Source organism: Capricornis sumatraensis, chromosome 13 (genome assembly GCF_032405125.1).
Source record: "Capricornis sumatraensis isolate serow.1 chromosome 13, serow.2, whole genome shotgun sequence".
Classification (NCBI taxonomy): Eukaryota; Metazoa; Chordata; class Mammalia; order Artiodactyla; family Bovidae; genus Capricornis; species Capricornis sumatraensis.
Window position 1 is genome coordinate 32,861,014 of NC_091081.1, and position 144,179 is coordinate 33,005,192.

Consider the following 144,179-nt stretch of genomic DNA (forward strand, 5'->3'; position numbering starts at 1 on the left):
TGGGCTTGCTGCTGTCCATGGGGTCGGAAACGACTGAGCGACTGAACTGAAGTAAACAAAGGAAAACATATTCTGCGTTTGCATTGTTTGACTTTATGATTGTTTAAATCTGACATATGAAAATGTTATATTTCAAAAGTTCATGTATCTGGAAAACGTACCAATACTGGCATGATTGAGGATGGATTTTTTTTTTTTTTTTTAAGAACAGTTGTGCAGATCCCCAATCGGCTATATAATCCGATGGAGTTGAAGGGAGTTGCTCGCGTAAAACTTTGTGGAGCAGGAAAAGAGGGCGTGGGAACACCCTGGTATTTTCCCCAGGAACTTGCGGGTACGCCCAGTTTGCCCACTGGTTCCCGCACACACCGCTCCACTGGCGTCTGCGTGGTGGAGGCGTGTAGCCACGGGCGCACCGAGTGTGGCTCCGCCCCGGGCGCGCGGTCCCAAACTACTGCTCCCAGAAGGCTGTGCGAGTCCGAGAGGGAAGTGGCGGCGGCGGCCGCAGGAAGGGCGCGAGCGCCGTCTTCGTCGGCGGGTGTCTCCTCAGTCGTCGTACCGACAGCCCCCGGACGGAGTACGCGGCCGGAGCTTTCCCCGCAGCCCCGGGAGTTAGTCCGGGCGAGCCGGCACCACCGCCCGCGGGACGGGCGCGGGGCGGGATGTAGGGCTTCGAGTGCGGAGGGCGCGGGCGGCTGGGGGAGCGCGGAGGGCGCGCCGAGGATGGAGAGAGCGATGGAGCAGCTCAATCGCCTGACGCGCTCGCTGCGCCGCGCGCGCACCGTGGAGCTGCCCGATGGTGAGCGGGCCGCGGGGCTGGGGCCGCCGGGGGCTGGGCTCAGGGAGCTGCGGGGGTTGGGGAAGACTAACTGAAAGCTGAACAAACGCCCACATTTACTTTCCTTGGCAGGGAGGGGCAGGTCTAGGACCCCTGGCCACCTCGGTCACCACTCCCGCCCCGGGCAGGTGGGGTTTGTGGGAGGGGCCCGGGCCGTGGGTGTCTTGCAGCTGGAAGAAGCAGGACTTGAAGGAAGTCTCTCCGGACTATCGGTTAGGTATTTCGGAGAAGGAGCAGAAGTATCACCCGGATGGCGGAGACCCGGATTCAGAAGACAGCATAGTTGTTGGCCTTTTTCCATTTGCTGCCTGGAAATGCTGGTGGGGTAGGGTAGAGAGATCCCCCCCGTCCCAACCCAAGTAGTATTGTTTACTTTAAGCTGCTGAGGGTAATTAAGCGGTCTTTTCCTTTTCAACATGTAGAGCGCCATTTTATTTTTATAATAAGCAGATAAATAAAAGGAGGTCAAATGTCAAACGTGTACTTGAAGTGCTTGTTTGTTTACATGTATACACTTTAATATGCATATCCACTTCAGACAGGTTGGGGCTACTGTGCTTCTACAAAGGAGTAAGGCATGATCCTTGTAGTTTAGTAATTTTTAGTTAAGTTCCTTCAGGATAGGTAACACACAAGTAATAAAAGAGGTGAAAAAGCCGTTTTGTTTGCAGCCTCATGAACGGTTTAGTGGTAGTGGGTGAGAGCCTTGCTGCCTCTTACAGGCTTTTGATTGTGTTCGCGCAACTGAGAGAAAGGGTAGCAGTTATGGCTGGTGATTTGTTTTTCTTTTTAATGCATTGTATTAGTTTATATCCGCCAACGCCCCCGCCCGGAAACTTTCTTTGAATTGCTGCTGGAACAATGATATTTAAGTTAGGGAAGGAGACCTTGGCACAGAGTCATCAGAGAAATGTGGACTGGGAACCTAGGGATGATTTTCCTGAAAAGATTTTCCCTTGTTTGTACCTGTGATTCAGAACAGCATAATATGAGTTGACTGTTTCTGAAAAGTACGTTTCTACTTGGTACTTTGCTCGTATAAAGTAACAGACTGAAATAATCCTGATGTTAGGAACAAGACTTTTGCCTTCAGCTTACTCTTTCTCTGTTTTGTTTCCACTTTGAGTCCATTTTTTAAGTGCTTACTCATTTCTCACAGTCAGGTTTTTCGGTGTCTGCTGCTGCGCTTGTAGTTTCATTGACACAGCAATTTGTATTGCTCAGCTTAAATCTCCATTTTTTTTTTTTTACATAAATGTGACTTAGAATACTTGGATAATATTTCCTGGTTTTAAAGATAGTATGTTTTCATTGTAGAAAATCTTGAAAGAAAAAAAAAAATCTATTATTTCTCACCCAGTAATAAACAATGCCTAGTATTCTCTTGAGTTCTTTCTATTATTATTTCTTTCTCTACCAAATTAAAATCATACTGCATATAGTCTTTTGTTCTGCTTTTAGAAAGCACAACGCTTTTTATATCTTTAAACATGCTTATGATTTTTCAGGCTTTCATATGATAATATGTAACAAACATTGAATCTAATTTTTTATAATAAATTTTATGAGGAACATCTTTGATTTTTAAATCTTAGTCTGCCTTTATAATTATTTCCTTAGGATTATTACATAAAAGAATATAGATCTAATTATATCAACATTTTAAAGACTAAGTATCAGCCTCGCAAGTTATTCTCTGGAACAGAAAGTTCCACTGACAGTCTGACAGTCCCTGGACACTAGACTAATGAAAAATAAAACTTTTCTGCAAGTTGCTTACATTTGTTTTTCTTTGATTATAATGAGTTTGCTCATCTTGTTTTAATTCATCCCCAAATTCTGATGAATCTTTTTTAATTCTTTGAAATTGGCTCTTTCAAGTACGCTCGTGCATGCGTGCATGCATATATGTGTATGTGTTACATTCCAGTTACAAAATTCCAGATTGTTGTGCTTACATTTTAAGGGCTGAACAGAATTTCTGAGATCTAACTAAACTTAGGAAATAATCAAATATTTATCTTGCCTTGTTAGAATTCAGTTATTAATCATTTGATTGGAATAAATTATTAAGGTTGGCGTTTTTATTCAGACTTCACTCTAACTTTGTTACTTAGGATTAAACTGCGGATATTTACTGAATTGGATACTGAGAGGACATATTTATGTTCCCTTGAGATGATGAAAACCTGAGTATTCCCACTATAATGGAGTGCTGATTATTAGGGCTAATTATGGAGTGCCATTATTAGGAATCTTGTGAGATAGGAAGTAAGGAAAAACAATGATTTTAGGGATATACATTCTCAGTGCACTTTAAAAAGTTGGCTTATATCGTTTGTTTATGTGGAAAAAAAATCTTAAACTACTGCGTTTACAATGAATGTAATTTGTTTAATAAAATAATAGAACTTGAGCCCATTGGAGTATATGCTTGAATGATGATTAGGATAATTCAGTTCAGTTCAGTCGCTCAGTCGTGTCAGACTGTTTGCGACCTAATGAATTGCAGCACACCAGGCCTCCCTGTCCATCACCAACTCCCGGAGTCATGCAAACTCACGCCCATCGAGTCAGTGATGCCATCCAGCCGTCTCATCCTCTGTCGTCCCCTTCTCCTCCTGCTCCCAATCCCTCCCAGCATCAGAGTCTTTTCCAATGAGTCAGCTCTTCGCATGAGGTGGCCAAAGTACTGGAGTTTCAGCTTTAGCATCATTCCTTCCAAAGAACACCCAGGACTGATCTCCTTTAGAATGGACTGGTTGGATCTCCTTGCAGTCCAAGGGACTCTCAAGAGTCTTCCCCAACACCACAGTTCAAAAGCACCAATTCTTCGGTGCTCAGCTTTCTTCACAGTCCAACTCTCACATCCATACATGACTACTGGAAAAACCATAGCCTTGACTAGACGGACCTTTGTTGGCAAAGTAATGTCTCTGCTTTTGAATATGCTATCTAGGTTAGTCATAACTTTCCTTCCAAGGAGTAAGCGTCTTTTAATTTCATGGCTGCAATCACCATCTGCAGTGATTTTGGAGCCCAGAAAAATAAAGTCTGACACTGTTTCCACTGTTTCCCCATCTATTTCCCATGAAGTGACGGGACCAGATGCCATGATCTTCATTTTCTGAATGTTGAGCTTTAAGCCAACTTTTTCACTCTCCTCTTTCACTTTCATCAAGAGGCTTTTGAGTTCCTCTTCACTTTCTGCTATAAGGGTGGTGTCATCTGCTTCTCTGAGGTTATTGATATTTCTCCCGGCAATCTTGATTCCAGCTTGTGTTTCTTCCAGCCCAGCATTTCTCATGATGTACTCTGCATATAAGTTAAATAAGCAGGGTGACAATATACAGCCTTGACGTACTCCTTTTCCTATTTGGAACCAGTCTGTCATTCCATGTCCAGTTCTAACTGTTGCTTCCTGACCTGCATATAGGTTTCTCAAGAGGAAAGTCAGGTGGTCTGGTATTCCCATCTCTCTCAGAATTTTCCACAGTTTCTTGTGATCCACACAGTCAAAGGCTTTGGCATAGTCAATAAAGCAGAAATAGATGTTTTTCTGGAACTCTTGCTTCTTCCATGATCCAGTGGATGTTGGCAGTTTGATCTCTTGTTCTTCTGCCTTTCCTAAAACCAGCTTGAACATCTGGAAGTTAACGGTTCACGTATTGCTGAAGCCTGGCTTGGAGAATTTTGAGCATTACTTTACTAGCATGTGAGATGAGTGCAATTACCAATTAAAAAACATCTTCCTCCATTTTATGGTTTGAGGAGAAATTGAATATAGCATAGTGAATCTGAGCTTTCTGGTCTTTGAGGTTTTCCTTTAAACAGTTTTCTGAAACTATTAATAAAAATGGCCAATGTATCTAATAAAGTGAGAGAAAGTTTAGTCTTACCACTGTTAAGTGAGAGAAAGTTTAATCTTATCACTCTGAACTTTCATTATATACCTAATTTTCAAGATTTCTTCATGAGTATGGAGAAGGAATCACCTGACAGCAAATTTTATGCAGTATTTTCTTAGTATTTGCTGGAGAGTCTCCTTCTAGCATCAGAGTTGTGGTTATATTTGTGTCTTCATACCTTTTAGTGTATGTAAGCTATATTTTTTAAATAAGGTTAGGTGTGACTTAAGATCTATCTATAAATTTTATGTAAATACTGTAAATAAACCCATGTGAACTTATGACGTTCACTTAAAATTGTGTACTATCTTGTTATATAAGTTTAAATTCACAAATAATGGTATTTCCTGTTTATTCCTTTATTATGGAATGGCTTAATTGAAATTGTCTAGATTTTGGGGGGCACGTGTTTTATAAGAGAGAAAGAGCGTTGCCGTGCTGAGGGAGGCTTAGTCCAGTGTTTTTTCAACTCCTGTTGGTGATTCCCTTATACGTAATGAGAATGATTTAGTCATTGCAGTTAACATTTTGAAAAAATCGAAATAGAAGAGAGTAAAACAGACTGTGTTGTACATGTCAAGAATAAGTACTGCATTGTAGACCTTTTGGTTATTTATATGTAGTGTATACTGTGTGCACTGTATAATTTTTATAATGGGGGCTTTGGAATCAGCCAGCTTTGAATTCCAGTTTAGCCACTTAACGCCACCATCACATACTTATTGCTTAACTAGTGCTTCAATTTTCTCATTTGCAAAATGGGGATAATACTAGTACCTACTTCATGAAGTGCCCGTGAGGATAAAAGAGATGATGTATTTGTATATGAAGGGTTTAGAATAGTACCTTGAAGATAATGGTTTAAAACATGTTGGCTGTTAGTTATTAATAGGATTCCTTGGTTATTAACTTTATTTTTATAGTGAAAGAACTGTTGCATCTGCACACTGGACTTGTGAAGTTTCCTGGGATTAAATTGTTCTTCATGTCCATACTCAAAAATAGTTAAAATAATGAATAAAAATGTGCATAAATGGTTACTTTTGTTCTATAAATACTTCAAGATATATTTCTAAATAGTTTTTCAAGCATAATCACAATATCATTAATAGAGCCAACACAACAGTAATTTTTAATTCTCATCAGATATCCAGTTCATCATATTCAGTTTTCTCCTCTCAAAAATATCATCTTACAGTTGGTTTGTTTGAATCAGCATCCAGTCATAGTCCACACCTTAATTACATTTGGTTGACTCGTCTCTTAGGAATCTTTTAATAACTTTTCCTTCTCCTTTTTTATAACTTTCCATTTTTAAGTAATTTTAGACTTAAAGAAAAGTTGCGTAAATACTACTCAGTTCTTGTATACCCTTCAGCCAGTTTCGCCTCATGTTCACATCTTATACAACCAAAGTACAAGTATCAAAACTAAGGAGTTAATATTGGTGTATTGCTATTAGCATTTAAGACATTTATTAGAGACATTACAGATGTTTATTAGAATATCAGGAGTTTTCCTGCTAATGCCTTTTTTTCTATTTTGGGATCCAATCCAGAATACAACATTGCATTTAGTTGTCATGTTTCCTTAGCCTCCCTTGAACTATGATAATTCTAATTTTTCCTCGTCTTTCACGGTCTTGAGACTTTTTTAAGAGGACTGATGAGGTATTTTGTGGAATTCTCCTTAATTTGGATTTGTCTAATTTTTCCCATGAGTAAATTAAAGATTTTTGGCAAGAATTCTGTGAAAGTGGTATGCTCTTCTCAGTGGAAACTCAAGCACTGTGAAATATCGATATATATTATTTCTGGTGATGTTACCCTTTTTGAGTTGATTAAGGTGATATCTGCTGCGTTCTCCACTGTAAATTCACTATTTTTCCTTTGTAGTTAGTATTTGGGGGAGATGTTTTGATATGCAAATACTCTTTTTCCTCAAACTTCAACTCATTGATTTTAACACCGCTATTAATTTTTTAAGGACTAAATGGGATGTATCAGGGTTATTCATTGTAAATAACTTATTGAAAAACATGAAGCTCTAAAATGCATTGAATTGAGGAATGACCACTAGTAATATAAAAGTAAATGCAAACACTGGCTGAAATTTACATAAGTATCACATGAGATCGTAGGTATTACTGACTTTTAACTTCTTTTGAATCATTTCTGTGAATTCTATAAAAAATGAAAATGTAAATTAAGTGATAAGTAAAAGTTAGACTTTAATGCTGTTTTTTAAAAACTTCTTAAAATTTATTTTGTTACAGTATTGATACGAAGCAACTATTATGTATGTTTAATGTTTTAAATTTATTTTAGCATGTATATCTTTGATATCCATATATACTTAAAATTCCTCCAAAATACTAGTAGGTATGATGAAACATTCTACATTTTTGCAAATAGTATGTGTAATACTTCTGGTGTTTTGCTCTGTTCATAATTATCTTCCAACTCTTCTCCTAGTGTTTTATTTAGAGTCAAAAAAACTTTAAAATCATCATATCACCTTTTGGAAAAAACAGGAGATAAATTAATTCCTTTTTCTGTTTTTTTTTTTAATACTTAGATAATGAAACTGCTGTTTATACATTAATGCCAATGGTAATGGCTGATCAACACAGGTGAGTGCATATTTCAGAAATTTATATTTTTTAAGTATATGAATTTACCTAAATGTTGTCTATATAAACATGGACACAGAGTTTGGACATAATGACCTGGGGCAAGTTATTTAACTCTGTTATAATTTTCTGTCTGTGAAATAAGAAACAGGATTTTCCAAGTTCTTTATTAACTATAATAATCTATGGTTAGAGATTTTCTTTAATTTTTTAAAAAATTTACATATTTTCTTGACGTATAGTTGATTTACAGTGTTGTGAAGAGATTTTCTAGAGATTTTCTAAACGAATAGTCAGAAATTAAAATAACTATTTGCTTGGTTACTGACAGTGAAAAAAATATGGTTTCTGTTAGAGGTTACTACTGACCTTTGTAGCAGAAATTTAGGCCTGATGGACAACTTATTCCTTAATATTCTGCTATTTTGAAGTTCTTTTCTTTAAATATTCTTTTTATTAATGTAGTATTGACACTTTTATAGGGCTTGTGTGAGATACAGTTGTCTGGCTGTGTGATGAGGTGTATCTTGTAACAGACAACTCTGCTATGGTTAGCCATTAGGTAGTTTGGTATTATGAGGAGAAAGAGACACTGTATTTTGAAACAAGTTTAAAATATAAATGATTTTTTTTTTTTTGCTTTGAAATTCCTGTCTGATATAATTAAAATATGTTTGTCTGATTTTTCTTATTTGGCCAAAATTAATACAGATAGGCTCAACTTTGTGCAAAGGGAGCAGCCAGCCCTACTGTCTTTGTTTCTCAAGAATCTAGTGGGAGCTGAAGCCAACTTAGGTGTCCTCAGAGCAGGTGACATAGTCAGAGCGGCAGATGAGGAGCCCTTCAGCACCAGCTTATAGGTGAGGGCAGTTGGATTTTGGATGATGCTGCGCTGGCTGCCGTGCTCTGCGTAGAGAGTAGTGCCTTGTTTTTTGGCAGATGTGAGACAAAACCTTTTGAGTAATTGGTAAGGGTAATACTAAAGAGCTATTAACTTGAGTTATTATGTTTTTAAAAACTTTTTTTTTTAAACCTTCTTTTTGCATAGGTCTGTTTCTGAACTACTATCAAATTCAAAGTTTGATGTCAATTATGCATTTGGACGTGTGAAAAGAAGCTTGCTTCACATTGCAGCAAAGTAAGACTAAATATTTTGGATTAAGCTCTGGTCTAAAGTAAGGATCAGTAAACTTTGAAGCAGTGTGATTCCATAGTAGTTATGGAGAGAGATGAGAACAGGTAGCTGAGTGGTTCTTTGTCTTATTGAGGCCATAGTGTGCCATGCTTGCATCATTTCTCTAGATAGTTTTTTAATTTTGGGATTGGACTCAAGTCATATCTGATGTTTTTGCTTGTCCTAGATCAGATTAGAGGAGGTTAGGCATGGGGTTTATCTTTCCTGGATATACTTAAGAGGGTGCATTCATCAACATTTTACTTTTATACCACCAATGTAAGATTTTATATGCTAATTGAATGTGAAGCTATTGGCTTTATACTTTTTTCTTAGGTGTGAGAATGATTTTTAGTCATAATGTTCCAGTGTGTAACTAATCAGTTTGTTGACATCACCTTTTAAGATTTAGGTAGTGCTAACTTTCCCTAAATAAAAATGATTTTTCAATATAAATTTGGCTTCTGGAAGGCCAAAAGTTGAGAGTATTATATATTTTCTTTTATGTGCTACTACTACTTTATTTTGTTTCATATGAATTTCTCAAATACTTCATAGATTTTGTAGTAGAATGTGCCATCTTGAAAGTAGAGGTTATTTACTCTTTGGAATAGGAGTTAAACTGTTGGTCAGTGTGGACCCCCTAAATAATGTGTTTAATAGAGCTTTTCGCTTTTTAATTAAGCTTTGTCAACTATGGCTGTTTGTTAAATCCACCTGAACTGTCTTTAATATTGTTTTAGTTGTGGATCAGTGGAATGCTTGGTTCTGCTTTTAAAGAAAGGAGCAAATCCTAACTATCAAGATATTTCGGGCTGTACACCTCTTCATTTGGCAGCTAGAAATGGGTAAATATTTTTTCTTGAGTTGCTTAAGTTGGATTATCAGCTGTGACATAGGAAAGCACTCTGCCTTCATTTGGTAATTGTTTTCCCCCCAATATTTCCCTTGGGAAGAGGGTCTTGGATTATTATGTTATCCTTTTAAATAACTATAATAATATCAATAATTTATTAAGTAGCCCACTAATATTTTTCTTCTTAAATATATGTTTGTCAGAGTTTATTTTTACTTATAATTACATTTTTTGAAAAGCGTAATTTTCACCTCTTTGTTTCAGTGTCCTTTTTCCTGCTAGTCTTTTGCCACATCTAACTCCATGACTTATTTTCCAAATTGTTTGGTTAATTTTATTAATGCAATTAAACACAGAGTAAATATATTTTACCTAGTTTATAATAATTTGTGAATGAGTGTACTAACTCGTTGTGTGCTATTTTAAACCCTACTGTACTTTTTATGGATTTCTCCTTTTTTGTTGAGAATTTTACAGTCACATATGTATCTGCCTCTACAATATTTTTCACTTCTTAAAATTCTCTTGGACTGAGGACCAGACCAAAATGGTTGGAATTCTGTTTACAATGAAAATAAGTAGTTTTTGATTCACGGCTTGAGAAACTTTCAGAAAACTTCTCTTTGAAAAATATTTCTATGTGTTTATTCTTTTGATTACTCTGGAAAGCATTTTTCTTGCCTGTTTTGAACTAAAATTCTGCATAGTTAAGGTGGCTGCCTAAGTGAGATAGATATGGGGCTAAAATTGTCAACTTCACCAACGTGAGACCAAATTTTTTCAGATAAGGGTTATAGTGGAACCAGTAAAATAAGAACGATAGTGATATCTAGGTTGGACATGGGAGAGGCATAGTCTTTGACTCTGTCTGATCTGTCCCATTTCCTGATTTAGCACGTGAACCAGTTTAGTTGTCCATGTTGTAAAAGACAATGTGATGGTTAAACAATTGCTTTTTATAATAATCGGCCGCATTAGGTATGTTGTAGGGTGTCAAAGCCTAGGTTAGAGTAAACAGAATAAATACAGAGTATTGGAGTTGAAAAGAATCGGACACGACTGAGTGACTGAACAACAACAAGAGTAAATCACTGGCTCCTTTGCTGCCCTGATCTCAGGTCTAGATCCATTATCCCATGTGTTGGTAGGTTAGTGACAAAGCTCTTTTTAGAAGTTGCATATAAAAAAATTGTCTCAACAACTGTAAATGGAAGGACAGGTTGGTGCACAGCAGGGATAAAACGTCTACTCCTGCTGTAGTAGGGGACTTTGTCATTTAGGAGACCATTGCATAGTGTACATCGTGATTTTATGTATACATTGTGAAGGGATTTCTCTCATCCATCACCTCAAATATTTATCTTTTTTTTTTTTTTTTTTGCTGAGACATTCAATTTGGAGACCATTACATTTTAAAGATGAAAACATATGACATATTATTTCATAATTCATATGGCAGATCAGTCAAGAGAAAAGGAATAAGAGTCCAGAACCCTTACATAGCATCTAACTTGGATGCATTTCATTCCTATAAAGATTACTTTTGATATTCAGTACGTAACTATTTTGTTTTTTATTTACTCAATGGGTGCCTTGTACAGCTTAGGGACACCTTGTTCAACTTAAAAGCTACTTGTTCCTGTAGCTTTTGGTGGTTTCAGAAAACGTTTTTTGGTGTGATTTCTCTACAAGTTCAAATTTGTCTAGACTGAAGCAGAAGTCATAGGTGAATTCTGCTCCTTTGGCTGGTCCATCTGATTTGTGGGATTTTTTGTTTTGTTCCCTCATCTGTCATTGTCAGAAAGATAGAATTTTTCTCTTGGCCAGCTTTAGAGTTTCTCTCTTCAGCCATCAGTGCTGTGTACGTTAGTACTGAATTGCCTTCCTTTCTAATGGAAGACCCCTTAGGTTGCCTCAGAGCACTTGGATGACTGGTCCCGCTGTCCTTTGGGTTACCATAAACTTATAATTGTTGCAGTATCCAGGCAGGAAAGTTGTTGCTTCCTGTATAAAAGGATCCAGCATTGCTCATGATTATATGAGAATTTTAAAAGAGAAGACTTAAAAATTACTGTATATCTTTAGGTTGCATATTGGTCAGATTTGAAACATTTTTTCACTATTTTTTTTAAGCTAGATTGTGAGCTCATAAAGGGTAGAGCTCATGTATTAGTTAATATTTTAGCTCCATTCTAAGCAAAAGAGGTGAGCACTTAGTGGGTCTTTTTGATTTACTCAAGGTTATGGAAAATAGCAGTGATGATTGTTAAGTAAGAAAAAGGATGTATTTCTCTCATACTGCCCTGTACCTTTTGCAGTTCGTTTTTGGGAGGGGGACCATTATGGTTTGCTGCTTCTCTTCAGCAAACCTCTGCCCTGAACACTTCTTTGGAGCCCTTTCCCTGCACAGTCCTACCTAAGTGTTTATTTTGACAGTAGGCCAATGGTCCACATCAGGCTTCTGAATAGATTTTAGAAGTCCCACATTATGGGTGCCATCACACACACACAGAGGCATAATTTAAACAATGTAATATTAATTTTAATAGGATTTTGTGGTCTGTTTCCTCACAGTAATGAAGGTTTATTTCCTATGGTTTTCATAACTGTATTTGATGAAGAAACTTTGTAAACGTTTGAACTTTTAAGTTTACTCAGAGCTTTATTTTCTTCCATTTCTTTGATTAAAATCTGATTTTAGTTGAATTTAACTTCCTTTTAGAAAGAATGAGTCATAGCAAGAAAAGTAATTTGTTTTCTTTTAAAAGGTTTATTCAGTTAATGACAATTATAGCTATTATATATACAGAGGATGAGACGGTTGAATGGCATCGCCGGCTTGATGGACATGAGTTTGATCAAGCTCCAGGAGTTGGTGATGGACAGGGAAGCCTGATGTGCTGCAGTCCATGGGGTTACAGATCAGACACAACTGAGAGACTGAACTGATACCTATTATAAGATTGAATAATTAGTAATTAGTTAGCTTTGCTTAGTACTGAGTTGATAAAAGAAATGTGATAGGGTATGAAGAAATTTATTATCAGAGTAAATAGTTATTATATTACATGTATTATGTATATTCTCTGTATACCATATGGTGTTATATATGTATAGCTTATTTGTAAAGGGTTCCTGGACCCAATTCCAGTGTGTGTATGTGTGTGTGTACATTGGCGGGGCAGTTGTAGGCTTCATCAAGCCAACAAGTAAGTCTCAAATGACAGCAGTTTCCTAAAAGTCAGATCAGTTCTGACACTATGATGTACCTTCAAGTAGAAGCAGATTCTGTTGGTCAAGGGCTCAGTCCTGTAGACCACCCTTCACTTCAGACGCCAGTTGCCAGGTCAGTTTCAAGTAGTTTTCTGACTGACTGGCTACAGATTGGAGGTTCTGCCATCCCCTTCCAACTCAGGATTCTGGTCAAGAGTCAAGAGTCCAGGTTGTAACTAGTACTTTTGACCAACTGGCTAGAAATCAGAGTTTGCCGTGATCCCTTTCTTGGACTTGATTAATTTGCTAGAAGGGCTCACTGAACTCAGGAAGATGTGTTTGTTTACTGACTAGAGTACCGTTTTTGTTTTTTTTTTATGAGAGTATTAAAGGATATGAGTCAGTAACCAAATGAAGAGATAGATATACTGGGTGAGGTCCTGAACAAAGAGATTCGGGCATGGTCGCAGGTAGTAGCGTTTTGGTTCCCCTCCATGGAAGCTCTTCCTGAAAGGGACAAAAAATTGTCCTTTTGAGTCTATGTAGACATCATTTTATAGTCATTATTAACTTAAATCATTGGCTGTTAGCAGCAGATTCAACCTCTGGTTGCTATCCCCTCCCTGGAAATAGGAGTGGGACTGAAAGTGCCCTCTAATTTGTGGTTTGATTCTCCTGGCAACCAGCCCCCACCATTGGGTGGCACCCAAAAGTCACCTTCACCTCTCTTCAGGAAAAGAGGCCCATTGCTTTTAATTGTTTAGGGTTTAGAACTGTGAGCCAAGAAGTGTGGATTAAGACCAAATATATAAATATGTATTCTTGCTGTAAATCACAATATCTGAGTATTCACATTAATACTATATATACTATGTTGTATAACATTATACATAATATGCTATTATGTATACCCCATTTTTTATTTTTTATGTATGTATATAATCATTTACTTACCTAGATCATTACTTTTTCATGCCACAGATTAAATCATATTTTCTTAATTCATTACTGAGCATAGTTAAGCATATACATAAATTGTATATTTTTTATATGTATATATAAACACACCCATATATACATTATGTGTGTATACATATAGTGTGTGTGTATATCACTTTGTTTCCAAAGCATGAGTTTTCATTTAATTATTAATGAAGGAGAAATTGAGATAAACACTGAAGAGTGAGGAAGAATGGATCAGACTAGGAGCAAACATTGTGAGCAAAATGACATATGTAGGCAGTTCAAAAGGCAGCAACATACTTTTGTAGATATGTTTCCAAGTAAGATATACAGGTGTCCAGATCAAGAAAAGATGCTTAATATCCCTAATCAGGGAAATGCCAGTTAAAACTACCATGAGACACCAACTCAGATTCATTAGTATGGCTATCAGAAAAAAAACATGACAAGTGTTGATGAGGGTGTGGAGAAATTGGACCCCTTGTGCTCTGTTGGTGGGAAAGGGAAATAGTACAGATGCTCTGGAAACTAGTTCATTGCTTCCTCAAAAATAAAAATAGAATTATACTGTGATCCAGCAGTTCCACTTCTGGGTATATACCCCCCACAATTTCATGCAGGGTCTCGCAGAAATATTTGTATACTTGAATTCATAGCAGTATTATTCACAATAGCTAAAATAAAGGAACCTAACCATCCATTTGCACATGAATGGATAAACTAAATGTGGTGTATACATACAATGGAATATTATTCAGCCTACGTGAGTGCTAAGTCGCTTCAGCTGAGTTAGACTCTGAGCGACCCTGTGGATTGTAGCCTACCAGGCCCCTCTATCCATCAGATTCTCCAGGCAAGAATACTGGAGTGGGTTGCCATGCCCTTCTCCAGGGGATCTTCCCAACCCAAGGATTGAGCCCGTGTTTCTTACATCTCCTGCATTGGCAGGCAGGTTCTTTACTACTGGCACCACCTGGGAAGCCCCTTAAAAGGTAGGAAATTCTATATCCATGTTGTATGCGGCAACATGGATGAGCCTTGAGGAGATTATACTAAGTGAAATAAGCCAGTCACAAAAAGATAAACTGTATGATTCTACTTCTGTGAGACATTTAGATAAGGGCAAATTGTAGAGATAAAATGTAGAATAGTGGTTGCCAGGAACTAGCAAGAGAGGGAATGGGGAGTTACTGTTTAATGGATGCAGAGTTTCAGAAAGCTGAAAAGTGTTCTTGAGATGGATGGTGATGGTGGTTGCACAACATATGAATATACTTAATATTGCTGATCAAGTGATCAGATGTTAGTCGCTCAGTCGTATCTGACCCTTTGCGACCCCATGGACTGTAGCCTGCCAAGCTTCTCTGTCCATGGAATTCTCCAGGCAAGAATACTGGAGTGGGTAGTCATTCCTTTCTCCAGGGAATCTTCCTGACCCAGGGATTGAACCCAGGCCTCCTGCATTGCAGGCAGATTCTTTACTGTCTGAGCCACCAGCGAACCCTAATATCACTGAACTGTACACTTAAAAATGGTTAAGGTAAGTGTATGAATGGTACCTTAATGGTAAGGGTAAGGGTATGAGTAGATAGCTATTTTATTAATTTGTTATTTTTTACAACTCATCTTAGTATTTTAAATATTATACAATCAAGAATATAGGATATAGCATTCATTGAGACATCATTTTACTCTGTCCATTCCCCTTCCATTAGGCTTATGAATGTCTTACATTTTTAATGAAGAGTACTATTTCAAATATTCTGTCAACACTAGAAATTTCATAGCATTTTCAGTGATGAATTTGTCCCAGTGGCATTAAAACCTCATTTTGCCCTTTTAAAATCCTATTATCTTTGAGTCATAGAAACAATTTTGTTTCATATGCTACATTTATTTATTGAAGTATTTATTTAAATATTGCAGATACAGGTTATTTGCTATCAGTTAATATTGAGTGTAGTTAATATTTCAGTAAAATAATTTTCATTTGTTTATTTTTCTAGTAACAGTTGTCTTTACTGTCTCTTTTTCTTTTCAGGCAAAAGAAATGCATGAGTAAATTATTAGAATACAGTGCTGATGTCAACATTTGTAATAATGAAGGTCTTACTGCAGTAAGTGCTAAGAGTTTTTGTCTGAGATTTTAGAAATACTTTGAGAAAATAATATCAAAAGTAATAGTAATGCAAAGTGTACAAATATTTCTGCAGTTATTTCTTTGTAGTAATTGAGAAGATACAGAATGATTTCAGGTATACTTCTCAGCTAATTTATACATATTGATGTTAAGGGTGAAATATTTAGACTTGGTTTGTTCTGAACTCAGCAAAATGATAAAAGTGAGGCAATAAGAATGATGTGATGTTTGTTTGGTTATGTTGCCTATACCGTCTCCCAACTACTGTCAGAATTCATTGCCTCTAAGAGTCCTATGGGAAAAAAGCAGAAGAATATTAGTAAGAATAACTGAAGGCAGTGGATGAGTTTCTTCACCCAGGTGGCAGAGTCAGAGTGAGACATGTATCTTCTGTATCCATCTCAGGAAATGGGCATGCTAATGGGTACAGGGCTTCTTTGGGGGAAATGAAAATGTTCTAAAATTGACTGTAGTGATGATTGCAAAACTCTGAATATACGAAAACCCAGTAAGCTGTATGCTTTAAATAGATGAATTGTAAGGCCTGTGAATTTTATGGCATTTTATGTCAAATAAATATACATCTACTTTATGACACTCTTAGCCTGAAAAAAAATAAACATTCTCTTTTTTTTCTTTTGAACTTTTTATTTTGTATTGGGGTGTAGCCAATTAACAGAGCTTCCCAGGTGGCACAGGGGTAAAGAATCCACCTGCCAGTGCAAGTGATGCAGGAGACGCGGGTTTAATCCCTGGGCCAGGAAGATCCCCTAGAGTAGGAAATGGTAACCCACGCCAGTATGCCTGAAAGATTCTATGGACAGAGGAGCCTGGTAGACTACAGTCCATGGGGCTGCAAAAAGTTGAAAATGACTGAGCAACTGAGCATACATACACACATGGACGATTAACAATGCTGTGACAGTTTGAGGTGAACAGCAAAGGGACTCGGCTATATATACATGCACCCTTTCTTCCCTAAACCTCTCTCCCACCCATGCTGCCACATAACACTGAGCAGAGTTCCAAGTGCTATATGGTAAGCCCTTGTTGGTTATCCATTTTAAATATAGCATGTATACATGACCATCTCAAACTCCCTAAGTATCCCTTCCCCTGGCAACCATAAGTTCCTTTTATAAGTCTGAGTCTCTTTCTGTTTTGTAAATAAGTTCATTTGTATCATTTCTTTCTTAGGTTTCATATATAAGGGATGTCATATGACATTTCTTTATCTGACTTACTTCACTCAGTATGACAGTCTCTAGGCCCATCCGTGTGCTATAAATGGCATTATTTCATTCATTTTAATGGCTGAGTAATATTCCATTGTATATATTTACTACATCTTTATCCATTCCTCTGTCAGTGGACATTTAGGTTGCTTCCTCTCTTAGCTGTTGTAAACAGTGCTGCAGTGAACATTGGGATGCATGTATCCTTTCAGATCATGTTTTTCTCTGGATATATGCCCAGGAGTGGGATTGCAGGGTCATATGGTAGCTCTGTTTTTAGTTTTTAAAGGAACCTCCATACTCTTCTCCATAGTGGCTGTACCAATTTATATTCCTGCTAACAATGTAGGTGGGTTCCTTTCTCTCCATACCCTCTCCAGGATTTATTGTTTGTGATTTTTTTGATGATAGTTATAGTTTTGATTTGCAATTCTCTAATAATTAGCAGTGTTGAACATCTTTTCATGTTATTATTGGCCATCTGTATGTCTTCTTTGGAGAAATGTCTATTTAGGTCTCCTGTGTATTTTTTGAGTGGGTTGTTTGTTTTGATGCTGTTAAATGTCATAAGCTGTGTGTAAATTTTGGAGACTAATCCCTTATCAGTCACAAATATTGGCAAATATTTTCTCCCAATTTGTTGGCTGTCTTTTCATTTGTATTTTTTGTTTCCTTTGCTGTGCAAAAGCTTTTGAGTTTAAGTAGGCACCATTTATTTATTTTTTATTTCCATTATTCTGGGAGGTAGATCAAAAAGATGTTGCTGTGATTTATGTCAGAGAGTGTTCTGCCTTTGTTTTCCTCTAGGAGTTTTATAGTGTCTGGTTTCACATCTAGGTCTTTCATAACATTCTTTTTACCTTCCTCCTCAGCTTCCAAATTTCTCACTCCACAGTCAACTTTTCTCAGTTATTTTAATAGATTTAAAAATTTTGTTTCCCTAATTCTAAATAACATGCTAGTATTACTGCTTTTTGACTTTTCAGTTTTAGGCATCATCCTTTCTGGAATATGAAGTTAAGTGTTTCTTTTTTAGCCTCACCTCCTCTTATCCCATCATGTACAAGCACATTTCCCTCACACCCATCCAGTAGAACTGTAATTTTTGTTAGATCATTTTTCACTATTCTAATTTTTTGGCTAAATAAAAACTGTTCATAGTTAGGCCAGAAAGTTTACTACAGTTGCTCTTTGGGGGTGGGGAGAACGCTGTGTTTTGTGGCATGTGGGTTCTTAGTCCCATGACCAGGCATCATACCCATGTCCCCTGCCCTGGGAGTGCAGAGGCTTAACCATTGGACTGCCAGGGAAGTCCCTATAGTTGCTTTTCTTTCTCTCACAGCATTTTGTTTCTCATGTGATTAATAATTGTATTTTCAAAAAATGAGATACTTGTAGATTCATATGCAGTTGTAAGAAATAATACAAAGAAATCCTCTGTATATTTTGCACAGTTTTCCTCAATGGTAGCATTTTATAAAACCATAGTATAATGTTATGACCAGGATATTGACAGTGATATAATTTATGTTATTCAGATTTCTCCAGTTTAACTTGTATCCACTTTTACCTGTTTATGTATGTTAAGTTTTAGACAGATTTACTACCTTTATAGGTCTATGTGTCCACTACCGCAGTCAATATTCTTAGTATTTCCAACTCCAAAAAGATGTTTTTTATTTTCTTTTATAACCACACCTTTCCTTTCCTTCATCCCATGCCTAACCCTGGCAATCAGTAATCTGTTCTTCATTTCTAAAATATTGTCATTTCAAGAGTGTAATATAAATGGAATCATACTAGGAATGGGCTTTTGTGTGCTCATCATATTCCATGGGGATGGATCTTGGTTGTGTGTATTAATAATTCATTTCTCTACATTGCTGACTAATTGGTGTAGATGTACCACTGATTGTTTAACCATTCACCTGTTGAAAGACATCTGGGTTGTTTCCCATTTGGGCCTATTGGGAATAAAACTGCCATGAACATAGTGTACAGGTTTTTGTGTGAACATAAAGGTTTCATGTTTTAGGGAGTAAAATGCCCAGGAATACAGTTGCTAGGTTGTATGGTAGTTTCATATTTAGTTTTAAAATGCACTGGAAAGCTTTTCCAGGCTCACTGTATCATTTTGTACTCCCACCTGTACCATATGAATGATTAGTTTTCTATCATTCTCGCCAGCATTTGGTGTTGTAACTGTATTTTATTTTAGTCATCTTGATAGGTATGTATGTAGTGATATCTCATTATGGTTTTAATTTGCATTTACCTAATTGCCAATGTTGAACAGCTTTTCGTGTTTTATTTGCCATCTATATATCCTATTTTGTGAAATGAGTTCAAGTCATTTGCCCATTTTCTGTTTTATTTATTTATTTATTTTTTTATTGAGTTGTTAAGAATTCTTTGTATTTTGGAGATACCAAACCTTTGTCAGGTATGTGACTTGCAAATATTTTCTCCCCATCTTTACTTTGCCTTTTAAAACTCTTAACTGGGTCTTTTGTAGTGTGAAACATTTAAATTTTGATGAAGTTCAGTGTGTCAGTTTTTACATTTATGGATTGTGTTTTTGGTGTCTAGTTTAGGAACTCTTTACCTTGCTGTGGAGCCTGAAGATTTTCTCTTACCTTTTTCAAAAAGCTTTATAATTTTACATTCTATATCTAAGCCTGTGATCTGTTTTGAGCTAATATTTGTCTGTGATGCTTAAGTCAAGGCTCATTTTTTTACCTATGGATTCCAGTTACTCTCGCACTATTTGTTGTGAAGACTACATACTTCCTGTGTGAAATTAGCTTTGTATCTCTCTTAACAATGTTTTAGGCGTCCCTGTACAGGGTTATTTCGGGGCCCTCAGTTCTGTTCCACTCTCTGTGCGTTTGCCATTATCACACTGTCTTGATTACTCTAGCTATACAGCCTTAAGATCAGGTAGAGTAATTCCTCCCACTTCATTTTTGTCAAGATTGTGTTAGCTACTTTGGTTCTTTCACCCATCCGTATAAATTTTAGAATAAACTTGTCCATGATGAAAAACCCTGCTGAGATTTTTTTAATTGGAATTGCATTAAGCCTATAGATCAATTTGGGGAGAATTGACATCTTTACTATGTTGAGTCTTCCAATCTGTAAACACAGTATGTCTCTCCATTTATTTAAGTCTTTGATTTCTTTCATTAGAATTTTATGTTGCTCAGCTTACAGATCTTGCGCAAGGTTTAAGTGTATAGCTAGATATTTTATTTTCTTTGTAGCAATTGTAAGTAACATTATTTTTAATTTTGATTTCTGCATGTTCCTTGATGGTACATAGAGATACAATTGCTTTTTATGTGTTGATCACATATCTTGTGACCTTGCTGAACTCACTTGATTAATTTAGGAGTTTCTGGTAGACTCCTTAGGATTTTCCACACAGATAATCATCATCTGCAAATTAAGATAATTATAGCTTTTCCTTTTCAATCCATATGTCTTTTCTGTTTCTCTCTTCATTGCAGTTCAGAATTTTGTTTTCTAAATGTGTATTGTCAGTTCTTTACTAGAGTTTCCCTGAACTTTGTAAATATCCTCATAACATATGTTCACTACCTTTCATCTTGAATAGTTTTGAGGGAGTCTGTTACGGAGACTGCTGATTGATTTCTTGGCTTGGTGTACAGTGTTATTTGGAATATCTCTTCACCATCATCCTGGAGATGCCTTTGCCTTTCTCTTGTTTTGGGTTTTTATTTGTATACCTACCTCGGAGATGCTGCAGGTTCTGTTCCTGAGCATGTTAATAAAATGAATACTGCAGTAAAGCGAGTCACACAGATCTTTTGGTTTCGTAGTTCATATAAAAGTTATATGTAACCAAGAGACACTGCAGGGCGCTTGCTACCTATTCTTGAGCTTTTGGGGAGTTCTGTGATCTCAATTTTCCTTCTTAGTGTTCTCTTTTACTGGCTTAGGGATCATCTTTCTGTTCTGACAAAGCAGACAAAAGCTTCCAAAATGTGTTGCTATTGTGTTCTCTCCTGTTCTTTATCTTAATGTGCGTATTCAGTTGCTCTGTAGTGTCCGACTCTTTGCAACCCCTTGGACTGTTGTCTGGGAGGCTGCTCTGTCCATGAGATTTTCCCAGCAAGAATACTGGAGTGGGTTGCCATTTCCTCCTCCATTATCTTAATAGATCTGTTGTTTAAGAAAAAGTACCCTTTATTGTCATTTCAGTGGTTTGGGAAGAAGTAGGAGCTGGTGCTTGGGTTCAAAGCTATCATTTTAAAACAAGTTGCATGATATATTTTTTTTAATGGAAAAAAGGCAGATGAAAAATGCGTGGACAGCGTAGACCAAAGTTATAACATTATCTTTGAGTTGTAGACTTCTAGGTGTTTTATATTTTTTATCCTCCCGATGTATGTTATTTATGTATGTTTTATGCATTATATGTAAAATATAGGAAATAAAGAATATGACCCCTACTGTGTTGATTACTTTTTAACTTATGTTTGTTTCTGGGGAAGGGAGAACTTTTAGTACCTCTTCTCTAGAGATAAGCTATACATACAGTCCATGGTCATCTAAGAAGCAGAGTATTAGTGATCTTCAGTTTAGGATTTTTAATTACTTTGAACATTGAAATGCTTGATTTTGAAATACATGACTGTGTAACCTATATCCTGATACATATTTACCCACATTTAAAATATAGGAAAAATTATATTGGCTTAAATTTTAATCTTTGGTATGCATGTAGTGCTCACAGTTGAGAAATAATTGCATTATTTATTTGCTGTTTTTATATGAAATACTCCTGCATAAATATTATGTAACTAAATGGCTGTACAGATACACTGGCTGGCTGTGAATGGGCGGACAGAACTACTCCATGACCTAGTACAACACGTCAGTGATGTCGATGTTGAGGATGCGATGGGGCAGACAGCGCTGCATGTGGCCTGCCAGAATGGTCACAAGACGGTAAATTAAGCCTTAAGGACTTTAAGTTGCATGTGTTTTGTTTTTTTTTAAACTTGGAATTCATGAAAAGCTTTTCGCTGTGCATAATTGGAAACATAAAGCAAAATCTTAAAACATTTTCTGCATCATGTGCACTTCTGATTAGTATATTCTTTGTGGATAAAGGGAACAGAAAATAGTGCTTTAAAATATGTTTAATGTAATTTGGATTTCAGTTTTATTTTTGATTCATATTTATTAGCTGTATGCTTTAAATCTTAAATATTAACAAATAATTTAAGTTTATAATGTTTATTCTGTTGTCAGTTTTATCAAACAACTGTTTCATTTTTTTTTTTACCATTTTCATGTTTTTACCATTAAGCCTCAAGTTTTGGAATTAGACCATGAAGAGAGTAAACTCCAACTTGGCTTAAATAGTTCAACTTGGGTTATCATATTTTTCTACTCCCTTGGCATATAAGTACTATATAAGTACTAGAATCACAGCTGTTTTCTTTCTTACTTTAGATTTCTAAAATCATGCATTTGTTTTATGGCAATACTTTACTGTTATGCCTATGTATAAACATTTGGCTTTTAAAATTGCTAATAGTTTTCTTTCTCATTAGGAGACTGCTACCTATTTAAAGATTGTTAGCTTAAGATTTTAGATTGACTTTCTGCCTTTTATAATTTCATATCCTGGTTGCTTTCAGTTTTTTCCCACATTTAACATTATGGATAATAGAATATTATTTATTTGCTAACTAAAATAAAAAACCAACTGAAAACAAAAAAAACACTACCAGCATCTACAAAGATAAATAGTTTATGTTTATTATTTTGTACACATTCTGAGTCTAATGTTTTTGTTGGAAAAATTCTTAGTGGAATCTGGATTTCTGTCTTTGCAAACACTTTTTTCTTAACCTGGGTTCAGGATGTTGGCTCCTATATACTAAGATGCTTTATGTACAACCTCAATTCACAAAATATTGCACTTCTTTAAGGTAGTGAGCTCAAAGTTGACATTGTCATATGTTTAATAAGAGTTGGATAAAAGAGATACATGAATTTTTTTTTCTTTCCTGGTATTTCTTCTGAACATCAGTGTTCATTATTATTTTTTTGTCTTTTATCATCTGAAAACTAATTCAGTGTTTTCAGGATTATTCCTTTTCATTACTTTTTACTTTCTGCAGGTCAGTATTACTAAATTTAAGAAGTATTCTGGGTGGGGGAAAAAATCATCTAAAATCTTCTAGTCTTGACAGGCCCTAGTAAGCAACTGTTGCCTGTTAGAGTCCTGCTGATAGCTCTTACTCAACAGAAAAGCACCTGCTTTAATATTAAACACTCTGCTGAAGCAAATGAGTGGCATATTATTTACTAAGAGTGTAAACTGTATCTGTTGCCCAGTAACGTGTGTAGTAAAAAAACTAAATTCAAATTAGGAATTATCTACAAAAGCTAATTTTAGGTGCCTTGAGCCAGTGAAGAAGCAAAAATTACTTAGAAAACCTTGGTTCAAAACATGTGCATTACAGGGTACATTGAAAATTTAGAATTGCCTACTGAAGTTATTGAAGAGTAGTTAGTATAATACACTCCATATGGTTTACAACCTAAAGCAGGTGTGGTAGAGTAAGGGAGAATTGCTCATAGTCAGATGGCCTTTGAAGAACTGTATTTTCAGATTTATAGGTGGCCTGAGTTCATGGTGGTGATAGGTTTCACAGGGTGAGATTTTGCAGATATAGTATAGGAGGACGAGTGTAAAAAGCCACGTTGACTTGTGGTTGATTGTACTAGTGAGTAAGTTTCCTTTATATTTGGTCCATTATAGTTACCTGCGAGGATCATACACAAAGGGAATGTTTAGCACTGTTTTCCAATTCATTGTATATATTTTTAATTCTTCAATTAGGGCAAGAAGGAACCTTGAAAAATTAGTCCATTTCCCAGCCTTCAGACGGAATTCCACCTCTAAAAATCTGTGTTGATAGTTGTGTTAATATTACCTATTGTCATAATGTATTTCTGAGACCTGTTCAAATCTTAGTGGATGAGCATATTCTTTTATCTTAAGTTGAATTTGATTTAAGGGCTCTGAGATATAAGTTACTACAGGGTGTAGAGATTATTAATTTTGCTTTTAACTGTATATCTTTCCATAAGTTGAACAAAGTCTAAAATGCTTTGTCAGGTATCAGCAAATGAAAATGGCCTTTGTGTTGTCTCAAAGTAGTTAACTTTTGCATAAACTCATTAAAAGGTCTTCAGAACTTATGTCCATGTAGACATATACCAATCCACATAGGTTTTAAGATTCTATTTTTAAGTTTAGAATTAATACTGTATATTGATTATATATTTTATGGGGCTTCCCAGGAGGCTCAGTGGTAGAGAATCCACCTGCCAGTGCTGGAGACACAGGAGATGTGGGTTGGATCCCTGGGTTGGTAAGATCCCCTGGAGTAGCAAATGGCAACCCACTCCAGTATTCTTGCCTGGGAAATTCCATGGACAGAGGAGCCTGGTGGACTGCAGTGCATGAGTCGCAAAGAGTTGGACAGGATTGAGCATGCACACATATTTTATAAAATGTAAAACTTTAGAGAGGAAAAGAAGCTCCATTAAAAATATTTTTTAAAGCATATAAGCTCTTTTCAAATTAAAGAGGATGATATTATAAAGAAATGCTCTGAAATTTACCTTTTAATCTCATTTTAGGGAAAATCTCAAGAATGCATGAAAACATTTTGAACTGGTTAAGAGCTCTAAAGCTTTGTAGAATTTATAATTGAATACTGTGTTCTTGCTTTGATGACACATAAATTATAGATTTACATTACTTTTTTTTACAGATAAAAGATTTGGAAGAAAGATTAATTTTGTCATAATTAAGAAATCAAGTAATTTTTGACATGATTTCATATAGATGCATCTGTTTTGTTAGAGGTAAATCAAGATAAGAATGTTTTCATCCTCTTGCTGGAAGGAAGTGGTTTGGTCAGTTGAAGAGTACAGTATGATCATTTTTGTCCTTGTGACATAATAGCATTATGATTTTAAACTACTTCAGTTCTGACTCTTGCAACCCCCTGGACTGCGCCTGGCTTCCCAGTCCTTCACTATCTCCTGGAGTTTGCTCAAATTCATGTCCATTGAGTCAGTGATGCCATCTAACCATCTCATCCTCTGCTACCCTCTTTTCCTTTTGCCTTCGGTCTTACCCAGCATCAGGATCTTTTCCAGTGAGTTGGCTTTTCTCATCAAGTGACCAAAGTATTGGAGCATCAGCTTTAGCATCAATGCTTCCAGTGAATGTTCAGGATTGATTTCCTTTAGGACTGACTGGTTTCATCTCCCTGCAGTCCAAGGGACTCTCAAGAATATTCTCCAGCATTGCAGTTCAAAAGCATCAAGTCTTGGGCACTCAGCCTTCTTTATGGTCCAACTCTCACATCCATACATGACCACTGGAAAAACCATAGCTTTGACTATATGGACCTTTGTCGTCAAAGTGACATCTCTGCTTTTTAATATGCAGAGGTTTGTCATGGCTTTTCTTCCAGGGAGCAAGTGTCTTTTAATTTCATGGTTGCAGTCAACATCTGCAGTGATTTTGGAGCCCAAGATAATCTATCATTGCTTCCACTTTTTCCCCTTCTGTTTGCCATGAAGTGATGGAACCAGATGCCATGATCTTAGTTTTCTGAATGTTGAGTTTAAGCCAGCTTTTTTGCTCTCCTCTTTCACCCTCATCAAAAAGCTCTTTATTTCCTCTTTACTTTCTACCATTAGAATGGTATCATCTGCATATCTGAGATTGTTGATATTTTTCCCTGCAATCTTGATTCCAACCTGTGATTCATCCAGCCCAACATATCGAATGATGTACTCTGCATAGATGTTAAATAAGCAGGGTGACAGTATACAGCCTTGTCTTACGCCTTTCCCAATTTTGAACCAGTCTGTTGTTGCATGTCCGGTTCTGTTGCTTCTTTACCCGCATACAGGTTTCTCTGGAGACAGGTAGGGTGGTTTGATATTCCCATCATTTTAAGAATTTTCCACAGTGTAATCCACAAAGTCAAAGGCTTTAGTGTAGTCAATGAAGCAGAAATAGATGTTTTTCTGGAATTACCTTGCTTTCTCTATGATCCAACAGATGTTGGCAATTTGATCTCTGATTCCTCTACCTTTTCTAAATCCAGCCTGTACATCTGGAAGTTCTCAGTTCATATACTGCTGAAGCCTGGCTTGAAAGATTTTGAACGTTACCTTACTAGCATGCGAAACAAATGCAGTTGTACGGTAGTTTGAACATTCTTTGGCATTGCAGTGAAAACTGACATTTTCCAGTCCTGTGACCACTGCTGAGTTTTCCAAATTTGCCGACACACTGAGTACAGCACTTTAACAGCATCATCTTTTAGGATTTGAAATAGCTTATCTGGAATTCCATCACCTCCACTAGCTTTGTTTATAATAATGCTTCCTAAGGCCCACTTGTCTTCACCTCCAGAATGTCTGCCTCTAGATGAGTGACCACAGCATTGTGGTTACCCAGATCATTAAGACCTTTTTTGTACAGTTCTTCTGTGATTCTTGGCATCTCTTCTTCATCTCTTCTGCTTCTGTTAGGTCCTTACTGTTTCTGTCCTTTATCCTGCCCATTCTTCATTCTTGCATGAAATGTTCCCTTTCCCCAGTTTTCTGGAAGAGATCTCAAGTCTTATGCATTCTGTTGTTTTCCTCTATTTCTCAGCATTGTTCATTTAAGAAGGCCTTCTTACCTCTCCTTGCTATACTCTGGAACTCTGCATTCAGTTTGGTATACCTTTCCCTTTCTTCCTAGCTTTTCACTTCTCTTCTTTGCTCGGCTATTGGTAAAGCCTCTTCAGACAACCATTCTGCCTTAAATTTCTTTTTCTTTGGGATGATTTCGATCACTGCCTCGTGTACATTGTTCCAGTCTTCTGTCCATAGCTCTTCAGGCCCTCTGTCTACCGGATGTAATCCCTTGAATCTGTTTGTCATCTCCACTGTATAACCATAAGGGAGATGATTATACCTGAATGACCTACTGGTTTTCCCTACTTTCTTCAATTTAAGCCTGAATTTTGCAATAAGGAGCTGATGATCTGAGCCACAGTCAGCTCCAGGTCTTGTTTTTACTGACTTTATAGAGCTTCTCTATCTTTGGCTGCAAAGAATATAGTCAGTCTGATTTTAATATTGCCCATTTGGTGATGTCCATGTGTAGAGTTGTCTCTTGTGTTGTTGGAAGAGGGTGGTTCCTGTGACCAGTGTATTCTCTTGACCAAACTCACTTAATATTTGCCCTGCTTCTTTTTGTACTCCAAGACCAAACTTGCCAGGTATCTATTGACTTCCTACCTTTGCATTCTAATCCCCTCTGATGAAAAGCACATCTTTTTGTGGTGTTAGTTCTAGAAGGTCTTGTAAATTTTAATAGAACTAGTCTATTTCAACTTCTTTGGCATCAGTGGTTGAGGCATAGACTTGAATTACTGTGATGTTGAATTGTTTGCCTTAGAAATGAACGGAGACCATTCTGTCATTTTTTAGATTGCACCCAAGTACTGCATTTTGGACTCTTTTGTTGACTATAAGGGCTACTCCATTTCTTCTAAGGGATTCTTGCCCACAGTAGTAGATATAATGGTCATCTGAATTAAATTTGTCCATTCCTGTCCATTTTAGTTCACTGATTCCTAAGATGTAGATCTCCGCTCTTGTTATCTCCTGCTTGACCACATCTAATTTATTCAGTTGCTAATTCATGTCTGACTCTTTGCAACCCCATGAACTGCAGCATGCCAGGCTTCCCTGTTCTTCACTATCTCCCTGAGTTTGCTCAAACCGATGTTCATTGAGTCAGTGATACCATCAACCATCTCGTCCTCTGGTGTCCCCTTCTCCTCTGCCGTCAATCTTTCCCAGCATCAGGGTCTTTTCCAATGTGTCAGCTCTTTGCCTTGATTCATAAACCTATCTTTCTGTGTTCCTATGCAATAGTCTTCTTTACAGTATCAGACTTCACTTTCAACACATCTACAACTGAGCATCATTTCCACCTTGGCCCAACTACTTCATTCTTTCTAGAGCTATTATTAATTGCCCTCTACTTTTCCCTAGTAGCATATTAGACACCTCTTGACCTGGGTAACTCATCTTCTGGTGTCATATCTTTTTGCCTTTTCATACTGTTCACGTGGTTCTTGAGGCTAGAATACTGGAATGGTTTGCCATTCCCTGCTCCAGTGGACCACATTTTGGCAGAACTCTTCACTATGACCTGTCTGTCTGGTGGCCCTGCATGGCATGGCTCTTCACTTTATTAAGTTACACCAGCCCCTTCATCAAGACAGGCTGTGATCCATGAAGGGGAGCTATACAATACCAGAATTATTGTATTGTCTGTGGATATTGATTTCAAATAGAAAATCATTTGAGAATTTGATTATTCATCTGGCTTACTATATAGTCTGGCAACTTTTTTCTTCTTCTATCCTTATCTATCTCCTAAGGTATATTCTGTCTACTGATTACATAATTAAAGAAAGTGTTGTGAACACTTTGGAAGATACTTAAGAGTAATGATAGTATTGGTACTATTATTGCCATTATTATTGATGATATGAATCTGTAAAAACAGTACAAGGATCACTACCTGAACTCTTTAATTCATTTACTCTTGTGCAGTAAGCTAGGTCCAGTGTGTTGTTTGATTTTTAATCTCATTTTTAGAAGTGTAGTAAAAAAAACCTAATATTGTTGTGAAGATATAGTCGCTGAGTTGTGTCTGACTCTGTGACCCCATGGACTATAGCCCGCCAGGCTCCTCTGTCCGTGGGCAAGATATATGTATAATTAACTCCAATTTTTTTGACAATGAGTTGAACTTACTTTTTGATAACTTTTTTCATTGTCTTTAGGTCTTTAAGATTTATTGACATGTTTAATTGCCACAAATGGTTGATTATTGTTTTCCTGGAATAACTTGGATTTAGAAACTCTGGAGAACTGTCAGTTGGTTCAGTCTCAATTTTATGTAAGTCAGAGTATATAGAAGGATTAGTTTTTGGACTAATTTCACTTCACTTAAAAAAGAAATTTTATTTTTATCAGAATAAATTTTATAGTGCTAAATTTATACAGTGATATGAAGGTTCACAAGCAATATGAAATGATAGTTGGACTATGCTTAGAGTAGATGATCTTTGATACAACTGACTGCATTTTTTTTTCCCTAAAATTGTAGGCTTGTTAAGGAACAGTTCACTTACGTTCAGTCAGCTCTCTTGAAATTTTTAGCCAGCTTCCAAGCTTTTCATCCAGAGAATTACAGGACAGCCATGCAAACTTAATTGAAAGCTTTTGCAAAAACATTAACTGAATTCAGCCTTGAGGCACAATGGTAGATGTACTTAACATTTCAGAGTGTGTTTTTAGGGTCAGAGTAATTTTATTTATTCTGATGTTAGAATTTTCCTTTCATCACTTCTGAGAAATGTGAAGATATAATAGAAAGTTCTGTTACTGTGGTTTTTTTTCTAACACAACTGGATAATACTGATTTTTGCTTGATATTACATATGGATTCAAAGTCTCAATAGGCTTAGGTGGACAGGTTTCTAGAGAAGACCTGTGTAAACCAGTCACTGATTAGTGAGTTGGCCATTTTATTTAGAATATAAGTTGTTTGTGCATTGCTGTCCTGTCATCAGAATTACTTTTAATAAGAAATGAAAGATGCTTTTTTTGTTTTTTGATTATCATTTCTTTAGTAATGATAATATAGCAACTCAGATTTTTACTTATGGTTTAATACTGAGTATCTGTTCCTTTTTACTTTGATCATTGTTGTTCAGAGAGTTGACATTGATAAAGCAGAACTGCCTTGGATTTCTTGCTTTGTGATTTATCAGCTTATTGGGCACAGGTGGTCTTGGTTAGTCGCTGCCTTCAATTAAATGACTTTTGAGATTGACCCAAACATTAGGTTTGCACATTAGTTTTCCACTCAGGATGTTGTTTTATCACTTGAAAGGTCATGAAGTCTGTTGAAAGTGTAGTTTCTTTTTATGGATTTCTTGAAGGCCATATGCAAATCCCCTTTCGATGCTTTTCTTTCAGGATTCCTTCCCAGCAATTTCTTACTCTGTAAGGAGGAAGACTCCCATTGTAGATTACCTAGGAATAGGAGAATAGTGTGATGTTGTTGTTGTTTTAAAGGGAAGAGGGCTGGACAGGGAATTTGAAGTTCTGAATTATTTAAAAAGCACATTTTCCTGACCTATATTAGATACATAAAATGATTTCAGTTCAGTGTAGTTCTTGAAATTGTTAACTTGAAAGATATAGGTAAGCAGCTATCAGTCACAGATATTTATGTTACTATACCTTTACATGTTTACTAAATTGTAAACTGCTAAACTTAATTTTTGCAAGTAAATGAGAAGCCATGAAATTTTGAAAATGGGAACTTACGACAATTGTAAATTACAATGATTTTTGGTTTTTTGGACTTCACAGCTTGTAGTCTTTTAAACAGATGCAGTGCAGTTTTCGCAGAAGTATTTGTGTGTAGGGGCTTAGGGGTGAGAAATTTGCTAAAACAAATTAAATCCAGATCTGCCGTAGAGAATCCTATCAGTTTTTCTGGTAGCACTAAATCACTGTCTAGCACACTACATATTTTATTTCTTATGTCCCTTTGTTTTCCTTTTCCATGAGAATGTAAACTTTATGAAGGCAGATGTTTGTCCATTTTGTTCAATGCTAGGACTCTTGCAGCTAAAGTGGTCCCCCCCTACTAGCACATACAAACTTTGCAATTTTTGATATAAGGGAGAATGGACTATTTAAATGCAAAATCTTTCTAACCAGTATTCTTCTGCCATTTTCTTTCCATTTCTGAATGTTTGTATTTTTTTTTCTTTTGTAACTTTAAGAGAAGTGTATATTGATAGTGCTCATTCTTATAAACGATTGTATCTGATTATTTTTCTGTTACTGAAAACTTCTTGGGGATTTTAATAGCTGAATCCAGAATTTTCTTCAATTATGTTTTGCCTTGTGCTTCTGTATAATTTAAAATCCTTAAGTAGTATTGTTTGTTCAAGACCTTTTATATTTTTAATTTAATAAATACTCAAGAGTTTCCTCCAACTGAATTTTCCTTGTTTCAGAGTTATACATATAGGTAGTCTAACATAGACTGGAAATTTAAAAACAAACTTAAGTTATGTGACTTTCTTGCTCCTTTTATTATGTAATTTAATCAATAATTGAATTCTGCATTATCCTTTCTCCTTCTGGTACAGAGCTTTTACGAAAAGAAATCTGCGAACTTTTTTTTTTTAATTACGAAGATTGATGACTTTTCACTCATTTCAGTGCTGAAAGGCATTTTTTTTTCCTTTACCTTCAAATCCCTTTATGTATTTTTTTATTCTTCCTCTGAGGGAAGTGGGTTTTTCTCCTTGTTTGTCTTCAGGCAACATTTCATCTACATGGGATCTATTGAAGCTTTTAGAAAATATATGTTTCTTTTAATAGTTGTGTATTTTGAGACCCTTAATTGGGATAATTTTGTTAGAAAAGCAGAAAGATTTATGAATATAAAAGAAAATACTGGATGAGTTTTTTTCTTCTTTCTTAATTGTTTTCCTTTCTTAAGAACAGAATTTTTAATGTATTTGTAGAATATTTACTATGTACAAGGATATGATAGAAATGTGTTACAGTTCATCTTGTGCATCATACTTTCTTGCTATGATTTGCCTGAAGTTTGTCTTACTACTTTGTAGAGGAATATGTTAGTTTAATGGCTAGTTTATTTTACTGTGAACTCAACAGTATAAATTTTAAAAATGCAGAAATAATTTGAAAACTATGTGGATTTAGAAATGGCATTATTTAAAAGCTAAACACAAATAACTTACGTTGGTCCTTGAGCTTGACTCTTAAGTAGATATTTATAGAGAACTATTAGATCATCTACAATTAATGTAATTTAAGAAGATATTCCAGATTAACCATAATTCTATTTACTATTCTGAATTTAGAAAAATTAGAATTTTTGTTTTTTGGTAAATTGTTTAGTGGTTATGACCATGGACTTAGGTGTTAATCCCTGCTCCCCTGTTTATTTGTGTATTGGGGTGCATATTACTTGACCCCTTTGAGACTGAGTTTCCTACTTGTAAAACTGGAGAGAAGAATATCAACTTCCCCACAGGATGCAATAAATGAAATGATAAATGCTTATTAGCACAGTGTCCAAGCATATGCCAAGGTTATTTTTATTAATATATCATTATATACTTTTAGCTGTTATATAATTTTTATGAATGCATAATATGTTTTGTTAATTACTTTATTTCAACTCCTCTCTGGTTGCTGCATCTCAATTGAATATTAATATGTGTTTTCGATGTAATTGACTTCATCTCTTCTGTGCCTTTTGAGAGATGGCTTATTGTCTATGTGCTTTCTGTAACAGTCAGTGAACATTATTGCTGCTATCTGTCTCACTTCAGATTTGGATCACACAAACACAGCTTCTCGGTCAGAGGTCAAAAAGGCAAAAACCGTGATCAAAATGTTCAAGTGGGCCTTGCCTTATAAAATAATAACCTAAGTGCTTATTTTCTTATATTTGAGAGTTGTTCTTGACCACTCTTCCTGAGTTTCACAACTGTATAGCTGATAATAAAGTTTAATATAATAATGTTGCTATTATATAGATTTAAAAAAAATTTTTTTTGCATAGATTTTTGAATTCCTCCTGAAATAGAAGTAAGTTCAAATAGCAATAATATATGAATAGCTTACCTCTTAAAATATTTTTTATCAAAATCTTTGTAATAAAAAATTATACTCCCTTAAATACCCTTCTTTCTCAATTCATGATCATTAGGCGACAATTTTCAATTCTTTTAGCTTCTCTTCTTGTATCTATTTCCACATAATATTCTTCTATTGTTCTTTCTTAATTTATGACTTTTAGATATCACTGAATCATTTCTTGTTAGAGTGAGTGAGGATTTAACTAATTTAAATCCTCTTCCCATGCATTATCTTCCCATTTCTAAAATTAATTATGTCAAATTTTTGTGAGACAATATTCAGTTCAGTTGCTCAGTCGTGTCCGACTCTTTGCGACCCCATGAACTGCAGCACACCAGGCCTCCCTGTCCATCACCAACTCCTGGAGTCCACCCAAACCCATGTCCATTAAGTCGGTAATGCCATCCAACCATCTCATCCTCTGTCATCCCCATCTTTCGCAGTATCAGAGTCTTTTCAAATGAGTCAGCTCTTCACATCAGGTGGCCAAAGTATTGGAGTTTCTTTCAGCTTCAGCATCAGTCCTTCCAATGAACACCCAGGACTAATTTCCTTTGTTGTATGTAGTTCAGTAAATATTGTTTACTGCTGAGTCAAGTAGTGTAATACAATAACATTTTCTCTAGGATAACTATTAACTTTGCTCAGTTTTTTTTTTTTTTTAATTTTTATTTTTACTTTATTTTACTTTACAATACTGTATTGGTTTTGCCATACATTGACATGAATCCACCATTGGTGTACATGTGTTCCCAAACATGAACCCCCCTCCCACATCCCTCCCCATAACATCTCTCTGGGTCATCCCCATGCACCAGCCCCAAGCATGCTGTATCCTGCGTCAGACATAGACTGGCGATTTGATTCTTTTGTTTTTGTTTTTGGTGTGTGAATCAGTTGTTGTTTAGTCACTAAGTCATGTCCAACTCTGCTACCCTGTGGACTGCAGCATGCCAGGCTTCTTTGTCCTTCATCATCTCCTGGAGTTTGCTCAAACTCATGTCCATTGAGTTGGTGATACCATCTAACCATCTCATCCTGTGTTGCCCCCTTCTCCTCCTAATTTCAATCTTTCTCAGCATCAGTGTTTTCCGGAGAGTTGGCTCTTTGCATCAGGTGGTCAAGTATTGGAGCTTTAGCATTAGTCCTCCCAATGAATATTCAGGATTGATTTCCTTTAGAATTGACTGATTTGATCTTACTGTCCAGGGGACTCTCAAGAGTCTTCTCCAGCACCACTGTTAAAAAGCATTGATTCTTCAGTGCTCAGCCTTCTTTATGGTTCAGTTCTAGCATCTGTATGTGACTACTGGAAAATCCATAGCTTTGACTATATGGACCTTTGTTGGCAAAGTGATGTCTCTGCTATTTAATGCACTATCTAGGGTTGTCATAGGTTTTCTTCCAAGGAGCAAATGTGTTTTAATTTTGTGGCTGTGGTCACTGTTCGCAGTGGTTTTGGAGCCCAAGAAAATAAAGTCTGCCATTGTTTCTACTTTTTCCCCATCTATTTGACATTAAGTAATGGGAACAGATGCCATGATCTTCATTTTTTGAATGTTGAGTTTTAAGCTAGCGTTTTCATCTTTAGTTCCTCTTCCCTTTCTTCATTAGAGTGGTATCAATGCATATCTGAGGTTGTTAATATTTCTTCCTGCAATTTTGATTCTAGCCTGTGATTCATCAAGCCCAACATTTCATATGATGTACCGTGCATATACATTAAGTAAGCAAGGTGACAATGTACAGCCTTGACGTACTCCTTTCCCAACTTTGAGCCAGTCCATTGTTCTGTGTCCGGTTCTAACTGTTGCTTCTTGACCTGCACACAGGTTTCTCAAGAGACAGGTAAGGTGGCCTGGTATTCCTGTCTCATTAATAATTTTCCACAGTTTGTTGTGATCCACACAGTCAAAGGCTTTAGAGTAGTCAGTGAAGCAGAAATAGATGTGTTTTTTTTTTTTTAATTTTCCTTGCTTTTTCTATGATCCAATAGATGTAAATCAGTAATTCTTCCTATATGCTCCCACAAAATCTTTCTCAGTGCTGGTTTCTTTGAAGACAAAATCATTAGATAATGTCCATTGTTTTTCTCTAAACCTGAGTATTTCTTAATCTCATCTATGTTTGATCTTCAGTATTCTAGATTCCACATCTTCTATTTTGATATATTGCATTCCCTTGTTTTGGAGGAGAGTATCCTCCAGTAGCTTCTTGAGAACAGATGTGTTGAAGTTAAATTTTTTGATATCTTACATAGCTAAGCGTGTTTTTATTTAAAAGCTTATATTTGAATGATAGTGTGGCTGGCTGTGGAATTTTACATTGAAAGTCATTCACTTTATAGTTTTGGGGGTGTTTCATCGTTTACATTTCCATGTAGCTCTTGAAAAGTTTAATGGCAATCTGAATTCTGTTTATCTCTGAAATCTTATTATCCTCAGTATTATGAAATTTTAATTTGATATTCCTTGTTGTAGGCCTTTTAATGTTTTAAGCTGTGCACTGGTGAGCCTTTTCAATCTAGCAACTTACGTTCTTCAGTTCTTTGAGATTTTTTTGGTATTATTTCTTCATGACTTCCTTTTGGTCTCTTGCCTCCTTTATTTCCTTTATTCTCAGTTTGTATAACATGCCTCCTTGGATTGATTGGCTAGTTTTCTCCAGTCGTTTTTCTTCTAGTTTTCCTGTTTTCTTTGTCTTTTTGATTCTTGTAGAATTTTTCAACACTGTATTTCTAAATTTCTATTGAATTTTTGAGCTTCTTAGGTGGTGCTAGTGGTACACAACCTGCATGCCACTGCAGGAGACACAAGAGACCCAAGTTCTGTCTCTGGGTTGGGAAGATCCCCAGGAGAAGGAAATGGCAAGCCACTTCAGTATTCGTGCCTAGCAAACCCCATGGACAGAGGAGCCTGGTGGGCTATATATAGTCCACGGGGTCGCAGAGTCAGACAGGACTGAAGTGGGTTCACGTGCATATATACATTGAATTTTTACTCTTCCATTAAATTTTTAACGTCTTATTCTCTGAATATTTTTCCCCCAGAATCTCGTTTGTGTCCCATGGATAGTATCTAGTCTGTCTGAAGAGTATTAGTAGCTTAAAAAATTTTTTTTTGCTATTTACTTTGGTTCCCTTTATTTCTTTATTTTTCTTCATTTTTCTGTTTGTTTTTCAGGTTAGAGGCCTGCTTCAGTTCTGTCTTAAATGTTGTCTGTCCATTCATGTTTAGTTATCCTGTAGACATGTGATGATGTATACCTTAGTACACTTTAGATGATTGTAGAAGTAGAGCTTAGGGGACAAGATTGTACGTGAATGGCTATCAGAGAAACTGAGTTGGCATTGGCTACTGTGAACAGTAAAGGACTTCTTAGCTTTTTAATATTTTGTATTTTAATTATTATGCTCTTTGAATTTTGAGAAGGTTAGAGCCTCTGCTATCTACTATTTATTTTTAGAGGCAAAAAATTCAGATATCTAGATCAGCACTCTCCAGTTTACTAGCCATATGTGGCTATTTAAACTTAATTATAATAAAATAAAGTTTAAAATTCCATTCCTCAGTTGTACTGGCCACCTTTCAAGTCTTTGGTACCTACTTCATGTGTCAGTGATTTTCTGGAACCTTCCCAGGTTAACACAGTTTACATTACATTGATAATTCCACAAATACTGTGTAGTGCCTGAGACTTGGAGCTTAACAAAAAGTGTAATTTATTCAGCCATCATAATTGTCATGTTGCTACTCTTCTTTAAAGCTTCGGGTTGTGGTAAGAACTTTCCTTATTAAGTGGATTAAAATTGTCATAACTGTCTTTATTTGACTTCTCTGGCTTTAGTTTTGTTTGTTTTCTTCCCAGACAGTGCAGTGCTTGCTGGACAGTGGTGCTGATATTAACAGACCAAATGTATCAGGAGCCACTCCACTGTACTTTGCTTGCAGGTATGATATTTTATATTGCCTGATGCTTTCATTAAAGAAAGTTGTATCTGCTGTATTTCCAAACACAAACATACTTTTATGTTTTCTAAAACTCTTGTTTTCCCAGAAATACTGTGCTCCCTTTTAAGAAGACATATATAGCATTATGTTTCTTTTATATAACTGCATGATGAAAAGTGTTTTATACTGCCAGTGTTTTCATATGTTGTAAGTGGAAGCTTTTGATTTACTTGATTACTTAAATTTTAGGCTAATTACTTGGTAAGTAATAAGAAAGGTATATCAATAATCCAGTAATTTCCATCATTTTCTTTATCGAGTACCAGCTTAGTTTCAATAGGATAAGCTGTTAATGCATGTCTTAGTTCAGAGCTGTGTCTTTGCTTTCTCTGGATTTGTAACTTAAAAAAAATTCTTTAATCATTCTTATTAAATATTAAGTTATGCATAAAGTTGTTTTTACACTTTTGTCTTAGTTCATTTTCTTTAAGCATACTTTTTATTCATTGATTCATTCATGTAATAAGCAAACATTTATTTAGTACAGAGAAGGCAATGGCAACCCACTCCGGTACTCTTGCCTGGAAAATCCCATGGATGGAGGAGCCTGGTAGGCTGCAGTCCATGAGGTTGCGAAGTTGGACACGACTGAGCGACTTCACTTTCACTTTTTACTTTCATGCATTGGAGAAGGAAATGGCAACCCACTCCAGTATTCTTGCCTGGAGAGTCCCAGGGATTAGGGATCCTGGTGGGCTGTCGTCTATGGGATCGCACAGAGTCGAACACGACTGAAGCGACTTAGCAACTTAGCAGCAGTGTGCCATGTAGTATTATAGGCATTAGTGATACAGTACTAAATAAACCCCAGTCCTTAAGGAGCTGACAGTGTAATAATTATACACATACCTCCCCCCCAACCCTATACAGTATGTTCAATTAGTTGCAGTTAGGAGCAGTTCACAGTACACTTAATTTTTCTTTTTGGTTTAGATTATAAGAATTGTAGTATTTATTTAGGCTCCCTATTTTAGCTATAATGCTCTCCAGAAAGCTCTTTTCTTTTTCATGTCATTTTACCAGAGGTTAAAAAAAATTTTTTTTGTCACACTATGTTGCTTGCAGGATCTTATTTCCCTGACCAGGGATTGAACTTGAGACCTGGCGGTAAAAGAGCTGAGTCCTAACCACTGGACCGCCCAGGAATTCCCTGGAGATTTGTTTTAGATGAAACATCTGCTTTTCTCCTTGTTTAACTTCTCTTTTAAGGTCTCTAATGTTGCTTTGATCTGACTAATTCAAATCATTAAGCCTTCAATTAGAACACAAAGACTTCTGAATCTCTAGACCTCTAGATCTTCCCTGAATCCATGAGTTTTTTCTCATGTTATACTTAAAATTCAATTGCTTGACTAGAATACCCTACCCCTTCCTTTTTTAGTGTCCTGAATTTATGAATAATATCATTGATTTCTTGAAATCATATCCTATCTTGAAGGCTTATCTCTAGATTAGACCTTTCTTTGAAACTTCAGATTTGAATGTCCAGTTCTTGATTTACATCATCACTTGGAAGTCTCAGAGAATCTCAGCTGTTGACATATCCAAAATATTGCTTCTGATTTCCTTTTCAAGCCTTTTCTCCAGTTTTTCTCATCTCAGTCATTGGAACCCGTATCTTCTCAGTTGTGTAAGCCAGAAACTAGTCATTATTTTTTATTTCTCTTTGTCTCTCTCACTGACCCTCAACTTGGAGTACATTAGTAAGTTCTGTAATTTCCACTTTGAGAATACATTCTGAATCTCATCACTTCTCTCCACCTTGCTAAACCATTTTAGTTAAAGTTGTAATCTCTTGTTTAGAATACTGCAATAGCCTGTTAACTGGTCTTCCTGATTCCTCTGTTGTTTCCCTACCTTCTTCTGTTCTTTCCTCAGAAGCCATGGTGACCTTCTAAAAAATGATTTGGCTGTTATCTCTTTGTGTTTAAACCTTGTATTTAAACTTTTCAGTGCCTCTTTATTGAATTTCCATTAAAATCCAAACCCTGCCTTCTTTCCTGGAGGAGAAATTGCAACCCACTCTAGTATTCTTGCCTGAAAAATCCCGTGAACAGAGGAGCCTGCCAGGGTACATTTCATGGGGTCACAAAGAGTTGGACATGACTGAGCAACTGAGCATGCATGTACGCCTTCTTTCACGAAACCTGCGTGGTCTGACCCTGCTTAGCGCACTGTGGTTCAGCCACATTGTTTCTCTTTGAGTTCCTCAAATGCAGTGGATTCTTTCCAGTAGGCTTTTCTACATGCTGTTTGTTTTGCCTGAAATGTTCTTCCGTAGACTTTCTATGTGACTGACTCCATGTGCTTCATTGTTAATTTTTAGGACGGAATTCCTGACCAATCTAAGTAGGCCTCTCTTCATATTTCCTATCACAGCATCATGATCATTTCCTTCATAGCACTTTGTATTTTATAGTGTTTATTTACTGGTTTATAATGTGTCTCCCTGCTGGACTGAAAGCCCAATGAAAGAAAGAATTTTGTTTTATTCATCACTTTATATTCCTTGTGTGGTACAGTGCTTTGTGCTTAGATGCTTTGTAAATGTTTTTGGATGAGTAAATCACTGTAATTACATTTTTGAAAGCTATCTTATGTAAAACAATGCCATGTGTACTGGTAAAATATAGGTATATTAGTGTTGTACTTAACTGTGATATTCGTATAGTTAAGAATTTTTTAGAAGTGCTTTCTGCTAGTGTTATATACCCGTCATTAAGTTTTAACTGAGCAAACATTATATCTCACTGAACAAAGATGGTTAAGCAAATGCGATTAAAATTGAAACTAGAAAATAAATTCTTTTTGTAGCAGGATGATAAATATGGAACATGGAAGATGATTCATTTTGTAGGCGGATTTCTGATTGTATTCATGATATCTAAAGGTATACATTAGGACTTCCCGGTATACATTACAAATTATAAATTATTCCCAATGTATTGTCTCCCATAAAAGGGAAAGGAAAGTGAGAAATAGAACAAGTTGATCTTGTAGACAAGTTACAGGCTCTAAGACAGAAAAGCTGAACTTAATGTAAGTTTTTGTTGTTGAGAGATGTTAGTAGGTATATCATCATGTGTCTCATTCAAGGATCAGCTGAAACAGGTGTTTTTTTTAAATTACATTGAGAAGGTATTGAACTGTATAGGAGGTGGGGTTCAAATCACAACCCCCAAACTGTGCAACTTCTTGACCTCTGAAACTTTGTTTCTTTGTGAAATGGAAATACTGATATATACCTTGTGCTAATTAAATGAGATGGCTTATTTAAAGCATCCTGCAGAGGATTTTACACTTAGTAATTGGTAGATGCTCACTAAGCCCTAGCACACTTTTCCACACCCTGGGAGCACAGAGTTGTTTTGTCCTCATTCAGTTTCATTGCTCTGCAGGTTTTTCTAAGAAGTTTGACTCTTATCCTATAGTACAGGCAAGCCTTTTCTTTCTTCCTTTGTATTCTATTCTAATTCTGAACACTATTTAATAAAATAATACTTCTGTGAGTTAGTCATTTCAGATTGCTTTTGAACTAAAATTATGATAGGAAGTATCTCCTGGCTTTTCTTCTCTAGGTATTTTGTATGAGAATTAGGATAATTCACTAGATTTTTTTTTCATGTGGACTATAAGCACACATTGACTTTCTCCTTCTGCCCAAATCTTCAGGTGCCTTTGTTTTCAAGACTTTTATATGGTATCTGCAAATGCTTCAGATCCTTAAATGATTAGGTTGGTTTTGTATTCAGTCATAATACTTCCCATTCCCTTAACTTGGTTCTTTTAATAAAGGTTTGGATGTGTAGTGATTTTCAAATAGTTTGTGTAACTGCAGATAACTTTTATTCGGTTAAGGAAAGCAAGATTTAGCTGGGGTTATATAAATTCAATGAATTAGAGAGATTTTTATGGCATTTTGGAGGTCTGTAATAAAAGTGAGAGAGGTAAGATTCTGAACCTGGGTTACAACTACTACTGGGCAACTCCTTTCAGTTAGGAAATCTACTACAAAGTAGCTACATAAAACATTGTTTCCTTAAGTAAACTCGAGTTAGTTTCTTTTCTCATAGTCCTTATTTTTAGGTATTATACAGACTAGGACAGTGTTATTTGTAAAATAATTACTGTTAACTATATAATACATAATGTGGTGGCCAGCACTTCCACCTGAAATGATGCTTGATGCAGACTTTTCTTGATGTAGACTAGTAAAATTAGTTTCTGTCACTTTTGGAGGGATTACTGATTTACTTGGTTTCTCGATTTTCTGCTTTTTCAGAGTTAATTAGATACTGTTCTTAAGTTATTTTTCATCTGTTGATATTTGTTTTAAGGAAGGTAATCAGCATTATAATAAAGTTTCAAGAGAGTGATACACCTAATATCTGCCACCAGGTTAATTTAATACTAGGATGCTGTTTTTGAAATTAATTTCAGTTAAACTTTATGCAGTGTCATTTTGTGGAAGAGAATGAGTAGGTTGTTTTTATCTAAGTTTCTAATAATTTGTATAGTCTTTATCTCTATGAAATAACATACCTTTTTAGGTAACAGTACTGTGGGAAGAGTATCGGTCTAGAAAACCAGAGATATGAGTTCGAGTTTCACTTGTGCTTGAGTAGTAGTTTACTCTTTGAAGCTGTATGACTTCCTTGGGCATTTTGTAAAAGTAGCTTTAAATAATGAAACCTAGAGGCTTTACTGGTGGCTCAATGGCACCTCACTCCAGTACTCTTGCCTGGAAAAACGGAAGGAGGAGCCTGGTAGGCTGCAGTCCACGGGGTTGCTAAGAGTCGGGCACGACTGAGCGACTTCACTTTCATTTTTCACTTTCAAGCGTTAGAGAAGGAAATGGCAACCCACTCCAGTGTTCTTGCCTGGAGAATCCCAGGGATGGGGGAGCCTGGTGGGCTGCCATCTATGGGATCGCACAGAGTCGGACACAACTGAGGCGACTTAGCAGCAGCAGCAGCAGCAGTGTTAAAGAATCTGCCTGCCAGTGCAGGAAACATGGGTTTAATCCCTGGATTGGGAAGATCCCCTGGAGAACGGAATGGCTACCCACTCCAGTATGTTTGCCTGGAGAATTCCATGGACAGAGCAGCCTGGTGGGCTATGATCCATGGGGTCACAAAGAGTCAGACACAACTGAGTGACTAACACTTCCACTTTCAGGGATTTCTCTGGTGGGTCAGTGGTAAAGAATCTGCCTGACAGTGCAGGAGACATGGGTTTGATCCCTGGTCCAGGAAGATCCCACATGCCTTGGAGCAACTAAGTCCATGTGCCACAGCTACTGAGCCTGTGCTCTAAAGCCAGGGGGCTGCAATTATTGAGCCCATGTGCAGCAAACTGTTGAAGCCCGAGTGCTCTAGAGCCTATGCTCCACAACAGGGGAAGCCACTGCAATGAGAAGCCCATGCACCACAACTAGAGAAAAGCCCAAGCAGCAACTAAGACCTAGCACAGCCAAAAACATTAAATAAAAAAAAATTAAAAAAAAAAAAAATGAAATCTAGAGTCTAGTGGTTGTAACTCCCAAAACAACTTCTTTCTGGCTTAGAGTGGTTGCTACACCTACCTGAAAGAGCAAATTGAGCAAATAGGGCATGTGGATAAGAATTTTTCATTGTAGGTCAGATTGAATAGCTGTCAGCAGAAACCAGACTGAGTGGGCTGATAAAATGAAGGTTGGAAATTAGATAGTATTTTTTGCTAATTAATCTCCCCCCATTTATTTATTTTGATTTTTGTCTTTTCTCCTTTTATTTTTATTTTTCACCGAGTATTGAAGCGTCATAAAATTTACACTTGTTTTTTGTATTGAGATTCTTTTGGACTAAGAAATCTGGAAACTTGGACCTTTGTGGTGGAAAGCAGGTCAGGCTAGAATTGAGAAGAAAGTGATTGAAAGAAAAAAACAGCATAAGCCTGAGTAGCAGCAACTTATCTCAAAATGTTATAAGTTATTGTAGTAATATGTCCCAAGTAATATGTCAGTTCTGAGATTCACTAGGTCAGTTTCTTATCTACATTATTAAGGTATGACTTAACATTGGTTAAGTTTTTCTAACTGTTGAGGTTGTAGTTCAGATCTTCCTCTCAGTGTGTCAAAATTGTCATCCTCCGTTGATTGATACTAACTGTCCATAACTTGTTTCAAAAGACATTTTAATGTCTTATTAAAAAGATCATATGTTAACTTGGTTCTGTCTCTATACAGTCATGGTCAGAGAGACACAGCACAGATTCTTCTGTTACGAGGCGCCAAGTATCTGTCAGATAAAAACGGAGTAACCCCTCTGGATTTATGTGTACAGGTATGTTGTTAATGTATATTCCTACTGTAGGCTACCCATTCCAGTATTCTTGGGCTTCCCTTGTGGCTCAGCTTGTAAAGAATCCACCTGCAATGTGGGAGACCTGAGTTTGACCCCTGGGTTGGGAAGTTCCCCTGGAGAAGAAAATGGCTACCCACTCCAGTATTCTGGCCTGGAGAATTCCATGGACTGTATAGTCCATGGGGTCACAAAGAGTCAGCCACGACTGAGCGACTTTCACTTCACTTCACTTTACTTTGTAATAGAAACTGAGACAGGTAAGATCGTTTTTTTTTTCCTCAAGTGAGAGGATGGGTGCAAAGATTCTTAGTCTGTTAAGAATATGATCTTTAAAAGAAACTGTGATAGTATAAGAAATATATATTTGCCTATATCCCAGTTACTAACACAAGAGGTTCTAAGACCCTTGGAATCTCCAAAGTAATAAGAATGTCTTTTGTGTATTAATGAGATGACTGGTGACTGAAAGTCCCTCGGTAGCTTCAGGAAAGGGACTGGTTGACAGATGAGCCATCCATGTTGTTAGAAGCAGCCTCCTCCCCCATTCCTGGAGAGGGAGTTGAGCTGGAGACTGAGTTTAGTTACCAGTGACTGGTAATTTAATCACTCATGCCTGTGTAATGGAAGTTTCATAAAACCCTAAACAATGTGGTTCTCAGAGAGCTTCTAGGTTGATGAACACATCAAAGTGCTGAGAGGGTGGCTCACCCAGATTGGGCACAGAAGCTCTGTGCCCCTTCCTACATGCTTTGCCCTATGCATCTCTTCTATTTGCCTGTTCCTGAGTTGTAGCATTTATAGTAAACATGTAAGTAAAGTGTTTCCCTGAGTTCTATGAACAATTCTAGCAAATTATTAAACCCGAGGAGTAGGTCTTAGAGGACCTTGCTTATAGTTAGTCAAAAGAATGGCTGGTGTGGACTTGTGATTGGCTTTTGAATTGGGAGCACTCTTGCAGGACTGACTCCCTACTGTGTAGTATGCCCTAACTCCAGGCAGTTAGCATCATAATTGAATTAAACGGTGGGACACCCAGTCAGTGTCCACAGAGAACTGGACAGTTGCTTGATGTGGAAGACTCACATATTTGGTACCAAACTTATATGTAGAAGAGACTAGTTTTCCTTTAGGAATTTTGTTTTTAAACCTAGATAATCTTAAATCTTGTTTTTAGGGTGGATATGGAGAGACCTGTGAAGTATTAATTCAGTATCATCCTAGGCTTTTCCAGACAATTATTCAGATGACACAGAATGAAGATCTCCGAGAAAACATGGTAATACAATTGTGCTAATAGTGTGTAAATGAACAAGCTTTGTTCATATGTGGTGTATATGGCATTTTACAAATGTGTTTAGTAATTTTATTATGTAAATATTTAAATAATTTGAATTGGCTTATCTGCTTATAGGGTGAGTATGAATTGCATAATAATTAATAAACTTTGTGCTAATATTTGGCCCTGTGAGTCTTCTGTCCTCTGCACCTTTGATCTCTTCTTAAGATAATTAGAATATTTCCCATTGGTAGAGGAAAAGAACCTAAGAAGGAATATCATGTTATGATTAGTAATCACTAGTTTACTGAGCTCTGTATTTGTAATACTCTACTCTTTGAATAATTATAAAGTTTAAGTTTTTTTTTACAATTTAGAAGTTTTGCATTAATTTCCATAAAAAAACTTGGTGACTTCTGTTCTATCTGTTTATACTTTTTCACTGGGTGAGTTTGAACAAAGATTTTATGTCATCTTATCTCTGTATAAGCTTTTGATTTTATGCAAGGGCAGATATTTGTAAAGGACTTGATTCAGCTAATTGAGCTTTGGGATAACTTACCAAGCTAATAAGTACATCATTTCTTGACAAAGTTTATTGGATTATTATGTAATTATATTTTTTATCTGTAAAAAATTTAGTTACGGCAAGTTCTGGAGCATTTGTCTCAGCAAAGTGAAAGCCAGTATTTAAAGATTCTAACAAGCCTTGCTGAAGTTGCCACAACAAATGGTCATAAATTGCTTAGGTAAGTGTTTAAAAATACACACAAATCAGTAGGCAGCAATATCTGTCAACTTTGTCTCTTTTTAGGCTTTTCTGGGAATAGTTTATTTTGTTGATGCCTTTTGTCAGTGTTAAGATGTTCTAAAAATTTGCTGAGTTATCATTGTTTGTTTTGTTTCAAAGGACTAGGGCAATTAACTGAGGAGACTTTAATATGTCTAAAGAGACTAAAATAGAGACTGACTTAAGTGGATTTGGGGTTATGTGTCTAGAATTTTATAAATGATTGCTTAGACTAGTCCTATATGTAAAGTGTTCATAAAAAAGTGTCAAGAATGTAGTTTAGGAAGCTTTAATTTACAAAACTGAGTATAGGCTACTATTCAACCCGGCAGTGTTCTTTATGAAAAATCAACTTTATAAAGAATCAACCCTCATGATTCTTTATAAAGTTTTCTCCCTGAACTGTGCCCCTCAGTTCAGTTCTTTGTTCTTTCCAATTCTGTGGTTTTAGTGGCTCATAACTAAGTCCATGAAGTTAATGCCTTTTTAATATTTTCGTGCACCTCCACTTATTTGTATATGGTTAGCCACCCCAGTTAGGACTAAACAGCCATTTAAAAATAGTTAATGTGTTATTTCTTAGCTTACAGATTTGGCCCACTTCTAGTTTGGATACTTTCTTCCTTTGTAGCTTTCTTTTTACTTCAACTTTTAATACAATGATAGTCTTAGAATAGATCATGATCTTCTCTGACCTCTGTGTGCAACTGGGTTTTGTTCCTCGCAGCTTGATGCTGCTTCTGTAAATCAGCTACATTGTCAAATCCATTATGTCAGCCCTTTATTCCTGTCTTCCTTCCTACTTTTCATATACTTCAGACCAGAATCATACTCGGGACTATTTGCTTAAAACGTTCCTTACATTCATGGTCCGAGATTGCTATCTTGGATTTATTTATTATCTGTTAAGTCTTTCTTAAACAGTCTTACTCGATATACCATTTGCTAATTTTTCTATTATTCTCTTTTACCTTTGATACTACTTTAGATACTGTCTTTAAGAGTCATAGAATTCTAGCTTAACGTAATGTTCTCCTTTTATTAGTCATTTCTGTTAATCCATTTATATGATGAGGCCCTTCTAAGACATGCTGAGTATAAGTGTGGCCTCTGGAGTTAGCTGGACTCAGGTTTAAATTCAGACATCACCATTAACTGTGTGTCTCCAGCAGGTAACTTTATGGAGTTTCTCTTCACCGTCCACCCATCTGGCCAGTACATATTTTTGAGTGCCTGCTATCCACTAAGCCATCTGCTACAAAATGATGATTCATTTCAGTTCAGTCACTCAGTCGTGTCTGACTCTTCACAACCCCATGAACCACAGCATGCCAGGCCTCCCTGTCCATCACCAACTCCTGGAGTCCACCCAAACCCATGTCCTTTGAGTTGGTGATGCCATCCAACCATCTTCTCCTCTGTCATCCCCTTCACTTGCCTCCAGTCTTTCCCAGCATCAGGGTCTTTTCCAATGAGTCAGTTCTTTGCATCAGGTGGCCAAAGTATTGGAGTTTCAGCTTCAACATCAGTCCTTCCAATGAACACCCAGGACTGATCTCCCTTAGGATAGACTGGTTGGATCTCCTTGCAGTCCAAGGGATTCTCAAGAGTCTTCTCCAATATCACAGTTCAAAAGCATCAATTCTTTGGCACTCACCTTTCTTTATAGTCCAACTCTCACATCCATATAAAACCACTGGAAAAACCACCCCAACGGACCTTTATTGGCAAAGTAATGTCTCTGCTTTTGAATATGCTATCTAGGTTGGTCATAACTTTCCTTCCAAGGAATAAGCGTCTTTTAATTTCATGGCTGCAGTCACCATCTGCAGTGATTTTGGAGCCCAGAAAAATAAAGTCAGCCATTGTTTCCCCATGAAGTGATGGGACCAGATGCCATGATCTTCGTTTTCTGAATGTTGAGCTTTAAGCCAACTTTTTCACTCTCCTCTTTCACTTTCATCAAGAAGCTCTTTAATTCTTCTTCACTTTCTGCCATAAGGGTGGTGTCATCTGCATATCTGAGGTTATTGATATTTCTCCTGGCAGTCTTGATTCCAGCCTGTGCTTCTTCCAGCCCAGCGTTTCTCATGATTAACACAGACAAAATCTCATCCTGTGTTTAATTTATATTCTAGTCAACGTTTAATTTCCTTGTTGAAAAATGATAGTAAATATCTTAATGAATTGTTGTGAGAATGAAATGTTAAGATGTTGTAAGCATACTGCCAAGCATCGTGTCTGGCACATAGTAGCGATGATGATGGTGATAATGATAGTTCTTTTTTAAATTCCTCATAATATCTTTATCCTGTTTTCCTACATTAGAAAACTTATTTGTTTTTTCTGCTTAAATATTTGCCCTATTTTCCACTCTTCCTAGTAATCAGAAGCTTTTGTATTTTTATGTTTCTCTGTTTTTGTTTTATGTTCACCTTTAATACATATCTAAGAAGCTTCTAATAAGCTATGGAATATTCAAATACATTATTTCCTTTAAACCTCACAGTAGCTTTGTGATGTAGGTATTATTTCCATTTTATATATAAGAAAATTGAAGTTCATTGATTTGCTAACTAGAAGAACCAGGACTTATATCCTTACTAATTAATGTAGAGCAGATCCTGGGCTGCAATTTAGCTCTTAAAAATGACAGGGTTATTAGTGGAACAGGGGAAACAGGGTAAGAAAAAGGGTTCCATGGCCAGAACAAGTTCTAAAACTGCTTTGCTAAACTGTACCGCCTCACCACTTACAAAGATACGTTTCAGGTATCTTATGGAATCCGTTATTTTGGCCAGTTTGGTCTGTAAACATTTCTGTTAGAATTGATAGTGAGTGTTAGAATTTGTTGTATTGGTGCTGTCTTGGCAAAACTAGTCCTCTTGTGTTTTCTCCTTTACTTTGACATACTACCACTTTTCACAACATTTTAGAAACCAAGTGTATGAATTTTTATGTCTGACACCAAGCAATTCTTTGGTAGGACACTTAGGACACCAGCTGGTATCCTGCAGTTTAACTCAATTCTAACACTGTCTACCTGGAGAAAGCATCAGATCCCATAGGTTAAGGACTCAGTCCTAGGAGACTGCCCCCCACCTCAGAATCAGTTGCAAGTAGTAGATCCCCAGACTACCCACAACTTTTGTTACCTGACTACACACATCAGAGGTTTTCATGATCACCTGCCGTTTGGATTTCTAGAACAGCTCACAGAATTCAGGGAAACACTTTTTTTTTTTTTTTTTTACTAGTTCCCTTGTGGCTCAGCTGATAAAGAATCCGCCTGTGATGCGGGAGACCTGGGTTGGGAAGATCCCCTGGAGAAGGGAATGGCTTCCTACTCCAGTATTCTGGCCTGGAGAATTCCATGTACAGTCCATGGGGTTGCAAAGAGTTGGACATGGCTGAGCAACTTTCACTTTTTCATTTTATTAAAGGATGCTGTGACCATCTCCAGGGGATCTTCCCAACCCAGAGATCAAATCCATGTCTCCTGAGTTGGCAGGCAGGTTCTTTATCACCAGTGCCACCTGGCAAGCCTATAATAAAGGACACAGATGAACAACTAGATGAATAGATACATAGAATGAAGTCTGAAAGGGTCCAGAGTGCAGGAGTTGCCATAGAGTTGGGGTGTTTCACCCTTATATTATGTGTATGTGTGTGCACGCTTGGAAGCTTGCTGAACCCTCAATATTTTTGTTTTTTATATGGAAGTTTCATCACATAGATGTGTTAATCATTAATTCCATTTGCAGCCCCTACCCTCCTCTGGAGAATGGAGATTGAAGCTGAAAATTCCAAGCTTCTAATCATTACTTGGTCTTTCTAGTGACCAGCCCCCATCCAAAAACCCAGTAATAGTTGCCTAATTACAACAAAAGATACTGGTTTCACCCAAGAAGTTCCATGGGATTTAGGAACCCTGTTTCAGGAACTGGGGTCAAAGACCCAATGTGAGAATGAAAGATGCTCCTAATGTACTTATCAGTTTGGAAATTGTAAGGGTTTTAGGAGCTTCATACCAGGAAAGTTGGGAGAGGGGCAGAAGACAATACTTATTTTTTCTACTATCTCACAGCTACCAGGTTAGTTTCTTAAGAAGACCTCAAATACAGATCATCCCTCTCTGCCAGTTTAGTTTAATGGTACTTTTTGCAGATTGTCTTTATTTTGTTCATTTATTTGTGAATCATTTTATGTTTCTTAACTCACAAGGTGATATAATTTTGGCCATTTAAAATGAAATTTTAATTAAAATAATTCAAATATGTATTATTAATTAGCAACGATTGAGATGTTCTTTAGCATACTTTGGGAAAAATGGATAGCCTTCTGTCTAACTGATATTAGAAATATTTGTTAAAGATAAATATTTAATGAGGGCCCTTTTGCACAAAGTGTTGTATTTCACTAAATAAGTGAGTTATCTTCGTTCCTATATATTTATGATCGAAGGCGAAGATGGTTATCAGTGTGCTATCTTTGTAAAAGAGAAATGTAAAAGAGAAATCACAGCTATTTGCTAAATAAGACATTGACTGAAATTATACTCGTATATTAACCAAAAGTAAGTAAGTTGACAGGGCTTTGAATTAGGAAGTTTACAATATAAAAGTTAATTTAACTTTCTAAAAAGTCAAATATTAAAAAGTTAAATTAACTTTTAAACTCTTATATTGAGACCTGGTGGCTTGTGAAGAAATCATTTTATGATGAGCTGGAGCAGTTTGTGATGAAGTTTGGATTCTTTGATCTTTCTGTATAATATGAAAGATATTTCACAGGTTGGAAGGTGAAAAATAATATTGTTTAGATCAGTGACTTAACTTGGAAGAAGTTTAAACTGGGTAAAGTAATATTCATATAGTCTAACAATCTTAGATTATTTCTTGTTGTTGTTGTTGTTCAGTCGCTAAGTCATGTCCGACTCTTTGTGACCCCATGAATTACAGCATGCCAGGCTTCCTCGTCCTTCGCTATCTCCCCTAGTTTGCTCAAACTCATGTCCATTGAATCAGTGATGCCATCCGAACATCTCATCCTCTGTCACCTATTTCTCTTGCCCTTACTCTTCCCAGCAAGTCTTTTCCAAGCAAGGTCTTTTCCAGTAAGTCAACTCTTCCCATCACGTGGCCACAGTATTGGAGATTCAGCTTCAGAACCAGTCCTTCCAGTGAATATTCATGCTTTATTTCCTTTAGGATTGACTGGTTGAATCTCCTTGCTTTCCAAGGGACTTCCAAAGAGTCTTCTTCAGCACCACTGTTCGAAAGCATCAATTCTTTGGTGCCCAGCCTTCTTTATGGTCCAACTCTCACATCTGTGCATTACTTATGGAAAAACCATAGCTTTGACTATATGGACCTTTGTTGGCAAAGTGATATCTCTGCCTTTTAATACACTGTCTAGGTTTGTCATAGTTATTCTTCCAAGTAGCAAGCGTCTTTTAATTTTGTGGCTGCAGTCACCATCTGCATTGATTTTGGAGCCCAAGAGAATGAAATCTGACAGTTTCCACATTTTCCCCGTCTATTTGCCATGAAGTGATAGGACCAGATGCCATAATCTTCATTTTTTGAATATTGAGTTTTAAGCTAGCTTTTTCATTCTTCTCTTTCACCTTCATCAAGAGGCTCTTTAGTTCCTCTTCACTTTCTGCCATTAAAGTGGTATCATCTGCATATTTGAGGTTGTTGATATTTCTCCCAGCAATCTTGATTCCAACTTGTGATTCATCCAGCCTGACATTTTGCATGATGTACTGTGCATGTAAGTTAAATGTACAGCCTTGATGTACTCCTTTCCCAATTTAGAACCAGTCTGTTGTTCCATATCCAGTTTTAACAGTTCCTTCTTGTCCTTCATACAGATTTCTCAGGAAGCAGGTAATATGATTTCGTATTCCCATCTCATTAAGAATATTCCTTAGTTTACTGTGATCCACACAGTCAAAGGCTTTAGCATAGTCAGTGAAGCAGAAGTAGAAGTAGTTTTTTTTGGAATTCCCTTGCATTTTCTATGATCTGGTGGATGTTGGCAATTTGATCTCTGGTTCCTCTGCCTTTTTTAAATCCAGCTTGTACATCTGGAAATGCTTGGCTCACATACTGCTGAAGCCCAGCTTGAAGGATTTTGAGCATTACCTTCCTAACATGTGAAATGAGTGGAATTGTATGGTAATTTGAACATTCTTTGGCGTTGCCTTTCTTTGGGATTGAAATAAAACTGACCTTTTCCAGTCCTGTGGCTACTACTGAGTTTTACTCCAAGGCCAAACTTGCCTGTTATTCTAGGTATCTCTTAACTTCCTTCCTACTTTTGCTTTCCAGTTTCCTATGATGCGAAGGACATCTTTTTTGGGGGTGTTGGTTCTAGAAAATTGTAGGTCTTCATAGAATATTTCAGCTTCATCTTCTTTAGCTTCTTTGTCAGTGGTTGGGGCATAGACTTGGGTTACTGTGTGGTTGAATGATTTGCCTTGGAAATGAACCGAGATCATTCTGTCATTTTTGAGAGTGCAACCAAGTACTGCATTTCAGACTCTCTTGTTGACTATGAGGGCTACTCCATTTTTTATAAGGGATTCTTGCTCACAGTAGTAGATACAATGGTTATTTGAATTAAATTTGCCCATTCTCATCCATTTTAGTTCACTGATTCTTAAGATGTCAGTGTTTGCTCCTCCTATCTCCTGTTTGACCACATCCAATTTACCTTGATTCATGGACCTAACGTTCCAGGTTCCTTTGCAGTATTGTTCTTTATGGCATTGGACTTTACTTTCACCACCAGATAGAACCACAGCTGGGCATCATTTCCACTTTAGCTCAGTGTCTTTATTCTTTCTGTAGCTATTTCTCTGCTCTTCCCCAGTAGTATATTGGATACCTACTGACCTGGGGAGTTCATCTTTCAGTGTCACATCTTTTTGCCTTTTCATATTATTCATGGGTTTCTCAAGGCAAGAACACTGAAGTGGTTTGCCATTTTCTTCTCCAGTGGACTACATTTTGTCAGGCCCTAACTAGCAGGGATGTGCCTTTAGCCACTCAGTGTAGCTGAATGGCATGCCCAGGACCCTAGTTGTCCCGCTGCTGGTCCTCATTGAGTGTATAATGACTATTATTAAACTATGTTAATAATTGATGATATTCATACTCCATTAAGAAAATACTTCTTACCGTAAAATTAACTCATGAAGTTCTCTGGATCAGGTACTTAAAGTGAATATTTATATATATGGTAATTTCATTGAGGAAAATTAAATTCAGATCTTTCTCATAGAAAAATTTGAGAGTCATTGGATCTAACGTTGCAATAGCTGCAACACAATAAAAGAAAGAAATATTAGTTTTAACCAAGTTCCTTTTTTCTTTTGTCAGTCTCAAGAGTCTTATGTTGTAGAATTAAAAGCAACTTTGTAAAGGCAAATATGTTAAAATCCATGCAAGTTAAACTAAAGATTCTATGCACATTAGATCCACAGTTACTAAAACAAAAAGTTGTGCTAATGTGTTGTAGCTATCCTAGTCAAATACAGTATGGATGACAATAGCTGTTATATTTTACTAACACTTGTAACTGATAGTTAATTTTTATTTATTATTTTTAATAATTTTTAGAATGAGGAAACAGCATGAATGTTGAAATTAAAATGTCATGAAATTTTGGTTCAGTTGTCATTAGAATAGAGAATAGCCTCTGATTTTTCACTTATCAAATCAGAATACTTAGAATAGGCATTTGCTATTTCTTCATTACTAATCATTATTGTTTTCAGTGTTAGAGGATACCCAAAAATATCATAAAGGAAGATTTTAATGAACTGAGAAAGGTAGGGTAAGCTTTGATGATTAAATTTATACAAAGGCAGTCAAACCATTCTGCCCAAATGTTTATGCAACTCTTTACTCTGCTTTTGTGTACCATTGTAATACAAGATAATTTACATTGAAGGTTTCAAAATAAAACCACCCCCTGAACAACAATGACAAATTTTTTTTTTCAAGATCAGTTGTTAGAGTCCATACACTTAGTGGAACTCCTTCATTTTCTCAGTGGAAGAGTAATGATTGATATCCATAATGATGATGAACAATTTCCAGGTACTATGAGATTTTAGAGGGCTTTTTGATTTGTCAAAGAAAAGTTACATATTTAATATGGTTTAGAATTACTTTTATCAGCCTTTTTCATAGTAGGATATATTTCTTTTATGTATAGTCATTAGACAACCCATTATATAGAGAACCACCCTGATACAGATAGTAACTTTAAGATTATTTAATTTGTATATGTTCTGTATGTGAACATTCGGTTTCTATTCTGGGATGGGCTAGGGAAAATGGGGTTATGGATAGAAAAACAAAGTTCAACCTCTACCATTGACTTGTAGGTTGGCCTAATATTATAATCAACATTTCTACTATTGGTTCTCAGTGAAATGTTCTCAAGAGTTGTAAAGAATCAGCTTAATTTATAATTAAGTGGTGATTTTCTTCATATTTTATACTTTGATCACGGGTATATTCTAGTTGCTTAAAAGCTAATAACTCATTCATATGCAATCCAAATAATGTATATTTGCTAACTTTCTGGTAAACAAAACATTCCATCCCATATCATGATAGGAAAGAAATTTTACTCATTAAATTATCAAACAGATGGTAAGCGTAATAAAAATGTTTTAAAATAAGTATTTTTAAGATGAATTTGTTTTATTGCACCTAATCTGTTCATATTTTAATTTTTATTTTCAGCATATCTAGTAATTACGATGCTCAAATGAAGAGCCTTTTAAGGATTGTGAGGATATTTTGTCATGTCTTTCGAATTGGTCCATCCTCTCCCAGTAATGGAATTGATATGGGCTACAATGGGAATAAAACTCCAAGGAGCCAGGTGTTCAAGGTCAGAAAAGTATATGATGTTGTTAGGAAGATAGATGTAAAAGAGATGAATTTGACAAAGCGAACGTTCATTAATCAGAAACCTCTTGAACAGGATGTAACTTTGGTTTATACCTGTGACTGACACTTTTTAAACTAAGACCTTTCTCCTTTCTTCTGTCTAATCAGCAGCAAGTCAGTTGGTGAGCTTTCTATGTTTCTCCTACAAATGAAATTTTAATTCCACTAGTCTTTATTCTAAGAGTAATGATTTTTAATGTTTAAATCTAATTAAATCTACTTAAAAAAAAAACCCGGGAGTTGGTGATGGACGGGGAGGCCTGGAGTGCTGCAATTCATGGGGTCGCAAAAGAGTCAGATATGACTGAGCGACTGAACTGAACTGAACTGAAAAAAATCTGATTATAGGTCTTAAATGTAGCCATCACAATTTTTTAAAAAAATATTTCTTATTCAGAAAGAGAGAAAACATCCAGTTTTTATTTAGGTTTTATTATCTTGTGTGTGTGTGTGTGTTTGTTTTTTAAAGTAAGTTTACTTTAATTTATTGGGTTTACTAGCAATTCCTGGAATAACTTCAAGTTTAGAAACATTGAGATATTTTCTTAATGTATTTTGTATTGCGTCAGGTCTGTCTGTGTCTTTTTCCCCTTCCTTTTTTTCCCTCATTGTGCCATCTCCTGGAAGAAGGAAGTTGTGCATCTTATAATTCAGATTTTAGCTTTTCAGTGTACCACTTTCTTTAATACTGATTAGAAGTGATAATTTCCTGTCTTTGTAAAATTCGAATCTGAATTATTGATCTGTTTTGTTAGTGCTGTTTTAAGTGGGTTTTACTGCTCAGACATTCACATTACAGAAGTTGTTCTTAATGTGTTTCTAAATATGACTCATGCTGTTAGTTACTGAATCTACCCCTGATTGATTTTTCTACTTGTTCTTCTATTCATCTGTAATGATGGGTAAACAATCAAACCAAATATAGATACAGTCACTATAGACAAACTGAGTATAGATTATATTTATTATTGTCTTTGTTTTGTTATGGTTTCAATTTGCCACCTATTGCTAATGATATCAGAAAATAATTATGTGCTAATAAGTAACCTCTTTATAGGCAGTTAGTACTTGATTTAAATGTTATTTTTCTACCCAGCCAGTCAGTACAGATAAAACATAGTAGAAAAAGATACCAGTGTTTATTTTAGCATTTCTCTTATGGAATCCAGACTCTTTGTTTTTATTGTTATATATCAATGAAGTATATAGTGTATTAATTTGGTGCAAAAGTAATTGTGGTTTTAAATGGTTGTACTTTGCCATATGGTACTGGAATAGTTCTTAAATAAATATGGTTATGTTATAGATGATTTTAATGCACATTTCTCACTTTATTTTTTTTTGCTAATGACATAGGTTGCTGTTTATATTTATTTTAGACTATAGAAATTATGTTAAACAAAAAATAAAATTCAAGCAATTTAAAAAATTTGAGTTCAAAATGGGTTGCAAAGCAGCAGAGACAACTTGTAACATCAACCATACATTTAGCCCAGGAACTGCTAATGAATGTACAGTGCAGCGGTGGTTCAAGAAGTTTTGCAAAGGAGATGAGAGCCTTGAAGATGAGGAATGTAGTGATTGGTCATCAGAAGTTGACAATGACCAATTGAGAGCAGTCATCAAAGCTGATCCACTTAAAACTACACAAAAAATTGCCAAAGGACTCAATGTCAGCCATTCTGTAGTCATTCAGCATTTGAAGCAAATTGTAAAGAGCTCAATAAGTGGGTGCCTTATGAGCTGACCAAAAATCAAAAAAATCGTCGTTTTGAAGTGTTGTCTTCTCTTATTCGATGCAATAGCAATGAACCATTTCTTGATCTAATCGTGACATGTGATGAAAAATGGATTTTATATGACAACTGACGATGATCAGTTCAGTGGTTGGACTGAGAAGAAGCTCCAAGGCACTTCCTGAAGAGAAATTTGCACCAAAAATAAGTCATGGTCACTGTTTGGTAGTCTGCTGCTGGTCTGATCCACTACAACTTTATGAATACTGGTGAAACCATTACCTCCGAGAAGTATGCTCAGCAAATCGATGAGATCCACCAAAAGCTGCAATCCCTGCAACTGGTATTGGTCAATAGAATGGTACCAGTTCTTCTCCATGACAGTGCCCGACCACATGTTGCACAGCCAACACTTCAAAAGTTGAACAAATTGGGCTATGAAGTTTTACCTCATCTGCCGTGTTCACCTGACCTCTCACCAGCTGACTGCCACTTGAAGCATCTCAACAATTTTTGTAGGGAAAACACTTCCAAAACCAGCTGGAGACAGAAAATACTTTTCAAGAGTTAATCTAAACCTGAAGCATGTGTTTTTACACTACAGGAGTAAAAAAACTTATTTCTCATTGGCAAAAATGTGTTGATTGTAGTGGTTCCTATTTTGATTAATAGAGATGTGTTTGAACCTAGTTATAATGATTTAAAATTCATGGTCCAAAATCACAATTACATTTTCATCAACCTAATATAAAGTTCTTTACTTATGTTTTATTTCATTTGTTAGTGTCTTTATTTCTCCTGTTGAGGAATTTTTTTTTCTGTGTCATTGACAGTTGCTTTTGTTTCTGACCACTTACTTTCTCTTAAATTTTGACCTTTCTCTTTGGTAAAACATTTTTTTTACAAAACTCAATCAGTTTTTTTTTTTAAACATTAGCAAGTGTTGCTCTTAAGGAATTAATTTCTTTCTATCTAATTTTATCAATTAATTGTGTGGACTTTTTAGAGGATGGCAAAATGATCTGCCCTCCCACTTACAAGGATAAAAAATAGAAACTACATTGTGATCCATGTATTTAATGTCTTCTGTTCGTTGTGGGATGATTGAAGTTATAAAAATCTGAACCATCTGCTGAGTTGCTACAATTTAAGATTGGAAATACCATTTTAATTTTTACCACATTTTGTCTAAGGTAGCAGTTGCTCCATACTTTCTGTTTCATTAACTAGGTACTCTAACATGTCACTTTATTGCTGGGATTAGCTAATGGGTTTTCCATTAAGAATGAGTGGGTTTATAGGCCATGTGTTTTTAGTAGGTGAAATTGTTTAACATCCTGTTACTAGTTTTCTGATTTATCTTAGAAGTACTTTAAGTTAATCTTAACACTTAGCCATTCTTTCAGTGTTAAGAGATTTTTATCTAGAGCCTTGCAAACTTTGAAACATCTGAAGGAGAAGGTAGTTCTGGTTATTGAAGCAGGGTGAGCATGAGGAAGACAGTCTAGGCTTCTTGAATCCTGATACATTCTTTTTTTGTGAGTAGTAAACTGTGACTATTAATGGCTTCATAGATTTATAATTGGAGAAATTTGGAAGCTGAGAAAGATTGAGAAACTTTTAAGATCTTATCTTTTGGATTATGGCATTTGACATTAGGAGGTGAGAATAGACTAATCAACAGAATTTCAAAATACTGTTGATGAATTTAAGTTAATAAAGCTTCCCTATCAAATTTGTATCTAATTTGGCACATGGATAGTGAAGTTTTTTTAATTGTCCAACAAGTTTGGGATTTTTATGTTACAGCTTTGACTTGTTAATTTGAAATGTTTTGAAAATCACGTATGATTGTCAAATCATTGATGTTATAGGTAGAATATAGTTCTGTGGTGAAAATCAACTCAAGAAATGAAGTATTATTTCCATAGTGCCAAGAAGCCTAATATTTTCCATAGCCATTGACTCATTTTTCTATAACATTTGATATGTATGGTTTTATGTATCTAGTGTTTTATCAGTATTATTTATAAATAGATGTGGTTTGCAATTATTTATTTTTAATTTTTAAAATTTATTTTAATCTTTTTTGTCTGTGACTGCTACTCCAGTTAGAAATTGAAGTTATTTTCACAGCATTCTTTTTGTTATTGAGGAATGAATCTTCTGAACAAGTCTTCAAAGGGACAACTCCCTAGGTAAAAATGCTTTTTAAGGTTGAGATTTCTTTTTAGTGCACATATGAATGAGGAAATATACAGTGAGAAAAAGAGAAAATAAGGAAAGGCCTAAGATAACTGACTACTTCTCTGCTTTTTTTCCTCATTCTCTTTTAATTCTTAGCTGTGCTGCTTTATTGAAAACTCTTTCTAGCTTTTCTCAGTATTGTTCTTGTCACTGTCATTTTTATACAGATCAGCTTTTTTGGATATTATTTCTGGAATTATTCAAACTTCACCTTTAATTTTTTCAGGTTGTCAGCTTTTGAGAATAGGATGGTTGCAGTTCAGGCTCAGTGCTCTTATCGGCACGTGAGCACTAGGTATCGCTTCCTGTCTTAGCCTTCATCTCCATTCAATGTGGAGACTTTCTGAGTTTTGTCAACTCAGAGGCCATTTATTCCTTTTGTTTGAAGCAGTTTTTCATCACCACCTGTTCTTTCTTTGGAGGGCATTTATTTTTTTGATGTAAAGCTAAAATAGTTTTGCTGACATAAAAAGTTCTTTTTCATGTTTTATAGCAGGGCTAATGTTTTTCTCATGAAGAGAAACTATAGACCCAAACCTGGATCATGATTAAAATTAAGACATTTTCAGTGAAGGTACCGTGTCAGTGTTGATGGCTGCTGGTGCTTCTTGTCCTTCTTTTAAGCAGTTCAGCCATCCTTTAAGAAGTTAGGCACCCAACTCCTGTGCCTAACCTTGGAAAAGCCTTGTTTGTGGGAGAGAAGGGTGCTCATTTCAACCTCAGAAAATGTTTCTCAGAAATTAGCTTCTCACTTTGTGAACCTGTTTACCTAGGCTGTATTAATTAAATAAATGTTGAATGAATGAACTGTTTTTTTGTTGATGGTGGAAGGGTTTTTTCCTTCTTGCTTTTTGGTTTAATATTTAAGTGAAAACTTAAGGGTGATTTAAGTGTTTGCAGATTCAATAAGTAAAATATTCTCAAAAAGAGAATGTTCTGAAAATCTGAAGATAGGCTGAAGGTAATAGTGGGATTTATTAGATAATAATTAGAATTTCTTGACAGAACAGAACTTTAGAAAGTTCTAAATATGGTTGTGTAATCTCTTTACAATACTGGCCTTTAAAAAATAAGAATCTTTTACTTGAAATAGTTAAGGGTGGGTTTTTCAGAAGCAGATGTCTGGTTTGTAGCATTCTGTGATCATATAAGAATCAGAAAGTAAAATTAATTTTTATATTCATTTGTAGAAAGACTCTCATTAGGAATATTGAGAATAGTGTGGGAATGGAAGACTATTTAACTGCTATCTCCCCTGCCCGCCTGTGCCTTCACTGTTCATTTTTATTTGGGTTTTAAAATGTTCTAGCAGGTCTTTTTTTCCTCCAAGTTTTATTGAGCTATAATTGTTATATAAAATGTTGAGTAACTTCATGGTATAATGTTATGATTTCATATAAGTATGTACTGCAAAATCTTTACTCCAGTAAGGTTAGTTAACACATCCTTCACCTCACATAATCACTACTTTGTTGCTCTTGTGCTGAGAACATTAAAGCTTTACTCTCATAGCAACTTTTAATTGTACAATACAGTGTTGATAACTATAGTGACCATGCTGTACATTAGATCCCCAGCAGCATGTCTTTTGATAGTAGTTGGGCATTTATATTTCTCCTTCTGTTAAAAACTATTTACTAGAGATGATGTATGTATTTCGTCTTCTCCATTCCTTAGTCCTGTTGTAGCATTTGTGATCACATGGTATTTTAAAGATAAATTTTCATTTGCTGTTAATTTACAAGAAACATTTCATTATTCTCAAAAGGAATATTTTATATAGTGTAGAAATAATAAACTTTATTCCCATTTTATTTTTTATTAAGCTGTTAATCTTTACTTTGAATTATAGATTTGCTAGCCAATATTTGGTAATTACTATTATTAGAGATGAGTTGTGTGTGATTGGGTATGCCTCTGTGTGTATGCGTACTTGTAAATGTGGTGATATCTAAAATTCCTTGTTGTAAATTTTCAAAATCTCAGAGATTACGTGTAAAGAAAAAGGCAGTAAACCAAGTTGTTTATTAAGTTCTTTATGAATACTTATTTTTTAAATTGAAAAGCAACGTAATTAAAAACAGTTGACAACATTAATACAGTAAAGAGTTTAGGGAAATGTACTCATAAAGATAATAATGGTTTTGAAAGTAAATAATTGAAAATTTTTAAAAGAATGAAGATTGCTTATAGATTTTTTTGTTAGAGTTTGGTTTTTTTTATTCCAAGGAATAAATAAACATAAAATAAGCTTTTGCTATAAATGAAGTAATTATATGACATTTATATTTTTGTTACTTATCTTTAGGCATTGCAGTCACATAAACTTGGGAAAATAGAAGTATCTAGAGTAAATATTCTCTCGTATAATATTTGTCTGAGTGGGTTTCTTTTTTTTCCTGCAGTTTAAGAATGATGGATTTTAAAAAAAAAACACTTTTCTCTTTTTCTTAGCCTCTTGAATTGCTTTGGCACTCATTAGATGAATGGCTAGTTTTAATAGCTACAGAATTGATGAAAAACAAAAAGGACTCAACGGATATCACTTCTATTTTGCTGAAACAAAAAGGCCAAGATCAAGATGGTACTTCCATTCCTTCATTTGAACCTCCAGGACCTGAGAGCTATGAAAATCTGTCCACTGGCACAGGGGAATCTAAACCAGATGCTCTTGGAGGGAAACAGGAAGCCAGTGCAGACTGTCAGGATGTTATTTCTATGACAGCTAACCGGCTAAGTGCTGTCATTCAAGCTTTTTACATGTGCTGTTCTTGTCAGATGCCTCCAGGGTAAGAACGTTTCTGCTTATTTTGTGTGCTGATCTCTGCCTGTCAGTAACCAATGCTGTGGCTGGAGCAGCCCTTGTGGTTCTTATTATAGTTGCAAGACACCCTTCAGCAATAACCATCAGGAAACTTTGGAAAAAAAAAAAGTTTATTACTTACAGGACCTGGAAATTACATGACACACCTGGGGCCACACAGCAAGGTTGCCAGTAGAAAAAAAGCTTGAGGGCTTGGGGTTCTGTTTTTATTGGAGTTTAAGGTAGAGGCCTGGGGTTTCAAAAGCTCACTCTTTATTGGTGAATTTAAAACATTGAGAGTGGGAATTTAAAGCATGAGAAAACACAAGTGGCTCAAATCGTCAGTTATCAAAATCAATCAAGATCTCTGAAACAAAGGAGCTTGGAGATGAAGGGTGGCTTTTTATCTAGCTGTGGATCTGGCATTGTGTTTATTGGAGATTGTCATCTTTGAAGTGGACAAAGTGGAGGCCATCTGATAGATTTTCCTGGTTTGTAGTTTGAATGGATCTGGTGATTTTTCTGAGTGGCCCATCTAGCAATAGACACGAAGGTTGTCCATATATGAGCTGTTGTGGTTATTTCTCTGAATTTTACATCAAGTTGTCCTAATCTATCTTAAATTGGAGAAGGAGCAGTTTTAGTTCTCAATAGTTCCAAGTAAGAATGGGAGGAAAATTGGAAACATTAATTTGGAGAATTGTAGCTAGATGTTGGAGGAAATGAAAATTCAGTATCCAGTCCAGTTTACAGGTAGGGGAAAAATCCTCAAAGACAATTAAGAGGACTAGAATCTGATATCTACAAGGGTGTATTGTAATTTTCCATTGAAATGTAATTTTTCTCTTTACTGTTGCCCTCATTCCTATCAGAGATAATCAAAGTAAGACTAGTATATTTGCACAGTAAATCTAGTTTTGTTAAACTTGACCTGGTTATTTATATAGTGGAGGAAGAATAGTGATTGGTCACTTAGGCTCCTTTATGTCTGTTTTGGAGAAGGCAATGGCAACCACTCCAGTACTCTTGCCTGGAAAATCCAATGGACGGAGGAGCCTGGTAGGCTGCAGTCCATGGGGTCGCTAAGAGTTGGGCACGACTGAGTGACTTCACTTTCACTTCTCACTTTCATGCATTAGAGAAGGAAATGGCAACCCACTCCAGTATTCTTGCCTGGAGAATCCCAGGGACAGAGGAGCCTAGTGGGCTGCCGTCTGTGGGGTCACACAGAGTTGGACACGACTGAAGCGACTTAGCTGCAGCATGCCTGTTTTGCCAGACCTTTTCATGAGGAATCTCAGATAGAACGTTTAAAAGCCTCTGGAGGCTAAGAAGTGCCAAGGACTCACCATCACATTTTGCCTGCAGTACCTATAGATTTGGGTGAATTCCTCTCTTCTTGAGGTCCCCAAAATATCTTGAAGTTTCTGCACCTGCCAGGAAGTGACCTTCCTTACTTACCTGGTAACTCTGCCAGGAACCCTGTAAGCAAGGTACCAGGTTGATTTTTCCACAGTTTTATTGGCTTCATAAAATTAACACCCTTAGTTCCCTAAAGTTGTCTGGTCATATCAGAGTCTGTACATTCTTCTGTCAAAGGGAGACATTCCAGTCAAAGCTTTGGCAGTATAACCAGTGTTTTTGATTGTGTCATGTTACAAGGAGAACAGATTTTTACTGAACTTGTGCAAGTAACTATATTGCCATGAAAATAAGGATACCCAGAGAGTTTCCAAATTCTGGAGGGATCAGGTTACGAGAAAAAGTAGTTGTTTCATGTTTGTTCACAGAGGTATGCTTTACCAAATTGTTGAGTTATTGCTAGTGTAGAAGGAAAAGTTTCTGTAAGTCTGAAAAGCAAATATTGAAGAACTAGCAGTGTTTCAAACAAAAATTCATAAAAAATTGTGATCATCCTTCATGAATTCATTAAGTCCTATATTATTCTTGATATCGATCTTTGGTTAACAGTGTTATGAATCTGTTTTTCCCTTAGAGTTCTATAAATGCTTACCATGTTCAGTGGTAGGATGTGAAAATTATCAGAAACTTGTATTTGTCAGAGTCCTTTCCATGCATCTCCTTAAAGATGAAGCACCTTTCCAAAAGCATCAGAGTGAAATAATAACTGCCTGTAATTGACAAAAGACTTGAAAAATGCCAGTGGTTAAAGATATGATGAGAGTTCATTTTAATGCAGTTGACAGGGGAATTTGGTTATTGTGACCCAATAAGGTGTGTGACACAACACAAAATGTTGTGACACACAACATTTTAAGATGATAGCTGGAATTACAATGAATAACATTACATATCAGAGTTTTAGGAAATTTCGTATTATTTCTGGAACACTTTGTTAATAATACATATCCAAATAAGGATATTGATAAAGAAGGTTTAGCATTGTTTCTTATCTGATGTTTAATGTATCAGATAAGCCTAATTAGTTTAATGTCTCTCTTTTTATAAGGAGAGAAAACATGTCTTTTGAGATGTTCCAGGGGCCTTTTGAAAAATCCAAAAGTTACTTCTAGATCAAAAAGACTTCGTTTAGAATTTGATTTGGGGAAGTTTGTTTAAAAATATCAAAAAGATTTTAAACACTTGACTAAATAGGATCACAGATCATTATGAAATAATACTTAATTATCTACCTAACCAAAGTGACAGATGATTTTAAAGGCAAATGTATATACTTACATTGTTACGAGCAAATCTTAACTCTTCCTATTGAGAAGACTCATTTTTCTAAAGTAATCAAATACCTGATTAAGATAGCATGGGACTTCCCTGGTGACTCAGATGGTAGAGTCCACCTATAATGCAGGAGACCTGGGTTCAAACCCTGGGTCAGAAAGATCCCCTGGAGAAGGAAATGGCACCCATTCCAGTATTCTTGGCCTGGAGAATTCCATGGACAGAGGGGCTTATGGGCTACAGTCCATGGGGTCACAAAGAGTTGGATATGTCTGAGCGAGTTTCCATTAATCACTTAAAGACAGCATGAAATACAGGAAATTATTTTGATAAAATACAAAATCTTTGCTTTTCTAGCCAGATTACTTAGAGGGTAAAGGAAAACCTTTTACAGTTTCTTTCTCTATCAGCAGTAGACAAACACTGCAGGAAAACTATCCTTTTAGGAGATGAAAAATATTGCATAAACATATCATTGATAATAAAGCTTGTTGGGGAAAAAAGACCCTTAGGATACCAGCTGAATTTTAGCCAGCCTGCCAGTACAAGGTAAAAGCCTCATTCTGTATCTTTCCACCTTGCTGTCTTTTCTATATTATTTTGTTCTTTATTTCCCTCTTTCCTCTTCTGAAATAACCAGCTTTACTTTAGGACAAAATTACTTAAAATTGTCTTAACAAGGGGGTGACAGGATGAGATGGTTGGATGGCATCACCGACTCAATGGACATGAGTTTGAGCAAACTACCCTTCCCTGTGAAGGACAGGGAAGCATGGGATGCTGCATTCCATGGGGTTGCAAAGAGTTGGACAGGACTTATTGACTGAGTATCAACAACCTCATACCTTTCTTATTCCAAAACACATCCAACTTTCCTTGCATTCAGAGACAGTTCCTCTGTTATTTTCACTAGTTTAAATTATATATATTAATCAGAATTCTTAACCCTTAGAAACTTAACTTTCTAGTGAAAACTGAGAAGCAAGCAACTATAAACTGCCTGCTATATCAGAATTCTTCGTATTGGCAAATTTATGAATAAGTTTCATAATTTCTAGAAGCACATGCTTCCTTATAGTATAATTTTTCAGTGTGGTACAACACATGTTTACCAAGGAGAACCAAATTTATCATTGGCCCCTTTGTAGAAAAGCTCAAAGTGGATAAACTGATGTTCAGTATTAGTGTTTTACCTTATTTGGAAATGACCCAGATAGTCAATAAATTTTCCAGTATTTAACTTAGCAGAACTCTGACATTTCAAATCACCAAAGAGATTTAGGAAACTATTTTTAAGAAGACATTCCATAAAATATGTATGGATGTGAGAGTTGGACCATAGAGAAGGCTGAGCGCTGAAGAATTGATGCTTTTGATCTGTAGTGTTGGAGAAGACTCTTGAGAGTCCCTTGGACTGCAAGGAGATAAAACCAGTCAATTGTGAAGGAACTCAATCCTGAATACTCATTGGAAGGACTGATGCTGAAGCTCCAATACTTTGACCACCTGATGTGAAGAATTGACTCACTGGAAAAGACCCTGATGCTGGGAAAGATTGAAGGCAGGAGGAGAAGGGGACAACAGAGGATGAGATGGTTGGATGGCATCACTGGCTTGATGGACATGAGTTTGAGCAGGCTCTGGAAGATGGTGAAGGACAGGGAGGCCTGGTGTGCTGCAGTCCATGGGGTTGCAAAGAGTTGGACATGACTGAACAACAAAACTATTGCTGAAAAGTTCACCTAAAGTCTTATTCTGCTTACATCTCTTTAAATTGCTTGTTCTTAACAATTATGTTTAGATTACTCATGAAAGGCTCATGAGACATTAAGCAAAATTGGTCATCATCCCGAGTAGTTTTTCTTACTGACAAATTTTGTAATCTAGATAACATGAACTTATTTGAATAATAAACCCAAGTAGAATAAAAGCTGCATGTCTGTATTATATCTGATATTGATAAATTTGAGACATGACTTTTAATTGAACTAACAAACTTAAACTACCTTTTATTTATAGAAGATTATTCCAGATCACATGGAATTGAAAACTGTTGGTTAGTTCATGTATTACTGAATTTCAGAATACTTAATTCATAGTATTTATTTTTAAGCCAATTAAATACAGCTTTTTTACAAATTAGTTTTGTCAATACTATCCAGAGAGAGAGAAAAAAAGTCACTTGCATGTAACATATATCCATAGGCATACAGAAACATGCAGCCAGACAGAACCACCCTGTAGTTTCCATTCCAAAATTTTCCCTGTGAATCAGGTGCAACAGTATACAACTTACTATTTTGTAGATTACCTTTGAATCCAGATTGTGTCTGGCAGATGGAACAAGTTAGGGTTACCTTCTCCTGTGACTAGAGCTTTTTACTAGCATTTGTGGAGAAGACTTCTAAGATTTGTATTTGTCTTTGGCAAGTTATCTTCAGGAGGGTGTGGACTAGATTTTCAGTAAGAGAGATTTTACAACAGTTTATATTTTAAAAGGCCTCTTTCCCTCCCACTTTTTCCTTCAGTCTCTGGTGATTGTGGTCAGAGTTTTAGTTACCTTCTTGGATATTTATGTTTCAAAGACATGATGAGACTTACATCTTCAGGGACAGAGGAAGAATGTAAGTTTCCTCCTAGGATTTTTAATGCCTTTTGGATGATTTTCATATCCCAACAAAAGATAGTAGGGCTACCTTCTACTTAGGATGAGTGTCCTGTAAAAATAATTCTCTGGACTCAGGGTCAAATGGGGCTTATCTGGGGTTAAAAATGAAGAGGCAATCAATTTGGTCACTTTGGTCATGGACGTGGTGAACCCATTGGACCATGCCAATTTTGTGCAGCAGGAGATGGGCCTCATCTTAATATTTTCCATTCACAGTGAGCCTTAGCAGGGATCACTGTGATGGAAAAGTTGGCATGGGGTCAGGTATTAAATACCCAAGTGAGGGGAGGCAGTGCCCTGGTAATGAATATCGGTGGGTCTGGGGGCCTTTTGCCTTCTCGTGTCCCTTTCTTTCCTCACTCACAGCCTTGATGACCCTGTCACCTTTTGATTTGGCAGCAGGGAAGCCTCATGAGGAATGTTTCCAGGTTCTGCCTTTTGCAAGAGAAAGTGGAAAGTGGGTCAGGATTTGTATTAGACTACTGTTCTTCTTATACAGTCGCTCAGTCTTGTCCAACTCTTTGCCACCCCATGGACTGCAACATGCCAGGCTTCCCTGTCCTTCACTATTTCCCAGACTTTGCTTAGACTCATGTCTGTTGTGTCAGTGATGCCATCCAACCATCTTATCCTCTGTCAGTTAAAGAGTAGTTTTTGATCTCAGTTTCAAACTTCTTCTTCTTTTTTTTTTTTTCCTTTTACCTTAATCTTATGTGTTGTTACTGGAAAATTTTAGATGACAACACTGTGAGCCCCTTTGTAGGTGGCTGCTTTCCTTTGCAGGGTGTCCCAAGGGAGCATTCCAGAATGGTGGTCTGCCTCTATTAGCATCATATGCTCAGGCTCTTGGGAAAAGCTTCCAGGCGTCTGAAATGTAATATACAATTCTTAGCATATTAGCATGCATGACATTGAAAAATGCCCAGGAAGCAGCCAGGAGGTTTTGTGTTTATCAAAGAGCTAGTGTACCTCCTCAGGGTTCCTAGGAGGCACTGGCATCAGAAGTTTAGAATTTTTTAATTTGTCCATTCATTTTTCAGCAGCTTTATACCAGAGATTGGACTCCATGTCCCATTGGCTTAGGGGACAGAGCAATGGTAGTGAGTGAAGTAGTGACATGGGGTCCATAGTCTTCTCTGGTGGTGCCATTGGTTTCAATTGTGAGGCTATTTTACTCTTCTAGGTTAGAACTCACAGTCTAGGCACAACCCACTGACTCCGTGGTTGCATGTGGGAGTCTCTCCTCCTCACCTAAGGGAATCTTCTTCTTGTGCCTTTAGCCGGAGCCTTTCCTCGGGTAGTGGTGATAGTCTCGGTATCCAGTTTGCACTCCTTGGCTCTTCTTGGCCTTGAGGTATGGAGGACCCTCACACACATTAATAGTCAATTAAGGTCTTTATAATTAGTGGTCTCATCATCTCATTAGACCATATGGCCTTGATCACACTTCTCTGAGATTGTTGGATTATGGCATCCTTGACCTTTTGGGTTGGATGCCTCAGGCAACATGTGATAGGCACTATGTAAAAGCACGTCACAGTAAGTCAGACCCTCAGCAAGTGGTACTCTTTTCCCAGATGGTGTTACTCACCTGAGTTAAGTGGTAGTAAGCAAGCTGCAGCTAACAGGCATTCCCTTTGATTTACTGCAGTGGTAATCATGCAGTTCTGCTGACTATGCCAACTGTTTTATATGCCAGTCACCAACTGTTTTATATGCCAGTCCAGTTGTGGCTGGACTAATCCTTAATTCTTATGATTACAGATGTCCTTCAGCAATAACCATTGGAAACCTTTGAAGGGAGAAAGATTTATTACTTCTAGGACCTGGAAATTACATGGCACACCTGGGGCCACACAGCAAGGTTATTGTAGCGGGAGCGAGGAAAAGTGCACATAAGCCTGGGGTTGAGGGTGGAGGGGCACTCGGGTTTTGAAAAATGAAAATCACTCAGTCGTGTCCGACTCTCTGTGACCCCATGGATTATATAGTTTTCTTCAGGCCAGAAGACTGGGGTGGGAAGCCGTTCCCTTCTCCAGGGGATCTTCCCAACCCAGGGATCAAACTTGGGTCTCCCATATTGCAGGCGGATTCTTTACCAGCTGAGCCACCAGAATACTGGAATGGGTAGCCTATCCCTTCTTCAGAGGATCTTCCCAACCTAGGAATCAAACCATGGTCTCTTGCATTGCATGCAGATTCTTTACCAGCTGAGCTATCAGGCCCTATCATGACATGAATGAATTACATCCCAAGACACTCTGTTTCTCTTTAATTATATGGTCATCATGTAATCTTCTAATTTTTTTTTATTTTTCAAAATGTCCAGGGAATCCCAAGAATAATGGAGTGGGTTGCCATACCCTTCTCCAGGGGATCTTCCCAACCCAGGGATCAAACCCACATCTCTTGTATCTCCTGCATTGGCAGGCAGGTTCTTTACCACTACCGCCACCTGGGAAAGGTTTTGAGGACTCACTTTTTATTGATGAATTTAAAACATAAGAGTAGGAATATAAAGTATGAGAAGAGTAAAAGTCAAGTGATCCAAATGGTCAGTTATCAAAAGTTAACCAAAATCTCTAAACACAAGAGCCTCAGTGGGAGGCATTCTGGCTCTTTATCTAGTTGTGGGGCTGGCATTGTGTTTAGTCAAGATAGCCGTCTTTAAAGTGGGTGCCTCACCAACCAAGCCTTAAGTCAGGTACTTGCATTACAAAGTAGAGAAAACCCAGTTTCTGATGAAGAAAAGCTATGATTTTTTTTTGTAATTGCAGAAATAAATAATACTTTGCTGTTTTGGTTCTATCCTAATCTTCAGGATACTCACTGAACTGATCTGAAATTAGTACAGAATATTTGAGTTTTAAACATCCATATGTGTTATTAACATGTAGGATGGTGAATGTTACTTTGTATAGGATCATTTAATTATATGTTGGAAACAGATACTTAAAACTTCAAGGTTTTTAAAAAGTCACTTTATATCATCTGTTAATGAAAGATTATTTTATTATCTATATGAGTGTGTATATATTTATATATTTCACATTATAAATTGACTAGGCATGCCTCAGAGTCTATAAAGAAAAACCAAACCCCATTTTCCTTTTTGATTAGAAGCCAGTCAAATTCAATACATAGTCAAATTTACCATATCACCAACTTTTGTCTATGTGTTCTGATTGTTTTTTACCCTTCACAGAATGACTTCGCCCCGTTTCATTGAATTTGTCTGCAAACATGATGAAGTTTTAAAATGCTTTGTTAACAGGTAAAACTTTCTTGGTTTAATGGACTGCTCTTGTAACTTTTTCTTTCTTACAGTTTTTATCTCAACAGAAAAAATATTACTTGTTATTATCTAAAAAATGTTCAATGACAAGTATGAGTATAGTAGGTGTGGATTAATATGTATTTTTATTCTATTTCAATATCTGTGTATCTAAATTTATATGTCACTTAATGCTACTCCTCCTTCCCATTTAACAAGCAGGGTATGTTTTTCTTTTAGGAATCCCAAGATTATATTTGACCACTTTCACTTCCTTCTCGAATGTCCTGAATTGATGTCAAGATTCATGCATATCATAAAGGCACAGGTAGTGCTTTTTAAAATCTCTCTTTAGCCTGTCTAAGGAAAATTAAGTTTTTAATTTGAACACTATTCAATAGAGTGATTACTAGAGACCACCTGCTGTAAGTGAAGTGACATTACCTTATTCTTTAGTATATGGCATTACCCTAGTGTGTTCCTTTTGTATGAGGAGTAAATTTAAGAAATGTGTATTGAGTGCCTACTGTGCAAAGATAGCACCTTGTCACCTTCCTGAAATGGAACACTAATCCTGTAAGGGCAATGGTTCTTGGGGATTTTATCCCCAAATACATTTGGGAAATAAACAAATGCCTTATGGGGATTTATAAAGCATATCAGCAGTTTACTAAAGACTTTGGAAGCCCTTTGGTAAATACAGTGGTTTAACTTTGTTAATCCTCCAAACTTATTTGACCTGAGAGCTTTCTTTCCCAAGGGTTCATTCCGTATATCTCATTTTTTATGAGACATGCTTGGGAAAAGCTCATTTTGCTACTTATCAGCTATGTGACTTTGGGCATCTTTCTAACATTCTTGAGCCTTGAGATCTTCATTTACAAAAACAGAGATAATGACTATTTAACTTCATAAAACCTCTGTTGTGAAGAATATGTTTTAAATAGTGACTGGTATATATATTCAATAAGTGGTAATTGTTTTGGAGATCAAAAGCATATGTTATATCTCCAAAGGAATCTTAATTCAGCCTAGCAGGGGAGATAATAAATGTACCTGTAAAATACTATAATTGTAGTATCACAGTTTTACCTAGTTCTTCAGGATTTTGAGGAAGGAACGGCTTGCGTTTGGCTGCTGTAGTCAAGGGAGATTTTAAAGAGGAAGTGGATTTTAATCTAGACTTTGAAAAACATGCAAATTTTTGATAGAAATAAATGGGGAAGATGAACATTCTAGCCAAGATATGGGTCAGGGCATATAGATGGAAAAGTTGGTTAAAGCAGGAATTTTGTGTAGGTGAGGAATGAGATATAATTCTGGGAAGGTAGATTAGGGTTATACTACATGGAACCTTGATTGCCACATTGAAGAATTTTCATTTGCTGGACTGTCAGGAGCCACTGATAACTTTATTTCAGGAGACTAACATGATCCTGTCAAAGTTTTAGGAAATAATTTGTGTGAAATGTAGGCTAGCTTGGAGGCAAAGGTTTGGTTATTAGTCATAAGGTAAATGCTATAGGTGTTTTAAAATGTCTTCAGGGACATTGATCCTTTCAATAATTTAAAAAAGCTAAGAACTAAGCCTTATAAAATTATACACATGTATATAGGTCTTCTTTGGCATCTGTTTAATAATGATGATATAAAAGAGAAAGTAGTGGTAATAACTTAAATTTATTGAATGCTAACTTTAGGTCAGGTTCCATACATTGGTTTTATATAGATTATTTTCATACCAATCATGTGATATAGCTACTTATTTACTGAAGAGTTTAAATAACTTGTTTAAGTCATTCAGCTGCTTAGTGGCGGAACTAGAATCTAAAAAATCTTCTCTGGTTCTTAAATTCGTTTTCTTAATCTACTCTATTATCCGTTCTAGGGTAAATGTGATTATAGGTAAAAGAAACTTAACAGTTTTTTGAAAGAGGTAGTTTGTTATTTCTAATATTGTCTCTGTTTTTCACTTCCTTTTCCCTCTTCCCTTCCTGAATGATTCATTCAAAAACCATCTGGATTAGCTATCCACCTTCTTGACTCACAGAGGGGGTTTTGTCACCTAACCAATACAGGTGTCCACATGGCATAGTGGTGACCCAGTGAGAGGTGTTGGAACTTGGACGTGCTAACGAAGGGTGTATGTGTGGAAGAGGAGCTCAGCATAGAGTGTTTGAGCTGGAGCGGTATATGGAGGATGTCCAGTGTGCAAGCTGGCGATAGTTGCTCAGAGTAGTTTGACAGAACTTGAGTAACAGAGCTTGAGTGGGGTATCGGGTGTCTATGCAATGAATGGTCCACATCAGTGACAGAAGATTGATTATTAATGAGGGAGGGCCGTTGACTGAATTAGTGAAGATAATGGAAGCCTAGTGTCTTACTGTTGGAGAAAGGAGTTAAAAGATGGAGGAAAACAATGAATCATGTACTGTTGAATTAGAATTGGAGATACCAGTATGAACTTAAGAGTTTCCAATGTCGGTAGATAGATGTAGCAAATCTGGGACCCACTTCTTGGCCTCTGAATACCATTCTCAGTAGACTAGGGCCTGTTGGAGAAATGGATAATTTAGGGATAGTGTGAGATGAACCTGGATCATCTTATCATGCAAGAAAGTTGTTGAAAGAATGATGAATGATGAGGTTGTGTCAAAATGATTCAGAAGCAGCTTGAATAGACTCTAGTGGCCAAATTTGGAATAATCTGAACATCAAAATAAATAATGATGGCAAAATACTGCAAATAAAATTGAAGGTTGTAAGTCTATAGTGAAAGGATTAATGAATAAATGGAAACTATGATGAAGGGTGGTATATTTTATAATCTCAAAGTATCTCCTTTTAGAATACTAATTACAAAGATTAAAAAGGGACTTTACAGTGGAAAAGTTTGGCAATGATCCCAGCAGACGTATCAGTGTGCTAGCACTGAGAATATGGCATCACTTCTTAGATATGGTTGACAAAGATACACACCCTGAATTTAATCATGGGAAATCATGATTGTTGTTATTCTGTCACTATGTTGTGTCCCATTCTCTGTGACACCATAATAATCAGACTAGCTCTAATTGAGAGGCATTCTACAATATAACTTACAATATAAACAATCTTTAAATGTAGGTCCTGAAAATTAAGAAAGCACAGAACAACTGTGCCAAATGAAAGAGACAGCTATTAATAAATACAGTTCATGAGTCATTATGCTATACAGGTTATTATTTGGAACTTGGCAAAACTTGAAGTGGGGGTCTGAAGATTAGATATAATAATATATCAGTGTTAATTTCCTGATTTTGATGATTGTGAACTGCTTATGTAGATGAATTATCTGTAGGAAATATACACTGAAGTATTTTCTAGGACTGTCTGGGCATCATGTTAGCAACTTACTCACATTAGGGGGAAAAAGACACCATTGTACTATACTAAGAAACTGGAGGCTATGACAGAAAAAAGTGAAAACAACTACCTCTGCTAAGAGATTGACTTCTTCTTCTGTTGGTGGTTTTTAGGTGGCCTGGTAGTTAAAGGGAGAGACATTTTGTATTGCTGTACAAACACTGTTAAGAGGAGCCTCTGTTATCAGTCCTGTTTTGTGAATTATTTTATGGAAATACAGGTACTCAGAAAGTTTACATACAGAAATGTGTCCTTTGGTTTTGTAGGCATATGTACATATATGTGTTCAGATATTTTGATCTTAACAGGTAACTTGCTAGCTTTTTGTACCTTTTAATGTTACATTTGAATTACTTTTTAAAAAAAGTTGCCATATGTGTTTATTTTAAAACTGGTTCTCGTTTTCTAGATAAAGGATAGAGTTTAATATTTAATCTCTTATAATGGCAAATAGGTTTACTGTCATTTAAAATACTTATTTGCAGTCATTTTAACATTGGTGTGAGTGATAAGAGCAGTATCTGTTAGCATTCTCAGTTCAGTTCAGTTGCTCAGTCGTGTCCGACTCTTTGCGACCCCATGGTCTGCAGCACACCAGGCTTCCCTGTCTGTCACCAACTCCCGGAGCCTGCTCAAACTCATATGCGTTGAGTTGGTGATGCCATCTAACCATCTCATCCTCTGTTGTCCGCTTCTCCTCCTACCTTCAATCTTTCCTAGCATCAGGGTCTTTTCCAGTGAGTCAGTTCTTCACATCAGGTGGCCAGAGTTAGGATTCTGGGAGTTGAGTATTTGCACAAATTACCTAACCTCTTGGTGCTGCATTTTTCCCTTCTGTAAAATGGGGATAATAATAATAATGAGTCCCTTTTTCTCGGAGTGTTGTAAAGGTTATATGTGAAAATGCATGTTAAATGCTTAAAATAGTACCTGGCTTATAGGTACTTTAATAAACATTAGTTAATTTATGATTATAATAATAACTGTCTTCATTTAATCCTCAGAATTAGCCCTTCCAAGTTGGTATGATTTCCCCCACTTTACAGGTAGGAAGACTGAGAGGATTACATGTAGGAAGTTCTGAGAGGATTGGTAATTCCCCTCAGGTCACAAACCTAGTAGTGATAGATCTAGGATTTCAAAACATTGTTCATCAAAATTCAAAGCCCGTATTTAAATACATTACTTCTGTGTAATGGTTTCTCCTCGTTTACCTAGATTTTAGGAATAATAAGCATTAAAATGTCAAGCACTTAACATTCTAGTCTGTGTACTAAAAATGAAATATACCCAGTAATGAATATAACAGTAGCAACATTTTATTCAAAATGTGGAAAACTTCTAGAAGTATGGATAAAATTATACATTTAATTTTGGAAAGGGAACATTTTTTCTTATTGGAAGAACAGATATTAAAAGGTAAAAATTAATCTTGTACAAGTTATTTTCATAAAAATATTTTATTAAGAATTGGTTAAAAGTGGTGTTTAAGTCTTTTGAAGCAAAACTAATATTTAGCTCAGATAAAGAAATTTACTGGTGTCCTAAAAATTGCATGAGAGAGAACCTCTTTGTGGTGTTGGGTATTGATCATATTTATCTCTTGAAACTGTTGCCTTTTCTGATATTGCCGCACTGTGATTCTCCTTTGACTTTTCTAGCTGTGTGTATCATTTGGTACTAAGCAAATTCTCAGTATTGACTTGTGATCATAAACTTCTCCACTCTTGGTGTGTGTCCCTGTATCTTTAATCTCTTGAACATGAGAGAGTACCTTGTCTCCTATATTATCTTCATTCATGACTCTTTCCAGTGTCTCACCTGCAGAACATTCCAGTATTTATTTCCAAGCTCTTAGTACTTATATCCCTATTAACCTTAAATTAAGAATTTATAAGATCTCATTTGTTATCTTCACGAGTACCTTCTAGGAATTGGGGTAGATAGTGCTGGGGCAGGGGGTTCCCCCTCTAAGCTATTTCTGATGTAAAGTTCTGCCCTTAGAGACCTTCTCTTAAAGGAGTAATGTCTTTCAGATTTTCTTTACTGTTCTTTCCTACCATGACCAGGACCATATCACTCAATTACTAGTATTTCAGCTGCTGTGTAGATGGCCTCCCTTTATCCTGGTACTACTCTCACGTTAATTACTGAGTTTACCATGCTGTTTCTCTGACCAGGTACCTTCAGTGGCCATTGTATCTTGATTCAAAGGATCCATAATTGTGTCCTTGATTTACTTACAAAAACTTATTTCCTTCAATATATATAGGGTTATGCTGGCACCCTCACTGCATCTTCCAGGGGGACATGGTTTCTTTTGTGCCTTTTTTCTTGTCTCCCTTAGCCTGGTGTGCTTTCTTTTCCTCCTGCTTGAGCAGATCCTACCCACCTGTAAGTCCTGGTTCAGACCAGGATCCCATGAAGCCTTTGTACTCCACTCATCTGCACAGTCTCAGAATTCTTAGTGCACTGTGATCTGTACATTACTGTTTAGAACTTGGTATCATTAAATGTGTTGTATTGTTTCAGTGTTAGTCTCATCTCTTTATACTGAACAGTTTCTAGCAGTGAAATGTTTACAGCTCTTATGTTACCTGGAGTATCCCCACATTCTAGGTACTCAGTAATACTTTCAGGTTAATAAAATTACAGATCACTTAGAGTTTGCATATCTGGCAAATGAACGAAAGGTAGAGACTATCTTAACTGTTCACAAGATCTTATTTTTCAGTTTTTAGGGGGGAGGAGGGACAGAAAAACAGTTTAACAAATTCCATTTTAGTTGCTGCATATGTTCGAAGGATAGAAGTTAGAATTAGGTGTAAAGATTGTTTTCATGGAATATTAAATGGAATATGCAACATAATTTTTCTAGATATGGAAATTCATTCTTACAAACCTTTTGGGGTTTAAAAGAAATTGAGTGTGTGTTCAATTGAGTGTGTGTCTGATATTAAATTATTTTAATTTATCAAGTCTTTTCTGTAGATAATGCAGGGAATTAAAAGAAATACACTATCTAGGTAGTCAAAGTATTTCAGCTTAGATTGGCCTTTTTGTGAATAGTAGATGAAATGTCAGAACATTATTTAGAACTAATTATAAATGTATAAGAATGATTATTTGTAGAAAGGACATTTAGAATGCTAGTTAAGTAAATCTGATAGCTAAGTGACTGAAATCCTGCTAACATATTTCACTGTTATTTGTTGGGGTAGCCATTTAAAGATCGCTGTGAGTGGTTCTATGAACATTTACACTCAGGACAGCCGGATTCAGACATGGTGCACAGGCCAGTGAATGAAAGTGATATCCTGCTGGTTCATAGAGGTACGTTTAGAAATCAAGTGATGTGTGTGTAAGGCACAAAATACTAGTTTTTGTAAATTTTAGTATGTATAATTAACCACTGCTGCATATTTAGATTCTATTTTTAGGAGTAGCTGTGAAGTTGTGTCAAAAGCAAATTGTGCAAAGCTAAAGCAAGGAATTGCTGTACGGTTCCATGGAGAAGAAGGCATGGTGGGTATATAAATAAGTGTTGTTAAGATCACTGTCTATAAAAGATTGAAAAGCCCTTGCATAAAGTTTAATATATAATTGATAATGGAAGAAATTTAATGTTATTATAATTTAGAAAAAATTTCATCATTATATTTCTATTGATACTTAATCTTATTTTCTTGAACTCAGGGTCAAGGTGTTGTCCGTGAGTGGTTTGATATTCTGTCTAATGAGATAGTCAATCCTGATTATGCTTTGTTTACCCAGTCAGCTGATGGTAAGTTGTACAGTTGAGATGACTTTTTCTGTGATTTGTCACATTTTCAGACTGCACTCCTTCAGTGCCTTTTATCCTTTGACTTCTACAGTAGCCTTCTAAGCTAGGGTGACCGTTCCCTTTTGATAGATGAGGAAATTGAAATTAAGAGTTTTTGTCTATGATAGCCATTCACGAGTGGTAGGATCATGAGTAGAACCTGACTCAGCATAGCATTCTTTCCTCTGTAAGCAGCTGGTTCTCAAATGCTTATCTCAAGTACTGTTGCTGGCCTCAAGGAAGTTTTCATCAGTTACTTGTAAAAAAAAGCTAAATTTATTCAATTTAAGGCTTGTCCTTCAGTCTACTTTTCTTGAATTAAAATTTCCTTCTATAAAATGGTGCTAGTAGATGAACTTTAAAAAAAATGTAAGTCCTTATTTGGGAAAATTAAAATTTGCTAACCTTATATGAGTTTCCAACTCTTGGAAGTTTTTTGATCATTAAAAGCAAGTCTAGAAGTCATGGTATTAAATCTTAACTTATAGTATGTTTACATTACTATAGTAACTTTGTTTTCAGTCCTTTTAAAAGATTGATGTGGTAACTAAAAAGCTTTTATTTAATCATGTAATACAGATAGAAGACTCTTCCTTATTGAAATGTTGTTTGCTGCCTACAGACTTACGATTTGATATTAAAGGGCTTCCCTGGTGACTTAGATGGTATAGAAATCTGCCTGCATTGTGGGAGACCTGGGTTCGATTCCTGGTTGGGGAAGATCCCCTGGAGAAGGGAATGGCAACCCACTCCAGTATTCTTGCCTGAAGGATTTCATGGACAGAGGAGACTGCTGAACTGCATCCATGGATTCCTAAGAGTCGGACACAACTAAGTGACTAACACACATACATTGTAGACTAAATGGAGATGATTACCACCTCATGTGTATAAGATATACCTGAGAGTTTTCTAACTTAAGACTTACATTCAAGTCAAGGTGGGATTTCAGTTTTTAAATGCTTTGTACAGTTGCTTTTATTTTCTGAAAAATTTTTCTTTCTCAGTGTTTAAATTTTTGTGTAAGAAGAGAGTGTCTCATTAATTATACTTTCTGATTGCATTCAACCAAGCCAGCAGAAATCTCCACTGAATAAGAAGGATGACTGTAAGAGGAGCAAGTGGAGCTGGGCTTCATGATGCTAGGCAACTGCAGGAATTCACCTGTTTGATGGGCTCCTCAAAAAACACTTGGTGTATTTGAAATTATTTAGGAATGTGGGACTTGCTGCTTTAATTCTGTAACCTTTTGATTATTTTCTCCGAGATAAATTGGCATCTTTGTGATTTTTATGACAAATTTGATGAAGCCCTGGTTTAGCTATTTAGGCCTAATCTCTGAAGCAAGATTTAGCATTCAGTTCAGTTCAGTTCAATTGCTCAGTCATGTCCGACTCTGTGACCCTATGAATTGCAGCATGCCGGGCCTCCCTGTCCATCACCAACTCCTGGAGTTCATTCACACTCACGTCCATCGAGTCGGTGATGCCATCCAGCCATCTCATCCTCTGTCGTCCCCTTCTCATCCTGCCCCCAGTCCCTCCCAGCATCAGGGTCTTTTCCAGTGAGTCAACTCTTCGCATAAGGTGGCCAAAGTCTTGGAGTTTCAGCTTTAGCATCAGTCCTTCCAATGAACACCCAGGACTGATCTCCTTTAGAATGGACTGGTTGGACCTCCTTGCAGTCCAAGGGACTCTTTCAAGAGTCTTCTCCAACACCACAGTTCAAAAGCATCAATTCTTTGGCGCTCAGCCTTCTTCATAGTCGAATTCTCACATCCCTACATGACCACTGGAAAAACCATAGCCTTGACTAGACGGACCTTAGTCGGCAAAGTAATATTTCTGCTTTTTAATATTAAGACATTGTATTTTAGATTTATGTCTTGTCTTTATAGTCCCTTATTCTGAGCTGTCTCTTTAGTTTCATATCTGAGAAATACATTTGGTGTGAAATAATTAGATTTCACTCCAGATGTACTTACTCATTCCAGCTGGCTCAGTTGGTAAAGAATCGCCTGTAATGCAGAAGACAGCCTGCAGTGCAGAATATCTGGGTTTGATCCCTGGGTCAGGAAGATCCCCTGGAGAAGGAATGGCACCCTACTCCAGTATTCTTGCCTGGGATATTTCAGGGACAGAGGAGCCTGGCAGGCTATAGTCCATGGGATTGCAAGAGTTAGACACAACTTAGATATTAAACCATCACCACCACTTACTCTACAGATTTATAGCAGATAATATGTTGAAGCACATAGACCATAAAGTTTGTGACTCATCCTTTTTGTAAGCCATATAGGTTTGTTTTCTCTTTGGGGTTATATTATTAATAAATTTAAAAGTAGGTGAAAACATTATCTTGTCCTAGAAAGTTACACTTAGGATTCCCAAATATGCGAGATGCTTGGGTAGACCAAATGTATACAGTAATTTCTTTAAAACATGCTTTCTAATTAAATTGAGATGCTTACTGTAGAGCAGTAATAGTGGAGGGGAGGGACCAGTGCCTTTGGTGTGTTCTACTGAATGTCAATCCTTATGCTGTCCTTTTTGCTGTGATCTTGGGCTTGTAAATGTAATATTTCTGGAGCTCAATTCCCTTATTTGAAAATGGTGAGTACCTGTGGTTTGTAATGTAGTGGGAAATCAGCTGATGTGTAAAAATGCTTAGTCCAGTGCCTGGCACATAGAAATCAGAAATAAATATTAGGGGCTATTATTACTATTCTGTGAAAATGATATTTTCTTATTGAATAGGTTTTTTCTGAGATGATGAAATGTCACAGTTTTATGGATTTGAACTTAAAGCATGACATACACTTTATATTCTATCTTAATTCATCATCAAGTTAAAAACTTACGCATTTCCTGAAGACTTTTCCCCTTATTTCCTTTTTGTTCTTTTGATTTCTCTGTATCTATTCTTTTTGATAAATCAGATTTCCTGTTAAGTTATGTACAGACTTATGAGGGGAAATAGGTAAAATTGTGATTATTTTCAGAATATTGTTATTTTTTAAATTATATTTTTTTCTGTCTTTGAAGTGTTTCTTCATCTCACAAAACTTTGCTTTGACTTTTAATACCAAAAGTGACTGGGAATGATTCTCAAAAGATACTTAACAGTGGTCTTTTAAGTCATTCAGCTTTAAGTATCCATATATGTACCTTACATTTAAGTAAACTTACTGGCCATGGTAATTTAGTCCAGTGCCAGCACTGATAAAGACCAGCGAAGCACAAAGAGATTATGTATGCTCCTGTTGAGTCAGGTTTCACTTGTGTACCTGTCACGTCATCCAGCACGTGAGACAGAGACTGCCCTCGTCTCGGTCACTTTCATGTCTTTAGTTCCCAGCACTGTGCAGGGGTTAGAGGTGATGCTCATCGAGGGTTATTGAATGAATTTGGCCAACAAACAAAAATGTGTGCTCAATAACCAAACATTTTACTTTCCAATACTTTGCTTTTCCTTTACTTATTTTAGACGTTGTTTCATTAGATTTATCGGTTATTCTTTCTTTTTGCCCAGGTGCCTAGAAGAGAAGTAAATAGCATGATCTTAAATATTTGTTGAGTGGATGAGATTTGTAATTTGAGGTAGTGATCACATGAAAAGATAAGAAAAGAGGATTGAGATCTTGCTGTTTAGGTTTTTCCATTGCACTGGTTTTTTTTTTTTTTTTTTTTTTGAGACTGTTTCATTGTGGTAAAATATACATAACATAAAATTTTCCATTTTAACCATGTAGAAGTGTATACTTCACTGGCCTTAAGTACATTCATCACTGTCTGTTTCCAGGCCTTTTTTTTTTTTTCCACATAAATGGAATTGCACTCCATTGCCCTAGAGTCTGGTGATAGTAACTATTACTGATAGTGTTTTAACTTTTCTACCTCAGTGGTACCTATTCAAACTTGTTTTATTTGTTATGATGGAAACAATTTTACATTTAGAAATTTTAGTTATTCTCTTACAGTGCTCTATTCTTTGAGGAACAAAATGAGGTGAACACCTGTTACGCTGGGCATGTATAGACGAATGAGACAATGTCTGCCCTAATTCACAGCCTAAATAGTTATTTCCACATTGCTTGGGAAAATGTGTGTTTATGTGTTTCTAGGATCTCTCTGACACATCTTCCAGCTACCTTCAGTGAAAAGTATTCTAAAATTTTCTCTCTGCACAGGCTTACTTTGATACGTATATGAAAATTAATGATTATCTTTAGTATTTTCAATTCCACTGTTAAATATTCCACAAAGAATGTTCTTATGGAAGTTATGCACAATGTAACCTTAGCTTTGCTGAAGTTGTCTGTGAACTAATAATTTACCTGCTTTGAAATGATCTCTCTTATACATAATCTTAAAAATAAATTATTTTATCTTGATTTTAATAGGAACAACTTTTCAACCCAATAGCAACTCCTCTGTAAATCCTGATCATTTGAACTATTTCCGGTTTGCTGGACAGATCTTGGGATTAGCTCTGAATCATAGGCAACTGGTGAACATTTACTTCACGAGATCGTTCTATAAGCACATTCTTGGTATGGCTCTATTGTTATTTCATAGACATATATTTAAAGTGTTTTTTAAATAGGGAAAGCTAAGTAAGCCTTGGCAGTTGGGTGAGTAATTTTTATTTTGATTGGAGATTTATTTGATTGATGTTATTTTGCTCTGCTCCTGCTATTTTGCTGTCTGTATATGTAAGGCATTTGAGGGCCTGAGGGAGAGGAAAAAATAATCTACATTTTTGATAAAAATCTCTTTCTCAATTAGAAATGTGGCAGTAACATAAGCTTAAATTTACAGACTTCCAGATTTAGGAATTAGCGTTCATTTAAATCATGCTGTGAATTGGATTATAATATTTTGCAGTTTTACAGAGTATCTGTAGAGGGCAGTGTTTCACCATTAAACAGATAAGGAAAGGCAGAAACATTTAGAATATAACTGCTGTATGTTTGCATTTTTAGGTATTCCCGTGAATTACCAAGATGTGGCATCCATTGATCCAGAATATGCCAAAAACTTGCAATGGATTTTAGATAATGATATTAGTGATTTGGGCCTAGAATTAACTTTTTCTGTTGAGACTGATGTGTTTGGAGCAATGGAAGAGGTGCCCTTGAAACCCGGGGGTGGAAGTATTCTTGTAACGCAAAATAACAAAGTAAGTATTCACATTTTTACCTTAACCATTGTTGGTAACTTAGCCCTGATATTTTGCTAATTGCTGTAAAGTCTTAGCACTAGCTAGAAAAACTTTTACTGTTAAGAGTTTTGTGACATTTATAGCAGATGAAATATTTAAATTGACTAAACCATCAAATAAGCTTCAAATTATAAAGGATCATTTCTGTGCTGTGTTAGATATCCTGAGGCAGTTTCTTAAGCAGCCTAGAGCACAGTTCAGTTGATTGTGTAAGTTGGGCATGTGCATATCAAAACATGCGATTAGAAATACAAACTCACATCAATATATTTGCACTAAATCACTGTTTCATCTTTTAAAAGTAAAATATTGAGTTCTAATCCAGAGAAAAAATTCCAGTGTTTAAACTTTGTACACACTTTTGGGATCCAGTATATTTTGTTAGACCTCTGAATTTGATTTTTCTTTTAACTTTATAACTTGATTATTTTTATTTATTATTATATCTCCTGTTTGTATATATAGTTTTAAAAACTTGGTGCACGTTTTAAATTACACTGTTAAAAGTTATATTACTTTAATATATAATACGGGCTTCCCTTGTAACTCAGCTGGTAAAGAATCCTCCTGCAATGTGGGAAACCTGGGTTCAATCTCTGGGTTGGGAAGATCCCCTGGAGAAGGGAAAGGCTACCTACTCCAATATTCTGGCCTGGAGAATTCCATGGACTGTATAGTCCATGGGATCACAAAGAGTCAGACACGACTGAGTGACTTTCACTTTCACTTTTTTTTTTCCCAAAATATGTTTTATGTTTTGATAAATTAGGAAATTGAGAGTCAGAAAATCTGATTTTGGAATTCCAGTTTTGTCACTTAGCAGCAGCAGCAGCACTTACCAGTAGCAACTTATGGTAAAACAGAACTAAAACCTTTTTCCTTTCCTTTCATTGGATTTTAGTTCCAAGACTGCTTCAGGATCAGCTAACTATAAAAATAATAATCATTGAATCATTTTGTAGACTAAAGATCTAATATAATTTTTTGTTTGTTTGTTTTCTTAAAGGCCAAAAGACTTGGCCATATTTTAACCTCTTTGAGCGTCAGTTTTCTATTCTGTATAACTGGAATAATACCTTCCATGCAGAATTGGTACCAGCATTTGGTAAACTGAAAAACACAACCCAAACATTAGTTTTTATTGAATAGTTTTCTATAAAAATAGATTCATGGGTTTCACATATCTATAGGAATGAAGACCTAAGTTAAGCTATGTAATTTTACTTTTTGAAACTTAGATACTATACATATTAAAAAAATATATGAAATTTACTTTTGGAAAATAAAATCAGGAGCTAAGTTTTTACATATTTATACTTACTAATTTTGGCCTACCCTCTCATTTTACACATGAAGACACTGAAGTCTGAAACGTTAATGGTACAGCTGGAGCCAAAACCCAGGTCTCCTAGTTTCAAGTCTAATGTTCTTCATCCTGTTAGCAAAATTAACCACATTAGGGAAGATCTTTTAATATATTTTTAATATAATGAATATGTTTAGCTCTAGAAGATTAAAATGCTATTAAAATAGCAAAATTAAATTGATGGATTTATCAGTGAATGGAAATATTTTAAAAAATCTAATGATTAGATTGTCTGTCTCATAGTACTTCCCAAGTGGCACTAGTGCCAAAGAACCCACCTGCCAATGCAGGAGAAATAAGAGATGTAGGTTTGATCTCTGGGTTGGGGAGATACCCTGGAGGAGGGCATGGCAACCCACTCCAGTGTTCTTGCCTGGAAAAATCCCATGGACAGAGGAACCTGGTGGGCTACAGTCCATTGGGTTGCAAAGAGTCAGACATGACTGAAGCAACTCAGCACACACACACTCATAGTGCATTTATTATTTTATTTTACACTGAATACTTCCTCTCAGTTAGGGGTAATAAAGTCATACAATAGAATCTTCATTATAACCAAGAGATTGCTTTTCATGGGAGACCCTCTTACCTGACTCCTGTCTGTGAATACACTGTTTGGTAGGTGGATCTGTCACTCCTCTTGGATACATTTTATATGAGGAAGTATAAAGGCTTGTTAGCAATTGTGTGGTAAATAGCTATGTTTACACTTATATCTCCTAACAGCATCCCTCCCACTTTGATGTGATTTTTGTTTATATTTTAAAAATGTTTTTTAATTCTTTTCCCTTTGTATCTTTCTGTGGGAATTTAGAACAAAGGAACATTTTAAATAAATAATAACAAATACACTTACATTATGGTTATACTCTTGATCATAGTCTACCCTGAGGCTGGAATAATCCTGTAACATTAAAAACCTTGTAAGTTTTGTTTCTAAGTTTAACATTATACTATTGACATTGTTTTGTTAGTGACAGGCTAACTACGTATTTGGTTTTAATTGGAGAATAATTGGTTTACAATGTTGTATTGGTTTCTGCCATACAACAGGGTGAATCAGTCATAACTATATGTATATCCCCTTCCTCTTGAGCCTTCCTCTCACCCTGCCCACCCCTGTAGGTCATCACAGAATGCCAGGCTGGGCTCCCTGTCTTATATAGCAGCTTCCCACTAGCTGTCTGTTTTACACGTGGTGGTGTATGTATGTCAGTGTTACTTTCTCATGATGAGCTTCGGTAACAGAGGATCTCAGTCACTAATATGTTAGTTCTCAACTTTTGTTTTTCTAATATAAACAATTGCCACAATAAATTGAGCCTTTTCATTTTCTAATATTAGCAGTAAGCAATAAGCAAGCTGATTTTTTAAATTAAAAATCTTTAGAAATATCTTAAATTGATCACTTGATTTAGAATTCAGTTTACAAGTAAAAATGTCACATTGTCTTCTTTAGACATGTTATTTTTAACATATATTTCTGTCATGAATTTTTGTTATTCTAGGGCCAGCGTTTTACTTATTTATCTTTATAGATGTAAAGTTATAATTGTCACATTTGTAGTCAACTTCAGAATTTGTAAGCATATTGAATCTTAAATGATTTGCCAAGCTTGTTAGTAAGAAAAAAGTCTATGTAAGCTGGTCTCCACATGGGGGAGTCATTTATTCCTGTTTTATTGAAAGGCTTTGGTAATTATAGACTGAAACCAAATAGGCAAAATACATTTGTTTAAAAAAAGGTACATTAATAAATACAGATAATATAGGAAGAACAATATATATCAGTTCCACATTTGAAATAAAATGCTCTTTTAAATTTAATTTTTATCTGTGATTTGTTTTAAAATCTAGAGGAAAAAAAACACCTTTCGTTTCACTTTAGAAAATGACTGAATTACCAGGGGATTAACATTTACATTTAAATGGTGTTTTCAGCTTTTTAAAGAAGAGCGTTTTCCTTTCACTTTTCATTTTCAGTTTTAAATTCTTGACCAGAAGGTGTTAGGAATGAAATATTTTTGTTAGACCCAGTTCTACTTCTTAGAACTGGAGTAAGCTTTGTGGCTTTTAAGCGTTAACACCTTTACCCTACTGATCATAAAGTTCATTCAGGGTAGGAGGGGAAAAAAGTGAGGAAAGATGGGACAGGATATCAGGGAATGTACAAAATAGCATGGAAAAAAAAAAAAGAAATAGCATGGAAATTGAGTTGCAGAGGAAAAGCATTAAGTGATCAGATAGGAGTAATGAAGGGGAGAAAGAAACGTTCTGGGTATATAGGAAAGCACAGAGATGATAGAGCGTGATATGTTTCTGTAAGCATGGGTAGGTCAGATTTGTAGATGTTAGTTTAGATTGCGAAGTAAGTGAATAGGAGAGGATGAGGTGGAGGGAGTAGACAGGGGCCAAATCCTGAAAGACATTGCATCCACCATTATAAATTTGAAAGTTACTCTGAAGGCTAGAGGATGATTGCAGATGCTGTAGAGGGCAATGACATGATTGAATTTCTGTTTAAATTTTTTTTTTTAAAGGAAAACAGCACTAATCTCAGCTTGGATTGTGAAGAATGAGTTGAAATGGGGCAATATTGGAGTCAGGGCAACTGATAGGTGATGGTGGAATTGGTGTTGGGGAGCATGCACAAGGGATTTTATAAGACAGTGGGAGCAAGGATACAGAAAATGAGAGCTTTTTAAGATGTAGAATTTATGGAACATGGTATCCATACTAGCTGTTTGGAAAGGTGAAAAAGAACTGGAGGATGAGCTGCTTAGGTGGGTGGGCTCCAGATGACAAGTGGTATCGTTATCCTCCTAGCCATTAACCTCATCATAGCATTTGTATTTTCTAGTGATAGTAATAACCACTGCCTGTTGAGTCTATATTTTATGTATTTGAGCCATGTTCTCTGTGCATTTCTCATTTACTGTAACAACCTTTTGAGGTAATTATTTCTATTCTTTTAGTGTAGAAACAGCTTTAATAATAAAAGCATGTGATATTTATTAGGTGCTTATAATGTGCTAGGCACTGTTAAAGGTGTTTTATTTGTATTAGCTTAAACAATCATATGAGATCTAGATACCCATTTCTGCAGGTGAGGAAACAAGCATGGCAAGGTTAAATTGCTTTCCTCCAAATTGCAGGGTAATAAATGGTGGATGTGAATCCAGACAGTCTATAAATTTCAAGCCTGAGCTTGTAACTATGACATTATATTTCTTTAGAAATTAAGTAACTGTCTAAGGGCTTAAAATTGGTGACTGGTAGACCCTCAGTTTAAATCGAGTTCTGTATGGTTGTATAACTGCTGGGTCTCTTATCTACTGAGGCAGTGAATATGAACAAGGTAACAAACACAAATTTAGTATGCTTTCCAAATTTATGATTAGCAAAGGTTAAAGGTGGGGAGGGAGGGAGGGATAAATTAGGAGTCTGGGATTAGCAGTTATATACTACTATATATAAAACAGATAAACAACAAGGACCTACCATGGAGCACAGGGAACTATACTCAATATACTGTAGTAACCTATGATGGAAAAGAATATGAAAAAGAATACCCCCCCACACACACACACACGTACATAACTGAATCATTTTGCTGCACACCTGAAACTAACACCATTTTATAAATCAACTGCACTTCAATTTTAAAAACTTGGTATGGTTTCCTCCATTTCATTTTTATTTGGTTGTTCTCAGTGTGTATGTTAACTATGCTGTGCTCAGTCATGTCTGACTTTTTGCGACTCCATGGACTGTAGTCCGCCAGGCTTCTCTGTCCATGGGGATTCTCCAGGCAGAGATACTGGAGTGGGTTGCCATGCCCTCCTCCAGGGGATCTTCCCAATCCAGGAATCGAACCCAAGTCTCCCACATTGCAGGCGGATTCTTTACTCTCTGAGTCATCGGAGAAGCCCAGTCTGTGTGTGTACTCATTATTATATTTTATGGCCGGTTTCATTTGATTTATTTCACATACAGACACATTTGATGCCTGTATTAGTAAAAAATTGAAACTTCTCTATATAGATGATTGACTTAAAGTGGATTGCTTAGGTGTGTCCTCAGAAAAGTATACTATGAAAGATCTTTTAATACTCTGAAAACTTTTAAAACAGTTTAGGTCTAAGGTTCTCAATATGGAGTATATTTTTTGATTTGGGTTTTAAATTATCTTTAGTAAATTATCTTTTTAAATTATCTTTATCTTTTTGTCAACAATGGAGAATATATTTTTCTTTGTATTTCATATATTCTAAAAATTCACTTCAAAAATCACCAAAGCCATGTAATGGTAATCTGAAGAATCACTGTTTTCAGTGACTGAATTTGTTCCAAGGAAACTGAAGTAATAGGATATTTATCATACTATCAATCTTTATAGTTTAATTTGTGACCTTAAAAATAATACACTGGTAAAGGATAAATTATTGGAAAATGTTACATTGTTTAAATGTGCCTCTCTTTTCTTATACCTATTTATTCATGTGGAAGAAACCTGGTGTCTTTTGAGTTTTCCCTGAAGAAATTTTCAGTAAGAACTCTTACATATGATAGCAATACTAATCAAGTGGATAAGGCCAGGAAAGAAGCTTTTATTGTTAAAGGATTTATATTCAAACAGTGAATTGCATTGTGCCAGTTATAATGCCATTTAAACTGTTCATTTAAAACTAAAAATAACTATTTTAAACAATTTTACAGGTGTGTCCAAGTTTATCAGTTTACTTCGAGGGGGATAAGAACATCTTGCTTTCACTATTAAAAGTTAACTATTAGTTAAGTAAGTCTATCTTTAAAGAAGCGTAGTGAAAAAAATTTTCAAGAGGAAAAATAGCTTTTAAAAAAGGTGTCAGTTTTCAGCATTACCACTACCCCTCATAAAAAGACATAATTTAGACTCAAAGCCTGAAAAGAAGTTAACATTTTAAGGAGGATTTCAAGGGATGATATTGTTCATTCCATAGGTGCAAAAGACTAGGAGATTTTAAAACAAAATGTTTCTGTAACTATGTATGTAGTTTAACTAGAATATTATATCTGAAAACTGAGTCTCAATCTTACTGTTTTTATTTTTTCCCTTTGCAGTTATTTTTTGCTTACCTATCTTATATCAGTTATGAGGCTCGGGGTTGAGCTTGAAAGAATTTGCTAAGGCTCTTTTTTATTGTTATGATAGCTTATGGTGAACAATGTTGGATTTGTGATCTCTGAAGAAGATTTAGCTTTGGGACCAGGGACCAGACTTGATTATTCAAGAGCTTCTGTATAGCAGAATTTTATTAAAGTATGAAAAGGGACAGAGAAAGCGTCTGACATTAACGTCAGAAGAGGGACGGAGAGTGCCCCATTCGCTAGTCTTAGAAAAGGGAGTTACATACTTTTTAAAATTGCTTATTACAGTAAATCAAAAGAATGTCTCAAGGTTGTAAAGATCTTACTAGACCCACTCCCATAATTTACATTTTAAGATAAGAGGATTAGCCAGAAGGTTTTCAGGAAGGAGAAACTGTCCTCAAGCAGGATACAGTGTTGTTATATAATGCTTAGTACAGAGTTTAAGCTGAGTTGTTTGTTGTGTAATCGTCAGTTCCAAGCTTAAAGAGAAAAACATTTTATGTGACTAAGACTAAAGAATGTAGAGAAAAGATGTTTGTCCTTTCTTCCTCCTTGAGAATCCCAGACCCCATATCCACTTCAAGAGCCCCAGACCCCTTTCTCCTCCTGGAGGACCTCTGACGTTTTACCAACCTGCCTAGGAATTGACTTAGTTGCCTGTGCTGAGTGAGACTTCCTAAGTTGAAAACTTTCTATAGTCACAGCTATTTCACCAGATTCTTTAGTATAGTTAATTCTCCAGTTTAATTCTGTGATATCTGGTATTATTTTATGCCCTCAAAGGATTAACAAAACTCAGGTAGGAACAAATATGACTCCTGCTGCTGTTGCTGCTGCTAAGTCGCTTCAGTCGTGTCCGACTCCTAGGATGTGCAATCTGTTGGCGATAAAATATCCCTCACCCCTGAGTTATGTCATCTCTTTAAATACCTTAGAATTAAGTGAGATTTTAGGTTTCACTTATATTTCATGTTTATTTGAGCAACTCTTTATGCCAGTGTTTTGTGGACTGCTGGTCATCTACATGTTGACTGTTTCCTTAGAGCATTTAACATATTTGATGTAGTTACTCAGGAGCATGAAATGTGGGGGTGAGTCACTTGGCCTTTGTAGCTGGTGGGACTGTAGCCAGTGTAGTACTTCTGCACAGTATGAATAGTAAAAATGTTAGTGTATAGTGATAGTTGATGTTCATAGTAATAATTGTATTATCAAGAACATGTTAATATGTGTTACTGTCTTTGAGGATGTGTTCTGTAAGGAAGCAGGGAAACATTTTAGAAACAGTTGGATTTAGATTTTTTTCTATTAAACACTTATCTTTCAGCTATCTGAAAACTCTCACTTTACTAAACAACTCAGAAGAATTTGTGCTGGCTAGGATTTTATTATTTTACTGAGAAATAATTAGACCAAGATTTTTCCATATTTAAATTAATATGGAGACTGGGATTTGAAGGAACTGATTTTTCACAAATTGATATCCAATAACTATGGGCCAGAGCTATAAAAATAAGTGTGGGAAATAGTATATTTGTGAAAATTAATTTTTTAAAACAGAATGTATGTGGAAATAATAGGAATTAATTGATAGAAAAGTATGTACTATTCAGATAAAAATGGGATGCAGTGGCAAATTAAAATAGATAAAACTATACTTGAGCAGTTAATGCTTCATAATTTGAGGTGTTGATTAATGATTCAAGTGAATAGTACCTTAAGATAATAAAAGCAAAATCTCTTGAGAGAAATATATAATTAATGAATGGAGCAGAAAAATTTTTACTATTTTCATGAAGCAGTTTAGTTAGAACAGACATCAATTAAAAGATAATCATGTGTTAGTGCAAAAATCATTGGTAGTTATTATGTGTATATTTTATTTGTTAGATTGGATCCTCAAGATTCAGTTTGTGTTTCTGTTTGATTGGCACACGTTTCTATGTCCCCCTCTAAATACCTGGATGTAACTTGTAGAATCTGATTAATTCCTATTCAGTGGAGAAAAACCTTTGGGTGGTTGGGAGTGGGATTTGGAGTGAAAGTAGATTGAATAGTGTGCTATATAGATGGTAATAGATAGTAGCTTTCCCCATGCCAGATTGCAGAAAGAGCCATGCAGGATTGGGGAAAGCTGTGAGCAATCCATTGTGACAATCCTGTAGCTCTGAGATGTATGGAGAATTCATAGCTGGAGTCATCCAACGTGTTGGCTCAGTGCCTGTGGCCATTTTTTAGGAGTTGAGGGGAACTGTGTCAGATTAATAACCCCCCAGAAAAAGATTAAAAGAAGGGGCTTAAAATAGGTTTTCTCTCTCTGCGTTTAGAGCATTCTTTCCTGGGAGGTGAGAACTATATACATAATGCTTTTAATTCTTGAAGTTTCACTTAGATGGGTAATTTAAAATGTATGGATAATAATGGGAACTGGCACTCCAGAAGAATCCCATGGACAGAGGAGCCTGGTGGGCTGCAGTCCATGAAATCACAAAGAGTCGGACATGACTGAGTGACTGACACACACACACACACACACACACATACATGAATAATAACAATGATAGGGTTTATATACAGAAAGATACAGTCATTCACTTTGATTTGAGCCAAAATACATTTTTTTACTGCTAGTTAAATTTTAAGTGACACTATTCTTGATGATGTATATTTTAAATATGTCAAAATAGCTTACCATAACTCAGAATGTTCTTGTTTAACTCAGAATAGGCTGCACTTATTTGAGTCATTTGATCAAGTTCAAAGTGTGTTTTAAATAAATTTATTGAATGTATATTCATCACCTTATTTGTTGAACAGAAAGCAACAGCCACATTTTTAAGAGCTGAGGATCAGTTCAGTTCAGTTGCTAAGTCCTGTCTGACTGTTTGCTATCCTCTGCACTGCAGCACACCAGGCCTCCCTGTCTGTTCACAGTTCACATATTGCTGAAGCCTGGCTTGGAGAATTTTGAGCATTACTTTACTAGCATGTGAGATGAGTGCAGTTGTGCAGTAGTTTGAGCATTCTTTGGCATTGCCTTTCTTTGGGATTAGAATGAAAACTAACCTTTTCCAGTCCTGTGGCCACTGCTAAGTTTTCCAAATTTGCTGGCATATTGAGTGCAGCACTTTGACAGCATCATCTTTTAGGATTTGAAATAGCTCAGCTGGAATTCCATCATCTCCACTAGCTTTTTTCATAGTGATGCTTCCTAAGGCCCACTTGAGTTCACATTCCAGAATGTCTGATTCTCAGTGAGTGATCATACCATCGTGATTATCTGGGTCATGAAGATCTTTTTTGTACAATTCTTCTGTGTATTCTTGCCACCTCTTCTTAATATCTGCTGCTTCTGTTAGGTCTATACCATTTCTGTCTTTTATTGTGTCCATCTTTGCATGAAATGTTCCCTTGGTATCTCGTTTCTTGAAGAGATCTCTAGTCTTTTCCATTCTATTGTTTTCCTCTATTTCTTTGCACTGATCACTGAGGAAGAGCTGAGGATATATACTGGTAAACAAACAGAACCTTTGCTTGCAAAGAGATTACAGTCTAATGAGACATTTAAGAAAAAAAAAAAGCAGTAAATATACAGACGGTGAGACCTGAACAAGCTGTGTTTGGGGGATAGAGTGAGGGAACAAAAGGGAAAGTGGGAGGAAATGAGATGAGAGGGTAAGGCAGAGGTTGGGTCATTTGGGGCCTTATGGACTAGAGAAGGAATTTGGGCTTTACTCCAAGTGTCATGGGAAGTCATTGTAGGGTTTTTGAAAGGAGGGTTATGTGATCTGAATTATATATTAAAAAAATATAAATATATATATGCACACATAGTTTAAAAAGTTGCTCTAATGTGGAGAAGAAGCAATACAGAGGCAAACATGGCAGCAGTGACACCAGATAGTCTAATATCCAGATGAGAGATGATGGCTTGAACCAAGGTGCCGCCAGCGGAGGTGATGCCACAGGGTCTGACTGAGAATATTTTTTGAAGATAGAGCTGATAGCACTCCCTGATAGAAGCTGTGAGAGAAACCTGGATGATTGACTCCTAGGATTTTGGCCTAAACAGCTTAGTGAATGATAGATTACTCTTTTGCTGAGATGTGTGAACATTGGTGCCAAATTAATTCTAAACCTTTATTTCTAAAATGAGAAATGGTCAGCAGTATCTTCAGTTCAGTTCAGTTCAGTCACTCAGTCGCGTCCGACTGTTGGCGACCCCATGAATCGCAGCACGCCAGGCCTCCCTGTCCATCACCAACTCCCAGAGTTCACTCAGACTCACATCCATCGAGTCAGTGATGCCATCCAGCCATCTCATCCTCTGTCGTCCCCTTCTCCTCCTGCCCCCAGTCCCCCCTAGCATCAGTCTTTTCCAATGAGTCAACTCTTTTAAGTATGTGAAATTAAAAAAATAATATTCACAGAAACCTTTTTTTTTTAATAGGCGGAGTACGTCCAGCTTGTCACTGAACTGCGAATGACAAGAGCCATTCAGCCTCAGATCAATGCTTTTCTACAGGGCTTTCATATGTTCATTCCACCATCCCTCATACAACTTTTTGATGAATACGAATTGGTAAGGAAAAGCATCAGTTCTTTTTCTGTTACAATACAAAATAAAACTCCATTTGATATAATTTAGAAATAATTTTAGTGCACAAAAGTGAATGGAATAATGTAGAAAATATGGTAAACCATTAAAATGTTCATGTTTAGGGAGTTGTAAGATTTGTGATTGTGCTTCTCTAAAGGGTAATAACTAGGATCAGTTCAGGTCAGTCACTCAGTCGTGTCCGACTCTTTGCGACCCCATGAATCGCAGCATGCCAGGCCTCCCTGTCCATCACCAACTCCCAGAGTTCACTCAGACTCACGTCCATTGAGTCGGTGATGCTATCCAGCCATCTCATCCTCTGTCGTCCCCTTCTCCTCCTGCCCCCAATCCCTCCCAGCGTCAGAGTCTTTTCCAGTGAGTCAACTCTTCACATGAGGTGGCCAAAGTACTGGCGTTTCAGCTTTAGCATCATTCCTTCCAAAGAAATCCCAGGGCTGATCTCCTTCAGAATGAACTGGTTGGATCTCCTTGCAGTCCAGGGGACTCTCAAGAGTCTTCTCCAACACCACAGTTCAAACGCATCAATTCTTTGGCGCTCAGCCTTCTTCACATCCACACATGACTGCTGGAAAAACCATAGCCTTGACTAGACAGACCTTAGTCAGGAAAGTAATATCTCTGCTTTTGAATATACTGTCTAGGTTGGTCATAACTTTTCTTCCAAGGAATAAGTGTCTTTTAGTTTCATGAGTTACTATCTTTAGCATTCGAAAATGGAGGTGTACTTATGAGTTATTAAACAGAAAATTATAATCTTTTTCTGGACCAATGTATAAAAAACAAATAGCAACAATACAGATAATTGACAAAAACTTTGCCTTGTAAGTTGTTGATGCTGGTAAGTTTTATAAAACTTCTTACTGAGTTACAGTATACATGAGAAAAATATAACCTAACCCTAACATGCGTCATACATGTATAGCTTGATGAATTTTCACACTGTGTACACCCATGAAACATCTGGATCAAGAAACTGAGAAATCCTAATATCCTAGATCCTTGTGATGTTCCCTTCCAGTCACTTTCCCCTCATGGGCATCCACTCCCCTGATTTGTTATGATATAGGTTAGATTACCTGTTTTTGAACTTATGTAAATGGAATAGTCACCTAGAATATGTCTGACTTCTTTAGCACAACTTTTTCTTTGTGAGAATCATTTGTGCTGTTGCATGCAGCTGTAATGTGTTCATTCTCATTGCTCTATAGTACTTCATTGTGTCAGTCTACTTTTTTTTTTTCCTGTCCTTTCTACTCTTGGTGAATATTTGTTGGGTACTTTTCAGTGGTGTGAGTTATAAATGGGACTTGGATTTGGAACCTTTTTTGTGACTTGTGTGTCTTTCATAGGAAAGGGCTCTGCTACACTGGGATAGGAAATTTTTTTTAAAAAGTTGACTCAAATATCTCAGTTCATTTCATCTAAGTTCATGGCATAAACATGTTCATCAGAGTTCAAGATACAGTTTAGATTCTAGAGTTTTCATGAAAAGAAAGTATTTAGTAGCATCAGTGTCCCTACAAATTGATGTGTTCATCAAGTTGTGGACAGAATGCAGTCTCAAGTCAAGAGATGATCATTAGGCTCAAAAATGGTGACAACATTGTTGTGATTACTATATCTATAGTATTATTACAGGTGAAAGTGAAGTGAAAGTGAAGTCGCTCAGTCGTGTCCGACTCTTTCGACCCCATGGACTGTAGCCCACCAGGCTCCTCCGTCCATGGGATTCTCCAGGCAAGAATACTGGAGTGGGTTGCCATTTTCTTCTCCAGAGTTGCAGGGTTCCTCAAATGTCTGAGGGACTGTCCTGCCATACTGTGCTGCTTATGAGTTTATCCACGGTGGTACCAGGGTATTAAAACACCGAGCCATGTGAATACTATGAACAGCTGTGAACCCTTGCATGACACAGTTTCTGACTGTTTTGGGGATATATATTTTGTACCCAATTCCAAAAGATCAATTATTTTTTCATATTTTTAAAAATAATAAATTGTTGATTTGGACTAAAATCTTTTGCTATATGTATATGTATTGATATTTTTTATTGTATACTTCCAATTTCATCTTCTTTTAGTCAACTTAATAACTTTTCCCCCCAAGTGTTAAATGAGCTAATAAGAATATTTTGTTCCTGTCACAAAATCATAACATATGATGTTCATGAAATACTTCAAATTCCTTGAGAGAATGTAGTCTCATTTTTATTCACAATTATTAACAATGAAAGCATACTCAATGTTATTAAAAGCTTATCTTCAGCCTAGAAGGGAAGAGGATTAAACTCATGGATTGTAAGAAACATGTAACAATCATCCATATTCCTTTTTTGGTAGATCTGTATCAGTATAGTGCCAGGGAACAGAATTTCCCTAGATGGTTCAAATAAAGAAACTTTACTGAAGGAACTTACAGAGGCATGGGTAGGTTAAGAATAAACAAGATATGGTTGAGGCATCCAGAGAATAGCAACAGGAGAAAGCCTTTATCATCCCTAAAACTGAAGACGCATGGAGGAGTTACTGTGAGGAGCCCTGTGAGAGTCTGAACCACCAGGTAGTAGCTATAGTTGGGGAGGCACAGCTACTGCAAAGATGTGCTGGAGAAGGGAAGGAGCAGAATATACTCTCACCTTCAGACTCCTGCCTGTTGCCCAGTGATGGAACCCAATCTGAGGCCAACAGGCAAGAGAGCCAGTCTGCAGGGATCAGCCATCCGGGGCACAGAACGTGCAAAGGAAGATGGAAAATGTATTTGGGGGTGGTAAATGGATGCTACCAGAATGCCTTCATCAGTTAAAGTATTTCATAATACTATGGTCAGTTGGTTCAGTTGCTCAGTTGTGTCCAACTCTTTGCGACCCCATGAACTGCAACACGCCAGGCTTCCTTGTCCATCACCAACTCCTGGAGCTTGCTCAAACTCATGTCCATCAAGTGGGTGAGCCCATCCAACCATCTTGTCCTCTGTTGTCCCCTTCTCCTCCTACCTTCAATCTTTCCCAGCATCAGGGTCTTTTTCTAATGGGTCAGTTCTTCGCATCAGGTGGCTAAAGTATTGACCATAGCCAAATACTTAGTAAGGAGGACTAAAAGACAACCTAGACAGGAATTATTAAATTATTTGGTCTTAAGACCCCTTATAAGAAAAGAATTTATGTTGCTTATAGTAATTGATACTTACTGTACTTTAAATTTGAACAGAAATGTAAAATATTTTATCAGCTCGTATAAGAATAACAATTCATTACATATTAACATAAATAAGATTTTAAAAATTAAAGCTAAAGAAATTAAATTAATAAATAAAATTATTTGTTTTCCAGAATAAAACAAAAATAGTGGAAAAGTATTATTGTTTTATATCTTTCCAAATTTAATGCCCGGCTTCATAGAAGAAACTGGGTTCTCATACCTGTTTCTGCTTATAATCTGTTGTGATATGTTGTTTGACTGAAATATATAGAGAAAATTCAGCCTCAGTTGGAAAAGGGAGAACCTTGCAGACTCCTTGAATAGATCTCAAACACCCAAGATTTCTCAGACACCCCCTTATATTGACCTTCATTAATCTTTTTCAGAGCACACTGTATACTATATATACCTTATATATTTTTGAGGAGTTGCTGTAGGAGAAGTGACTTTGAACCACATTGTATCTTTCTCTGCAATAACAAGATCTGCTGTTCTGGCTTGTCCATTTTGAGTGTAGGCTAGTTATTGCCTTACTTTAATGAGTAAACACATCCAACTGTGAGATAGATATGGTCTGATTCAGAGATGTGGACAAACTTTTTCATGTTCTGTTTTCACTTGAAGAATACTATGGTAAAATACTTTTGCCATTCTTAATTTCATTCTTAGTTATTTGATTGATATTTCAAAGTCATTAGTAGGAAAATTTTGGTTTTTTTCACCTTATGGAAATTTGACTTTAAAGGATTGAAATTTTATTTCAGAATAGAGTTCTTCTAAGGCCTAAATCTGTTTTGATTTTTAAAAATAACTTTTTATTATGACTTCTTTTTTCTAGTGATTAGAGTTTCTTGATCTTTTCTTTGCTTAACTCAGATTTATTTAGATCTCTGTTGTTATTTCTATACTGAGAGTATAGTATCATTATAAAATTTAACAAATTCATAAAATATATATAAACCAAAGAGAATAATGTTCATAAAATTGTTGCACATATAAACTTGTGGCATATGTGTTTCTATATAAACATGAAGGCTTATGTTTTAATTGTATTACTTTAGCGACATCTCCACATCTCACAGTATTTGTGATTATCAGTATCAAGGGTTCTCTGCCATGTAGTACTTGTTATTGATAACATGCAGACACTGTCACAGAAATAAATCAGTTTTACATGGGATTAGTTTCTAATTAAGACAGATTTGCTATTTAAATGTAATCTCTTTTTTCCCCCAAAGAAGATTAATGAAATATTTTTCTTCTTTCCCAAAGGAGCTACTGCTTTCTGGCATGCCAGAAATTGATGTGAGTGATTGGATAAAAAATACAGAATACACAAGTGGCTATGAAAGAGAAGATCCAGTTATTCAGGTAAAATCTCTCTAGAGCTTAGAATGAAGTTAAGTTTTGCCATTTAATCTTGTAAGCTTTTCAGCACTATTGAATGAAAACCTATATTAATTAACAAAGTAAAGTTTTTCCCTGAATTCTTCTCATGGGAATTCCATATAAAAGCTTTGTATGAAATCTTTTTTGATAAATGAGTTTCATAGAATAAAATATGTTTTATGAATATTACATATTGCTCTGGTACTAAGAAGCCTACAATTGCTTTGAAATATGAGTTTAGTTTTTTATTGTTGTTTTTAGTGGTTCTGGGAAGTTGTGGAAGATATTACTCCAGAGGAGAGAGTTCTTCTCTTGCAGTTTGTTACTGGCAGGTAAGAAGTGTTTTTATGATAATGTAGAAAGAATTTAATGTATTCCATTTCTAATTGATTAGAGATAAGCAACTCAAAGTGAATTATTACTCTGAATTGTCTGTTTCTCACCTTCTTTTCTATATTTTTAGACATTAAACAAAGGTTTGTTTAGGCATTAAAGTTAAAATATATAGTAGTACCCAAAATATGTTTATTTAAGATATAAAAAATGTTCCTGTCAGAACTGTCAACATATATATTAGTTTGTAACTTGGTAGTCTTTTCAATCTGTAAGTCAATAATAGTAGCCAATAGTTGTTGCTGGGACAACACACACACACAATACATATAATATGCATACACAGCATTTTTGTCTTCAATTTTTGTCAGATTTTAATCTTTCAAGATTTGTGGCCTAAAAACTAATTTGTGATACCATACATTGAAAAGTGTACATTTGAAAACAATTAAACATCATCAGTGTTAGAAAACTAAATTATTTAAATCTCTCTTAACTTATAGTTCTGAAAGATGTAAAAGAAAGGTGTGATTTTTCATTCTTGATAACTTAGAATTTCATCTGTATCCTTCTATTTATCAAAATGTAGTTCACTTTTTTTCATTATAAATTTGCACGGTTCTTCTAAGAAGATTGGAACATAGAAAACTAAAAGAAATAAGAAAAACCATCACTTTCCAGCAACAACCATTATAAATAATTTGATATATTTATTTTTTACTACCTGTTTTAAAAGCATAGTGTGAATGTAAATCTATGTTACATATATGTAACTTAAAGTCCATTGTTTTATTTTTTTAATTTTATTTTTTGGCACTGCATTTTAGTTGTGGCATGCAGGCTGTTTGATTTTTGTTGCAGCATGCAGGTTCTTTAGTTGTAGCATGTGGGATCTAGTTACCCAACCAGGAATCGAATCCAGACCCCCTTCATTAAGAGCGCAGAGTCTTTGCCATTGGACCACCAGTGAAGTTCCCACTGTTTTATTTTTAAAGTAGTTTGTAACCATTGTAGAAACTTTGGAAAATGGAGAATATAGATAGGAGAAAATGAAAATCCCACTAAGTAATTAAACTGTTCACAGATAACACTATTAATATTTTGCTGTATTTTTTAGTTTTTTAAGTATATAGTTAGAAAAATAGTTGGAGTCACAGTGTATACCTAATTTTATTTTATTATTATTATTATTTTTTACATTAGTATCATTACTTATTTATTTTCCAAGTCTCCTGACCTGATAGTAGCTGACAAAATGAACACCCCTTAGAACACATGAACCGAGAAATGAGTGACATAGAATCAAGTAGCTGATGCATGAAGAGCTCTGGAGAGAGAAGCTGATGTTCTGGTGCCAGGAACTTCCCTGCCACTGACTCTCCCTTCAATCTCGGGAAAATGTCTTGAATTTCTTCTTCTTTACTCATGATTACTTTCCAAAGGGGATTATAAATCTCTACTGGTTATTTCTCAGGATGAAGATTAGGATCAAATGAGATAATGTGACTTTGTAAATTATAAAAAGCCATAAAACCTTAATAATAATATTGCCATTATTGCTGTCATGAATTCTATTGAGCAGAAGTGTTGGAATTTTGCCTCTCAGGCCAAATGTCTTAAAGGTAGCCACAGACTAGGTTGGGCTTTAGTTTGTCCATGGTGAGTGACCTCTCTGGGTTTTCTCTTTCACTTTTCATGAACCATAACAGCCCACGTCTTCATATGCTTGGCCTTGGCTGGCTCCTCTCCAAAGCTCCCTTCACACGCATGCATCTCATCTACCAAAAAATGTTCCTTGTGGTCCAGAGTGCCTCAGCTGAAGCTTTCCCCATTACAGTTGTTTACTTTCTCTGTAAATGTTAGGTTTTATGGTGAACTGTGGCTTTGGAGATACAAAAGCTCCATCTTGGTTTATTTGGGATAGGCTTTCCAAGAAAACAAAGCCTGTGAGTCTGAGGAACACTGACCCTAGTGTGTCCTGTGCAGTCCTTTTTATCCCTTCTGCTGTGGGCCAGGAAGGCTTTCATTTATCCATCTGGTTGTTGTTCAGTTGCTCAACTGTGTCCGACTTTTTTGCGATTCCATGGACTGCAGCACGCCAAGCTTCCCTGCCTTTCACCATCTCCCAGAACTTGCTCAAACTCATGTCCATTGAGTCAGTGATGCCATCCAACCATCTCGTCCTTTGTCATCCCTTTCTCCTCCTGCCTTCAGTCTTTCCTGGCATCAGGGTCTTTTCCAGTGAGTCTGCTGTTCGCATTGGGTAGCCAAAGGATTGGAGCTTCAGCCTCAGGATCAGTACCTCCAGTGAATATTCAGGATTGATTTCCTTTAGGATTGACTGGTTTGATCTCCTTGCTGTCCAAGGGACTATCCATCTGGGGCTTCCAGTTAATCCTTTATTTGCTTCAGATATTCAGGGTCCTTTTCTGTGCTCCTTTCTTTCTAGACTAAGGAGAGGGGTTGATGCATTTGTGTCCTGTTTTACAAGGAGAAGTGAACACAAACACCATGTTTATTGGGAGAGGCCCTTTGGGATCAGATAGACCAACGAAATGGGCTTGCAGGTGCCACAGCTACTGCTGCTGTTCCCGAGGGATGTGGTGCCCTGTTGCCTTGTAGTTCATTCCTTGGGGGAAAGGAGAGGCCTTAGATGACCTTATTCAGGTCACTTATAGTGTGACATTCTTTTTTTTTTAAATTAAATTTATTTATTTTCACTGGAGGCTAATTACTTTACAATATCGTATTGGTTTTGCCATACATCAACATGAATCTGCCATGGGTGTACATGTGTTCCCCATCCTGAACCCCCCTCCCACTTCCCTCCCCATACCATCTCTCTGGGTCATCCCAGTGCGCCAGCCCCGAGCATCCTGTATCATGCATCAAACCTGGACTGGCGTTTCGTTTCACATATGATATTATACATGTTTCACTGCCATTCTCCCAAATCATCCCACCCTCTCCCTCTCCCACAGAGTCCATAAGACTGTTCTTTACATCTGTGTCTCTTTTGCTGTCTCACATACAGGGTTATCGTTAACATCTTTCTAAATTCCATATATATATGTTAGTATACTGTATTGGTGTTTTTCTTTCTGGCTTACTTCACTCTGTATAATAGGCTCCAGTTTCATCCACCTCATTAGAACTGATTCAAATGTATTCTTTTTAATGGCTGAGTAATACTCCATTGTGTATGTGTACTACAGCTTTCTTATCCGTTTGTCTGCTGATGGACGTCTAGGTTGCTTCCGTGTCCTGGCTATTATAAACAGTGCTGCGATGAACATTGGGGTGCACGTGTCTCTTTCAGTTCTGGTTTCCTCGGTGTGTATGCCCAGCAGTGGGATTGCTGGGTCATAAGGCAGTTCTATTTCCAGTTTTTTAAGGAATCTCCACACTGTTCTCCATAGTGGCTGAATTAGTATGCATTTCCATCAACAGTGTAAAAGGGTTCCCTTTTCTCCACACCTTCTTTTGAATAGCGGCCATTCTGACTGCCTTGAAATGGCCATGTGAAAATGGCGTGGTTTGCATTTCCCTGATAATGAGTGATGTTGAGCATCTTTTCATGTGTTTGTTAGCCATCTGTATGTCTTCTTTGGAAAAATGTTTGTTTAGTTCTTCGGCCCATTTTTTGATTGGGTCATTTATTTTTCTGGAATTGAGCTGCAGGAGATGCTTGTATATTTTTGAGATTAATTCTTTATCAGTTCCTTCATTTGCTATTGTTTTCTCCCATTCTGAATACCTAATTTTTATATATATATATATATATTTTTTATTTTATTTATTTTATTTTTTTAATTTTAAAATCTTTAATTCTTACATGTGTTCCCAAACATGAAACCCCCTCCCACCTCCCTCCCCATAACATCTCTGTGGGTCATCCCCATGCACCAGCCCCAAGCATGAATACCTAATTTTAAAGAATAAATCGAATTAGTCACAGATTATAGACTAAAAATATGAAACAAAGTCTTGTCAGTTTTTTGTTTACTTGGCTTCTTACTGCCAAGAAATACCTAGAGAGTTCAGTAATTTAATAAAAAGTTTAAAATTATTTTTTATATGTAGGAAGGTTAGATTAAAGTTTTATGAAATCATCTCTCATCTCAGTCTCTGAATGCAATCTGTTTTGGTTATTCTTCCAGAGTTTTTCTGACATTTACAAATTTTTATTTTTTAAAAACATTGTTCCTCTTTAAAAAAAACAATATAGTGTTTAAAATGGATTCATTTATAGATCTAATTTTTTAAATGGCTATCTATTCTTAAATCTATTGACCTCTCAGCCATGAAGAGATACCTCACGTCCAAGGTAAGAGAAACCCAAGTAAGAGGGTAGGCGCTAAGAGAGGGCATCAGAGGGCAGACACGCTAAAACCACAATCACAGAAAACTAGCCACTCTGATCATATGGACCACAGCCTTGTCTAACTCAGTGTGAGACATGCCATGTGGGGCCACCCAAGACGAACAGGTCATGGTGAAGACGTCTGACAGAATGTGGTCTGCTGGAGAAGGGAATGGAAAACTACTTCAGTATTCTTGCCTTGAGAACCCCATGAACAGTATGAAAAGGCAAAAAGACAGGACACTGAAAGATGAACTCCTCAGGTCGGTAGGTGCCCGATATGCTACTGGAGATCAGTGGAGAAATAACTCCAGAAAGATTGAAGAGGTGGAGCCAAAGCAAAAACAGCACCCAGTTGTGGATGTGACTGGTGATAGAAGCAAGGTCCAATGCTGTAAAGAGCAATATTGCATAGGAACCTGGAATGTTAGGTCCATGAATCAAGGCAAATTGGAAGTGGTTAAACAGGAGATGGAAAGAGTGAATGTTGACATTCTAGGAATCAGCAAACTAAAATGGACTGGAATGGGTGAATTTAACTCAGGTGGCCATTATATCTACTGCTGTGGACAGGAATCCCTAAGAAGAAATGGAGTAGCCATCATAGTCAACAAAGAGTCCGAAATGCAGTACTTGGATGCAATCTCCGAAATGACAGAATGGTCTCTGTTCATTTCCAAGGCAAGCCATTCAGTATCATGGTAATCTTTGCTAATGTGTGAGATGAGTGTAATTGAGTGGTAGTTTGAGCATTCTTTGGCATTGCCTTTCTTTGGGATTGGAATAAAACTGAGCTTTTCCAGTCCTGTGACCACTGCTGGTTTTCCAAATTTGCTGGCATATTGAGTGCAGCACTTTCACAGCATCATCTTTTAGGATTTGAAATACTTCAACTGGAATTCCATCACCTCCACTAGTTTTGTCTGTAGTAATGCTTCTTAAGGCCCACTTAATTTCGCATTCCATGACATCTGGCTCCAAGAAAGTGATCACACCATCATGGTTATCTGGGTCATGAAGATCTTTTTTGTATAGTTCTCCTGTGTATTCTTGCCACCTCTTCTTAATATCTTCTGCTCCTGTTATGTCCATACCATTCCTGTCCTTTATCGATCCCATCTTTGCATGAAATGTTCCCTTGGTATCTCTAATTTTCTTGAAGAGATCTCTAGTCTTTCCCATTCTGTTGTTTTCCTCTATTTCTTTGCATTGATCACTGAGGAAGGCTTTCTTATCTCTCCTTGCTTTTCTTTAGCACTCTGCATTCAAATGCATTCTCATTATGTCAGGTAACATTTTTAAAAATGCATCCGATGTAAATCTGTGGAAAGATAAGTGTAAAGAATTTTCTAGTTTTCCCACTGTGTAAAAGAATACAAAACAAAAACGTTTGAGCCTAGATAGTTTTCACAGACAGGGAAATCATTTTGGATTCTACATAAAAGCCTCTGTTGCTTGAATTAATCAAGTAAACCATTTATTTATTCAGCAAATATTTAATGAATGTCTATTAGATACTATTCATTTTTATAATTCAAAATATATCTATTTCAAAGATTTTTCTTGCATGGTTACAACTTACTAGATATGAACTCTTAGTTCCAGGGTCCCACATGGTGGATTTGCTAATATCATGGGTGGAAGTGGATTGCAAAACTTCACAATTGCTGCTGTTCCATATACTCCAAATCTCCTACCTACTTCAAGCACATGGTATGTTAAATTGGTTTATTTAAATGCACTGTGAATTTCTGATTAATTTTAAATGATCAAAGGTCTGACTGCTAACTGCTTCATTGAGAGGAAAATCTCAACAGTGATCTCTGTTCATTTTGTAATCACTGATAAATAAAGAACTATATAGTAATAGTTTCTTGCCTTCCACTTTGTATGTAGGAAAATGTTTGAGGAAACTACCTACTTACATTCTGTGTGTGCATGAGTGCTAAGTTGCTTCAGTTGTGTCTGACTCTTTGCGACCGTATGGACTGTAGCCCTCCAGGATTCTTTGTCCATAGGATTCTCCAGGCAAGACTACTGGAGTCAGTTGCCTTGCTCTCCTCCAGGGGATCTTCCCAACCCAGGGACCAAACCCATGTCTCTTATGTCTCCTGCATTGGCAGGTGGGTTCTTTACCACTAGTGCGACCTGGGAAGCCCCACCTATACTCTAATTGAATACATATAGTTCAGATATCACTAAAGTTACACTGTCATAAGTATCACTGAGTTACACTATCATTTCAAACTTAATTGCCCTATTGCTTATTTATTTTAGACTGGAGGGAGCTTATTTTGGTCTGGTAATTTGCATACTAAAGGAAACTGCAGTGCAGCAGGGTTTGGTGTTTTTTTCCTTTTTAAATACTACTTCAGGGTTTTCCAATTTGAATGCAAATTTGAGAGGATGGTTTTATGTTAATTTTGAGTGGTGTTTTCACTTCTAGACAAAACAATAAAATATTTCATAGCTTTCCTATGTAATAGTGGTATATTTTTCTTTTAAAGCATCAACATGCTCAAGTTACCTGAATACCCAAGCAAGGAAATACTCAAGGACAGGCTTCTTGTGGCACTACATTGTGGCAGCTATGGTTACACAATGGCATAATGAAGTCTGGAAAATTCATCTGACTGCTGATGAGCAATTCAGAGTGGCAGAAGTAATTTAGGAAACTGTCAACAGAAAAGCAGCCCAATTGCAGCCCATAGGAAGGGCTGACGTTTAAAATTCATAAAGGATCAGGTTTCCTTTTTTTCTCTCTCACTTTCCCTTTTATGTTTTCTCAGTTTGTGATACAATTAGAAAATATAAAATCACAGTAGTCTTCATTTCAAAAATGGTAATTGAAAATAATAGAAACTGTCCTTTTTCACATTTCTTTAATCTTATCCAAGAGTGTGTTGAGGCAGCATCCTGTTCTACATTCCACATCTCCTATGTAACTGTTATGTTAAAAAGGTGTTGTCTCTTTATTTTTCTGTATAATACATTGTATTAGGACATCCAGCCTGGTATGTCCTATTGCATGTAAAGTGCCGTTTATATTTTGGAAAACTACTGTATAGAATGGGTTAATTTACATTGTATATAAAGCCACAAATATGTATTTTCCCATATTGAATCTATATTGCAATGATGTTTTTTAGCTTTTCAATATTTTAATATGTAAAGTTTAGACTGATGTGACTAAAACGGCTGATGAAATGACATCTGATTTATATATTAAAGCTTTTTCTGTATTGTATGAATTGTTGTCTCAGTTATTCTTATGTTTTGTTTTAATTTTATTTAGATAAAATTAAAATATGATATTTTACCATGTTTATTTTCATTACTATGGATTTATATGTGAAATCTAATGTCACATTTGAAAACATAATCCAGTGTGCAGATTACAATTTAAGTATGTAATTCTTCTTTAAATTTGCTTTTTATGATTAAAATGTTGAATTCAAGTGATATATACCTAATATAGAGCATTGGATTTTAAATTTTAGGGTGGGCTAATCAGTTTTCTTTTGAAAAGACACATTTGAATAGTTACAGCATACCTTTTAGTGGGGAAGCAGGCACACTCCGACATTCAAAAATATAAATGAGGAATTTGTAATGTTTAGGGGCAGGTGGAGAAGGGGATAACAGAGGATGAGATGGCTGGATGGCATCACTGACTCGATGGACATGAGTTTGAGTAAACTCCGGGAGTTGGTGAGGGACAGGGAGGCCTGGTGTGTTGCAGTTCATGGGGTTGCAAAGAGTCGGACACAACTGAGCAACTGAACTGAACTGATGGCCTTGCCTCTGGAAACTAAAAATAGACTATCCAGTGGCATCATTATTGGTAAAATGACTCTTATATGCATATTTTCTCATATATATGCGAACACAGCAGACACTATAGTTGTCTGTGACAAATATAGACAATGTATATATCAATATAGACAAAATGTATATACGTGTATATAGGCTTATATGTTGAAGAAAGCCTTGCTTTGCTAAGTTATAAAACTTCTTTAATACATGTTTTTGGTCCTCTTCCATTATTGTTGGTTTTTTTAATGTTAAGAAAACATCTTTCAACAGATTACATTAGAAACAAGGAAATCTCTTAAAATTACTAGTAGCTCTAAAATTAGGATTCAGATGCTTTATTTACAATAAATGAAGCTAGTAGTTTTTAAAACGTTGGGTTTTGAAATTATTGTACAAGAGATCATTGCCTTCTAACTTCAAATAGGTTATTTAATATTGTGTTGCTTATAATTTTAGTATTTATAAACATTTATTTCTGTTTATAGTCATACATCAGCTTTGTCACGCTGGTCCTTTTGCAGGTATTTATGGAGAGGAGATAATAGAACATTTAAAATCTCATGGTTTTATATCCATGGTTTGAATATTTTTATATAGAGCTAGCAATTTTAGGGTTTGTTCTTTTACATTATCTTTAGTTTCTAAACTTTAAGAATTTAGTTAATACCAAAAGGTTTTATATGGATTAAAATTCCTATTTAAGCTAGAGGCAGCAGGTCTCTAATTTATTCTGTTCCCACAGTTTCTTCTGTAAGTAGATGAATATGTTGAATGCAAGTATAAAAAAATGATTAGAGATTTTCTTCCTCTTTGGGTAAAAGATTACAGTAATAGGAAAATAACTCTTACGACATGTGGGAGTTTCATATAAGGAGAAAAACAGGGAAATACAGCATTTTACAGAAATGAAACTAGAAGGCAACGGAGCATATTGTAGGAAACTGACTAATGAAAACATCTGGGCAAGAGTAATATTATTGATACTATTATTATCATCATAGCTATAATATGATTAACTTAAAGTAAGTCTAAGTAAAGTTATTTGAGAGGATAGTGACCACATAGTTAATAAAAACCATCTTCTAATTCATCTGAAAACAAAAGGTAATAGAATCTAATGAAATCTATGCTAAGCACAGCAAGCTGTGGTGATATCTTTGTTGGCTTGGGTGGCAGAATGGTAGCTTTAAACATAGGTTATGTATTGGAGGCTCACAGATAATTCCCACTCACACATGTGTTTTGTTTGTCGTATCCATTCTAAATGTTGAATAAGTTTTCAACATTTTAAAAAATCAGGAGATTTCACTTAGAAGTCAATATTTTTGACTTTTGAGAAATCAGATAATTTAACATTGGGCAGAGATTCCCTAGAAGGCGTTAGTAGCAGGCTGGAATTGAGTAAAAGTCACTTCTTGGAATGCCGAACATGGACTCCAGTTTGCCATTGTCTTATCCCAACCTGCTTCACTATTTTCCTGGACATTGATGGCATTGGAGTTTGCTTTAAAAAAAAAAAAAGTGTGTTGATTAGAAATGTTCTCTTGGAGTATAAAGTGAAACAAATTCTTTGGAAGGCAATTTGGCAATATCAGACTTTTAAAATGTACACAAGTCTTTGACTCAACAATTCTACATCTAAGACTTCATCTGTGGAGATACTTGTACACATATATAACGTATTTGTACAAGAATGTTCACTGAAGACTTATTCATTATAGAGAAAAATGGAAATAAATATCAGTAGGGGTTGCTAATTGTGTTATATCTATACTAATAGAATATTAATTCACATTTACAAAGAATGAAATGGATGTGTACATCTGATACGTAAATGTTTCTTAAGTTCATTAAATGAAATAAGAGGTATCAAAGTGCTGTTAATATTAGTGTGTAAATACCGTATATATATATAGGGTTATATGCAAGAAAAGTTTCTGGGCAAGAGACATGCTATATCTGGGAAAGCATAAGATGGGATGAAGACTTTTTCACTATATAAAGTTTTTATCCTGTTTGTCTAAATCACAGTTCAGTTCAGTTGCTCAGTCGTGTCCGACTCTTTGCGACCCCATGCATCACAGCACACCAGGCCTCCCTGTCCATCACCAACTCCAGGAGTTCACTCAGACTCACGTCCATTGAGTCAGTGATGCCATCCAACCATCTCATCCTCTGTCGTCCTCTTCTTTTCCTGCCTTCAACCTTTCCCAGCATCAGGGTCTTTTCAAATGAGTCAGTTCTTTGCATCACGTGGCCAAAGTATTGGAGTTTCAGCTTCAGCATTAGTCCTTCCAATGAATATTCAGGACTGATCTCCTTTAGGATGGACTGGTTGGATCTCCTTGCAGTCTAAGGGACTCTGAAGTCTTCAACACCACAGTTCAAAAGTATCAATTCTTCGGCACTCAGCCTTCTTTACAGTCCAACTCTCACATCCATATATGACCACTGGAAAAACCCTAGCCTTGACTAGATGGACCTTTGTTGGTAAAATAATGTCTCTGCTTTTTAATGTGCTGTCTAGGTTGGTCATAGCTTTTCTTCCAAGGAGCAAGCATCTAAATCATAAGCCTGTGTTATTTTCTATATGATATATATATTACATGTTCAGTATCCTAAATCAAGAGAAATCTCAGTAGTAGGTTTTGTTTAATCTATAAAATGCCACAGCAATAGTGATAAGTAATATTTTAATAATCACAAAACATTGTATAAAAGTTTAAAATATCCTAATTAAATTCTTTTCCTAACAAAGTCAAAGAAAGGAATGCCTGTTTGCCCACAAAGCTCTGTTTCCATGTTGCCTGATAAACAGCATTGTTTATAGCTCTCAAATTCTATTAGTTAAAAATTTATTTGAATTTACACATCCCCACCCCGATTTTTGTTTTTTTTTTTTTAATAACAGAAGTGGTACTTATTTATTATGGTAAAATATAGAAAGCATGGATTCTTGTAGACTGGAAAAAGCACTAAATTATACTGCCCAATAATTTGTATTTTCTTCTAATCTTTCTCAGTGCATTTTCCCCATAGTTGAGTTCATAAAGGACATAGCATTTAGTATCTTTTTTATCTATTCATCATTTATATTAAGCTTTTCCTATGTTATTGCAGCTTATTTGTAAACTTGTTAAAAGTGATGGCACGTTCTGTCATATAGATGTTTCATAATTGTCCAGATCTGTAAAAAAATTAACACTTAGATTTCTAATATTTTTTGCTTTTATAAATAAAATAATAGGTGGCTTTTTATAGCACTAGTTATATTCCAGGAGTAAGTAACATTTTCTGGGTTATTTGTTGAAATGTTTAAGTAGAAATGTTCATCAGTTTCTCCATAGCTGTGGAATTACTGTTGGAAGGCTCAGGAAGAGGCAGTTGGAACAGAGAACCCTTAAGTAGGACTGATAGGATTGTTCCAAAAGCACAGTTAGGGCTGTGTACCCTCCCAGAGTGTGAAAGGGTTCGCGTTAGAAGGCTGTGACAAAGGTAAATTAGTTGTAATAACTGCTTACTTCCAGTCTTCTCTCCAAGAATAGGGAAGGAAATTCATCTTGTATGTGACACAAGACCCAGTCTCAGGATCTGGAACTTAAGCATTTAATGTTACATAGTTCAGCTACATCAAGGGTCACGTACGTGCTATGTGTTAAACTAGAAACCTAGCTTCCACTTATGAGACTTCCCAAACATGGACTCATGGCTTTTTTCAAGTGCAACCCTTTTGTCAACTGGAGAATGTGTAATAGCTGTCTTTGTGAGTGGGTATTTAGCTGATATCAAAATTTTGGTTATTTTCACCACAAAATTTAGGCATATCCATGTGTACCTATAGTCACAATTGCTTTTTCATGTGAAACATGCTCTGTTTCCTATATACTTCCACACTTATTAGGCAACAAAACATACTTTTAAGGTTAATAGTAGTAACATAAATCCCAACTTGGCAGTTGGATTTAAGATAGTTAAATGTGGACAAGGTTTCTGTTAGAATGTCTTTTGTGAAATTCTTAGGTCTTGGGTTATGGTTACCTGACTATTGTATTGGTCTGGTGTAGATTGGCATAAATTTGTTTATTTAATTTATAACTAGTCCTTTCATTTTACAGATGAGAAAATTAGAGACTGGAGAGGTGATGACTTCCTTAAGCCTTCATGGCTACTTAATCAAACTCGAATTCAGAACTTAGATTTTCTGATTTTTAGTCCAGTAGGTTTTCTTTTATTCTGTGCTGTCTCTTTATGACATAACTGCATTATAAAAAGACTCTTAGAAAAACACCTGCAGCCTACTAATAGTCATGTAAGACAAGCCTGTTGGGAAACTATAACTTAATAAGCTGATAGTTAAGAGAGATTAATTGGACTATATTTCTTCTCTCCTACTGTGCCACAATAAGCGAGGGTGGATATTTTACCATTTCAAGATGAAAAAGAACAGATGTATTGTCAGATCATAGATCATGGGTAGTCATTAACTTTTATTATCTTTATAAAAGTGTTCAATTTCAAGCATACTTGGTGCTTGGAAAGACATTGTGCATCTAATGTTGCAAAACCATTAAAACCATAAACTGAGAATATAATGACTATAATGGTATATTCGTGTGAGTGAATCGAGTCTAGCTGAGTGAAATGGAGAGGAAGAAGTCCTAGGTGGGTGCTGGTTATGTGGTTAGTGGAGAAAACTTTTCAAAACAATTCAACAAATTCCCTTAAATGCCTTCTATGTATTTAGTAACTGGTTTAGGGACAGTGACTAGGTCACTCCCCTCAGAGAAAATAAAATGAAGTTGGGCAGATGGAAGGCCTACTTGGCGAGGTTTTAAAACTGTGGCATGTGGCATATGATAAGGGTAGAAGCCAGTTACAGAAAGTATTAGTGAGGAGAAGAGGAGATTCATATAGACTGAGTGTCCAAGGCAGCTTTAAGCATCTGGTCTAATTGAATTGTCAAATTGCCCTCTAGATTTGGAGACAAATGATTAGCCTGTTGATTGAGCAAATAGGTGAAAATGTTAAACTTGATAAACTTAGAGTGAAATAAAACTAATGTGTGCTAGTCAGTGAGTTTTTCTAAAGTTTTCATTACTGTATTATTCCTCACTCAGTTATGTGTTCTGATTATTCATTGAGAATTCTGATCTTGTGGCTTCATGATTTGAAGGCTATTGTGTCTGGTTGTCTATGTTTTTCTGAGAAGAGTGGCAATATCTGACTTTTTGAAAAGCTTATTGTAAAAGTGGGGAAAGGTTCTTAAAGTGGTGGCTAATACAGTATTCAAGTAAAATTAATATTGTCATTCAAATTCCAAATTTCTAAAACAGTATGGAGGTTCCTCTAAACAGTATGGGCTTCCCTGGTAGCTCAGAGGTTAAAGCGTCTGTCTGCAATGTGGGAGACCTGGGTTTGATCCCTGGGTCAGGAAGATCCCCTGGAGAAGGGAATGGCAACCCACTCCAGTATTATTGCCTGGAGAATCCCATGGGTGGAGGAGCCTGATGGGTTACAGTCCATGGGGTTGCAAAGAGTTGGACACGACTGAGCAACTTCATTTAATGGAGGTTCCTCAGAAAATTAAACATAGAGTTACCATATGATCCACCAGTTCCAGTGCTGAATAGTTATCTGAAGGAAATGAAAATACTAGAAAAGAAATCTGCACCTCCATGTTCTTCTGCAGCATTATTTACAATAGCCATGATATGGTTGCATAAGTGCCCATGGATGGATAAATGGATAAGGAAAACATGGTACATGTATGAATGGAATATTCTTCAGCCATAAAAAGGAAATCTTGCCTTTTGTGACAACATGGATGGACCTTGAAGGTGCTATGCTAAGTGAAGTAAGTCAGAAAGATGAACATCATATGATCTCCATTACGTGTGGAATCTTGAGAAACAGAACAGATTGATGGTTGCAAGAGGTAGGAGGGTAGAGGGTGGATGAAATGGATGAAAAGAGTCAAGAAGTATAAACCTAAAGTGAATAAATCATGGAAATGTAAACCATTACATTTATTACATTTAAGTATTATGATTAAGTATTACATTAATCACTTGGTGATTATAGTTCATAATTACTGCCTATTTGAAAGTTGCTAAAAGAATCAATCTTAAGAAAAGTTTTTGAAGTTATGTTACAAAACTACATATTTTTGACAGATATTAACTAGATGTTATGACAGGTGTTAACTAGACTTACTGTGGTGATCATTTTGCAATATATACAAATATTGAATTGATATGTTTTACATCTGAAACTTAACATGTCAATTACATCTCAGTTTTTAAAAAGATAGCTATGGACTAGAAAAATGGGAATTAATAAACAACCTGAAACAGTTAAATATAAAATTTCATATCTTGCTTTAAAAAAAAAAGTTGAAAATATAGGGAACATGTGGCTTGAAAGTAATTAATGAGGGGGAAACTACCCTGAGAATTTGCGGTGACTACTAGCTAGCTTCATAGAAGCCAATACTGTAACATGAATGAATGAATACATAGTAAGGTATCAATGCATTGCTGCTACTGCTGCTAAGTCGCTTCAGTCGTGTCCAACTCTGTGCGACCCCATAGACGGCAGCCTACCAAGCTCCCCTGTCCCTGGGATTCTCCAGGCAAGAACACGAGTGGATTGTCATTTCCTTCTCCAATGCAGAAAAGTGGAAGTGAAGTCGCTCAGTCGTGTCCAACTTTTAGTGACCCCAAGGACTGCAGCCTACCAGGCTCCTCCATCCATGGGATTTTCCAGGCAAGAGTACTGGAGTGGGGTGCCATTGCCTTCTCCGATAAATGCATTAATAACCGTATTCATTTCTTGCCAAAGAGAGGTAGTAGGCATACTGTTGTTTTCTTTTCAGGCCATATATGGAGTGTATGTCCAGGGTTTCTCAACCTTGATACTACTGATATTTTGTATACTTCTTGTTGTAGGGGGCTGTCCTGTGCAGTGTAGGATATTTAGCAGCATTCCCGGCCTCTACCTGTGGGCTTCCCTGATGACTCAGTGGTAAAGAATCTGCCTGCAATGCGGGAGACATGAGTTCAATCCTTGGATCAGGAAGATACCCTGGAGAAGGAAATAGCAACCCGCTTCAGTATTCTTGCCTGGAAAATCCTATGGACAGAGGAGCCTGGCAGGCTACAGTCCATGGGGTGGCAAAAGAGTCGGACATGATATAACAACTAAACAAAACTGGCCTCTACCCACTTTGTTGTGGTTCAGTCGCTCAGTTGTCTGACTCTTTGCAATCCCTTGGACTGCAGCATGCCAGGTTTCCCTGTCCATCACCAGCTCCCGGAGTTTGCTCAAAACTCATGTCCATTGAGTTGGTGATGCCATCCAACCATCTCTTCCTCTGTTGTTCCCTTCTCCTCCTGCCTTCAGTCTTTCCCAGCATCAGGGTCTTTTCCAGTGAGTTGACTCTGCATCAGATGGTCAAAGTATTGGGGCTTCAGCTTCAGCATCAGTCCTTCCCATGAATATTCAGGGTTGATTTCCTTTAGGACTGATCATACATTAGGTATGATCTCCTTGCAGTCCAAGGGACTCTCAAGAGTCTTCTCCAACACCACAGTTTGAAAGCATCAATTCTTATTTCTTTCGCTCAGCTTTCTTTATGGTCCAACTCTCACATCTACACGACTACTGGAAAAACCATAGCTTTGACTATACAGACCTTTGTTGGCAAACTAATGTCTCTGGCTTTTTAATATGCTGTCTATGTTTGTCATAGCTTTTCTTCCAAGGAACAAGTGTCTCTATCCACTAGATGTCAGTAGTATCTGTCCCTGGGTCATGACATTCAAAAATGCCTGCAGATGTTGCCAATTGTCCCATGGGAGGCAAAACTGCCTCTAGTTGAGAACCACTGAGCTGGAGATGCCTCTGCAGACAGCTACTTTCACTTTCAAGGGGCACTTGGATGTGGTGACATCTGACTCTAAGGTTGGCTCCTTTAGGGTGGGGCTGCTTTGATTCTGCTAGGCATCTGGGTGCACCACCAGCCCAGGATCATTCTAAACCTTAGTCCTACCTTGACGTTTCTTTGGTATCACTCCAATGGTGTGAATTTGGACTAGAAGCCCAAATGAAGGTCTGTTTTGTGGTTCCAAATTCTCAGGAAAGGTTTTTTCCTCTGCTACTGGCACTGCTGCTGCTGCTAAGTTGCTTCAGTTGTGTCCGACTCTGTGCAATCCCATAGACGGCAGCCCACCAGGCTCCATTATCCCTGGGATTCTCCTGGCAAGAACATTGGAGTGGGGTCCCATTTCCTTCTCCAATGCATGATAGTGAAGTCACTCAGTTGTGTCTGACTCTTCGTGACCCCATGGACTGCAGCCTACCAGGCTCCTCCGTCCATGGGATTTTCCAGGCAAGAGCTACTAGCACTAGAGAATGAGAAATTATAAATAGGTTTTCTTATCTGTGATGGAGGGGCAGTGGATCCATGGGTCATTGAAGTCTCCTATTAGCCTTCCCACCTTGGTCAGACCCTGGACTTTGACTTATGTCTCCATCTTCACAACCCTATGAAATCAAAACCAGGGTCCTCATGATCAGTTAACATCTGAGTGAAGATCGACTTCATGGTTCAGCTTGCCTCTCTAGGCCCACATTTTCTTTTGATTTTAGGCACTTCAGTGTTCTTTACTTTCCTGCCAGCTTGTTAGTGTGTTAATTTTTTTTTTTTCATTTGAGTTTATGTATCAATTTTGGGTGTTTTTCAGTGAGATATTAAGTTGGACTGACCATCTATGCTGTACTGTGACCTGATGTGAAAATATTTATTATTGATTTTAGTAAGAAAAATTAATGAAATTTCTCAGAATTCCGGAAGTCCTCCCTAATTTGTCATTACTGCCACACAGTAACCGGAGCACCAGTGAGAGAATCACTTTGCCTAGGCCAGAATCTTATTTTTAATATTTGCTAGCTGTGTGGTCACAGGTAAGTTAATCAACCCTTTGTTGCCTCAGTCATCTCATCAGAACAGTACCTATTTAATGTAGCTATGATGAGAATTTAATAACTAACATAAAGCATTTAGAATAATGGAAAATATTAAGTGCTTGATATACATTAGTTATTTTTGGCCCTGCTGCATGGTTTGCAGGATCTCAGTTCCTCGAGTGAGGATTGAACCTGGGCCCTGGTGGAAGTGCCGAGTCTACCACAAGGGAGCTCCCTACCTCTTATTATGACCATTCTTTCATATACCTGCGAGCCAATCTACTCTCTCATTGCCCTTTAAACTATGTGTCAATATTTTTCTTAAAGCTCTCTTCCAACTGTTAATAAGTGGAAGTCATTCTCAAAGAACACTTGTCCCATCACTTAGGGAGAATTTGAGAATTTTCAGCACTGCCCTCTGCCAAACCCCACACATTTACTGCTGCCTTCACATTTGTTCTCTGTTTCCTTCTCTAAAGTGTGGAAGTGTTCTCTGTAGGGAGCAGAGGGACTCGGACAGTGCCACCCTACTCAGGAATAGGACCCTCAACACTGCTATCCCCCCTTAACCCAGCTACTCTAGACTGACACTAGAACCAAAGCTCCAGTAACAAGATCTCCAGCATTGGGAAGACCTCAAAACTCGAGGTCATCAGATCTAGGTTTGAGTTTCAGCCCTGGGAGTTTCCTAATGATGTGAATGATGCCACCATCTCTACCGACCTCTCAGCACTGTGATAATCAAACAAGAAAAATACTTGATAACTGTAAAGCCCTAAATTGGTACGAGCATTATGAAGAGTTTGGGAACCCTTGTTTAAGAGATAGGGAGGCATTAAAAGCACCAAGGCAAACATCTTGAGGAATGGAGCACACCATTGGTAGGTGCTTGTGAGGATAGTGGGTTATATGACATGAAGCCTGGTGGATGTTATATCATTAAGCATGAATTGACATCACCACACACAGGAGTGTACTCCTCCACCAGACCCAAAGCAGTGATCATTAACCTATGCACAAGAGGCTAGAGTTTGTGCGTCAACACAGAGTTCTGCTGTATGTGCTTATTCCTCTAAGTACTTGTGACATACTATGTCAAGGGTTCAGCAGCTGAGTTTCACATAGGGCAGTGTGATTCATCAGGATTATTAGGATCCTCCAGGAATAACTTCCCTGAGTTGATTGCCTTTGACAGATCAGTTTGCTTAGATTAAAAAGCAATTGCTGCTGTCTAGTCAAATTTAAACACTTTGGCTAGAAGTAGCTGAACTCTAACTGTGTCCAGTCTGTAGAAACACCTTGATGTGAAAATTGCATCCACTGTAGTGAAGAGAAAACTGAGTTAGCAAATACTCTGGGGTATGGTTTTGTAATAATGTGAAGGAGTGTAAATGCCAAACAAAAGTGACCCTAGGCATATGCAAGGGAGGGAAGGGTACATTGCTTTTAATAGCAACTTTATCCGTGCCCAATGTACTGTGAAGGTGGTGACAGATGTGTGAGGTACTACTCTGATCACATTTGCACGACACTGACCACTGCTAGAACTGGAGGAGGGAGGACTCATGTTCTGGCTGAACAATGGAAAATATTTTGAGATATACGCAGGTGTCTCACAATTCCCCCTTTCTGAACATACCCCAGAATTTAATAGAAGAAACAATACTATCAAGAAGAAGAAACAGTAATATGCTAAGATTTACATCATCTTTTAAAAAGTGAGTGGAATATCTGACTTAAGTGAAATTTAAGCCTGATGTCTAAAATTACATCCCCAGCCTGCCTTAGCTGTAGATAAAGAGTTTGAGATGACATTAAGCTGACATCCACTCTATCTCTGGTGAATCAGCAAAACAGAGTCCTGAAACTAATGTGAGTAAGAGGAAAGTTTCATACACACCATCCCTTATATCACAGCTCTCTTTTCTGTTTAGGCTCCTTCAGCTCTTTGAATATGGAAGGTGATGGAGAGGAGGAGGAGGAGATGAGAAGCCTGGCTTGATGGGCTCCTGGCTACTCTCTTAGCAGTTGAAGTCCCCTGAGAGTATAATCCTCACTTGGACCTAGGCTACAGAAAGCCTTGGTTATACAGTTTTAATTTTAGTGAATTTGTGGTGAATTTTTGTCAACAAACAGCATCATTACCATGTTCATCTATTAGTATCTTTTGTCGACTTGCGTGACCATCTTAATGACCTGAGTTTAGACCATTTTCATCATCCCAAAGAAACCCAAGTATCAGGAATCAATGACTCCACCTGCATGGAGGATAGCAAAGATCACAGCGCCAGGCACCAGGAAGATAAATCGAAACACTCTGCCCACTGCATCTTGGTATCCGAGTTACCAAGGGAAACAACACAGTCAAGTACTGGATGGAGCAACAGTGTCACTCACACAGAGAAGAGAGGGAGCAAAATGAGCTCTAACAGGCTACTGGTCACTTCCAGTAACTAGTGCTTCCCCAGCAGAACCTGACACCCGGTAATCGGCCTACACACTGCCATCTCCAGCCACATCAGAACCTCAATCCCTCCCCTGTGGGATCTGAAATACTTAAAACTGGGGGAGCACTGAGTAGAACAAAGGACATTCACTGAGTATGGGGAGGAGGTGGCCACGTGTTGGACGACAAGGACCAAGAAGCAGAGCAGTTCTGGACACACTGGTCCGCCTGCAGCAGCGGCAGCCCCAGCCCTGCGCGTCCAGTCCGTCCGCCGCCTGGACTCCTCCAGCTCCGGATACGCTGGCGCCGTGCGGGGAGGAGCCCCGGGGAGGCCGAGTAAGTCCTGGTGTTAGTGTGGGGCCAGAAGCTTCTGGAAGCCGCAGAAATCCCAGGGGTGGACGGCCCTCTCCTCACTGCTGCTGCTGGTGCCGCAGGGCTGTAGCACGTGCTCGGGGGGCTCCTCAGCAGCTCCTTGGCCCCCGGTCCTCTGGGCGCTGTGCTCGGGACACCGCGAGCGTCCAAGGGGCCGGGAGCTTCATTCGTTCACCGCCGGCCAGGTGCACCTCTTTCTCTGAGGGGCTCCCACGAGAGGGCGCTGCGCAGCTCCACGGCCGGCGGTCACCGGCAGGTGGGCGGCCAGTCAGTCTGCCAGCGCTGGCCCCGCACCCCAGCTGCTTGCCTAGTGCTTGGCACTCGCTGCGTCAGGTGCCAGTGGCCCGCCACCTTGTGCTCTGGTACCCTCACCGCCTCCACCTCCTGGCTCCGGCCGGCTCCGCACCTTATGAGCCATGGCTACCCATGCCTAGTAGTCCCTCTGGAGGGTGCTCTGTGTCCGGGGCCTGGGCTTCTCGGCCTGGGCTTTCTCCTCTGGACTCGAAAAGGAAGCAGGTCCAGGAGTGGATGACTGTGGCACGGTCCAGTCAGAGCCGCCACCGCTATCTCTGTGGCAGGGAGGAGCCCCCGGACTGTCGGGCCCTGGCTCCCGGACTCTCAGTCCCTGGAGGGGGCCACGGCCAGCCCGGCCCTGCTTGGCACAGGTGTGCTCCATCATGGGCAAGTCCCGGAACTGGAAGGTGTAGACCGCGATGAATACCAGCGTCATGTAGGCCCCTCCAGCTCCCAGAACGCTTCGAGCAGCTTTCACCACAGGTGTGTAGTAGACCCGGAAGAGCGAGAGGCAGAGCCTTGGTGTGACAGAGCCTTTCTGTGACCAAATGGCTGCGAGCCACTCCCCCCAGGCTCTGGAGAATCCTTTATGACTTCGGGGGCTCTCTGGCTGCTGCGATGACCTCAGCCGCTGCATTGACGGCCTTCACCTTCTTCAGTAGCTGCTCTTGGACTAAACCAGCACAGCAGGAGCTAGAAGGTCAGAGTGTGCAGCCTCAGTGCCTAGGTCCAGGCAGCGGCGGTGGGTGAGCTCCAGCCCCGCCCTAGCTGCACAGGCTGAGGGGACTCGGGGCGGGGTCGGGGAGCAGAGGGCGGAGCAGGTACATGGCCCACACGTAGCACAAGCCCATAAAGCAGGATGAAGGGGAAGCAGAATACGGCCAGTTGATGGGAACTGCAGCCCTGTCTGAATGCGGCAGGCCCAGAGCAGCAGCGCAAAGGTCATCCAGCCCTGGTGGGTGATGCTCCACACCATCATGGCGATAAGGGCACACATATGCCACATGAGCTGACTCAGGTGGTGCAGTGGAGGTGTCTCTCTAGGTTCAGCCAGCCTGGGGCTGCTGGATGGGATGTGGCCAGACTGGTCATGCACAGTGCAGTGCGGTCCTCTGTTATCAGGTCCATAGGAATGGGCATCATATTCTGGGCAGCCTTCTCTTTGGCAGTGTCAGCTCTGGCCTGGTCCATCTCCATCACCTCCTCTTTCCCCTCCTCACCACTGGCCATGAATTTCCTCTGGTCCAAGGAGCTTCAGGAGGAGGTTCAGAAGCTCAACTGTAAGACCTACTGGGCCCTGAAAGAGATCTTTAAGAGACTGCAGTTCAAGGTCATGGGTCTAGAGCAGATGAGCCTGGATGAAGATGCCTTAGCTCTCTTAGACATAATCAAGTAACTAGGACTGAATTCCCACTGCACATCTCTTTCAACAAGCACATAGGTGCCGGGGCCAGCAGGCTGCTCAGGACTGGGGCAGTAGACCTTTTAAATAGTACGCAGATATCCTAAGGTGAGCTTGGTGTGCATGCATTCAGTCGCTTCAGTTGAGTCCAACTCTTTGGAACCCTATGGACTGGAGCCTGCTAGGCTCCTCTGGGAGGACCAAAACCTTCTGTAGGGAAGGGAGGCAAAACCTCCCTTGATCTTGATATTCCATATGAATACAGGCCATGAAAGTGGAGCCTCGTGATCCTGCTGACCTTTTGCATTTTAAGTAGATGTCAGAAGAGTTACCAGAGGCATAACTGACTTGTGGCAGCCAAGTATTCACAGCGATGCTGCTCTTCCATCCTTCGATGTTGGCTCTTCTTATCATCGTGAAGCACAGTTCAACGGTCAGATTGTTCACCCTAATAGAGAATGTGAGCTGGAATTTCACCGTGGAGAGACAGGTTAGTTTCACCCTACTGTTGATATGTTATTGCCATGGTAATGCTGATTAGTTTAAGAGGAACCACCCAGTTATTTTAAATAAACATTTCTGGAATTCGTTTTAAGTTCAAAGATGTGTACTGAGTTTCACACTTTTGAATTCTATTTTGCTAAAGCAATCTGAATGGAAAAATTTAACAAACTTTCTACAGTCATATTTTAGACACTCAGAATTTTGTTCCTGGAAAGGTTTTGGAGATTATCTGGCCCAGGAATTACACAGCAGCCACTCAATGCCAGTCAGTGCCAGTCAATTATCGATAGACTGGGCTGAGGGCCTAGTGATGCTGGATCTTAAATTAAAAAAATTAAAAAAGTAATGGAAATCTGGAAATTTATGGGAAATCTTCAAATTTTTAAACAGCAGCAATGAATTAAAAACTCTTAAAATTCTGTTAAAGTCAGAGACCCTGCTGTTTTAGTTTATTTGTATCTTGCTTTGTCCTCAGCTTGCTATGAATTGGTGATGGATGTAGCTAAAGAATATAATTGAAGGAGTTCTAGAAGATGGTTTTGTTAGACCTTAACACTGACACACACAAGAAAAAAATTATCAGCTGTAGCCTTTTAGTATAAATTTTGGCTGTTTGGAGCCAGATAGGTATTAAGAAGCTATGTCAGTGAACTTTCTTCCCTGTTTAAGCTTTCACAGTCGATGAGCCAGTTGCTTATGAAGTTGGATCTTCAAAGACACTTTATGTTAGCCCTGGGAGTTGTCCCCTTTACTCAGCTAGAACTTGACAAAATGCTTAAAATCAAGCATCTCTTCTCCTACTAGTTCAAGTTTTAAGAATTGGTGTCTTCTGGAAGAGAAGCTCTCATAAAGAAGCATCCTGGGCACTTTGACATTCAAGGTACATGGCCTAGGACACATGATCATAGAAAATCCAGGACCACTATGCAAAGCAGTATATTTAAAACTCTCGATATATTTAATGCTATATTTGCAAGTGACTAAAGATGCATTTTAAAAACTGAGAATGGGTGCTTTTTTTTTTTGGAGCTAGAGATAGAATATCCCTTGTGATCTTTTTCTTCTTGCTGATAGTGGGATTTGATTCTTTTGTTCAGAAAAAGAGCTGGCTTGAGCATTTTGTGCTCAAAAGTGTTTTGAGCTCTTTACAGATGAATGCCATAGTCCTTGGTTTCCCGATTCCTTTCTTACTTGAGATTTCCTTCTTGGGGACTCTGTCTCTCAGCAGAAGAACGAAGCCTCTGGCCGTATCTTGTCGTTCTGGTGTGTGGTCAGACTTTCACAAATTTCAGGGAAAGGCAAGGTGAAGTAGGCTCCTAACTTTTCTCTTTTCTACCTGTAAACATTTAGAACTAGAAGGCTTTGAACCAACACGACTAGGTGTCTAAATATGTTTTGCCAAATAAGCAGTCCTTTCCTTTTTAAAAAATTAAATAATTTATTTTAATTGGAGTATAATTACAATCTTGTGGTGGTTTTTGCCATACATCGACATGAATCAGCCATGGGTGCACATGTGTCCCCCCATCCTGAACGTCCTCCCACCTCCCTCCCCACCCCATCCCTCTGGGCTGTCCCAGAGCACCGGCCTTGAGCGCCTCGCTTCATGCATCGAACTTACACTGGTTATCTATTTTACATTTGGTAATATATATGTTTCTGTGCTATTCTTTCAAATAATCCCACCCTCACTTTCTACCACAGAGTCCAAAAGTCTGTTCTTTACATATGTGTCTCTTTTGCTGCCTTGCATATAGAATGATGGAACCATTTAATGGTGAAAATGAAAATCTTGAACTGTCAGCTCAGGAGCATGACTGATGCTAGAAAATTTTTAAAAATGTGATGAGACCCTCTTACTGAAAGACTGAAGTGCTTTTTCTCCCTTGTGTGTTGTACTCCATTTAGGCACTGTCGATGTCCCCCCTTAATGAATAAGCAATTGAAGTATACATTTTATGTGCCGGTAGGTGACTATGAGATGCTTCTGAAAATTAGCCACTAGCAAGTACACTTCAGGCCTCCCTGGTCGCTCAGACTGTGAAGCAACCTTTTTGTGGCAGCTGGACTTAGCTTAAAACTGAGAATGTCCTAAACAGGCTTTCAGGATCATAAATTAATTCCATGTGGAACCCCACCAAACCTTTTGACATTAAATGAAGCATGATATTAATGTTTGAAATGTATATCACACTTGATGAGATGGCTGGTCTTTCTGATAAAAAGTCAGTCCAGAGGCTAGACATCTGGTGGTGTTGTTTATGCAAAATATATTGTCAAATTTCAGCATATAAAAAAGTAATGGTTGTTGTTCTCTTTTGTTGCCATTCCTCCCAGGAGCATGTTATTGTCTGCTTGCTAGTCAAAATTAAGTTAAATGACAATAATAATAATAGTAGATAAGCTTCACAGGGTTTCAAACTTACCATTACCAGTTGGTTGTTCTTAGGGAATGTGACTTATGATCTCTGCTTTGTGATGCTGGAGTTTCTTTTTCACACATATAGGTGAGATCCACTCAAAGGATAGAGGAGGAGGATGTATGTTTTTCAAATGCTGGCTTCCCCTTTACCGCCTGCTTTTATTTATGTAAAAAAAGAACACATTTTATTTCTTTCTCTTCTGAAAGTAATTTATTCCATTTCAGTTAGCTTTCCAATTCTAGTTTATACTTATTTTGAAGGTATGCTTTATAATTTTGATCAGATTCTTAGTTTTACTTTTGTAAAATTTAAGACCTGTGACTTCAAATTATTATTGTTTCTTTACCCATTAGAAGTCACCTTTATGTGTTTAATCTAAAGGAGCTTCAAAATATTTAAGCTGATGAAGACAGTATGTGTTTCAGTGGTTTGAGTCTACCATGATAATTGTTTGAGATATTCTGAGTTTGGATATAAAGAATGTAGATGTGATTTTATCTGAATACCTTATCTATTTCCCACGCTTCAGAGTGGGAAAGAGGTGTTGGTATCCATTCATCTCTATTCTGTCTGGAAAACATTCCAACCATTCCTTTGTACATTTGTTAAATCCTACTTATCCTTCAAGCATTTTGGTATAGGTAGCATCCATTACTTGTTCCACAAGCTCCTTACACTGATGCCCAAGGAAAACCTTTCATGCAAGTGAACAGTGAGAGTGTTAGTTGCTCAGTCATGTCGACTCTTTGCGACCCTGTGGACTGTGGCCTGCCAGGCTCCTCTGTCCATGGGATTCTCCAGGCAAGAGTACTGGAGTGGGTAGCTATTCCATTCTCCAAGGGATCATCCCAACCCAGGGATCGAACCCGGGTTTCCTGCTTTGCAGGCAGATTCTTTACCATCTAAGCCATGAAGGAAGCCCCTCTTTTGTGCAGTGTTCCTTTAAATATGGGAAGTTTTAAATGGGCCACCTTGGGACTATCCTTTCAATAGCATCTTGAAGAGACTTTTCTCACATTGTTACTGTCAAGGAGAACCCAGACCTGTGTTAAAGCACGCAATACAAAGTAATTTATATTGATGAAAAAAAAATCTAAACTTTAGTGGAATCACTGTATTGTTCACCAACAAAAAATGAGACTGTAATTTTGAAGACCTTTTCCAGTAACTGAACTGCCATTTGACTGAATTGTCCTGGCCTCCTGTGAGTGGATCCCAACCAATAAATGAAATCTCTTTGTTGCTTGAGGTTATAAGTTTTTGTTCTTTGATAATAAATTTAGTCCAGAGATATTTCTTTACTGTAAATTTGTCTCCACTGAAGTGCTCATAAACAGTATCTGCTTCCATTATGGGTGGAAGAACCAAGTTCTAGCATCTTGTAGAGTAAGCATATGCACTAAGAATCAATATGTGTTTTATTAGTACTGAGAGACTCATTGGATTGATTTTTTTTTCTTCTTTTTACCTTTATGGGCAATTGCTATAAAAAGGTAAATTAAAAAGTTAACCATCTGCTACCTCACTTTTCATTTAAAATCTTTTATTTGATTACTCTTTCCAGGTAATCAATGTTTTCTATTTTGCTATTATGCTGGTTAGTGAATGAAGGTGGTTTTAATTTATAGCTTTTATTTGTCTAACAGTATTGTCGGAGTCACAATCTTTATGCATCCTATTAGTAGTCTGGAAAATATTTCTTACTACATCGAAACAGAGCAAAATTCAATTTAGAAATATAATTTCCTGCCATGGAGACACTTGATAACAGGGTGGAGATTAATGGAGCCCAGTGACAGAAACTTGATTTAAAGCAGGAGATTAATACTGCTTTATCAGCCTACACTGCAAGTGAATTGGCTCTGAAAGAAAAAAAATCTGTTTGAAGTTGCTGAGTTGTCGGCTTGGTTGGTTGGGAAAAGGTCTCTGGACATTTATTTTGTTATTGCTGAGCATTTGCTGTGTGCTTGTCTATTTGACAACATAGGAAGAAACCTGCATACAACACCAGCCTTGCTTATTTTACAGTAGTAACATGTTTCTTATTATTCCTTTTGATCCCACAGGAAGTTTGAATGCTGTGGAGGTCAGCTTCTGACTTAAGGGGATTATACTCAGTAAATCATGTCAAAATTAACGAATAGAATTGCGCTGACACTCTAGTTTGGTTGGATTTAAGTAAAATGTTTAAATGGTATTTTTAATTGCAAAGCTCCTGCCCCTAAATCCCATTATAAATACTTTCCCCCCCATCCTTTATAGAAGTCTTTAATTTCCTTTCCCAGCTATAAAAGTATGAATCTTCCAAAAGAATTAAGTCAAACCTGAAGATTACCCAAGCGGATGGAATGTCCACTAGAATTGTTCTGAAACAAAATTTGGAGCTTGGTGAACTGAGTACTAATGGACGTGGGTCCAAATTTTGATTTTTTAAAAAATGTTCTTCCCAGGAAATTTTAAGTATTTGTATTGCTGGGATTAAATCTTTTGAATTTATGCTTGAGTTATATGAATTTTTAAACTTGGTATTTGTCTAACAAATCCCTCTTGAAAAATAGAAAAGAAATAGAGTAAGTTCCTTACCCAATAGCTTCACAGAAATGGCTGCATGTTTTTCAAAAGCTTGACTCTTTACATAATTACTTACAGATGAATTACTCAGTTACTTTATTACTGAGGGAGAGAGATATGTTTAACAACTTTTGTTTTAACTGACTGAAAACTTGAAAAAATGAACTGATACAAATTTTTCATTAATTTTTATTAAGTTCTTTAACAGAGCATTTTGCTAAAGGTCAGAATATCTAGGCTGTAGTTTAAGGTCATTTAATAACATTGTGTTCTAGTGGACATTTTAAAACCACTTTTCTTAATAAGAGAGCTGAATAGTGATAATATCAGCTTTAGTATATCACAGGTTATTGAGAATATCAAATGAGATGATTATGCAAAATGTTTAGCTATTAAAGGACTATAGGAATATAAGCAGTTTTACTTAAAATAGTATTCGTGTATGTAGGCTGCTTTAAATATATTGCATTTAGGATTTTGTTGGAGGAAAATGCTTTTTCTCGTAGAGTCTACCTTAGTATTGTGTTGATGTAACTAAAGCTATCAGTATTTTTTGGAATTGACCTACTGAAGGTGGTTTAGATATTTTTAAATATGTGGAGAGTAATTACCTATAGTTTGCTTCTCTTTGGAACCAAACACTTGGAATAAATGAGGTAAAAGAAATTTAAGGTCATTTAGATTTGCTCATGGTGGACTGTCAATACAAGTTAAAAAATATGAATGAAGGATAGTGAAGATGGTCAGCTTAGTGAATGTGAGTTCTGAGGATGAGCTTCGTGTTTGGAGTGGCACTCTGTCTGATGTCACCCCTTGTGGTCTTTTTATATCTTGTTAGCTTGTGGACCCTGTTTGTTTGGTGCTTGACAAAACTGCATATGTCCAAAGGGGATAGTAGACCCTGTTGAAACTTTTCCTGGCTGAAGGCACGTATGAAACTCCCAGGCTAAGCATCTTAAAGTGGCTAAACATTCACTCAGAGAGGAAGGAGTTTCAGGAAGGAATTTAAACCGTTTTCAAGCCATAAGAATTTAACAGAGAGGCCAACTTAAAAGGGTCTTTAACTTCAGGGAACATGCCTGTGCTTTTATTCCATCTTGTTTCACTGATCCAGAGAGACCTTCAGTGAATATGCCCCTTTGACCTTTACCTAGTCATCAAATTACCCTCATCCTGCTTTTTCTCTTTTTCACTTCCTTTTCCAAATGGCCTTTCTTTGGTGATGCAGTTTAAATTGTGCAGTGCCTCCTTCAGACATTGCCACTTGGATTAATTTTAATCCCCTCCATTCTGATCTTGCTGGGACATGACCATCAAGTGTGCTGACCCCTTGGGAACAAGTCTGGGTTCTGCCTGGGGTTCACAGCAACCCCAGATATAGACAAACATTTTATTTTCCGTAGTATTGAAGATTTTGCTTCTCTTTTGTTTTTCCTTTTACATCACCTCTTCTCTGTGTTAAGAGTGATATTTGGGAACAGGAGAGCAGGTATGATGGTTACTGACTATGACAACTGTGTGGCCCTTGAGTCCAAGTTGGCAAATCAGATTCTGGAGACACAGACAGGCTTTAATCTAACACTGCTCTTACTGAGCTTTCTGGAAGGGAAGACGACAAGAGACCCAACAAGGAAATACAGCATTGTCAACTCATGGGGAGGCCTGGCAGGTACCCTAGTAGCAGCTTTTTTTTTTTTTTTGGCCTCTTCACCCATGCAAGGCCAAAGTGTGAGAGCCAAGGTGTGTGGGGTCACCTTGTTACAAAGAGGCCACGGTCTCCTTCCCCCATCAGTCTTATATATGGTTTTCATCAAGCCTGAGATCTGCATGCCAGCTCGCAGATCCCCAACCCAGGTTTTTGTTTCACACAGTACAGAGGGAGAGACAACTGTTCTCTATTTATCTTAACTCTACTGTTTCCAAGGAAACAGGGCCTTGGGAGACCGAGGTCATTCTCAGGCAGGCCTGCCTCAGCCAGGCCTGGTGTTAACCCTTTGCTCGAACTATACATGCTGCTATGGAAATGATAGCATCACTAGAAGCAATGCTAATGCCAAGCTTCAGTGTGCCACTAGAGTGTCTTTAGTATGAACATTTACCATTGTATAGTTTCCAGGGCACTAAACAGAGACAGTCTTAGATACTCCACACTCACTGAGTGTACACTGCACGTCTCACCTGATTTTTAGGTACTGAGGATGCAAAAATGGACAGGACAGAGACCTGGCCTCTAAACACTTCAGAATCTGGAGGGCAGGTCTCTCTGCATTTGAGTTACTACAAACTTCCAAGTTCCATGTGGAACTGAGTGCTCTTTATGGGAGCATGAAGAAAGCAACTTACTCTTCTGCCATTATTTTGTGTATTTTAGACCTTATTCAGCCTTTCCTTACAAGCATGATCCTATAGAATAGTAACTGATGTTCATAATGATGATTCTGGGATGTTGTAAGGTCATAAAGTACCCTCTGAATCACTGAAAATAGAGTTTGGAATTATCTGTAATTTATTATATTCTAGACCACAAATATTCACATCGTCTTTGTATTTCTCCCTCTATATGAAGACAGTATTGTGTGTCTAAGAAGCAAAGGAGAAAGACTTGTTAAATTAAGTCTAGATAATATCACTAGGAGCATTTCATGATATTCAAGACATTAAGTTATGGAAAAATAAGCAAGAGTACTCCAAATCCAAACTTATGGAGCTTATGCCTTCCAAGACTTCATATGTGCTGAAAAAGCAGAATTACTGAGAACACATTAGATAAGTCCATTAGCTGTAGTTCTGTAATGGATTATTGACAGGGAGAGTGTTAAGGGATGTTATATCCCTACTCTTGAAACAGATGTCAAGGTACATAACCGCTGGGTCTGGATATCACCAGCAGCTGCAGTTATAAGTAGGGGAAGCCAGGGATCTAACCCAGCCATTCTGGTGTTTTTACCTAGGATACTTTGTAACATTCGCTGATGATATTCATTTATTTTCCTTATTATCTGAGTAGAAAATTAGTTCATGAGTCTTTTGCCAGTGAGAATCCAGGCTTAATGCTAGCTGAGAACATGTTCAATATTCAGATTTTGTTTCAGCAGTTTCTGAGTTTCTACTAAATGCCAGGCACTTCCACATGAATTATCTAATTTGATTCTTATTAGAAATGAGCCTTTTATAATGTTTCATTTTTCAACTGAGGACACTAATTTTGAAAAAGTTGAATAACTTGACTGAGTCACACAACTGAAAAATGGGAGAGCTGGAATTTGAACCCCTGTCTTTTGAGTCAAAAGATATCCTATTTATTATGCCACCACCAACTGTAAATTGGGAGGAAAAAAGCAAGAAAAACTTTATGGGACTATTTAGAGGTCACTAGGTAAGAAGTTGTAAAGAAGCCATAAAAACATAGTATCTTTTTAGCTCCTCAAACAAAGCAAATTTAGCACATGTTCCTTGCTTTGCTAACTTCTAGGTTTTTTGCAAGTCTCAACTCAAATGTGACCACTTCAGAGACCTTCTCTTTGTTTTCTATCTCAGTGTAATGTTTGTTTTCTTTATTGCATATTTCTTAATTTTTATTTCATGTTTACCTTCTAAAAATCTACTTATCTGTTTTTACCTTGGACTGTGATGTTGATAAAGGCATTGTCTTTCCAGTGTTTAGCACAATGACTACCATATGACAGACCCTTAATTGATGTTTGTGGAATTAATTAATGACTATATGACCAATGAACAGGCCCCAAATAGATGTCTGTCACCTTTCATCCTGATTAAAAATTAGAATTGGTAAAATCAGAATTGTTTGAAATTGGCTGATTGAGCACACATATTTAACCACCATTCTCTCCCATAATCCCACTAAAATACGAGTAAAAAGTTTTATTAAACAAGGAATATATCTTCAAGGAAAAGGAGATCAGGAGACGACAACAGCCATGAAATTTCGGATGCTGGAGAACAGGTGGATTCTTTGCAAATGCCGAAGCAGATTCAAGAAGTCTGAACCCTGGCCCAGAGTTGGGAAAGTTAAAAAAGCATCCTGAGTAGCACTGCAAAACTCTGATATAGCCCCCCATTGGTGTGAAATGTTCTAGAAGGAGACGTGTAGGTGGGCGAAGGACAGGGGCACTGATTGAACGATCTGTCTGGTGTAAGAAACGCCGCGGGAAGAAAGCGCCACCTCTATGGACCGTTGATCAGAGCCTTTATTGGGCGGTCGCTGTCGGGCAGAACTCCTGGGGGTGGGTGAGCAAGGAAGCAAAGGGAGTCTGCGAGGTATGAGGGGGTGGGGAAAGGTTTTATAGCCAGGGCCGGGCTCCCATATAAGGAAGAAAGCACTGGCTACAGTGGTGGTTGGTGTCCAAGGGCTCCGTGTCGGCACCTGATTGGACGGCTTGGTTGTCGGCCCGCCTCCGGGACTTGTCTGCGGCACTTTTCCGGGGCATGCCTCAACACGCCCGACCTTTCATCTGGTAAGGGTTAAAGCTTCTGTCCCCAGATCCAGTCTTCCTTGCTTCCTTTTGGAACAGAACCCCCTCATCACCGAGTTTTAGCTGAGCATGTGCTGCCCAGAGAGCAACGGCATTTCTTGGGCTGATTTTGCAGGGAGAGATGGCTACATGAATCAGTTTTAGCTAATGGGATGTGATGGGTCAGGTTTTTGGAAAAGAAATTAATTGCCCTTCAGTTTCTCTCTCCTCTCTTCCTGTGGGCTGGAATGTAGATATCATACTGAGTTAACCTTGACCATGCCCATACCGATGAAGAGGACCTCCTAGGGGAAGGTGGAGCAACAGTTAGTATGCACCTGGATTTTTCGTTTTCTTTTTTCTTTTTCTTTTTTTCTCCTCATGAAGCATAGCTCACTCACCCATGACCATCTGTCAACTTCTGAACTAATTTTTGAGATAAAAATTAAGTATTTTCCTAATTAACAAAAAAACAGATCTTAGGACCTTCTCTCTAATTCTGCACAGCCAGGTGACTGTTTCTCGCCTACGTGGCAGAACACTGGAGGTTTATTTATCCAGGACCATACCCAGGTGCTATAGTAGTAAAAAATCCACCTGCCAATGCAGGAGATGCAAAAGATTCAGATTTGATCCCTGGGTCAGGAAGATCCCGTAAATGGCAACCCACTCCAGTACTCTTGTCTGGAAAATTCCATGGCCAGAAGAGCCAGGCAGGCTTCAGTACATGGGGATTGCAGAGTTGGACACTGAGCGACTGAGCATGTCCACACGCATACTAAAAATAGAGAGATTAAGTGGATGTTTACATACTGGTAGTGTGGTTTCGATTCCCCTTTCCCTTCTCCTGTCAGTTCCCAGGTTAGAGAGTCAGGCTTTACCTATATGCAGGAAAACTTGAGAGTCTGAAAAATCTGATCACTCCAAGAGAAAGACCTTCATCTTCTGATGTGAATGGACCTTGGCAGGTGACTACACAGAAGAACAAAGTTGGCAAACCTCATCCAAGTATACAGAGCTGCAATAAACGTATTAGTGAAAGATTTCTAAATAGAGGCAGACAACCAGAGATCTTCATGCCTTTTAGGAAAATGTCCATTAAGACAGACAGAGATGAAAACAACCTACAAAAAGCATCTTGGAGGAATAAGCACTAGGAAAGCAATAGAAGAAGAAAATAGAACCAGAAGAAATTACTAACATAATCAGGGATAGAAGAACACACTGCAGCCAGGGACCAAAAAAAATAGAGGCTATAAACATAACATTCAGAAAACAATGAGCGATCCCAAAAGTTTAGACTATGAGAGAAGAAATGAAAAGTCAGTGGAAGGGCATGAAGCTGAAGAAATAAGCCAGAAGATAGACCAAAAAATAGTATTTAAAACGTTGCAGTACTGAAGGACCAGAGTTTCAAGAATCAAAGAGCCCATGGGCTGGTGGGAATACCAATGTATCAAACCACTTTGGTGTTACATGTGCAGGGGAAAGTAGGCATAAGCTAAGAGATAGTGTTTTATAAGAGGACTGTTTGCCCCATTTGACCATTTAAAATATTAACATGTGTAACTTGGTTAAAAGTAACATTTTAAAGAAAACTATTATGTTAAATTCTTTTCATAACAATAATAACTACTGTTTACTGAGGACATTCTGTTAGTCATGAAAGTAAGTTTTTTGAGACATTATTCCTTTTTTTTTTTTTTTTGACTGGACCACATTTTTAGTCTTTATTGAGTTTGCTACAGTATTGCTTTCATTTCCTGTTTTGTTTGTTTTTATTTTAGCCAGGAGGCATGTGGATCTTAGCTCCCTGACAGGGGATCTAACCCACATCCCCTGCATTGGAAGGCAGAGTTCTTAACCACTGGACCACCAGGAAAGTCCCAGAGACTTTATTTCTAGTTTTTATATGAACCCTGAGTTAGCATCACCATGTATAGAGAAGAAAACTACCCCTCAAGAGGAGTTAAATGACTTTGTAACACCACATCTGTGGCCCCAAAGCTCACTCTCTGCCCTCGAGACCTGCCTTTACTTACCTGCAGTAGTTCCGCAGGACTTGCCTGGAGATGACTGTATTCCTGGCTTTGTGGGAGTCCGGGGACTCAGCCTCATGTGGCTTTTCTGTGTAACATACATTCATGATGGTGGCAGAAGAACAGGAAGTGCTGAATTAGATCACAAGAAGTGACAACTTTGTTCTCTTCCAGCTATGGAGGCTTTTAGAAGGCTTTTCTGCTGGCCACTGCTGAGGGAGAGAGAGCCCTTGAATGCCAGAGGCCTTTCTGGTAGCATTATGTTGAGTAGAAGCGGGAGGGTGGATGACAAATGTCAATATGTGAATGAAATCAGGCTTTTGATTCTCTTATTTTGTGAGCTGGTTTTAGACTGTTAAGTTCTGTCGAGGTAACTTCTGTGTAAACTAGAGCTGACAGATAATAAACATATAGCTAGGGCTGCAGCAACAGAAATCGATGCACTTCAAGTTCCACATAGGAGAAAACAGTCAAGATGTCTCAAGTCCTTTTAGAGTGATAAATGCAATTTACACAATAAGCAAGAAGCAATGATTGGGAATAGATGGTGTAAGATCCCGTCTAGGAGATGGCCAAGAAGTGTCTGATGAGGGTGATGTTGCTAACCTTAGAAACTGTCAACAAATTGGCTCTGAAAGTTATAAAACACTTGTAAATATAAACCAAAAAGACAGAAAAAACTTAGGTTCTGTGTGGCTCCCCATCACCCACATAAGGGTGACAAGGCCTGGCCTAGCCAGTTGTTATTGTAAGCAGTACTGCCTTGCTGGTCTGAGAGAAGTGGAACCAAACAACAGCTGTGTATAAACACAGAAAACATTTCAGGCCAAATACAGGCAAGAGGAGCCCGCGTTTCCAGAGCACTTTCCCCAGGCTAAATTGTGTACTATACCATTTGGCATACATAATCTGAATGGCACACTCCTTTGATGGGAGACTTTGTGGGAAGCAAGATGCACTCACTGAAGTTTTATGGTGATATCTGTTATAAAATAGGCCTTGTGAATCTCCCAATCTGTAAAGATTGTGTATTTCAGTAGTCTGCTTACAGGACCTTGGGAGTGGGGACATATCCCCATTCCCTCTCCAAAGATTATACTGTTCATGCTGATCCCTCTTTCTGAAGAAGGAGTCTTGCGAGGAGGCAGGGAGAAGTCTCATGGGCTGAGTCTGGTCCGTGGAACCAGTTACCAGAGCAGAGAGGCCCTGAGCAAGATTTCAAACTGCTTTCTCAAGGCCACCCTTGACCCTGGGCAAGTTTCCTAACCTCTCTGGAACTAGGTATTTTCTGTTGGAAACAGGGATGATGCTAGTCCCTACTTTAGAGCACAGCTGTGAGCAGTCAGTGGGATAATGCACATGGAGGAGGCAGCAGGGCGTGCATGCAGTCAGCACTCAAGAGACATCAGTTCTCAGCTCTAAGCTCTGTTTCCTAAATCCTTGAAGGGGGACAATAAAACCCTCTCATGGAGTTTGTGGAATTAGAGCTGGTGTAGTTGGAGAGTCTGACTCATGCTGAGTCCTTGATGATTGGTCACTGTTCTCCCTGAGCCCTGCAAACCCCATCAGAGGTTGGAGTTGTAGAAGGATTCAGCAGTATGACAGTTGATGCAATGAGACACACAAACCTCATGGAGATTAGTTAGGTTAGTGACATATGGTCTCTTTTTACTCTCTTTACCTCGTTCAGTTAGGCTCATGGAGTTGATGCACCCCTGGCTTCTGAGGTTCTGGGTCAAGGCACCAATCCAGACAGTGACTGGAAGGATGTGCCTTGTTTCCTGCATCCTCGGCCCAGTTGCTCCCCTAGACTGTCTCTCTCTCTTGTTTAATGGCTAGTAGCTAGAGAAAGGAGAAGGCAATGGCAACCCACTCCAGTACTCTTGTCTGGAAAATCCCATGGACAGAGGAGCCTGGTAGGCTGCAGTCCATGGGGTCGTTAAGAGTTGGACATGACTGAGTGTCTTCACTTTCACTTTTTACTTTCATGCATTGGAGAAGGAAATGGCAACCCACTCCAGTTGTTCTTGCCTGGAGAATCCCAGGGATGGGGGAGCCTGGTGGGCTGCCGTCCACGGGGTCAACAGAGTCGGACACAACTAAAGTGACTTAGCAGCAGCAGCAGCAGCTAGAGAAAAGGCTTCCCTGGTGGCTCAGATGGTAAAGAATATGCCTGCAATGCAGGAGACCCGGTTTCAATCCTTGGGTTGGGAAGATCCCCTGGAGAAAGGAATAACAAACCTCTCCAGTGTTCTAGCCTGGAAAATCCCATTGCCAGAGGAGCTTGGCAGGTCTACAGCCCATGGGGTCGCAAAGAATCAGACACGATTGAGAGATTTTCACTCACTCACTGACTCAGAGAAAAGGTCTAAAGAAAGTGTCTCTACTCTTTCTTACCTGCTCCTCTCTCCTTTGCTGCATACAAAAAGATTAAGAAGGTATGATTTAAGGAAGTAAATCTAGTCTGGCATATTCCAGTGTTCCAGTTAACTTTTTTTTTTTAAATTTAAATAGCCTAAGTCGTAAAGACTTAGAACTTCAACAACCATTTTATCATCTCTGACAATTTCCGATAAGGAATTTGGGGAGGGCTCAGCTGGACAGTTCTGATTCTGGGTCTCTCATGTGTTTACATCAGACAGTGGCTGGAAATGGGACTCAGGGGCCTCGAGTAGCTGGGTGCTACCTGGCACTGTTCTCTTCATGTAGTCTCAGCACTCGCATTCCCCTTGGTTGGGATAGTTTGGTTCCTCATAGCAGAGTGGCCTCAGGGTAATGCAGACTGCTTGTGTGGTAGCTTAGGGCTCAGGCATTTATGTTCTAGAATACCAAGTGAAAGCTGTATTGCCTTTATGACCCAGATTCAGAAGCAGGACTGGCTTTATAATTTGTGGGGCTTGGTGCAAAAGGAAAATGTGGGTCTTTTGTTCAAAAATTGCTAAGAATCTCAAGATTGTAATAGAGCATTAAACCAAGCGAGGGGCTTCCCAGGCAGCAAATAGTGGTAAAGAAGCCACCTGCCAGTCCAGGAGACATAAGAGACATCGGTTCAGTTCCTGGGTCAGGAAGGTTCCCTGGAGGAGGGCATGGCAACACACTCCAGTACTCTTTCCTGGAGAATGTCACGGACTGAGGAGCCTGTTGGGCTACAGTCCATAGGGTCGCGAAAAGAGTCAGACATGACTGAAACAACTTACTACGCTCATGCAAACCAAGAGAGGGGCATGCTGCCCTCTGTGATGTCGTATGTCCCACAACTGTGAAAGTCACATAGTGTCCCTATCATCATATACTCTTGGTGGACCCATCATTAAGGTCAACCCATATTCAAGGGCGTGGAACTTAGAAACCCATCTTGAAATGACAAGAGTGTCAGTGAATTTGCAGATATGAATTTAAATGTTGCCTCTGCCTTTTTAGGACTTGTCTGTGTTCTGCCGATCATTCTCTTTATTCTTGCTGCGTGTGTATTACTCTTTCCTTAGATGAGGGTCCTTAGTACTATTTGTAGAATTTTTTTTTCAGTTTTAATTTGAGGTTAGTCAAATATAAATTTTAAATAATATGTCTCTAACAGTTGTATGGAAGTATGACATTCAAATTTACTTCATGAAATGCTTCTGCCCCTGCTGAAGATGGCTTGTCAGAATTTCCTGCTTGTCACTGAGCTCTGGACTGGGTAGCAAGCTGCCTCTGGTGTATGTCCATTTGTGCTCAATTTGTGCTCAACACCTGCGAGGGCAGAGGAAGAAGTTAAATTCATTGAATTTCTTCAAGGGGAAGATAAACTTCTTGAGTGGATCAAGCTGAAAAAAAAAAAGTATGTCCCCTGCTCACAGTACACACATAAACACACACAGACACACACAAACCAAATGGCCACTCTTTGGACAAATATATGAACAGCACCCTCTACTTGGGCCCATTGAACATCTTGGTCTGTAGCTACAGAGGGTTTTTCTGTTTAATCCTCATTGTTGTGTAACTGGGCTTTCCAGGTGGTAAAGAACCTGTCTACCAATACAGGAGACCCAAGTTTGATCTCTGAATAGGGAAGATCCCCTGGAGGAAGGCATGACAACTTACTTCAGTATCCTTGCCTGGAGAATCTTCATGGATAGAGGAGCCTGGTGGGCTACAGTCCATAGTCAAGACTTTCCAGGTAATTGTCTTACAGTCAGGCCACTGAGTTTCTTAATTAAATGAAACTTACATATTAACCATCTTGCTTGTTACTTAAAGTTTGTGTGCTGTGTGTGTGCTCGGTTACTTTAGTCATATCCAATGCTTTGTGACCCAGTGGACTGTAGTCTGCCAGCCTCCGAAATCCATGGGGTTTTCCAGGTAAGAATATACGAGTGGGTTGCCATGCTCTCCTCCAGAGGCTCTTCCTGACTCAGGGGTCAAATCCCAATCTCCTGCGTCTTCTGCGTTGCAAGCAGATTCTTTACTGCCTAGCCACTAGGGAAGCCCTTTGGCAATAAACTGTTAGATATTGTTAACAGAGCGAGACTGAGTATAGCCCTCAGCACACAGCTGTTGTTGCTGTGCGCCCATAATCCCACACCCCATTACCAGGCAGTGATTACCACAGGACCGGCCATGGTCCTGCTCAGCCATTGGTCAGTGCCGCAGTGGGCCCCGTCCACAAGCAACCAACTGTCGGAGAGTGACCGTTAGTGGGGCATTCAGCCAACTGTCAGTGGAATGGTGGTCATGAGGTGAAGAATGAGGTAAGAGGCAGATTCCGGCCTTCCCCTACTCCGCCCCCACACTCCAGCCCACCGGGCCTTGGGCCAGTGGGTAAGTGGGGGAGCTCAAGGAACAAACTGGGGGCTGTCTCGTGCATGGCTCCAGAGTCCTCTCCAGGGCCACCCACTGGCTGGATTGAGTCCGTGAGACAGTGGCGAACCTCTCCCCCATCCCTGTCCCTGTGACTTAATAGCAACGGCAGTCTGCCTGGGTCGCAGTCTGTGGGACCTACCTACTCCCTTCCCACTCACCTACCCTGCCACCTTGGGTGGCCTAAGAAGCCTGAGGGCCAGTTGGGTCCTGGGCACCTGGCTCCCTCAGCTATGACAGCTGGGCAGTGTCTGGGGACCCGTCCTTGAGGGAGCTGCCGTCTGAGATCTGCCTCCTCTTCCCCAGGACTGGGAACTCAGAGGGGGAAAGTTGTGCCTTGCGACCTTGCTCTTTCTTGTCAGAGAACAACGTTTGTTTGGGAGAGATTGATAGGAACATGGTTACCTGACCATGACCTGACCTCAAGAATAAAGGCTCTGACGCCAAGAAGTTTGCAACAAATAACCACGTTCCTCCCTCCCCCTTCTTAGAAAAGGGCTTTCCTGAAAGTTTTTTTGGAATGTGGGGTTTTTAAGATCACCTATCTCCTTGCATGGCCCTCAGTAAACCTTCCTCTCTCACCAACCAGTTACCACTTCTTCAAGCATCTCAACAACTTTTTGTAGGGAAGATGCTTCTACAACGAGCAGGAGGCAGAAAATGCTTTCCAAGAGTTTGCTGAATTCTGAAACATGGATTTTTATGTTACAGAAATAAGCATTTCTTGTTGGCAAAAATGTATTGATTGTAATGGTTCCTATTTTGATTAATAAAGATGTGTTTGAGCTTAGTTATAATGATTTAAAATTCAAGGTCCAAAACTGCAATTACTTTTGTACCAACCTAAATATTACCCAGGAGAAGGCAATGGCAACCCACTCCAGTACTCTTGCCTGGAAAATCCCATGGACAGAGGAACCTGGTAGGCTTCAGTCCATGAGGTCGCGAAGAGTCAGACATGACTGAGTGACTTCACTTTTACTTTTCACTTTCATGCATTGGAGAAGGAAATGGAAACCCACTCCAGTGTTCTTGCCTGGAGAATCCCAGGGATGGGGGAGCCTGGTGGGCTGCCGTCTATGGGGTCACACAGAGTCGGACATGACTGAAGTGACTTAGAAAAAAAAAAAAAATATTACCCAGTTGGAAGCACTCAAGAAAACCCTATAGTATTTGTCCCTCCTGATAGCTGAGAAAACTGAGATTCAAAATGTGAGTGCCTTTTTGAGGATCACTTAGCTTTTAAGACATGGAGCCGAAGACTGAACTCAGATCTTCTAACTCCAAATACTTGTTGTGCATTCACACTGCATTATGCTTTTCCCCCCTGAATTTCAGACTTCACTGAATTTAGTGCTTGATGAACAATGAGAGATGATATAGAGTCAGTTGTTCATTATCTATGTCAACAACAAGACTCAGTGGTGCCAGCAGTGCTAAAGCACAGATTATTGCCTAATATCTCAAGACCTTGCTTGAACGTTTTTTCTTAATATTTTGAATAGATAATATATGAACATGACTGAAACATTCAAAAGATTTCCTCCATCCTTGATCCTACAATTGTATGCATGCATACATATCCCTTAAACACACGTGGTAGCATGCCACATGTTCTGCGCCTTGATTTCTTTCTTATAATAATATTCTTATACCCTTAGATATAGCTTAGTCCTTTTATCAGTTGCAGAATATTTCATTATATGTGTGTGCTAGCACTTATTTAACCAGTTCTCCACTGAAGGGCATTTGATTTTTATCTGATTGTTTTCTATTACCAAAAATATTACAATTTAATTTTCATTTACATACTTATTTGTACACATGCGAAAGTATTTTTATATGATACATTAGGGTCAGAATAAGTGTAAAATTTTCATAGACTCTTAATTTTAATGTAAGTGGAACTTATGTGTCAACATTTGTGCATTTAACTGATGAGCCTATTTCTAGGGCAGCAAAGACTCTGATGCTGGGAGGGATTGGGGGCAGGAGGAGAAGGGGACGACAGAGGATGAGATGGCTGGATGGCACCACTGACTCGATGGACGTGAATCTGAGTGAACTCCGGGAGTTGGTGATGGACAGGGAGGCCTGGTGTGCTGCGATTCATGGGGTCGCAGAGTCGGACACGACTGAGCGACTGAACTGAACTGAATTGAATAGGGCTTCAGGGCTTCCCAGGTGGCAGCAGTGGTAAAGAACTTGCTTGCCGATGCTGGAGACATAGGAGACCCAGTTTTGATCCCTGGGTTGGGAAGATTCCCTGGAGGACAGCATGGCATCCCATTCCAGTATTCTTGCCTGGGAAATCCCATGGACAGAGGAGCCTGGCAGGCTAGAGTCTATAGGGTTGCAAAGAGTCAGACACTGTTGAAGTGACTTAGCATGCAGACATAGAGAACAGACTTGTGGACACAGGAGGGGAAGGAGAAGGTGGGATGAACTGAGAGCATAATATTGATACATATACATTACCGTGTGTAAAATAGATAGCCAGTGGGAGTTTGCTGTATAACACAGGGAGCTCAACCTGGTGCTCTGGGACAACCTAGAGGGGTGGGATGAGATGGAGGTGGGAAGGAGTTTCATGAGGGAGGGAACATATGTATACCTATGGCTGACTCATGGTGATGTATCACAGAAACCAACACAACATTGTAAAGCAATTATCCTCCAATTAAAAATAAATAAATTTAAAAAATTTGTGTATTTATATTTTTGGCAAATATTCCCAAGTATCACTGTAAAGTGTTGTTGGAGAAAGTTATTGAGAGGATGTGACTGCTGGTTTTCCTGTAAGCTGGACCTTGGTAATAGCAGTCTCCTATACCCTCCCCTGCTCATGGAATGTACATTCTGTCCAGAGTTCCCATAGATGGAGCTGTTTCAGCGACACAGCCTTGAGAATAATGTGGTGTTGAGACATCTGGACAGTGTGTGTGACTGAATGTGGTTGAGACCTCTGTGTAAACATTTAAGGTTCTGGTGGGTGAGTGTGAAGATCTACTCATCTTGCAGCTGCCCAAGACAAGCCTTTTAAGTAAGTTCCCTTGCTTATTAAACCTCCACCTACCAATCTGGAGGTTCTGCCTGCCTCTTCAGTTTCTCTTTGCCCACCCTGTATAGGGACCAAGTTCTGATTTCACCTGGAAACTCCTGAGGTTATGAACCAACAGTTGTTTTACTTATGTCCCACCAACATTATGGAAGAGTATTTGTTTCACCTTTTCAATCTAATACACAGTTAAATTTTTGGTTTTCTCCAGCCTTTTAGTTAAAAATGGAATCATAACTGAGTTTCACTTATTTTGAGTAAGGTTGACTATCTTCTAATATGCTGGGAAGTCATTTATTTGTATTTAATTTTCTGTGACTCACTGTTTTTGTCTACTTTTTCCCATTTGAGATGTTGGTATTTTCTTATTGATTTGTTAGAGTGTTTATATGTATTGCAAATACATTCTCCTGTGTTATTTGCAAGTGGGAGAAAGCATTTTCAGGCAGAGAGAATAGCAAGTGAAAATATCCTGAGGCAAGCAGGAAGACTAGAAAGAACAGTGAGGCTGTCTTTCTCCACTTTGTGATTTCAAGTAGAAATTAAGAATTGTTGTGTGGTCAATTCATCATTTTTATATTATAGTTTTAAGATAGTTTCAAGACCATCATAATCTGAGATAGGAAAATTTTCTCCTGTGTTTTCTTTTAGCAATTATGATGGTTTCATTTGGTATGCTGAAATCTATCCATCCATAATTTATTTTGTGAAAGGTAAAAAAGCAGAAATTATTTTCCACCAGATGGCTACTCAATTCTGACAACATTTATTGGACAATTTGTCTTTTACCTATTGATTTGGAAGGACACTTTTATCCTGTCTTAAATGTCTGTGTGTATTTGAGTCCATTTCAGAACTCTCTGTTCTGCTCTCCTGCCCTATACTTTCAGGAGTAATACCATACTGCTTTAATTAGTATAGTTTTATAGTATCTTTCCTTCTGTGGTTGGGCTTACCCTCTCATTACTGACCTTTCTCAGAATATTCTTGACTATTTTGTGAGTTTATTTTTTATTAACTTTAGAATCAGATTGTTTCATTCAAAATATTCCTGTTAGTGTCTTTATTGGGATGGCATTAAATGGACATCTTTAGTTTTTATTCTTACAGGCTATTCATCTGAATTTCAAGGTGAGTTTTCTTGAAGTTAACAAATGTATGAGGACAAGTATGAATAAAATTCTCATTTTATAGAGGAGAATTGAGAGGAGAATGTTTTGAGAGGTTCCAAACATCCTTATTTTTCAAAATCACAAAAATGACAAGTCTTGAAAAGGGCCTGGGACCAGATTTTCTGCCTTACATTGTTGATCTCTTTCTATCACAGTGCACTGTCTACACACCTAACCAGTCTCATCTGTCCTCTTGTGACGGGGAGAGACAGGTACTGGAGTACACCTGTCGTGGCATACAACCATGCTTAGAAATCTGCTGTGGTAAAAACAGCTTTATGGTGGGAAAGACTTCAGTTCCTCCATGACTTTGCTGTTTCCTCCCTTGCCCCTGGAATGTGCTTTCTGTACATAGAGAAAAAAATTAAAGCTAATTACTTGTCTTGAAAACTAAATCTTTTGAAAATAAGTTTCCTTATTGGAATAACATTAACAAAATTTCAACTATAAACTTAGATTGCGCAAGGAATTCATCACGCTTGATTCATTTTTGGTAGAAAAAGATTTTCTTCCAAGACAACTGTATGATCATATATATAATATCATTTATTTCACATTTTGCATCATGAACAAAAAATTTGAGGGCTTTATCAGTTTTCCAAGGATTTTCTATTAATTTGGTGGTATTTAAATATTTTTTCTTTGCTATACTCAGCTGTTATTACCCCTGCTTATTTTGTATTTTTTCTTCAAAAAAGTGTATATATAAAGTGTTCTCTCTCTGCTGAATTATGATTCATCAATAGCTTTGCTCATAATTCCAGCAGTTTTCAACCATAACTTTTGTTGACTTTATGAATTCATTCATCTTTTGCAAGTCTGGCAATTTACTTTGTCTTGCATTGAATTTGTACTGAGTTTTTATATAGCTTGTGATATCTAATAGTATGAATAACCCCTCCCTCCACCTCCTCCCAAGGATGTCCACATCCTAATGTGTAGAACTTGTGAATGTCAAGTTTATAAGTTTGAACTTTTTCCCTCATATGGCAAAAGGGAATTTGCAGATATGATTAAGTTAAGGCTCTTCAGACTGTCAGAATCTTATCCTGGATTATTGGGGTGGGTCTGATGCAATCACAGAGGTCATTATAAGAGGAAGGCAGGAGATCAGAGTGAGTTGTAAATGGGATGATGGAAGCAAGAGTTGGCACAGGCAGTTACTAAGCCAAGGATAGCTCACCTCCTCGAGAAGTTAAAAGAGGCAAGGAACAGATTCCCCCCAGGAACTTCCAGAAGGAAGAAGCCCTGCTAACACTTTGATATCATTAGCCCCTCAAGAATCATTTCAGACTTCTGATCTCTAGAATTGTGAAAGGAAACGTGAATGTTATTTTAAGGGACTTAATTTGTAGTAATAAGAATCTAACACAGCCAGATACTAATCAAAATGCTGACCTGAGAGAGGATGATAGTGATAGATGAGGTTGTGAGAATTGTGGGGTAAACAGAAGCCATACGTTGGTAAATATTTTAATGACTTTAGCTTCTGTAGATAGCCTGTAACTGTGTATATGAGTATCTCTGCATATGTACAATGAAGAATGAATATTCAAAAGGCAACCCTTTCCTCCTCCTGTCTTGTCAAGAAACAAGGTTCTTCCTTGAACTACTGGATATAATTGGGGAAATGTTTGTAGATGAAAACTGAAGGAGCTACAGAAGATTGATGACTGAACACAATAAAGAGCCTGGAACTATCTGAGTAATAAAGGAAAAGATGCTGACAGATGAATGAGAAATAGAGCTTATTGATGCTGGAATATTTTAAGAGAGAGAATAAGAACAAGGGCAGCTCTGCCAAGAAACAGAACCTGGGGGACAGAGATGAGTGAGTGAGTTAGTTCAGTCGCTCAGTCGTGTCCAACTCTCTGCGACCCCATGAATCGCAGCACGCCAGGCCTCCCTGTCCATCACCAACTCCCGGAGTTCACTCAGACTCATGTCCATTGAGTCAGTGATGCCATCCAGCCATCTCATCCTCTATCGTCCCCTTCTCCTCCTACCGCCAATGCCTCCCAGCATCAGGGTCTTTTCCAATGAGTCAACTCTTCATATGGGGTGGCCAAAGTATTGGAGTTTCAGCTTCATTATCAGTCCTTCCAATGAACACCCAGGACTGGTCTCCGTTAGGATGACAGGAGGATTTTTAGAAAGTGTTCCTGTATGTTGTTCACAGTATTGTAATTTAGACCTCTGTTGCTCCTTAACCAGCTCCTCTTAATGAAAATCTTCAGCAATGATCCAGAGTTAGGCTTTTGTTTTGTTTTCTTTCTTTCTTTCTTTTTTTTTTTTTTAAACAGCTCTGTAGTGAGGCTGGTTGTAAAGCAGGAGGAGGCACATCTTTCTCTGGATTGCTTGTCATCAAAATAAACTGTGACTGTTTTGATAATCTTACGAAAAGCTTCCAAGCTAGGTCTCTCTGATCTGTGATGTTCTAGGCTGAGACCAAGATGCCTTCAGCTCTCTGATCTTTACCATTCTGGGTAAAGCCTTCTTGTTGATTATTTCCTTAGAGGTGTCTTTGTGGCAATTTGTGCTTCCTGAGTTGTGAGCAAGGCATTCAGGAAAGGAGCTTTATAGCCTCAGCTTTAGGCTTCTGCTTCTCATCTTCTTTGCTTCTCTGAGCTTATAACAGTCAAACATCTGTCATGTTGGAATTTCTTCCTCTGGCTGCAGTTTCCTTGGCCTCTCTTGTAACTGACTGTTTGGATGCATGTTCCTCTGTGGGGCAGCTCCTATGCTGTTTTGATGAGCATGGTATGGGAATTTGAGAGTAAAGTCAACAAACTGTGTACAATTGCGCACAAAAGCCCATATCCTTATACTACTTCATACACCATCGACCAAAGTCTAATAATTCTGACCAGTACCAATCACGATTACAACCATATCCAGGGTTTGTGGCCCAAAGGAAATGCAGGCTACATAGCCATTTGCCACATCATGCTTGGTGAGTTCCAGCCTGAAGCACTTGGAGGCTTCTGGGCAGTTTCAATTAGGTGTCTCCTTTACTTTGTTCTCTGTCCTATCCCCAGAGAGAATCAAGGGCAGTTTTCAACACTGGAATACGCTCCCCATGTTATTGAGCTCCTGGGCACTGCATGAAATTATGCTATGATGTGCTATGAGATTTGAATGTTTTAGTTTTATTATTGCTATTTGTTCTCTCAGTTTAAGTGTAGCTGAATGAGTCACAGTTGGTCAGATCATTTTCGGGGGTCCAGCTTACTGGGAATGCCCCTGCAGAGCCACAGGTTCACGATTCCCATTCTCAGCAACAACTTCCTCATGGGAAAGAGGTGTACCATCCAAGTATTTAT

The 144,179-nt window shown here is 37.6% G+C and overlaps 1 protein-coding gene across 3 annotated transcripts; it reads left to right on the forward strand.

The window, feature by feature from the left end:
• The first annotated feature begins 723 nt into the window (after positions 1 to 723).
• HACE1 (HECT domain and ankyrin repeat containing E3 ubiquitin protein ligase 1) lies at positions 724 to 105,662 on the forward strand. 3 transcript variants are annotated; one of them, XM_068984870.1, is made up of 24 exons: positions 724 to 799; positions 7,324 to 7,378; positions 8,427 to 8,516; positions 9,296 to 9,400; positions 15,626 to 15,701; positions 21,802 to 21,933; positions 36,670 to 36,752; positions 43,039 to 43,135; positions 44,331 to 44,432; positions 45,075 to 45,181; positions 53,991 to 54,141; positions 60,638 to 60,972; positions 69,557 to 69,625; positions 69,866 to 69,953; positions 76,252 to 76,363; positions 76,458 to 76,555; positions 76,727 to 76,814; positions 81,256 to 81,405; positions 81,838 to 82,034; positions 93,026 to 93,157; positions 97,666 to 97,764; positions 98,044 to 98,114; positions 104,078 to 104,191; positions 104,986 to 105,662. In XM_068984870.1, the coding sequence occupies exons 1-24, from the start codon at positions 724 to 726 to the stop codon at positions 105,086 to 105,088; spliced, it is 2,730 nt and encodes a 909-aa protein (XP_068840971.1). In that variant the 3' UTR covers positions 105,089 to 105,662. The 3 variants fall into 3 exon arrangements, with proteins under 3 accessions (XP_068840971.1, XP_068840972.1, XP_068840973.1); XM_068984871.1 differs by lacking the exon at positions 21,802 to 21,933; XM_068984872.1 differs by lacking the exons at positions 15,626 to 15,701; positions 21,802 to 21,933; positions 36,670 to 36,752.
• The last annotated feature ends 38,517 nt before the right edge of the window (positions 105,663 to 144,179 follow it).

Coding starts and splice junctions, on each gene's coding strand:
- HACE1 (XM_068984870.1), top strand. CDS start 724: ATGGAGAGAGCGATGGAGCAGCTCAATCGCCTGACGCGCTCGCTGCGC. Junction 8,517..9,295: donor TTGCTTCACATTGCAGCAAA/GTAAGACTAAAT, acceptor ATATTGTTTTAG/TTGTGGATCAGTGGAATGCT. Junction 104,192..104,985: donor CTACCTACTTCAAGCACATG/GTATGTTAAATT, acceptor TTTCTTTTAAAG/CATCAACATGCTCAAGTTAC.